Genomic DNA, 144,179 nt, shown 5'->3' with positions numbered 1-144,179 from the left:
GTCAGATGTGCCCCTACATTTCAGTGAACCCAGAGCTGCTGTCTCACACTGAATCTGAATCCTTTGAAAACTGAAAAAAAAAAAAAAAAAAAGGAAAATAAATGAAATGGGTAATTCTCATGAAATTAGGACTCCTTCTTGCTTCTCTGTTTGCTGTTTAACTTTGGAAAGTCATTTTAGTTTTCATCAGAACCAAGTTTGAATACCTAACAGTGATGATTATATTCTGGAAGGAGGTCATGGGATTGGAGATGGAATGCTCGGCTGCTTTTAGGTTTTTCCTCTTTGCCATCTTTAGGGAACCAAACATCATTAGAAGTTCCAACAATTGCAGTACAAACAGTACTTTCATGACAGTCCTTCAGCAACCTCCTTCATAGGAAGTATCTAATCTTTATTTATAATAATACAATAACGTGATTTTGAAAGAAGCAGCATGAGTATGGATTTTTTTTTTTTTGGGGGGGTGAAAGAAGAGAGGCAGCATTTTTTTTAAATGGAGGAATGGGAGGCTGTTGGATGCTATTTAGATAAGAAGTAGCAGGAGGAGTGTACTCAGTGATGCATTCTATTACCGGGCATGTGAGCTAATTCCAACTGCTGGCATCAACTTGCCTCTGCCATTTTGTTAGAGAGAAAAGAAAAAAAAAAAAAAAGAAGAAGAAGAAGAAAATACCATTCTGCCTGTTTTCACTTTATTGTCTCATTCTTATTCTAATCCTCTAATAAAGAGGGCAAAGTCCTTTCTGCTGATTCAAGACTTTTTGCAATTTGGAGGAAAATCCTATTTTTTTTTTCTCCTCTCAATTTTGATGAGATGATGAGCTATCCTGGTAGGCTAATTTAGGTAACTTTTCAGGTATTCTCAACTGAAGTGAGAATTGCCAAAAAAATGCGAAAAATGCTAGCACTTATCAGAAATGCAAATGTGGCATTTGTTCAGTTTAATGTGAATAGCCCAGCCCAGGCAACAACAGAAGAGACAATTAGAATGCAGTCATGGTTCCCCAAATTCACTCTTTCTTCCAGCTAATATGACAGTCTTTCAAAAAGAAAAGAAAGAGAAAGAAAAAAAAAGAGGAATGTGGTTTTGCTTCAGTTACCAAAACGAAAAAATGCCAATTTGGTACGAGTTTTATTTTAACTAAGAAAATCTGTTATTGTGCAAGTGTTGTCAGAACAAAGTAGCAATAAAGGAATTTTATGTCTGTGCTGCATTCATTATGGCTGGGTTTTAAGAGCAACGGAACTCAGGTCAACCAATGTTAGGAGCGACGGTGGGTGTTATTTGCCACTGAGGACTGTGGCGGAATAGCCATGTTTATTGCCCATCATTTTTCAATGATTTTATGCCATCATTTGGGAGATGAATGAAATAACTCTGTAGCAGGCATGCATGTAAATAAATTAAGCATTAAGAACCAGCCAGTTGTAATCATCTTTCTTTGAGAATGTACTAAATAGTTGCAATCAGTGAAATGGACGAGAAATTGCATTAAATTGCAGTTCCAGTTACACAGCATAGCAGCAAAAACAAGACTCTGGTTCGAGAGGATGTCTGCAGGGAGGGAAGAATGCAGTTGTCTTCTGGGTGTGTTTTAGACTACAAAACCACACTGGGCAAATAAGGCATGGGTCACTTAGCCTTCCTAAGTGAGATTATCTATTATTGATGAACAAACAGCAATGAATGAACTCTTTAGCTGCATATTACCATTTCCCTCATTTAACCATCAAGCCTTCAAGGCCTGAGAACCATGGCAAATATAAAACCAACTGTCCCCTTGTATCATAATGCCTCTTCCACAATGCCCATTTTGATTATTCAGAGGATGCTTTTAAACATTAAGATTGATTGGGAATGAGAAGAGAGAGCTTGATGAAGAAATGTGGATTTTTTTTTTTTCCCATTTCTTTTGGAAGAAAAATGAGAACTGTGTACAGGGACACACTTTCTTCACTTTTACTGAGTTAATGGTTGGACTTTAAGGGTACAAATTTTCTAGCATCTTCTCCAAAGTAAAAAAAAAAAAAAAAAGGTGCCCTCCCAACTTTTTCTGATTTTCAGTTGAATAGAGGTACATTTGGCCACTTTGAATACGTGCTTTATTTGTTTGTGGTTTTTCTGTTTTTTTTTTTTTTTTTTGCTTTTGGTTGTGCCATGTGGCATGGTGGATCTTAGTTCCCTGACCAGGGATTGAACCCAAGCTCCCTATATGGAAGCTTGGAATTTTAACCACTGGAATAATCAGGGAAGTCCCCTCGGATACATGCTTTAGTCAGGAGATATCTTTGGCCTAATACCTTGATTTGTGATGAATATGAGCCAGTTTATCTGGAGAAAATCTCAGTGCAGAAGAAAAAGTATACGTTCAGCCATCAGAGTTGTTCAGTCGTGCCCCACTTTTTGTAACCCCATGACCTGCAGCACGACAGGCTTCCCTGTCCCTCGCCATTTCCCAGAGTTTGCTCAAAATCATATCCATTGAGTTGGTGACGCCATCCAACCATCTCATTCTCTGTCCTCCCCTTCTCCGCCTGCCTTCAATCTTGCCCAGCATCAGGATCTTTTCCAATGAGTCAGCTCTTCACACCAGGTAGCCAGAGTATTGGAACTTCAGCATCAGTCCTTTCAGTGAGTATTCAGGGTGGATTTCCTTTAAGAGTGACTAGTTTGATCTCCTTTCTGTCCAAGGAACTCTCAAGAGTCTTCTCAAGCACCACAATTGGAAAGTGTCAATTCTTCGGCACTCAGCTTTCTTTATGGTCCAACTCTCACATCCATACATGACTGCTGGGAAAATCATCGCTTTGACTCCATGGACCTTTGTCAGCAAAGCGTCACCAGAGACTGATTCAAATCCTGATTCTGTCACTTACAAAATGTTTGTCCTTCAGTTAAGTTTCTGACGTTTGCCTTTTGTTGAGTTTCTTTGCCTGTCTGAGCCTTTTTTTCCTCACAGATAAAATAGACATCTTATGTTCACATTATATTAACCTCCTGGTACAATGTTTGGTCCAGTATTTGCACAATTGGTAGAGACCGAAACTTAGTCTTACAATTCAGAAAACTTGCAAGTCTAAATTGTTCTTAGAACAGTGCAGCCGACAGACAGCTAATGTTTACTGAGCTCCTAAGATACACCAGGAAGTCTAATAGATACTCTCATGTATGTCATCTCATTTATTTATGACACTCAAGGTATTTTGCATAATTCCCATTTTGCTATGGGACAGAACAAAGCTCAGGGAGTGGTGGCCTGCTCACAGACTACTCAAGTACTAGAAGCTAGGGTTGGATTTAGATCTGAGTAGTCGAATTCCAGGTTAAGGCCTCTCTCTCTCCAGTGTTCCCTAAACCACGTGTGCCAGTAGACTTAGGGGGTCAGAACTCAATGTTTGAAAACTAAAGCCTTTATCTATGGCTACATTATTACTCCCGACTCAGCAATTTGTTTATATTCATCAGAATCCACTGTCACAAATAAGTAAAATCTAAGTTTTAGTGGATTATGAAAAAGGAGAATTTATTGACTCAAATGATGGAAAAGTTCAGGAGCAGTCACAGGTGGATCCAGGGACCCAACCAAGTTCAATGACTCTTCGTTCCTCCTGACTCAGGTACATCTCAGTGGAATCTTCCCCTCCTTTGATATGATTGCCAGCATTTCCTTGCAAATAGTTGCAGAGTGGAAATAAAAATCCTCTCTTCCCCAAAAGAAAAGTCTTCAAAGTGATTTTTTGTTTGTTTTTGGCAACTTGGAGACACATGCCCATTTCTTTACCACTCATTCTGACTAGGAGAGCTGGCCAAAACTGAGTCATATATACTCAATTCTGGAATCAGGAGTAAAGTTCCATCAGCTGAAAAAACATAAACAAAGATGCAAGAGGGGTGTCCCACGAGAAGTGTCTGGAATGAGTGTGAGTGAACCAAGTTACAATCGCTGCTCTGGACAGAAAACTGAGAACCAAGTCTCTCGTCTCCACTCTGTGTGACCTTGAGCCAATCAAGGTGCCAGACAGACCAGATGAATTCTGGCTCTATCACTTCTCAGCTATGTGACACTGAGCAGGATTCACCATCTCTCTGTTCCTCAGTTTCCTCATCTACAAAATGTCACAACTCATAGAGTTTTGGAGGAAGACTAAATAGTTTAAAATATACACATACATATGGCTAGAAAATGCTTGGCATACAGTAAATGTTCATTCATAGTTGCTAGCTAACATTTAAAAAATGATTATGCCTCCATTTCCTTGAATTTAACACAGGATTTTGCCTTCCTTGCTTAACACACAGAATATAAGTGAGAACACATACATGATGGCACATTGAAGAATAAAAGACGTTCTAAAATGGTTTTGTGGGAGACTACCCTGGTGGTCCAGGGGTTAAGAGCACACTGAACAGGGATGCAGGTTTGATCCCTGGTCAGGGAAATAGGATCCCACGTGACACAGAGCAATTAAGCCCCAGAACCACAACTTCTGAGCCTGTGTGCTCAGAACAACTAGAGAGTCTGAAAGCCTCAACGAAAGATCCTGCATGCTGCAAATAAGACCCAATGCAGCCTAAATAAATAAATAAGTATTTTAAGTGCCATTGTAATGGCATTGTGACTGCACTCACAGGGATCAGATGCCCTTCCACTCCTCAGATGAAATTTGTCTGACCAGTCCTGTGCAGTGATGTTGCTGGAGTCCTACAGCACTTGACATTTTCCAGTGAGCCACTCCAGCACAACTTTGTGGATGAGTCCCTGGCTTTTGTCTGAATGAAAAAAAAGGGGAGTTGTTGATGGTATTTGGCTGATCAGCTCTCTCCTCTGCTCAAACCTTCCAGTGGCTTCAAATCTTACTCAGAATTAAATGCAAGGTGCTCACTATGGTCTAAGAACTCTGCAGAATCTGTCCTCCTAACTTCTTTCTCTATCACCTTAGCATTTCACATTCCCCTCTTCTTTCACTGGCTTTATCCACACTGGCCTCCTTGATCTTTCTAAAATGTGAACATAGTAGGTTTGGTGCAGTCTCAGGGCCTTGACACATACTTGTAATTATTCCTTACCTATCTTCTCACTTCAGTTAAGTATCTGGACAAATGTCAGCCTTATCTGTGAAATCTTTTATAATCCACCCATCACAGAATATAGCCCTCAGTCTACCTTACCCTGGAGAAGGAAATGGCAACCCACTCCAGTGTTCTTGCCTGGAGAATCCCAGGGACGGCGGAGCCTGGTGGACTGCCATCTATGGGATCACACAGAGTCGGACACGACTGAAGCGACTTAACAGCTACCTTACCCTGCCATACTTTTATAAACACTCAGGTTTACTTGCCATTTTACACATTTATTTATTAATTTGTTTATGATATGTTTCCCCTAACTAGAATAAAAGCTCCTTACAGGAAGGATTGTCATGGCTGTTGTTCATGGCTATATCTCCAGAGCCTAGAAGAGTCTGGCCATAGTACTAGAGCTTCAATATTAACACATATTGGTGGAATGAATGAATAAATACAAGATGTAAAAGTACCTTGGTGAAAAGTTTAGAACATAATCAATATTCATTAAGTCTTGGTTTAAACATATTTTTTTAGCTAATCCCTCAGTGAGATTTTCAGCTTCCCTGGTGGCTCAGATTGTAAAGAATCTGCCTGCAATAGAGGAGATCTGGGCTTGACCCCTGGGTCAGGAAGCTCCCTGGAGAAGGAAATGGCAACCCACTCCAATTCTTACCTGGACAATCCCATGGACAGAGGAACCTGGGGCTACAGTCTTTGGAGTCCCTCAGAGTCGGACACAACTGAGTGACTAACACTAACACTACAGTGAGATTTAGTTGGTACTTAATGAGTTATTGGAGATACTATCCAGCAGTTGCACTCCTACATATTTACTCAAGTGATTTGAAAATTATGTTTGTATGAAAATCTGCAAGTGAATATTTATAACAACTATATTCATAATGGCCAAAATTTGGAAGCAACCATAATGTCTTTCATTAAATAAGTGAATGGATAAGCAAATTGTGGCACATCTAGACAATGAAATATTGCCCAGCAATAAAAAGAAATGAGCTGTCAATCCACAAAAAGACACAGATGGATGTAAAATTCATATAACCAAGTGAAAGAAGCCAGTTTAATAAAACTATACACTATATGATTCTAATTACATGGCATCTGGAAAAGGAAAAAATCTAGTAATGGTAACAAAAATATCAGTGATTGCAGGGAATTCAGGAGAAAGAGGTGTGTGTATGTATGCTCAGTGGCTAAGTCATGCCCAGCTCTTTGCGACCCCCCACCAAGCTCCTCTATCCTTGGGGTTTCCCAGGCAAGAATACTGGAGTGGGTTACCATTTCCTAGGGGAAAGAGGAGGAAGGGTTAAATAAGTGAAGCATGGGAAATTTTTTAGGGTGATGAAACTACTCTGTATTTATGGATACAAAACCTTACATATTTATCAAGTGAATTTTACAGCACAAAGAGTGAGCCTTAATTTTTCTAAATTATTTCAAAAATCATTTTAGAAGGTCTAGTAGTCATGGGATACAAAGCAGACCGTCACAAAGTAATCTGTGTTGCAAATGTTTAAAACAACCTCACTGGTAAGGATGGGAGAAAAGTGCTTTGGGAATGAATAGAATATAAAATTAAAGGCAAAAGAAGTTGCAGATAAGCACTGTATTCTAGCTGATAAGGCCATATGCCACAAGGGTATCAGTTAATAATTCTGATATTGCTATACGTGTGGACTGGAATTGAACAATTAAGTTAATGGATGGTGGATGGTGGGTGGTGGAAGCCAAGCTTATCACTGCTGGAGTGGAAGTTTACAGATATACACAGGGTAGAGGCTAGAGTTATCCGTGTTGCAAAGTATCAGAATTTGAGACATCAGTATGAAACCATGTTTAGCTTAACACAGATAGAAATGGGTCCATATAAAAATATGTATAGATATACATGTATCTGTAAATCAAGACACACATATACGTCCTTGCTGTCTCAGCTGAGATAGCCTAGAAGCAAAATGAGCACACCTAGTAGGCAGCCCTTGGTTTTCAAGACCACTCCTCAGCAAAAGGAACAAAAATTCCTTGAAGCCAGTCAGAATGGCTGCGATCCAAAAGTCTACAAGCAATAAATGCTGGAGAGGGTGTGGAGAAAAGGGAACCCTCTTACACTGTTGGTGGGAATGCAAACTAGTACAGTCGCTATGGAGAACAGTGTGGAGATTCCTTAAAATACTGGAAATAGAACTGCCTTATGATCCAGCAATCCCACTGCTGGGCATACACACTGAGGAAACCAGAAGGGAAAGAGACACGTGTACCCCAATGTTCATCGCAGCACTGTTTAGAATAGCCAGGACATGGAAGCAACCTAGATGTCCATCAGCAGATGAGTGGATAAGAAAGCTGTGGTACATATACACAATGGAGTATTACTCAGCCATTAAAAAGAAAACATTTGAATCAGTTCTAATGAGGTGGATGAAACTGGAGCCTATTATAGAGAGTGAAGTAAGCCAGAAAGAAAAACACCAATACAGTATAATAACGCATATATATGCAATTTAGAAACATGGTAACAATAACCCTGTGTACGAGACAGCAAAAGAGACACTGATGTATAGAACAGTCTTTTGGACTCTATGGGAGAGGGAGAGGGTGGGAAGATTTGGGAGAATGGCATTGAAACATGTAAAATATCATGTATGAAATGAGATGCCAGTCCAGGTTCGATGCATGATACTGGATGCTTGGGGCTAGTGCACTGGGACGACCCAGAGGGATGGTATGGGGAGGGAGGAGGGAGGAGGGTTCAGGATGGGGAACACATGTATACCTGTGGTGGATTCATTTTGATATTTGGCAAAACTAGTACAATTATGTAAACTTTAAAAATAAAAAAAATAAAAAAAATTTAAAAAAAACTAAAAAAAAGAAAAAGAAATAGCTGAAATGACTGAGTCCAGGAATAGGATAGGAACTATACAAGAGGAGTCTGGAGTGCCAGAAAGTAAGTGCCAAGAAACCAAAAACAAACAAGAGCCTCACAATGATGAGGGTGTGTCAAAGAGACACAGGAACAAACTGAATGAGCTCCCTGTGGGCAGAGCTGGAACAATTTGAGCAACAAAATAAATAAAGTAGTACTGGGTTATTACCTAAGATTTGAAATAAATATCCATGAGCCACACTGATATAAAGTAATGAAAAATAAATAAATAAATGAAGAAGAATAGGCAAGTTCCCCATGCCGAAGAATTCCAAATAATATTAGGTATTTCACTTTCTAGAATATGGAGCAAAGTCGTGTCTGACTCTTGTGACCCCGTGGACTGTCGCCTGCCAGGCTCCTCTGTCCATGGGATTCTCCAGGCAAGAATACTGGAGTGCTTTGCTGTTTCCTTTCCAGGGGATCTTCCTGACCTAAGAATCAAACCCTAGTCTCCTGCATTGCAGGCAGTTTCTTTACCAACTGAGCTACAAGGGAAGCCCAGAATATGGAGCATAGCTCCCAAATCATTGAAGTATAGATGCACACACTGTGGAGAAGGCAGACATACACAACCTCAGGTGATGGAGTCAACAACCTCAGTGACTGTTGTGCTGATGAATGTACTCAACAGGATGTGATGAACATAATACTTCTCTGTGGTCTTCCTCCCTCAAATACATAACCCCAGTCTAATTACAAGAAAAATATCAGCCCAATCTCAACAGATTAGTCTACACAATACCTGACCAGTATTCCTCAAATGGTCAAGGTTACTAAAAAAAAAAAAGCACAGTCTGAGAAACTGTCACAGGCAAGAAGAGCCTAAGGAAACATGGTAATTAAATGTGCCATGGTGTCCTGGATGGGGCCCTGAAACTGGAAATGAAAAATAACACATTATGTAGAAATGAAGGAAATCTGAATAAAGAATGAGTGCACTCAGTCGCTCGATCGTGTCAGACTATTTTTGACCCCATGGACTGTAGCCCCACTAGGCTCCTATGTCCATAGAATTTCCCAGGCAAGAATACTTAGGTAGGTTGCCATTCCTTCCTCTAGGGGATCTTTTGACCCAGAGACCAAATTCGTGTCTCTGGCATCTCCTGCACTGGCAGAATAAGGAATGGACTTTAGTTAACAATATCACTATTGGTTCATTAATTGTAATAAATATTAATATAATATATTATTAATGGGGGAAACTAGATTTAGGATATGAGGGAACTCTCTGTACTATATTTTCAATTTTTCTATAAATATAAAAGTGTTTTTTAAAAATGATGTTTATATAAATTAGAAAAAATTACTGAAGACAGTCCTAGGTAAAAGCTCATTGAATAAGCATGTGGAAAACAGATGAAAGAGGTGAAGAGGATAGAGGTCCTCAGTGTCCCTCTGGGGGCACTGGGCTGATTTAACCTGGGCTGATTAACAGTTTAATCGACCTTCGTTAATACATACATCCAGCACAGAGCCATTGCACAGCTGCATTTACCAGGAGCTGTACCAGGAGATGGGGATACAATGGTGAGCCAAGAAGGGCCATGTCTGCTGTCCTAAGTGACCCAAATGAGTAGGGAACACAAACATTACTAAAGCGATCACATGAGTAAATATTAAATTCCGGTGGTAGGTAGTGTTACAAAAGACAAGTACGCAGAACCATGAGAACACAAAAGGGGGCATCTGAATCCATCAAAGAAGCCAAGGAATGTGTCCCTGACTCCACATTGAAACCTCAGTGGTGAAACAGTGTAGGGAGATACTTGAGCTATTTACCACACAAAATGGAACTGCTTGAGCTTTCTTAGCTTCATTTTGTCTGTTGCAGCCTGAACAGATCGACTGTTAAACAAACAACATCCATTTTGCTTAGTTTTTGATCATTTTCATTTTGTTATAAGAAACTTCAACTGCTTCCTGTTTGAAGTGGGAAACTCAGTAAGGAAGAATTCAAAAGATTTTAAGACTACCTTACAGGATTGCTTCATGATAACAAACAGAGCCATGAGAAATGTTTTAAGTGTGAAAGATTACTTCCTCAGGGTTTTGGTATTTTTGTTGTTGTTGTTGCTGTTGTTTTTTCCTGGGTGCACCTTCTCAATGATCTCCCCTGATAGATAAGAAATAATTGCTTGTTTCTGGAGGAATAAAAAGAAGGAATATCCTCAGGCTGATTTCCTCATATTTGGTGTGAATGTGACTAATATCTATTCTAATCCTTGAGGCATTCTTAAGAGCCAGCAGATGAATTTAAAAAAGGCTTTAACCTTTTTCCTTTTTTCATTATGTGAATTCTACTTTTTAGCTTCTTTTTATCCCCCTTCCAGTCTCAATGCTAATCCCCCTCCCCTTAATTTTTCTGAATGAGCATGCTTCTCTTTTGTCATTTTCCAGGATTTGAGTTCTTTGTGGGTAGATGAGTATCTATTAGAACTATGGATGTGTTTATCAGTTTACCCCTTTAGAAGGTAGTGAAGGACAAGGGAAAAAAATGATTAAGGAGTCCTCTGGATAAAGCCTAGGAGCTGATGGTCACAGCAAAGTTCTTTGCAAGCATTATGTAGTAATCTGGCTGCATGGTTGGAGTAAGCAGGGTATTGAGCATTCTAATCTCTTATGGGTAACAACAGCCCAAGTATATTAATTGTAACTTGAGAAATCCACGTATCTAACACATAGGCACATTTTCCTCCAGGCAGGTTGAAACAGCGTGAGCATAGACATAAAATAATCATCTGACTCACTGCCAACCTTTGCCCTCATTTTCATTCCTGGTTTTATGCAGGAGTAACTAAGCAGGTTAATGTCACAGAACTGGCTATGATTATTTTTAGTTTAAACAACAGTGTCTGCCTAAGATAAATGCGTGTGCAAGATAGATTTCACCCTGGAGAGCAGTTCATCTTTCCTTTGGCGTGCCATTTTCCCTTTACTGCCCCTCAAATGGATTCTAAATGTATAGATTGCATTATCACATTAAATAAGGATGGGTAAACTTCAAAGGATTCAGAGTTAAGATGCACCTGGACTTTTAGATTCGGACTTGAAAGAGAGCTCACATTAGCTGAAGTATGAAGCTGTAATGGAGACACCTAATGCCGTTGTCAAATTCCTTTGAATAGTTTGTAAATGAGGCAACCAAATGTAGGACTTAGGGGCTTTAGAATTATCCTCTCTAAACTGATGCTGCAAAGGAAGGGGGAGGAAAGACTTAATATTTTTCTAAAATTATGTAAAAGTACAATGATCTTAGTACCTAGAGTGAAACTTAGGTCTCGTGTGTCTATGCTAAGTCACTTCAGTCGTGTCCGACTCTGTGCGACCCCATAGATGGCAGCCCACCAGGCTCCCCCGTCCCTGGGATTCTCCAGACAAGAACACTGGAGTGGGTTGCCATTTCCTTCTCCAATGCATGAAAGTGAAAAGTGAAAGTGAAGTCGCTCAGTCGTGTCCGACTCTTAGCGACCCCATGGATTGCAGCCTAACAGACTCCTCTGTCCATGGGATTTTCCAGGCAAGAGTACTGGAGTGGGGTGCCATTGCCTTGGGTGTCTATTTAGTCATTTAACAAGGAAAATGTGTGTAAATCAGTTCTTGGCACATAGAAACAATGCTTTACATACATCATTGCTATTTTTGTTTATTGCTTTATTCCTTCAACATTCACTGGGCTTCCACTATATCCACCTTGCTCAGAAGCTCAGTTGTGTCCAATTCTTTGTGACCCTATGGACAGTAGCCCCATAGTTGTTGTGTTAAGCCATGGGGTTTGGGGATGGACTTGTTATTGTAGCACAACCTAGTTGAATCCTGACTAATAGAGTGGTTCACTGATTACCTAGTAATCATGATGATAAGGGTTGCCATTTAATAAGTTCATAGCAAAAATTCTTTGAGATAGATATTATTGTTCATACTTGAGGAATTGAAACTCAGAAGGTCAAATAACTTACTCAAAATCATATAGTTTATAAGAAACAGAGAAAGGTTCTGAATCAAAGCCTCATGTTCATGAATATGTCTCCTATCATAATTAGGAGCTACCCACAAACATAAAGATCTTTCACAATATCAGGAAGATATTTACTGATTCCTCTATGTAGTTCAAACATAAAATAAAACTATGCTTAGAGCAATGCATCCTGAAATGTGTTCAAAAAAATTCTGGATCCTCAAGATATTAATAAGACTGGTTCTATGGTCAAATGAAACACTCTACACAATTGTATATAACTCAATTTAATCACCCATTCAGACTGATTTAACTTCTCCTGTCCCCCAGCTTCTACTACCTGGCTTAGCCACTACCAGTATGACCAGCTATCTTACCAAGTACTGGGCTCCAGCAAAGCCTCCATCACTCCTCTGCTGTGTAGTTTATACACAGTTCACAGATGTGTTAGCAGGACATATCGGTGCTTGCTAAAGTAAATTGCAGCTGCATAATGGCTATGCAGTGGGTGAGCCTGAAGCCCTCGCAGTGTGTAGAGCTGCAGGTTGTGTATTACAATGGGCCATATGCTTGGTATGGAGGAAAGGTGCCTGGGTTTGAATATTCAATGACTTCTGGGCAGTACAAATGGGCTGCTTGTTTGGCTGTGCATGTGCTTTCAGTTGCTTCAGTCACGTCCTACCCTTTGCGACCCCATGGACTGTAGCCCCCTAAGCTTCTCTGTCCATGGGATTCTCCAGTCAAGAATCCTGGGGTGGGTTGCCCTGCCCTCCTCCAGGGGTTCTTCCTGACCCAGGGATCGAATCTGCATCTCTTGTCTCCTGCTTTGGCAGACTGATTCTTTACCACTAGTACCACCTGAGAAGCTTGCCTGATTGGCTAGCAAAATGGAAAAAACAAGACTGAAGGATTGATGAAAAGAAGGTCTGGGATAGAGCTATATAAAAGGACCCATGCAAATGGATTCAAATGAGCCAGCTTTGACAGCTTTGGAGATTGAAGTACATTATCTCTGAAAAAGTGCAGAGTAGAAGGAACTATGATAAGACTTCCCTTGATACCCAATGCCCTTCTGTTGCCCACCACTATAGCTCTCATAATCACCTATCCATTCTTGACCCCAGTACAGAACCAATCTACATTAATAGGAAGCACCAGTTTATGGTATGAATAATGGTATGCATGAATAAATTAATGCATCACGCTGACAAAATAACATTTCTGTCTTAGTAGAGGTCTTCAGAAGTCTATTGTAAATGAGCAGGTGGCAGGGGGTTTTCCACTACAGCAGAAAATAGCAGAGGAAAAGTTTCTGAGCAGGCTTCTTACATTAGGTCATCAGTGTTGCCTGAGGAAGACCAATTCTTCAGTGATATTAGTGCCTCCCAAGAACAGACTCATTCTTCCCAGTAGATAGGGTCATAGTTAGGGACACACTGAGAACTCTTGAGACACAGGAGCGTACCGCAGGACTAAAATGTTTGGTGGAGGAAGGAAAGGTAGATATACTACTACAAGCATTTCCAGAATCATTACTCCTCACAGTTGATTTTCTGGGAAGTAAGCCTTACACAATATGACAGTAATTCTGTAGATGAAGTGGTGAACTCCCCTAAGATGACCTGGGCTTAAATCTTGGCCATGCTGCTTAGTCAGTAAACTCAGTTCAGTTCAGTTCAGTCCCTCAGTTGTGTCTGACTCTTTGCGACCCCATGAATCGCAGCACACCAGGCCTCCCTGTCCATCACCAACTCCCGGAGTTCACTCAGACTCACGTCCATCGAGTCAGTGATGCCATCCAGCCATCTCATCCTCTGTCGTCCCCTTCTCCTCCTGCCCCCAATCCCTCCCAGCATCAGAGTCTTTTCCAACGACTCAACTCGTTGCATGAGGTGGCCAAAGTACTGGAGTTTCAGTTTTAGCATCATTCCTTCCAAAGAAATCCCAGGGCTGATCTTCTTCAGAATGGACTGGTTGGATCTCCTTGCAGTCCAAGGGACTCTCAAGAGTCTTCTCCAACACCACAGTTCAAAAGCATCAATTCTTCAGTGCTCAGCTTTCTTCACAGTCCAACTCTCACATCCATACATGACTACTGGAAAAACCATAGCCTTGACTAGACAGACCTTTGTTGGCAAAGTAATGTCTCTGCTTTTGAATATGCTATCTAGGTTGGTCATAACTTTCCTTCCAAGGAGTAAGCTTCTTTCAATTTCATGGCTGCAGTCACCATCTGCAGTGATTTTGGAGCCCCAAAAAATAAAGTCTGACACTGTTTCCTCTGTTTCCCCATCTATTTCCCGTGAAGTGATGGGACCAGATGCCATGATCTTAATTTTCTGAATGTTGAGCTTTAAGCCAACTTTTTCACTCTCCACTTTCACTTTCATCAAGAGGCTTTTTAGTTCCTCTTCACTTTCTGCCATATGGGTGGTGTTATCTGCATATCTGAGGATATTGATATTTCTCCTGGCAATCTTGATTCCAGCTTGTGCTTCTTCCTGCCCCGCGTTTCTCATGATGTACTCTGCATATAAGTTAAATAAGCAGGGTGACAATATACAGCCTTGACGTACTCCTTTTCCTATTTGGAACCAGTCTGTTGTTCCATGTCCAGTTCTAAGTGTTGCTTCCTGACCTGCATATAGGTTTCTCAAGAGGCAGATCAGGTGGTCTGGTATTCCCATCTCTTTCAGAATTTTCCATAGTTGATTGTGATCCACACAGTCAAAGGCTTTGGCACAGTCAATAAAGCAGAAATAGGTATTTTTCTGGAACTCTCTTGCTTTTTCGATGATCCAGCAGATGTTGGCAATTTGATCTCTGGTTCCTCTGCCTTTTCTAAAGCCAGCTTGAACATCAGGAAGTTCATGGTTCACATATTGCTGAAGGCTGGCTTGGAGAATTTTGAGCATTACTTTACTAGGATGTGAGATGAGTGCAATTGTGCGGTAGTTTGAGCATTCTTTGGCATTCCCTTTCTTTGGGCTTCCCTGGTGGCTCAGACAGTAAAGCATCTGCCTGCAATGTGGGAGACCCGGGTTTGATTTCTGGGTTGGGAAGATCCCCTGGAGAAGGAAATGGCCACTCCAGCACTCTTGCTTGGAAAATCCCATGGACGGAGGAGCCTGATAGGCTACAGTCCATGGGGTCACAAAGAGTCAGACACAACTAAGCGACTTCACTTTCACTTTCTTTGGGATTGGAATGAAAACTGACCTTTTCCAGTCCTGTGGCCACTGCTGAGTTTTCCAAATTTGCTGGCATATTGAGTGCAGCACTTTCACAGCATCATCTTTCAGGATTTGGAATAGCTCAACTGGAATTCCATCACCTCCACTAGCTTTGTCCATAGTGATGCTTCTAAGGCCCACTTGACTTCACATTCCGGGATGTCTGGCTCTAGGTGAGTGAGCACACCATCGTGATTATATGGGTCATGAAGATCTTTTTTGTACAGTTCTTCTGTGTATTCTTGCCACCTCTTCTTAATATCTTCTGCTTCTGTTAGGTCCATACTATTTCTGTCCTTTATCAAGCCCATCTTTGCATGAAATATTCCCTTGGTATCTCTAATTTTCTTGAAGAGATCTCTAGTCTTTCCCATTCTGTTGTTTTCCTCTATTTCTTTGCATTGATCACTGAGGACGGCTTTCTTATCTCTTCTTGCTATTCTTTGGAACTCTGCATTCAGATGCTTATATCTTTCCTTTTCTCCTTCGCTTTTTGTTTCTCTTCTTTTCACAGCTATTTGTAAGGCCTCCTCAGACAGCCATTTTGCTTTTTTGCATTTCTTTTCTATGGGGATGGTCTTGATCCCTGTCTCCTGTACAGTGTCATGAACCTCCGTCCATAGTTCATCAGGCACTCTATCTATCAGATCTAGGCCCTTAAATCTATTTCTCACTTCCACTGTATAATTGTAAGGGATTTTATTTAGGTCATACCTGAATGGTCTAGTGGTTTTCCCTACGTTCTTCAATTTCAGTCTGAATTTGGCAATAAGGAGTTCATGATCTGAGCCACAGTCAGCTCCTGGTCTTGTTTTTGTTGACTGTATAGAGCTTCTCCATCTTTGGCTGCAAAGAATATAATAAATCTGATTTCAGTGTTGACCATCTGGTGATGTCCATGTGTAGTCTTCTCTTGTGTTGTTGGAAGAAGGTGTCTGCTATGACCAGTGCATTTTCTTGGCAAAACTCTATTAATCTTTGCCCTGCTTCATTCCGTATTCCAAGGCTAAATTTGCCTGTTACCCCAGGTGTTTCTTGACTTCCTACTTTTGCATTCCAGTCCCCTATAATGAAAAGGACACCTTTTTTGGGTGTTAGTTCTAAAAGGTCTTGTAGGTCTTCATAGAACTGTTCAACTTCAGCTTCTTCAGCATTACTAGTTGGTGCATAGACTTGGATTACTGTGCTATTGAATGGTTTGCCTTGGAAACGAACAGAGATCATCCTGTCATTTTTGAGATTGCATCCAAGTACTGCATTTTGGACTCTTTTGTTGACCATGATGGCTACTCCATTTCTTCTAAGGGATTTCGTCAGTAAATTAACTCTGGAGAAATAACTAACCCTAAATTCCTTCATCTGCACAATTGGTTGTAATAAATAATATCATATATAATATCATTATATATATAATATATAATATAATATCATTATATATACTATCATTATATATATTATATAATCATATAATATAGTAACATATGTCACTTTATTATACTTTTTAAAAAATTCATGGTTCTTCCATTATTTGTATAATCATGGACAAATAAATTGTCTGAGTCCCATTTTCTCCATATCAATTATCTATTCAAGGCCTTGCTCAAATAATCAGCAAGATCCTTCTAGCTCTGGTGTCCTAGATCTCTGCATATGAAATTGTTAATTGGGAAGTATTAGAGAAATGTAAATTTCATTGCCCTTATGATTTATAACGTTTGTATTAGTATTATAGTTTTGAATGCAGTAGTTCTCGGGAAGGAGATATCTCTAAGAAAGGAGAAAGCATAGCTCTGATAACTTCCACATGGGACTACTGTCAGTGGCAGAGATTTGTCTCTGTGAGGCCATTGGTCAGAAGCATCGAGCCCTTTGCTCCTCCTGCTTGAAATTGATGACCCCCTGCTCAGTCACCAGAAGGGAGACATCATCTGTTTCCTGTTCTGATTTACACCCAGGAGCTTCTAGCGGCAAGTCTGAGATTAATGAACCTATACCCTCTAGAAGTCAGAAGCAGCAGAATCATCAATTTCTCATTGATTTCAAGGAGGAGGAATGAAACTCTGCCCTCTCACCTCCTCTCCTCTTCTGTCCTTGGAGGATCGATAGAGTACTACAAAGAAAATTTGGTTTCCAAAGGGTCATAAAAATGCTCTTGGAAGTTACTTCCTGTTATCATTCCTTTACAATGATGATAAACCACTTATTAAGACTTGACTGTGTACTCAACCCTGAGACTGTTGTGTGCCCATATTTTCTTATTTAATCCTCACAACAACTCCATGAGGTACATATGACTCTTTTGCCCAGGATGTGGAGGCTTAGAAAAGGTAAATAACTGGGAAGTCAGTTATAACCTATACCTGTTTGACTCCAAAGCTAGTAATTCTCTTTTTTTTTTGGTATCAGGACTGCTTTACATTCTGAAAAATTATTAAGGGCTCCCAAAAGATTTTGCTTCTCATATCTACTGATATTTACTGCACTGAAAATTCAAGCTGTGAAAAATTTAAATCATTAAAATATACAAGCAAACATTTCATTAGTCATTTGGGTGATGTGATCACTTTATTTAGCCTCTGGAAAACTCCATTATACACTCAAAAGTGAATAAAAGAGACAAATAACATTATAGGACAATGTGAAAATAATTTTAACCTTGTGAACTCCTTGAAAAAGTTTTGAGGATCAGTAAAGTTCCCAAAATCATCCTCCAAAAGCTGCTGTTGTAAACCTTCATATTCTACATTCTGTGCTACCATGACTTATATGTCTAACATAATGGTAAAATGACATAAATATTTTCTACAAATCAGACAGAGGTTTACCGTTCTCAAATGCTTTATTTCCATAGTTAGGAATTCATACCCTTCATCCCTTTTGAATATGAGAATTAGTCTTTTTTTTCTCTTCTCATGGTTATTACAAATGAAAGGCAGCATTATTGTTATTATTTATGATTCATAACTCGCTTGCTTATGCTTTTCTCATGGGGTCCTGAAATCAAAGTGTTATAACATTTCATCACCTCACTCCATAAAAAGAGATGATGCTGAAAGTAGTTCATTTACCTTCCAGAAATCTTTGCTGTTGTTTAGTCACTAAATCGTGTCTGACTCTTTGTCACCCCTGGACTGGGGCCCGCCAGGCTCCTCTGTCCATGGGGTTTCCCAGGCAAGAATACTGGAGTGTGCTGCCATTTCCCTCTCCAGGGGATCTTTCTTAGCCAGGGACCAAACCTATGTCTCCTGCATTGGCAAGCAGATTCTTTGCCACTGAGCCACCAGGAAAGCCCCAAGAAATCTTTATCCAATGCCTACTATGTGCCAATCACTAAGGCAGGACAAGATTTACAATGAATGTATGCCAATCCCTGTGTTCAAGAAACTTAGAGTCTGATCTGATAGAAAAGGATAGACAAATCAAAAAGTAATTTATAAAAATAATGTGATGTTAGGAATATGGGACCACATAGTAACTGTATCTAATTCATCTCTCAAAAACCAGAGAAGATTAAGAAATATACTAGTAATTTTACTGCTATATTTCAAAGAGCCCATTTTTAAATTTAACTCCATTATCCAACTTCATGTCACTTTCAACATTGACTCCTAGTTTTCTCTCCTCTATTTAAATGTTGAAGGTTTCTTTTTCATATTCAGACACATCGCTTTGCATTTTCAAAGTCAAGTCTCATTGTTATTCCTTCTCTAGGTCCTTTTGTATCATTTTCCTGATATCCCTGGTATTCATAATATCTCCCAAATGAGTACCATCTGTGAATGTCATCAGCATGCTGCCTGCTCCCTATTCTGGCTTATGAATGAAGATGTTAAATAAGAACAGACATTGTAGGGCAGCTGCTTCCTGCGGCACCCTGCATCTCAGCTTTTAGGAACCTTCTCACTGGTGTTTGGTATATTTTGTTTATAGTTCTTCAGGTAGCTTTGACTCTCAAGTGATAAAGATGATGATAAAATTAATTCAGAGTTTTGTGACTGTGAGGTAAGGAGTGACATGCTTTCTGTTGAGTTCTGGGTTCTAGAAAGCAGTTGCCTAACTTCTGCTCCTCCTGACTTTCAGCCTTGAATGACTCAGTATTTGACTTAAACATCTGCATGTGGAGAGTACTTTATCTCAGTGTACAGGATGATGAAATGGAAATAGGTGCCACATTTTGATATGAAGTGAGAAGCCATGGGATTGGATTTGCAAGAGAAGTAATTAAAAATCAACAAAAAGATTTTAAGCCCAATACCCCAACAGGTGAAAGTATTGGAGATTACAAAGAGACTTTTGGAGTCATTGGGTGTATTGTGAGTCCCCACGATTTACTAAGGTGTTGGAAAGGTATTTCTTTACTTCAAGCCAACAGAGAGAGGGTTTAAGATGGCTCAGAGAGTTTGATAGCTATGTTCTGAAAGTTGATAGTTTTCACCAACACGGCAACAACTAAAGGTAAGAAAGAGTGATTGTCCTTAGCAACTTGCTCTCCTAAAATTAGCCTGGAATTAACCTGAGCAAAAACTGTGGGACCACGTATGAATATGCATGAGAGGAATTCACTTGGGCTCATTGTTATCTTGTCCAAAACTAGTAAAAAGGAATTTTTCAGAAAGAAGCTAAAATTACCACTCAGTTTCTTTTGATGACTAATGAAATGTAAGTGTTCATCCAGAATAGAAATTAATTAGTCTAGGTCACTAATTATTACTTGATATGGAGTAAGAATAGTGCAACTTACAAGAATCCATGTGTATCAGTTATCTTTTGCTGCATAAGAAAATATCCCCAAGCTTAGTGTCTCTTAACTATTTGTTTAGCTTGTGATTCCTGAGGTTACCAGTGTAGTGGAAAATCAGCAATGCGTGCTTTGTAATTTGGGCTGGCACCCTCATGCATCTGTGGTTAGTCATGGATCAGTTGAAGTCTTAACCATTTAGTGTAGCCCCAACCGAGATAGCTAGTCTCTGTTCTACATGGCCTTTCATCCTCCAATAGGCTGGTTCAATGCCATCAATGCTGATTTCCAAAAGAGAGTGAAGGAATGCAGGACTTCTTGAGGCCAAGGCTTGTAACTGAAACATCTTCAGTCCTTCATATTCTGTTGCTCATGGCAAGTGACAAGGCCAATCTAGACTCGGTGGGTAGAGAATCAGATTTCACCTCTTGTTGAGAGGACTTTGGTTCCTTCCTCCCTCTTTCTTTGTGTAACATGAACATAAGCCCAGAAGTGCAGCAGTCTACTCCTGACCATGAGATAACAAAAATTTTGAGAAAGGTCTGATTCTAAGAATATCAGAGAGGGAAGAATGGAGAGGGGAGAAAAAGCTCCTTCATACTTAATGACATCACTGATTAACTAACCACCCCTGTTCTATCTACTCCTACCCTCCTATTTCATGAGACAAAGTAACCCCTTTCCTGTTTAAGCTACTGTTCATTGAGGTCTTTGTTACTTGCCAGCAGAAACATTCCTGACTGATAAAATAGTACATTTTTATATAAGATGACTCTAAACTGAGCTGCATGAATAAGGAGGGATCAAATTAAGAGAAGAGTCATAAAAAATGGATTAAGAGTTATATGAGAAAACATCAAAGCAACTTGACTTTTTCTGGTCAAAAAAGAAAATACAGAACTTGGAGAATGAGTTTAGCAAAATTGTGTGAATGGTTAGTGTGCAAAGGATTATGAATAAGCTTTGTATCTTATAGAGGGAAAGAAACAAGACTCAAGATTACACTGTAAGATAGTTCAGTGGATAAATTCATCTTTGAAGAGAACAGTGTAAACACTGGGATTCAGTTTGAGCATGATTCTGAATCTCCATTTCTATAAATCTTTAAGAATATAACATACCTTTTCTATATAAAATTAGATATATTTTTATACTAAAGAAAAATAAGTTAAGTAACCCTTATTCAGTATTTTTCAGCCCTATGTGTCTCAAGCAAGGTCTTAGTTATACATAAAAGGAATAGATAAATACATGAGGCAAATCTAGTACCTTCAATAACTTGAGGTAGCCTTTTGAGAAGCTAAAGGATATGCCTTAGAACACTGCCCTGGTGACTTATGTGTCTATTATGCTACATTCAGAGTCAGAATCTTAACTTCTTGACTCTCCACACCTCACAGTTTTATTCAATAAGAGAATCTCATTTTCCTATAGAGATTCATGGTGACTCAATACATCTCCTTCACAATAGAAAAGTGATTTCTTTTACAACAAATAGTCATGGATTTTATAATTGTCATTTTAAATCTTTTCCAAACTTGATCATGTAGCATCAGTTGCTTGGATCTGTTGCCATCATTTTCTTCATTTGCTCCAATTTCTGTGTATCACCTGAGGACTCACCATCCTTTAGAATTTAAGCTTTCAGCACAAGACACCCAGGCTCAGTTATTGTAAATACTGTATTCATAATACATGTGACTGTTTCAGTCCTTGGGACATTTTCTTTCCTCAACAGTAACTTGGCAGCATGCCAAAAAAAAGACTTATTAAGATAGAATTCTATGTGGGGACTATTTATCCTGGTTTATCCTGACTTTGACAACAAAATCAGGACTATAGCAGTAATATAGTGTCCATACAGATCACTTACCTGCCTACAAGGTTTACAAAAACAAAGCAGAATTTGAGAATGACTGGAATCTAGATTATAGGTTTGATGCACGATACTGGATGCTTGGGGCTGGTGCACTGGGACGACCCAGAGGGATGGTATGGGGAGGGAGGAGGGAGGAGGGTTCAGGATGGGGAACACATGTATACCTGTGGCAGATTCATTTTGATATATGGCAAAACCAATACAATATTGTAAAGTTAAATAAAATAAAATAAAAAAAATATATATATATGTCTTAAAACACAATATTTGTGTTAAAAAACTATAAAGGACATCCCCAGTGGTACGTTGGCTAAGACTCCATGCTCCCAATGCAGGGGGCCTGGGTTCAATCCCTGGTTAGGGATCTAGATTTCACGTGCTGCAACTAACAGTCTGCATGACAAATAAATAAATATTTTTTAAAAGACTTTCTTTAAAAATTTTTTGAGTAAAATACTTTGAATTCTGACAGAAAAATCAAATTTTTCCTCAGTTAGGAACTTTAAGATCCATGGGGATACATCAACATCCTTTGGATTTTTCTTGCCATCTGTTCCATGCCATCCCCACCAGTTGATATCTTCAGAGAAATGTCTATACCTTGTTTTAGGACCCTAATTATTAAACACGACTGATCTCATCTTTGATAATGCCTTTTCTCAAAGGATAATCTCCAAATACTGTCATGTCAATTAATTTTTTGAAGGGCTTAGCATCCCGTATTTCTTAAGTTCTCAGGAAAAAGTTAGCTGGTGCCAGAAGTAGATTTGCTGTGAAGCTGATGAGGTCAAGCTTTGGAACCCTTCAGTTTCACAGGTCCCTTCCAAGGCTCTGCAAGAACCTATACATGAGTAAATTGATATGAATAAGATAATTTAGCCACAATTACTTAAGGCTACTCTTTCTTTCTAGGCTTCCCAGGTGGTGCAGTGGTAAAGAATCCACCTGTCAGTGCATAAGATGCAAGAGGTGCAAGTTCGACCCCTGGGTCTGGAATATCCCCTGGAAGAGGAAATGGCAACCCACTCCAGTGTTCTTGCCAGGAAAACCCCACAGAAAAAGGAGCCTGGCGGGCTACACTCCATGGGGTCGCAGAGTTGGACACAACTGAGTGTCTGATTGTGTGTACACACACTGTTTCTTTCCACGCCAATCTCCGCTCTGTCCTACTTCCCTTTAAGTCAGTAATGATATGACTGCAGATATTTAGGGATTCAGTTAAGGGGAGATGGAATTGTTCATACCTTAATTTGCGTGACATGTATTTATGAGGCTTATAGTCCCTTCCAGGCATAGTTAAGATACTGCTGGCCTTCCTGGTGATGCAGTGTCTCCCAGGTTCCCTCCTGCTGTTCACTAGCTGCCTCACTCAGGTTCATGACACCATGGTGCTTGCATGGAGGTCACAGCATCACATGAATGTGTCCAATAGCAGCTGGCACAGGACATATGTAGGTATTGGAGGAAAAAAAATAGTTTTAAACATGTAGAAAAGGAAGTGGGCCTGTGGAAAATCCTCCAATTAGAAGTCACATATAATTGAAAATGGATGATTCAGTTCTCACTGATGTCTGGTCAGGAATTTCTCTCCTTTCAGGAATATATCCAGAATATGGAATATATGTAATTACAAATGTACCATCTACTTACTTTTTTAAAGGTAGTAGTAAAAATAAAATTTATCAAAATTCCTGTATTTGTTTTGACTCAAAACTATCAGTATTATTTGTATAATAGCTTATATATAAATGAAACTTCACAGGATTTCTCCAATTTGTGAAATGTTCCCAATAACTAGTGTTGAAGATAAAATTTTTCTAAATTGTTGACAATAAAAATACATATTAGTTAATAATACTAGAAGACTCATCATTTTATATTTTGTCTAGAAAAGTTATATTTCAAAATTAGTGTCATGTGAAGAAACAATCAGAGAATATGCAGCCAAAAGGAAGTATCATTGAGATACATTAGGGAGTTCATCAAAAACATTGCTATTTGAGGTAATATTTGTGGTATTTCAGTTCAGTTCAGTTCAGTGGCTCAGTATGTCCAACTCTTTGTGACCCCATGGACTGCAGTATGCCTGGCCTCCCTGTCCATTACCAACTCCTGGAGCCTACACAAACTTATGTGCATTGAGTTGGTGATGCCATCCAATTATCTCATCCTCTGTCATCCCCTTCTCCTCCTGCCTTCAATCTTTCCGAGCATCAGGATCTTTTCCAATGAGTCAGTTCTTCACAGCAGGTGGCCAAAGTATTGGAGTTTCAGCTTCAGCATCAGTCCTTCCAATGAATATTCAGGACTGATCTCCTTTAGGATGGACCGGTTGGATCTCCTTGCTGTCCAAGGAACTCTCAAGAGTCTGTGGTATTTGGCATCTTTTAAAGATGTATCACTTGTTGTGATTTCTATTCTCGCTCTAGATAAATATTTATTCTATTAACTAGATTATCATTTATAATCTTATATTCTTTTTCTTAAAGTGAGCTCTATAAATTGTAAAAGCTTCAGGCTCCCAGAAACTTAAAACCATCTTGGACCAAAGTCCCCTTCAAGCACTCCCCTCCAGCCCCCCCACCACACACAGGGTTTAGTGCACTTGAATTTGTGTTCTTTACAACATCGATTCTTGTTTTTTAAGTCAGACTTCTTGTTGTTGTGATAAAGGACAATTTAAAGCTTTTTCTTCCTGGATAATGAACAGTCATTTATCCATGATTGGGGGAGGTCTAAGCTGATAAGAGGCTTTCCCATGGGGCTTCTTCATGAGCTTCCTTTTCTAGCAAGAGGTTAGTATGTTTAACCACGTCACCTGCATGATCAAGTTCATGATCTTCCCAACGTTTGCTTCCTGTGTGCCACCATGGTCATTTTCTTCTTCCTCCTCCTCCTTTAATAAACCCTATAATTTAGCTTTTATTTTTGTCCAAGTGATGACGAAAAGAAATGCACCAGGAAGAGTACTTCCAGGCCACAGGAGGTCAACTGGCATTCCAGGTAAGGCTAATAGGATTAGGAGGATGTTGAGGCCAAAAATTGCAAGCCATTGGTTGGGGTGGGAGGAAGTTCTAACACAAAGGGAGAATCCAGGTAGATATAAAGTATCACTAAGTCTAAGAACAGGGCAGTTCAGAGACACATCTAAAGTCTAAATTAGAGAAGGAAAGAGTCAAATGACCAGGGGATGGAGAATGAGTCCATTGGAGACACTTGGAGATGTGGGTTCAGTCTAAGTCCTAGATCTGAATAAAATAGATGTGATATCAAGGATGTAAAATTATAGTCACTGGTATGTGGGCCTTGAATGATATCCAGGGCCAGGATGGCAGCCACACCCCAGCTGCTCCAAACCCTGTGTTCCTTCCTTTGAAGGACTGGACCCCACTGTTGTTCAAACATAATAGCCGTAAGAGTCTCCTCCCCTAAGAATAGCATGGACTCCAAGAATTTGTCAGCTATGAGTTCATGACCTCCTCTTCAAGCAATGATTCCACTTTCAAATAGGTATAGGTATGGCTGTCTTCACATTTTAATGGCAGGTGTCATATCTGGAAGGTGATGGAAGACTGGAGGGTTCAGGGTACAGTCCTTCCCATAGCAAAGTCCTTCACCCCAGTGAGTCTCTCCATTAATGAATAGCAACCTCTTTTCTTTATAGTCCCAGTAATTGCTAAAGTCATTTATTGCTATTAGAGAGGTGAATTTTTACAAAATAATTCATTCTATTAACACTGTTAGCCTGCTTTAGAAGTTTTTGCATTCTTCTTTTTCATTAAACAAAGCATACATCCTAGATGTTAGAGTTGCTATTATTAGGAAGAATAGTAGCATCATCTAATTTTACTTACACAATTTATTATATTTGTCCAACCGAGTGCTATTATGTCCCAGAATAATGAAAGATATTCATAACTTTCTCCAATCCTAAAATAAACCAAGGACTTAATGTTTTCCCCAAGTACCTCTAGCCTTGAATTCAAGTATTATTCCTCCTTACTCATTCTTCCATTTTGTTCTATCAGAACTTCCAACTTTAAATATAGCTTCAAACCCCTCTGGGTTTTACAACCACGGGCTGCATTTAAACAGATTTCACTTATAATTAATTAGTTGAATGTGTTTAACTATTACTCATTGTCCAAATAAATGCAAAATAAAGTGCCTCTACTTAAATGTACAAAATAGCCATCTATAAAATCATAAGCAGTAAAGTCACAGAGTTGGACTTGTTCTATTTCTTTGGCTGAGATAAAAATAGAATGTTAGCTTCTCAATAACATTTTCTTATGCTAAAGGAAGATATAGCACTTTTGATTGCCTATCAACTTTAATATTTGCTGATATGGAAAAGCGCTAGTCTCTGCTAACTACGGAGAAGGCTTGACCTACTTTATTTGATTTTAACATCTTGCATTCTAAAATGTAGGATCAAGGACTGTAGATTTTTATCACTTTTCCTTGGCCTTCTCTAAAATAAAGGCAGCACAGGGAAATATCGGAAGGAGAAAGATGCAGGACTCTTGAGGCCAATTTAATAGAAAGGATTATTTTAAATAAATTTAAAATGAAGCATGTTGAGACTTGTACAAGGAGGCATGGAATTTTCTTCAAGTAGTATAAAAAATCAGGTATATTCACAATGAATACTTGGCTTGGAAAGATTCTATAAGCTTGTGCTTCACACTTGCTCGTCTCTCCTAAATTTGTCAGATACTGAGGACCAGGAGATATTGGGAGTCGTTCTCTGGGGTTAATGGTAGAGAGCACTGTGTTTGTCTGGAGAGAAAAGCCCACCATTATGAGTCAAGTTTGGGGGCTTCTGAAAGAGCACTCCACAGACATCTGTGCAAATCAACCAAATCTAGACCAGAGGAGAGAAAGGCAGTGATAAGACCTTCCACAAATACAGCTGTATGACAAGGCAAAGCAGGAAAGGTTTACAACTTGGGAAAGAAGTTATCTGAGAAAATTCAGCAACTTGGGAAAGAAGTTATCTGAGAAAATTCAGCAGCAGATAATAGAGGGGGAGAGCTGAAGAAGGAAGGAGGTGACTGGGGCAGGCGCTGAGCCTACACAATCCCCAGGATGCTTACATTAATAGATATCTGGGGGTGGGAGTTGATTAAGAAGGGAGTTGGTTGGTTGTGACAATCATGGATATCTGAAGGGCCAGAGAAATATGGTTTAATAGCTAATACTGCCTATGTCTCTGGAGAAGGCAATGGCACCCCACTCCAGTACTCTTGCCTGGAAAATCCCATGGACAGAGGAGCCTGGTAGGCTGCAGTCCACGGGGTCGCTAAGAATCAGACACGACTGAGCAACTTCCCTTTCACTTTTCACTTTCACGCATTGGAGAAGGAAATGGCAACCCACTGCAGTGTTCTTGCCTGGAGAATCCCAGGGACAGGGGAGCCTGGTGGGCTTCTGTCTATGGGGTTGCACAGAGTTGGACATGACTGAAGCAACTTAGCAGCAGCCTATGTCTACTAGCCATTATAACAGGAACTGGGATAACACAGTCCCAAACAGAAATTTCTAAGAAATGATGGCATTCCAAACACTGTTTTACTTTCACTTGAATGTCTGGAATACGGGGCACTAATCTGTTACTCAGCTATTTAAGAGTCTTTAAAATTTTCTGCTTTGTATCTGAATGGTTATGGCACTCAAATAAAATTACATTACCCCTACTTGTTGTGGTTTGGGAGTCCCCCAAAGCAGATCCTAACATAAGGACTTCAGATCATGTACCTCTTCAACCTTCTCCATTTATGGTAATTATTGCAAATGGATTTCTGGGGAGGTGTTATAGTGCAACAGTTACAGGCAAAAGCTCTCAAGCCAAACTCCTGGATTTATAGTCTGGAGCTGCTATTTACCAACCACGTGGCCCTTGAGAAACTCCGTCTGTCTGTGCCTTGACATTCTTATCATTAAAATGTTGATGTTACTAGGATTCAACTCTTAGAGTTGTTGCAAGTATAAAATAAATTAATACAAAGACTGTACTTAGAATAGAACCAGGTGCATGACAAGTACCTAATAAGCATTAGCTCTTTTGATCATGGATTTTTTTTCAAACAGCTTCAGAAATCCTTCTGAAAACAGTTCCAGGAAGCTGCTGTTAGGGAATAAGAATTGATACAAGAGTCTCCATCCTCTATATAGTGAGAAAACTGTGGTACAAGTAGCAACCTGTGTTTCTATGTCCATATGGCTCTGAAGACTTGTGAAATCACAGAATCTTGGAGAAGAAAGGGACCATAATAGCCACTTTAACTTCTATCCTGCTCTGGACATGTCTTCTGTAGAATGTCCTAACACACATACATCTGCGCCTATGCTTGTTACTCAATGCTCATCAAACTGTTTAATTTTCACTTTAGATATTGCTGCTGTAACAAAATATGTAACGTGACTGTGTGACTTAAACAACAGAAATTTATTTCTCATAGTTCTGAAGGCTGGGGAGTCCAAGATCAAGGTTATGGCTCATTTAGTTCTGGGTGAGGGCTCTCTTCCTGGCTTGAAGACAACTGCCTTCTTGCTGTGACCTCACATGGTTTTTCCTTGGTGCATGCACATGAAGAGAGAGAGATTTCTTTCCCTTCTTTAAAAGGTCTCTAACTCTATAGGATGACCCTAATAATCTCATTTAACTTGAATTACCTCCTAAAAGCCCTATCTCCAAATATAGTCACATTGCAGTTTAGGACTTCAATACACAGATTTGGGGGGACACAAGTTAGTCCATAGAAAACATTTTTACTTTTATTAAACTGAACATAGCCTCACTACAAGTCATAATTTTGTTACCACGAGCAACAAAGAAGTTGAGGCGTCCTCCATGTGACAGACTTATAAGAATTCAAAACACTTAAAGTGCCCTCTCTAGTTTGTCTTGTCTTCAGGCTAAATGTCCCTAGTTCTTCCAATAATTTTTCACCAAGACTTTTCATCATCCCAAGAACATTATATCATTTGTTAATTTCTAAACTTAAAAAATGGTATCTACAATCGAAAACAATGTTCCAAATGTGGTCTGATCAATATAAAATATGAAGCCATTAATATCTTGTCTATCATTTCACTATTTTTGCTTTGATGCAGGCAGACATTGAATGCATTATGTTAGTCACTGGATGAAAGTTTATAGGCAATTAATTTACTCCCTGGGATTTTAGGTACTCAGTAAGCACTGGTAGAATTGAACTGAAGTCCACTCTGATGGAGTTTCTTGTTACAGTAAGTTTATGTTTTTTCTGAATCATATCCTGTCTAAAAGATTCATACAAAACTAGAAGCTGGGCCATGTCACAGGTCTTTTGATATTTTTACCTTTTAATTAAGAACAGTAGTAGAGTTCTGGTCCAGTATAGAGGAAATTTCAATGAATCAATATAGAGATTGCCTACAATGAAGAAAAACTGATAATATTGTTTTCATCTCTTTCCAAAATATCATGGGTATAGAAAGTGAACAAGGGTCTGTGCTTCTGTTATGTGCCTTCAGTAGTTGCTTTAACATGTGACTTGTCATTTAAGTAATAAATGACATTTACTAAGGGTTTAATATATGTCAGCTACTGTGCCAGACATTTCATAGAATCTTATTAATCCCCTCAACATCTCTGTGAGGTTGCTGCTCTTACTAGCCTCACTTTACCAAAAAGTTGGGCTTCCCAGGTGGCTCAGTGGTCAAGAATCCACCTGCAAAATGCAGAAGATGGAGGAGATGTGCATTTGATCTCTGGTCTGGGAAGTTCCCCTGGAAGAGGAAATGGCAACCCACTCCAGCATTTTTACCTGAAAAGTTCCATGGAGAGAGGAACCTGGTGGGCTACAGTCCATGCGGTCTCAAAGAGTTGGACACGACTAAGCAACTGAGCACAAAAGCAGAAAAATTATGGAGCTTGCCTAATTTTACACACTAAAGATAGTCCTTGCATTGGCTGCCAAATCTCATGTACTTTCCACCACACCTGAGCTAGCTAAACTGGGGATACTGGAAACCACAGCTAATAATTGGCACATCATCCTAGGACATTAATATTCCTACAGGCAGGTGTATTCATGTATTAGTGTTACCATAACCAATATCACAGCCTGGGTGGCATAAACTACACTAATTTATTTCCTCAGAGTCTGGAAACTAGAAATCCAAGATCAAGATTTGGGAAGAGTTGGTTTCTTCTGAAGCTTCTCTCCTTGGCTTGTAGATAGCCAACTTCTTCAAATGTTTTGATATGGTCTTCCTTCTGTTTGTATTTGGGTCTTAATCTTCTCTTCTTATAAGGACATCAGTCATAGTGGATTAGGACTCACCCCAGTGACCTCGGAGAAGGCAATGGCACCCCACTCCAGTACTCTTGCCTGGAAAATCCCATGGACAGAGGAGCCTGGTGGGCTGCAGTCCATGGGGTCGCAAAGAGTCAGACACGACTGAGTGACTTCACTTTCACTTTTCACTTTCATGCATTGGACAAGGAAATGGCAACCCACTCCAGTGTTCTTGCCTGGAGAATCCCAGGGACGGGGGAGCCTGGTGGGCTGCCATCTATGAGATCGTACAGAGTTGGACACGACTAAAGTGACTTAGCAGCAGCAGCAGCAGCAGTGACCTCATTTAAGCTTAATTACCTCTTTAAAGACTATTTCTTCAAATGTTGTCACATTCTGAGGTACTGGGGAGAGGTTAGAACTTCAACATGAATTTCAAGGGAACTTAATTCATCTTATAATAGCAAGTAATCAAAAACATCTTAAAAAGAAAGTGAAATATAATGCACAGTAGCCTGGGTTTAATTGCTTTGGTTGAATCCTGATTCTTTCACTAACCAGCTGAGTGATCTCAGGCAAGTTATCTACCTATCTGTATCTCAGTCTCCAAGTTCTTTAACGTGGATATGTAATAGTAAACTCAAAGGATTTTTTATGAGGATTAAATGAAAATATATGAGATATACACACACACATGTATGTTTTTTGTTGTTCAATTGCTCAGTCATGTCCGACTCTTTGCGACCCCATGGACTGCAGCACGCCAGGCTTCCCTATGTGTATGTGTATATATATATATTATATATATCTTTGCATTGTCTTCTATATTTATTAACTCATTACATTACAGAATAAAAATGAAAAGTTTCTTTAAAGTTAAAACATATTGTAGAATTTTTTCACTTAAACAAGGCTGATTCAATCACAAATATCCACTCATTGTCTTCTTCTAGTGGGGTCAAGTGGAGAAAAAGTCTGAAAGGCAATTTCTGCTACTGTGGATTTCCTCTTCATGCTAGGCAGAGGATGCCTCCCAGTGCCTCCCATTCTAAGATGCCTCCCAATGATCCCCACCAGTGGTATTCATGCCAATGAAAGCCCCTCCTTGTAAGTGTAGGCTGGGCCTGGTTAATCACTTATAATAAATAAAATATATATGTGCTAAGTCACCTCAGTCATGTTTGACTCTTGGCGAACCCATGTACTGTAGCCCGCTAGGCTCCTCTGTCTGTGGGATTCTCTAGGCAAGAATACTGGAGTGGGTTGGCATACCCTCCTCCAGGGGATCTTCCCAACTCAGGGATCGAACCCGTGTCTCATGTCTCCTGCATTGGCAGGCAGATTCATTACCACTAGCACCATCTGGAAAGTCCCATAAAATACAGCAAAAATGTTGCAATGGCACTTCCAAAGGTAGGTTATAGAAATCTGTGAGCAAGCTGCTCGCTTGTTCTCTCTTCTGTTTCTTTTGGCCTGCTTTCTTTGATGGGCTAAGTCGTTGTGTTTGGAGTTGCTCCATGCATAGGTCCATGTGGCAAATAGCTTAGCATGGCTTCTGGCCAACAGACTTCAAAGAATTGAGGCCCTTCAGTTTAACATCCTACAAAAAATTGAATTCTCCCAACAACTGTATGGTTAAGTTTGGAATTGAATTCCTTCCTATGCAAATTCTTTCCTTTCAAGCCTTGGATGATTGAAGCCTAGTTGGTACCTGGATAGCAGCTTGTGAGAGATCTTACAGCAGAAGACCAAGCTAAGTTGTGCCCAGATTTCTGACTTAGAGAAACGATGAGGAAAGTAAATACTATTGATTCAAGGCATTGAATTTTGGGATAATTTGCAGCAATAAATAACTAATACACTCATGGAGAATGTTGTGGAAGAAGATGGAGCTGTGATGATTCAAGTGGAATACAAGATTTACACAGACACAGCAGAAGGACTTAAAGAGGGCTAGAAAGGGGCTGTCTTTGGAAGATCCCAACTATTTTCTAACACTCACTCTGCTCAAGTAGTTTTTCTCCATCAGCATTGCTAGACTCAAACCTCAGTTGGATAGCTTGCAAATACCCTTGCTTTGCACCAGTTGTATTTCAAAGCACTTAAGTTGCTCAACCTGCTCCAATACATTTACTCCTACTGTTTTCGTCATTAATGAGGCATTCAGCTTTTATAATCTAGGAGATGACCTAAAGATCAGAGTTAATTTAATTTAAAATCAATGTACTAGAGAAGAGAGCTGCTGTTTCCAGTATCGACGTTGAACTGCAGGCGTCTACAAACTCAGGGGCAAAGAAATGTAACAGCATATTCCATGCTGCTATTTCTAGCCAGTCATGGAGTTCTACCAAAAGAGATTTTGAAAATTGATCCCCGCCTGATTTAATACTACTTTTTGGAGGCTTTTGTTTGATCAAGTGAACTGCAAAACCCTTCCTGGATTCATTAATGAGTCTTAAATTCCACTGAGTTGCTAAGACTAAGATCAATGAATCCTACATCTTTGATATTTTGGACAAAGTCACTCATGACCAAGATAATCAAAAGGCTTGGATTTATGAGCACTAGTTCTTGGAAAATATTTGTGTTTTTAACTGACTTCTATTTGCAAAGTTACTAACTCCTACTGCAGGATGTAAGAAGTCTCTGTGATGCAATACCTGGTTGTATCTAGCTCACAAAGTCGGATTTCTGATTTTCAAGGGTCTGCAGTGAGATGGCTTTACAGTTAACTGTTTTCTACTCATCCAGTCAGTCATTTGCTTATTCATACAACAAATACTTACTGCCTATCTTCTGTGCCAAGCACCATGCTACGTCTTAGAGATTAAAAATGAATAACACCATCCTTCAGTCAAAATAGACTAAAGTTTGCTATTGTAACAAGCAAACTCAAAATTGTCTCAATGGCTTACCCCAACAAGTTTATTTCTTGCTTTCCACAAGCCTTCAAGGTCCATGTGATACCTTCATGGTAGTATGGGCTTCTCTTCGTTCTAAGATGAGGGACAACCATACTGGAAAGCCTGGTGGCAATGATGAAGCACTTCCATCAGAAAGAGATATAAGTTCTTCTGTTTTGCCAGAAGACCAGATCTGGCAGAAGACTTAGGGCCAGGTCTATCCCAAGTAGAAGTGCAACCCCTAGAAGAGTTTCATTAAGAGGAGAAGCAGAAATAGAACACACTGTTGACTTCCACACACAGATTTTGTCCCCTCACACTTCCCACCCAGTTGAGTTTTGGGCAGACATGTCACAAGAATTTGTATGAATTTTTGTCAAGTCTTTAAAATATTAAACATATCTTGGTAACCTCCATTATTGTTCTCATGGACAGTCAAGAGAACATGGACTTCATGTGAGAAATGATCCATATCCCTTTCTCTGATGATATTGCAGTTCTTCACTCTCTTCTCCTCTGGCTCAGGAAAGAAAGCCTGGTCATTCCTTGAAAGTGCAGAAATGAACAAAGGAGCACATAGCTCAGACCAAGTTAGACTTTGAGAATTATATTAACTTCTCCATCATTTACTTATCTAGGTAGTCATCTGACCATTTGACAACTTTGCAATAAGCATCTCCACCATCTGCTGTGTGCTATGAATGAGATATTGATCAAAATAGACACCATTCAAACAATGTATTGAGGGAGATTGTCAAGCAATGAGCAATTACAGTGCAGTGTAGAAAAAGCTTTGCTAGAAATGTGCAGAGATCTCTGGGGACACATTGGGGGGACCCAATAAGCGGAGGCCGCTGGAGGAAATAAGGCCTAATCAAAGGTCTAAGACGTACAGAGGCGTAAGTTGGGTGAAAAGATGAATGAATATTCATCACTCATGGAAATGAGTGAATATTCCAGAAGAACAAAGGCCTGGAAGAGAGACAGAGGCAGAAGGAGAGGAAGACACATAAAGAGAGGAGAAAGAAAATGAAGCTCTTGATGTAATCAGGGAACTACCCAGAGCATAGACTCAAGGTGGGGGAGTTTTGAGAGACCAGACTAGCACCATGAGGATGAATCAGGTTTCAAAGGACCTTGTAAGTCATGAACAAGAGTTTGGGTTTTTTCCTAAGAGCAGTGGGAAACCACTGAAACATTTCAAATAGGAGAAAGTGATATTATATTCTTTGTATTTGAAGTAACAACTGCCTTTTACAAAAGCCTAGCAGTTTTTATGCTGCCAAAGACCCAACCCAATGCTTGCTCACAGCAGTCCTGGTCTTTGGCTGGTTTTCCTAGTAGGGCAATTTATGAGGGGATTTGTGTGTTTGGTATGTTTGGGAACAACAGGAGAGGCCCTAACACGAAACTGTTCTTTCCACCCTCTACAATAAACACTGAAATCCCACTCTATTCCTTCTTTTTATTTATTTATCTGTTCATCAAATATGCACCAAGCACCAGCTATATAGATGGAATAGAGGTTAGACAATAAAGAAAAGAAGGCAAGGACAAGGCTCTTGCTTTCAAAAGGCTAAAAGTCTAGCAAGGAAGATAAGATGAGCTGAATAGTATTGAAATGGAGCAGGACCCTATAGTCCTTGCCCCCTCATGTCCTTAGCCTACCTTTTGTCTGTGAAAAAACTTTAGCCAAACAATAAATCAGAGAAGTAAGAAACAGCAGAAACAAAGGAAAACTTTCAAATGAAACCAAATAACAATAGTTTAGTCATTAATCAAAATCAAGGTCATTTAGTTCCTCTTTAGGGGCTATAGATAATATTTAGTGCCATATCCTGTGAGCTGTTCTATAGATACTAAAGCCCTCACCAGGTGGAAAAAGTTAACAACATGATGACCAGAGTGATATAATTTTGATAACTGGCCTGAAGGAAATGGGAACAAACTGACCCTGGAACAGAAGATTAATTCTACTTAAAACAATCAAGATGGCACTGGTCAGACCACCACATGACCAATTTCAAGATGACTGTTAGAGCTGATTGTGCTGTTTCTACATGTAGCCTCCTCTGTCGATAAAAACTCTTGCCACTGGTTGTCAGGGAAGGGAGTCAGCCTTTGGATAGGAGTCTGTTCTCCCCACTACCAACCCCATGGCTACCTGTATCTAAAATAAAGCAAACTTGCCTTTCTACCAACTTGCCTCTTTATTGGTTTTTGAGCAATAAACAGCTGGACCTCCACTTTCAGTAAGAGTATCATGGGAGAGAGGAGAACAGAGTTATAAGAGCCCAGAGGAAGAAATGAGACTTCCAAGTTGGGGACCCCAGGGAAGGCTTTGTGAAAAAAAAGTACCACTATGGCTGGGCCTTCAAAGATGAACATGAAAAGCTTTGCTACAGAAAAGAAAACCATCCACATAACAAAAAGACAATCTACAAAATGGGAGAAAATATTTGCAAATGACACAACAGATAAGGGATTAATATCCAACATGTATAAACAGCTCATACAACTCAGCATCAAAAAACCCCTAACCACCCAATTAAAAAACGGACAGAAGAACTGAACAGACATTTTTCCAAAGAGAAAACACAGATGGCCAACAGATACTCAACATCACTAATCATCAGGGCAATGCTAGTCAAAACCACCATAAGAGATCACCTCACACCTGTCAGAATGGCTATCATCAAAAAGAACACAAATAGCAAATGTTAGCAAGAATGCAGAGAACAGGGAAGCCTCATACAATGTTGGTGGAAATGTAAATTGGTGCATCGCTGGGAGAACAGTATGGAGATTTCTCAAAAAACTAAAAATAGAACTATCCTATGACCCAGCAATTCCACTCCTGGGTATACATCTGAAAAAAATAAAAAGACTAATTCAAAAAGATACATGCACCTCAATGTTCACAGCAGCATTGTTTATAATTTTTGCTAAGATATGGAAGCAACCTAAGTGTCATCAATAGATGAATGGATAAAGATTATACACACACACACACACACACATAATGGAATACTACTCGGTCATAAGGAAAAAAATTGCCATTTGCAGCAACATGGATAGAACTGGTGGGCTTAATATTGTATGATATCGCTTATATGTGGAATCTAAAAACTACAATAAACTAGTGAATATAACAAAAAAGAAGCAGAATCACAGATACAGAGAATGAATAAGTGGTTACCAGTAGGGAGGAGAAGATAGGGGTAAAATGGGGTGGAGGAGGTGGGAGCACAAACTATTGCCTGTAATATAGGCTCAAGGATGTATTGTACAACATGGGGAATATAGTGAATATTTTGTAATAACTGTACATGGAAAGTAACCATTCAAAATTTTATTAAAAAATAAATAAAAGATGAACATGATTTTCTGTGTTGAGTTACATTTTCATCAGAAGTCTTTCAGCAATTCATGAGAAAAATTTAATTCCAAAGAGCTTAAACAAAAACAGAGCATTATTGGTTCCTATGCTGGGAAGTCCAGAGGTGGTGCTGACTTCAAGCCTAGCTCCATCCAGGGACTCAGGTTATAATCAGAGCTCAGTCTTTCCCTCTCCCTTCATAGGGCAGATTCTCTCCAACAGACAAGATAGCTCTCTTGTGGAGAGAGATGGATGGACAAAAGAGTTCAGTGTATTCATCCCATACAGCTGCTCTAACAAATAATCACCATGACAGAATAAAATTCTGTTGTTAAAACAACAGAATTTTATTCTGTCACAGTTCAGGAAGTCTGAAGTCTGAAATCAAGGTGTCAAGGGTTGATTCCTTCTAGAGGCTCTGAGGAAAAATCCATTCCATGCATCTCTCCTAGCTTCTTGTGTTTGGCAGAAATCTTTGGCTTTTTTTTTTTTTTCTTTTAGATGCATTCCACAAATCTTCACTTCCACCTTCAAGTCATTGTCTTCTCTGTGCCTCTTTATTTAAAATTTGCCTCTTCTTTCTTTTGTAAGGATGCTAGTCACTGTATTTAGAACCCACCCTAAATCTAGAGTGATCTTTCTTGAGATCTTGAACTCAATTTCATCTACAAAGTGCTCATTCCAAACAAGTCAAAGTTTGCTTCCAAGTGGACATGAATTTTAAGGGGACACTATTAAATCCACTGAAGTGAAAAGTGAAAGGGTTAGTCTCTCAGTCATGTCCAATTCTTTGCAACTCCGTGGACTGTAGCCTGCCAGACTCCTCTGTTCATGGGATTCTCCAGGCAAGAATACCAGAGTGGGTTTCCATTCCCTTCTCCAGGGGATCTTCCTGACCCAGGCAGGGATCAAACCTGGGTCTCCTGCAGTGCAGGCAGATTCTTAACTGTCTGAGCAATTCAATTGCTACACCCAGAAAAGCCATCTTTCCCACCATCTATGGCACAAAGTTCTCCTCCAGTGGATCTAGCTGGGGACATGCACCAGATCTGTGATGGAGGAGTTGGCTGTGGAGTTCAGTCTCACTGGAACCACATGGAATAAGTTCTCAAGGGCATAAATATTCTACTCTCAGAAGAACAGAAGAAGACACATCAATGGGAGAATCCTGGAACAAGCTGATGAGCTTTCTGAGGGAGGATATGGCAAGGTCTTTGGAAACCCCAGGCTTCAGAACTGAATGGACTGTAGAGGTTGTCTGATCTACTGGCTTTCACTCTCTATTGCAGATGAGGAACCAGAAGGACAAGTATGATTGAAGACCTCTGGACCTCACAGTCAGTGAGGGACATTCTGTTTGAGTACAGGTGCTCCCTGACCTGAATTTGGGGAGCAAGAGGCACCCAGAGAGTAGGGCAAATCAGATGGGGACAGGCCAGCACAGATCTTCAAAACACATTTTACAATAATTCCTTACAACTACCCTGCCTTAGTCTACTTAAGCACTTTACCTGTGGAGCTAAAAATTAGACCACTGGCTTTCAGGGGCTACTCTAAAAACCTGTGTTGATGTCTTGTTTATATCCATCTTCAGTGAAATTAGAAACTTAACAATAACATGGAATTTTTAAGCTAAGTTAATTCCACTTAAACAGCTATATTTTTTTTTCCAGTTCAGTCCTTTCTACTGTTTTTTCATTCGTTTTATCATTAATAATAATACTGGAATTTTAAAAAGTTTTAATTGGAGGATAATTGCTTTACAAAATGTTAATTTCTGCTGTACAGCAATGTGAACCAGCTATAAGGACACTTCCCTCTTGAACCTCCTTCCCACCCTGGCCCCCAATTTCACCCCTCTAGGTCATCATAGAGCTTTCCAGTTTTTTTCTTTTGGTATTTGTTAAGCTATTTTTTAAATTAAAACATGGTCATAGTTTAAGTAATTTTTTAAATTAATGTATTTATTTTAATTGGAGGTTAATTACTTTACAATATTGTAGTGGTTTTTGCCATACATTCACATGAGTCAGCCATGGGTGTACATATGTTCCCCATCCTGAACCCCCCTCCCAGCTCCCACCCCATCCTGTCCCTCAGGGTAACCCCAGTGCACCAGCCCTGAGCATCCTGCCTCGTGCATTGAACCTGGACTTGCAATCTATTTCACATATGATAATATACATGTTTCAATGCTATTCTCTCAAATCATCCCACCCTGACCTTCTCCCACAGAGTCCAAAAGTCTGTTCTTTACATCAGTGTCTCTTTTGCTGTCTTACATATAGGGTCACCATTACCATCTTTCTAAATTCCACATATATGCGTTAATAAACTGTATTGGTGTTTTTCTTTCTGACTTACTTCACTCTGCGTAAGAGACTCCAGTTTCATCCACCTCATTAGAACTGATTCAAATGAATTCTTTTTAATAGCTGAGTAATATTCCATTGTGTATATGTACCACAGCTTTCTTATCTATTCATCTGACGATGGACATCTATGTTGCTTCCATGTCCTAGCTTTTGTAAACAGTGCTGCGATGAACATTAGGGTACATATGTCTCTTTCAATTCTGGTTTCCTCAGTGTGTATACCCAGCAATGGGATTTCTGGATTTTATGGAAGTTCTATTTACAGTTTTTTAAGGAATCTCCACACTGTTCTCCATAGTGGCTGTACTAGTTCGCATTCCCACCAACAGTGTAAGAGGGTTCCCTTTTCTCCATACCTTTTCCAGCATTTATTGTTTGTAGACTTTTTGATAGCAGTCATGCTGACTGGTGTGAGATGGTACCTCATTGTGGTTTTGATTTGCATTTCTCTGATAATGAGTGATGTTGAGCATCTTTTCATGTGTTTGTTGGCCATCCGTACATCTTCTTTGGAGAAATGTCTGTTTAGTTATTTGGACCATTTTTTGATTGGGTCGCTTATTTTTCTGGTATTGAGCTGCAGGAGCTGCTTGTATATTTTTGAGATTGACTCTTTGTCAGTTGCTTCATTTGCTATTATTAGTAGAAAGTAATTTTTATTTTGTGTCATTTTGCTTTGTGGCCTGTATTCAGCAAATTAAAATGTTGGCAACCCCATGGTGATTTTCCATATTTTTGGACAGGGAGGGGATTTTACCGACTCATGAAATCTGAAGGTCTTAGATACCTAATCTTGACAAACTGCTTCATCTCATTAGGGTATACCCAGAGGACTTCCCTGAACATTCATTTTCTAGAGAGGAAGGTGTCCTTAATTTTGAATTGATTTGTGTTTAGAATGTTTTAAGAAAGCCCAGTTTTGCTTAGGATGAGATGAACTTTGTTAGTTGCATTATTAGTTGCTAAAGGATGTGTCACTCTTAAGTGAAGTATGCATGTGGTATCCCCTAAACTCCTATAGCTTAGAGACCTTGCAACCATTATCACAAGTGTTCAAAAACTACAAGAAAAGACCCACTAGTTAGTCAAAGCAGCTGAGCTGGTTGAAAGCCTCTGATTCATTTGAAAACATTTACCTGTACTTTTTCAAACAGGAAAATTAGCAGGGCATTCTTCAGAGTAATTGACCTGTGAATTTGAATTTGGTTTGTTTATCCACAACTGCCAGCCATCACAGAAAGTTAGCAATAAGCAAGCTTCAGTCAAACCTCAAGGTTGGTGACATCTGTGTTGCACATCATCCATCATGCTACAAGCACTCCGATTAGAATAACATTTTGAAAGTAGGAGGATCATTGTGAATGTTTATTTATGAAACCAGTTAGACATAAAATAATTATTTCCTGGGACTTGGAAGGATGAGTTGTCTTTACCTAACCAGGAAACAAAGAGAGACTCAAAAGTGGCACACTGACCTTCCATTGGGGTCCCTATAGAGACCTGAATTTTTGTTAGGTGGTCCTGTTGGATTCACTCTCTCCACTTTCCTGTTTCCTTTAGGTGTCTTCAGTTTCTGAAGAATGAAGGAGATAAACAATGCTAAAAAGCCAGCAAAGAAAAGAAATGAGCATAATCTAGTATGTGATCGATGCCTTATCCTGCAGACCTTGAAACAAAGATGATAGCAAACATTCCCAATTCACTTACATTCACTTATTAGATTATTCACTGATTGGTTGATCCATTCATTCAGCAATCCATTAAAAATCAGAATTTTATTAGTGATTATTATATGCAAGATATTTCTGTCTTAGAGCCATAGGATAGAGAGGTAATTAAGACAGAGTTAAAGAAGGCTGAGTGCCAAAGAATTGATGCTTCCGAACTGGATGCTGGAGAAGACTCTTGAGAGTCCCTTGGACAGTAAGGGGATCAAACCAGTCAAACCTGACTGGAAATTCCTTTTCCTGAAGGAAATCAAACCTGAATATTCATTTGAAGGACTGATGCTGAAACTGAAGCTCTACTACTTTGGCCACCTGATGTGAACAGCTGACTCAGTGAAAAAGATCCTGATGCTAGGAAAGATTGAGGGAAGTAGAAGAGGGCAACAGAGGATGAGATGGTTGGGTGCGATCATTGACTCAATGGACATGAGTTTGAGCAAACTCCAGGAGATAGCAAAGACAGGGAAGCTTGCTGTGCTGCAGTCCATGGGGTCTCAAAGAGTCGGAAACAACTGAGTGACTGAACAATAGCAACAAAAGGAAAGGAGCTTTTAGGAAACTCACTTTAGCCTAGTGTTAAGGAGATTGTAGTGTCCTGAGTGCCCCGGGTATGCTGACCTCAAAAATGTTGAGCAGATTTCAGGCTTCTGTTTCAGAAGAATTTAAACAGTTCAACTGGCTGATTAAGGCTTGCTCCAGGCCTAATATCTTAAAGGAAAGAAACACAACATTGATGAGTTCTTCCCAGGGACAGTCAGTTTCCCAGGAAAGGAAAGCAGACAAGGACTAAAGGCATATGCCTGTCTAGAAAGAATGCCTGTGTGTCTTCTGGAACTGAAACTCAGGGGCAATCTCACTGGGAAAGAAGAGAAAAGAAGCTAGCTACTAACTACCCTGATTTGCCATTAATAACATTTGTACTCATTGATGTTAAGAATAATTATTGACTGTTGGATATTAAAAAACAAATCTAAGCACAGGTTCAGAACCTACTCATGACCATCACTAAACTGAAGTCTATACAGACAAAGAAAACATAGCTCTTAATCTTTAGGAGCTTCTTAAACAGTCATGGAGGAATACTGGTTAAGAAAAAAAGGAGACAGTCTCAGTTTCTATTGACCTTTACAAAACACAAGAGAGAAGATAAAATCTTTTCATCCATCCTTTTCATCTCATTGGAGGGATGCTTCTATCTTTTATTGAAAACAATAATTTGTTGTTGCTCAGTCACTATGGTGTGTCCAACTCTTTGTGACCCCATGAACTGCAACATGACAAGCTTCCCTGTCCTTCACTGTCTCCCAGAGTTTGCTCAAATTCATGTCCATTGAGTTGGAGATGCCATCCAATCAACTCATCCTCTGCCACCCCCTTCTTTTCCTTTCAAGCTTCCCCAGCATAAGGGTCTTTTTCAGTGAGTTAGCCCTTTGCATCTGGTGGCCAAAGTAGTGGAACTTCCACTTTAGCATCAGTCCTTTCAATGAATATTCAGGGTTAATTTCCGTGAGGATTGACTGATTTCCTTGCAGTCCAATAATAGCCACATATAATGCATACATACTTTGTGCCAGGTGCTATTCTAAGTGCTTTGCATACAAAGTTGGCAGCCTGCAACCCAGAAAAGGGTCCTCACCAGAACTTGACTGTGCTGGCACCCTGACCTTGAAATTCAGCTTCCAAAACTATGAGAAACAAATGTGTGGTTTATAAGTCATCCAGACTGTGGTACTTTGTTATAGCAGCTTAAACACTAAGACAGTGATCAAGAAAGTTCTCATCGAGGAAGTGATATTGGAGCCGCTGAATGAAGTGAAGCATTGAGCCATGTGGACAAGCGGAGGAGCAGTGATCCAGGAGCAGGTGGAGCAAACACAAACCTGGGTCTGCTCATGCCGAGAACACAGGCTCTATGTGATATGTTGGGCGTAAAAAGAGGAGTCCAATTTGGATCTTGAACTCAAGGAGTTAATAGTCAAATACAGGGAGATGGGCAAGTTCAAAAATATAAACAGTTAGGTCGATTGACCTCATGATGCCCGTGGCAGTGAGGGTTAGGTCACTGTAAGAAGACAGGACAGGGATGATCAGGGAAGACCTCCATTTGGAATCAAAACTTTACTTTCTAGAGTTAAAAATATAGGACTCCTGACCATCATATGCAGAAAACAAAACCATGGCTGTGATTGTTTCCTTTTACTTTTTCCACAAGAAAACTTATCAAGAGTGGCAGGTTATAGCTACATCTGCATATTTGTGTGATGGCCTGTGGCATCTTCTCATTGATGTGAAGACTAATGTGAAATCCATCAAGGAACAACAGACGAAGAAGCTTTGCTTCTCAAAGGTTAACCTTAAAATCTAAAACTGTCATGTTGCTACAAATAAAGAGACATTTGCTAAGAATGCCCAACTAAAGCTACCAGTAAAACTCTCTTGTCCTTTCTAGCTTTCTCTCTTTCTCTCTCATGCACCGAAGAATGATTTATCTTTTAACTTAGCCTTAATTCACAATTTCACAATTAATTAAACATCAGCCTAATCATTATATCCACAAAGCATTTAAACTGATGTTGGGAGAATGATGGGGAAATGAATAATGCTTTGAAGGTCCATTTCAAATTAGTTATTTGATTAATGAATATTCCACAAGGGTATTTGGGAGATGACCTCTGTTGATGACTTAAAAAAAGACATGTCTGTTTAGATAATGAGAAGACAAAGCGAGTTTGAGTTATCTCTGAGTATACGTTGTGTAGAATTACAAGGATTAATCCATACAAAATGTATTACTTTTCCTGTGGCTTGTTGGAGATAACATAGAATTGTAAGATCAATAAATAAAGTTTGGCATTTCAAAGATGCTGCTTGATGATAAACTGTGCGTGTGCACCCCAGACCGCTGGCTATGGTGGCTCTGAGCACAAGATGCCCACCAGAGGTTTATGAAAGAAAGCTAGGCTTGTTCCTGATAAGGCTTGCTGTGGCGCGGGCTGTTTGCCTCATAAACCCTCTATAATCCCTCCTAACACTTGACCTTTTGATTTCTTAGATGTATAAGAAGAAAATTGGTTGTCACCAGCTTCCTGTATATTCAAACAAATAAGAAGCAGCTTACCTTGTTTTGTGGTTTAGAAGGAACCTTTTCCCAGCAGTTTCATGATCAAAAACACATATTGCAAAAGGGAATCTAATATAGGTCAAAGACAACGACTGCAGCGCATGATAAGAGTAGGACTCAGAGGAGGAGGAGGTGTTTCTATCACAAGCAGACTGCCTTCTTTATTGAGAAATATGTATCACAAACCTGACATTGTAATCTCAGACAGGTACTTTTCATCCTTAATTATACTAAATCTTAAACAGCCAAGCTGAATCAAACAGGGGGAGGTCATCAGAGTCCCCAAAGGATTGGAGTTGTTTAATCATGGAGCAAATTCTGGAGAAGGTTTCATTGCTATGACAAACAACGTAGTATGTCTTTCCCTCCTGAGCTGTTTTTCATTTTAAAGCATGGAAGCAATCCTCCAAAAGCAGAATTTACATTCATCCCATAGATAACTAAAAATCCAGAGCCTCCTGGTGATAAATCATTTCTTGGGAGCAAGTTGAGAACTTGAACTCTTATATACCCCAGGGGACCTTTGGATGCCCAGCACAGGGAGTGGAAGGCAGGACCTCTAACTGCTATACACAGGAAGAGGTTGGAAGGAGACCTTCTATTGGTGCCCAATGCCTTCCCAATGTATAAAGGATGTGTTCGTATTTTCTAAAACCATCTGTTAAGCAACTCTGAATGAGTCTAATTCTGAGGGAAGAAAGGAGGCTTAGGATATGGTTCAGACTTCAAGGCTCTAGTCTGAAACAATCAAAATCTTAGATATTATAAGATCCTGGATCTAATGGTCGTATTGAAACTGATTAACTGTTCAGCTTTGGGCAAGTCACTTCATTTCCCTCCTCTAAAAATGGAGAACACAAGGTCCTCCTGTGTAGTACAAGCCACTATATTCAGCATCCTATGATAAACCATAATGGAAAAGACTATTTAAAAAGGCTATATATATATATATATATATATATATATATATATATATATATTGGAGAAGGCAATGGCACCCCACTCCAGTACTCTTGCCTGGAAAATCCCATGGATGGAGGAGGCTGGTGGGCTGCAGTCCATGGGGTTGCTAAGAGTCGGACACGACTGAGCGACTTCACTTTCACTTTTCACTTTCATGCATTGGAGAAGGAAATGGCAACCCACTCCATATATATATATAGATATTGATATAGTTATTCAATCATGTCTGACTCTTTGAGACCCCATGGGCTGTAGCTCACCAGCCTCCTCTGTCCATGGAATTCTCCAGCATACTGGAGTAGATTGCCAATCCCTTTTCCAGGGGATCTTTCCAAACCAGGGATTGAACCATGATCTCCTGTATTGCAAGCAGATTCTTTACCATCTGAGCCACCAGGGATATACATATATATATATATGTAACTGAATCACTTTGCTATACAGCAGAAATTAATACAACATTGTAAATCAGCTATATTTCAACTAAAAAATAGTAATAATTTAAAAATTTAAATGGAGGAGTTTGTTCAGCTCAAAGTTTTCTTTCAGATCAAATCTCTCTTCTTCTATTCCTTTGCATGGGTGAAAAAATCATGAAGTATGGCATTGAAATTATTTGTAGTTTTTGTCACATGACCATTAGGAAAAGAGTCTACCAGCCTTTGCAGCAGTGGTTTTTTAGAACTGAGTCCTCAATTTTTGCTTTGCAGATGTCCTTTAACCTAAATCACCCAGAAGGAAGTTATCTATTACACTCTGCATTTATCTGTACTCACTTCCCAAAATTACCAGAGAACCAGGTTTCTCATATTATCTGTAGTATTGCATGATGATTTTGGCATCTTTAGGCACACAATCCTTTTGGACTTAAGATATTCTAGCTTATATAGTTTTTCTAAAGGTTATTGTCAAGGGAAAATCCTTGCTTTAATTTGGCCTTAAAAAGATTTCCTTATGCTGAATATTTTCAAGATAAGCTTACTCCAGGAGATCATTTAAAAGTCAAATGACAAGACTGGCTTACATTTTCCCTTTTCAAGTCCAGAAAGACTTTCTTGAAATACTTGGCATCTTACTCTTTGGTAAAACAGCATTCGGGGATTGCCCGGGATGCACTTTTTGGCTTCTTATCCTTTTCTCTCTGTTGTTACAAATGGAGACACGCTTGCCACTGGGATCAGTTCATAACTAACTAGCGCAGGGGGGATTTGAGTAAGTCTTCTACCTTTCCCTGGCCTTGCATTGTGTCTTCCTCAGTACTCCTTTAGTTTGGCCTTTGAGCCCCACACCAATGACTGGTTTTCTACCCTTGTGCCTTCATCTTTGCCTCTTCTCTGGAGCCTCAGTACCTGGGAGCAGTGGTCACCTGGCCTTTTAACTGGTGCTCAGTGACTGCCTATCTGATATTACCTGGAATTCTTCTGGGATGCCACCTACTTGCCTGGCTTTATCAGTAAATATTAGACCTTGTTCTGGTTCATTAAAAAGTTACAACACTTTAAGAGTGCTTTCAGAAACATCCACCTGCAGGGTTCCAGGGACCAGGTCATTGTACTGATGACACTGGCTGCTCCTTGAATTCATTTCTTGACACTAGTCTCACCATAACTGATGGCACAGCTTTAACATCATAGGTGGTTCCATCTTCACCTGTATGCATTACAATTTTAATAATGTGCAACATTATCTTTATTCAACTAACATAAGCATTTTCCTTATCAGAAATTGGTCAATGTGCAAACTCTTTTAGTAATTGTTTGTTGATAACCAATCCCATCCTCCTGAGTCTATGAAAAGTGAACGTGAAAGTGTTAGTCACTCAGTCATGTCCAACTCTTTGTGACCCCATGGACTGTAGCCAGCTAGGCTGCTCTGTCCATGGAATTCTCCAGGCAAGGATACTGGAGTAGGTTGCCATTCCCTTCTCCAGGGGATCCTCCCAAACCAGGGATTGAATCCAGCCTCCCACATTGGAGGCAGATTCGTTACCAACTGAGCCACCAGGGAAGCCCAGAGTCTATAACAGGACCTAAATTTCACAATACCAAATGTGCCTAGACTATGACAGTCCCAGAATGGACTCATAAATACAAGTGCTGAACTGCTGATTTAATCATCATGATATCCTGGTACTTTTGCTTCCTGTCTGAAAACTGCTCCCCTCATCAGCAAGCTCACTCTGTTATGAATGCCTGGTTTCTTGTTTTAGGGCCTCTTCTTTCAGGCCCCAGGACAGTCAACTATACTCTGTTTATCCACTTGCAAATAAAGCCAAGAAACCTGATTGAATAGCATTGACATAGGGCAACTCTACTGACAGAAAATATCCTATTATTCAGAAACTGTAATCCTACCAGTTCCTTTCCAATTTTCCATTTTTTCCTATTCTCTGCCATTTTTCCCTTTCATCCTGGGCACCACCTTCTCATTAGTATCCCAGTAGGAAAGATACTTCACAGAGAAAGCTTGCTGAAGGTGTCCTGGTGGAAACCTGTTCCTCTGCATGCATTTTCATGGCTGAAATCCATGGTTATATTTGCTACCTACCCTTTATCACCTGGGCTTTCATGAAAGAAAAGAAATTTGAGAAGCAAATGTAGTAAGAGTCTAAAAAGACCAGAAAGTGTACTTAAGCACTGGATCTCCAGCAGAGCAGAGGTACTCAGGAGAGTAGGGGCAATCTTTATTCAGAAACGGACCCAATTCAGAGGGCTCTTAGTGTAGAGAAATCTCATCGTTGATAATCATCACACATCATTTTTATATTGAAGGGCCATTGTGAAGTTCCTTTTTAAAATACTAAGCTTATTTTCTCCATTCTCTGAAAGTTTAAAATCAGGGCTATTGTGAGTATACCCTACCCTTAAAATCTATAGGAGGGAGAAAATGTCTCCTATATCCTAAAGCAAAGGGCATGTTTACATATACAGATAGAATACATGTGAAGAATTCTTAGCATCTTGGCATATGGCAAATGTTAAATTTGGCCTGGGGAGTAACACCTCACATGAAAAAGAGAAGTGATGGAAACTTTGCTGTCTGGTGTTTTCAATGCAAACTTGCAAGTCAAACACTGGTGTTATGGGTGACTACGGGGCAGAAATTTGAGTTAGTATCACTTTGGATTCATTTCTCCTGGACAAGCAGGAGTCTTGTACCATTTGGATGTAGAAGGGATGAGGCAGTCCCTATCATCCCTAGGATCCTTGATTGTGAAGATTGTGATGTTGGAGGATGATACTAAGCCATTCTTAGCAGTAACTTCTTCCCTGGACAAGTTCTAGGATATGAAGGTACAGGTGGAATTGGAAATAGAGGCAGGAGTGGCATAAATGCAGTGATCTACACTTTATCTTTATGAGTTATCTTTAAGATATCACTAAGGACGCCACCGGAAGAACCGATTGAGGCACATTTCATCACAGAGTACAAAAACTTTGCTAAATTAATTAGGAATATAGAGGAGCTCATGGGACCCATTTGTAGGAGGTTCTGCTAAGTCAAGGCTATGGTTTTTCCTGTGGTCATGTATGGATGTGAGAGTTGGACTGTGAAGAAAGCTAAGCGCCGAAGAATTGATGTTTTTGAATTGTGGTGTTGGAGAAGACTCTTGAGAGTCCCTTGGACTGCAAGGAGATCCAACCAGTCCATTCTGAAGGAGATCAGCCCTGGGATTTCTTTGGATGGAATGATGCTGAAGCTGAAACTCCAGTACTTTGGCCACCTCATACGAATAGTTGACTCATTGGAAAAGACTCTGATGCTGGGAGGGATTGGGGGCAGGAGGAGAAGGGGACGACAGAGGATGAGATGGCTGGATGGCATCACTGACTCGATAGACGTGAGTTTCAGTGAACTCTGGGAGTTGGTGATGGAGAGGGAGGCCTGGCGTGCTGCAATTCATGGGGTCACAAAGAGTTGGACACGACTGAGTGACTGATCTGATCTGATCTGCCAAGTTTTATACTGACCAGCTCTGGAGATGTGGAGCCTCGATATAGAATGGCTTGCTGCAACTGTCTTTTCTCTTCTTTTCTGTGGCCCAATATGACCTTAGTTTGTCCGTGTTTTCACAGAGATAATTTAGTTCACTCTATTTAACTTTGGGAGTTTCCAACATCATCAGCTGGTCCAAATAGCACTGGCCAGGGAGGGACTTTTCTATGCCCAATCCCTGGCATGGTGATAAACAAACAGTGGGCACTCAGTCAATATATGTTTGTCAAATGAATGAATGAATGAATCATGACACAGCAACCCCACTACTGGCCCTATACCTTGAGAAAACCATAATTCAAAAAGTCAAATACTCTTTAAATGAATTAGAGAACTATCATTGCAAAACCTTTTTTCAGTAGTCACATATGGATATGAGATCTGGACAATAAAAAAGACTGAGCTCCGAAGAATTGGTGCCTTCAAGCTGTGGTGCTGGAGAAGACTCTTGAGAGTCCTTTCTACTGCAAGGAGATCAAACCAGTCAATCCTAAAGGAAATCAACCCTGAATATTCATTGGAAGGACTGATGCTGAAGCTGGAGTGCCAGTACTTTGGCCACTTGATGTGAAGAGCTGACTCAGTGGAAAAGACCCTGATGCTAGGAAAGACTGAGGATAAGAGAAGGGATGACAGAGGATGAGATGGTTGTATCACATCACCAACTCAATGGGCATGAGTCTGAGCAAATTCCAGGAGATGTTGAAGGACAGGGAAGCCTGGCGTGCTGCAGTCCATGGGGTCACAAAGAGTCAGACACAACTGAGTGACTGAACACAACAACAACTTTACCCAAAATATGAGGGAAGCAGTAATCTTATGGAAAACAAAAAGTGACTTGAATGAGGAATAGACACAAATGTTCACTATTTAAGGACTTCTGCTTTATACTCTGGATGGTACTACAAGGGAGGGAGGCAGAACAGAAAAAATAGCCATAGGTTCCCAAGGACATTGGGAATGGAGTCATTTCTCAATGAGAAGAATACGGGATGCCAAGATCCCCAAATCTCCCCCCAAACCAGCTTCACGTTCCAACCGTTTCCAAAATGTCATGTCTTACAGAAAGATTTCCAGGAGAGGACCACAAAAGATAAAGACATAAAGCTTTATGAGTGTCTAAAACATTTTGCAGACTTCAAAACACTCCATAGAGATGTCCCCTGATAAAGATTCCTTCTTTGACCAAATAAGTCAGAAGCCTCTGAGCCCTCTTTGACAAAACTTCAAACTTGGCCTGCCTCCAATAAGAATTCCTTATGTTAGGTGTTTAGCAATAATTCCTTACCCTTGGTTTTCTCTCTTAGTAATTTTCTGTCTACTGACCCTCTCACTCTTCTATAAATCTCCAGCTGATGTTTCTATATTTGGAGTTGAGTTCAATCTTTCTCTCCTGTTATAGTAGTCTTGACTCCTGTTGAAATAGCTTTGAATACAGTCTTCCTTACCATTTAAAAAATTTTTGGAGTAATTTACTTTTTACATCCCTTCACCACTCACTAGCTATTCCCCACACCCCCAGGTTACCTTTTCTGCTCTCTTTGGGGGAAAAGGGAATATGCTACTTCCTGTAGCACCATCTAGAATATAAGGCAGAGATCCATAGGTCAGCGAACTTTTGTGTTTATTCCTCATTCAAGTCAGTTTTGATTTTCTTTGAAACAATATTCTTCTTCCCTGGTATTTTGTGTAAAGAGATTTGGCAGTAGTATTTCTATAATTCATTTAAAGATTATTTGATTCATTATTCATTCAACAATAATGTATTAAGGGCCCACCACTTGCTCACCGTTAAATCAGATACTAGGCACAAAGAATCCTTAAAACTCATAGTCATGTCTTTTGTTTTAATTGATCTTTAGACTTTTTGAAAAATAAAATAATCCATTAGTAAAAGTGGAATGCTCTCAAGCACAAACCACTTCAACCCCACTCTCCAAGATTCTAATCTCCTGGGGAAGTTCTTACAGATTTTTCTTCAAGTCCAAATACATAAACTCAGGTTCAAGAGAGCTGGATTCTTTCTCTTGGTATTTGCAGTTAATATCTCATGGCTCTTACATCTTCATTTCCTTCACTGAAAATTTTAAGATAATTTTGATGTCAAGGGAATTTTGATGTATGGAGTGTCTAGAATACTACAAACGATCCACAAATATCTGTTGAATAAATAATGTTCCACACAGACACCTTGGCTGATTTAAGATCACCTGTTGCTCCCATGGAAACTTCTACATGTACTTTGACACCAATGACAGTTTCTTCATTTGATCTACTATTATATTATATCCTTATATGTACATTGTCCATGCTATTTGGTTACTCTTACTTTATATGTGTATCTTGTCTCCAAACTAGAATAAAAACTTCTTGAGAGTTCAAGGGTAAAGCTCACATTAGTAAAAGATGGCAACGTGCCAGTCTCTGGACTAGGTGCTGTGGATATAATAACAGCTAGTATTTACAAGCACTTACTACAAGACTCATACTTCATCAAGCACTTAAAGGGGAATGAACTCTTTTAATCTCCATTACAGTTATGAGTCAGGTACCATGTATTGTTAGCAACATTTTACTGATGAAGAAACTCAGGCACAGAGAGGTTAAGTAACTTGCCTAAGGCTGCTCATTTAAGAGGTAGAGCCAGGTTTCAAGCTCATTCAGTCCAAATCCAGATTCCATGCCGCTGCTGAGATCTCTGTTTTATAGTCTGACTCATAATTCCCAGTTAATTAATTTGAATACATGGGAAGAAAAAAATTTTCTACCATTCACTCAATCTTAAAAGAACTGTGTTGGAGAAAATAGGTTGGCAAGTTTGACATCGTTTTAGCTGGGTTGCGTGAAGAGACGCCTGCTGTTCTGGAAATAACTTCAGCATGACACTGTGTTTTGCCAGCCTCCCAGCTAACTTTAAATCGTGTGGGTCACAACTATAAATGCTCTGTCCTTTTTCTTGTCGGGGTTTTGAATTTGCAGAGCTTACATAAGTAGATGTTGTTAAGACAAGAATGAGAGATGATTTGATTCTGGTGTATTTGCTCAGGAAAAAAGCACAATGGAGAATTAGCCCTGAAGAGAAAGACTTCTGATATCAGTTTTTCATTTTCCAGGGAATCCACTGTGCCTCTAAGCAAGTCATTTTACTTCTATCTGTCTGTTTACCCTTTCCTAAAATATGTGAGATAATCCCTGTGCCTCCTGGAAATAGATAAAGATGCTGGCTTATTTAAATATCAGAAGAAAACAGGATGAAAAATTGTATGATTACATGTTTTTGTTATACTAAACAACAGCAGACCCATAAAAGTGTAAGTGCCTTGATGTGAAGGTAGAACATCGACAAAATTAAAGTCCATTAAGGCAACATTTTGGAGGAGGGGGCTGATTAACTGCTTATATCCACCCACTCTGGATCCCAGAAGTTTAACTGAAATAGCCTTTGAGAGTCTACTGTAGAGGAATCAATAGAAAATGTCATCAGGAGGAGGCTTAACTCTAGACTTCAAAAAGACGAAATGATTCAGAATAATATGAACACACATTATTAAAAAACTAGGACATCACTATACATACATAACAAATGGTAAATTCTATGTCCATTAAATTCTGAGATAAACTACCAATTGTCCTCACAAAAAAACTAATGACAGCCCTTAATCAATAAGGTCAAGAATCTCATCTATTAAGGATTCTTTATTCAGACTCTCTTAGCTTCATGTATACATTTCTCATAATCTGTTGAGGTTGGTAGTATCTTTATATTAGTCTTTACTTCTTTTTTGCAGATGATTCTCAGTCTCTGCAAAAGTGTTGGCATAAAGTTCACTCTAATCAATTCTTCATCAATTGACAGGCACACTAACACTTTCCAATAGGCTCCCCAAGACGCCTGTAGCCATGATTTGTTAAGCCCAGACTGGTGTATCTAACCCACTCTGTTCTACATACTTTCTACTGTGCTGTGTGATGAACAGACATATTTCATCACCTGCCTGGGGTCCAAGCTGAAGAAGACAAAGGCTTCTTTCAGCACTCTGAAGATCCCATAACATAGCCTGAACTTGCAAACAAAAGTAAAACCAAACACCCTTAGGTCTAATGTCATTATATTTTACCATTAAGCCCAAAAGAGACTGACCCAGACTTGCCTGTGAGTGTCCAGGAGTCTCTGGCAGAAGCAGGGGTCAGCAGTGGCCTGCTGCAGGGTCAGGGGCACTAAGGGCCGCAGTGCAAGCATGGTATCTTTTGAAGGAGGTTGCCATTATCTTCATTACCTCCACCAGAGTTTGGCCTCAGGTCAAACAACAGGGAGGGAACACAGCCCTGGCCATCAACAGAAAATTGGATTAAAGATTTACTGAGCATGGCCCCTCCCATAAGTGAAGTGTCTGACTCTTTGCTACCTTGTGGAGTATAGCCCACCAGGCTCCTCTGTCCATGGGATTTTCCAGGCAAGAATACTGGAGTGGGTTGCCATTTCCTTCTCCAGGAGATCTTCCCACCCAGGGATCAAACCCAGGTCTCCCACACTGCAGGCAGATGGTTTAACCTCTGAGCCACCAGGGAAGCCCATAAGCCCATAAGCCTCCTGTAAGAACAAGACCCAGTTTCACCCTCGGTCATCCTCTCCCATTAGGAAGCTTCCATAGGCTTCTTATCCTTATTCATCAGAGGGCCAACAGAATGAAAACTACAATCACAGAAAACTAACCAAACTGATCACATGGACCACAGCCTTGTCTAACTCAATGAAACTATGAGCCATGCTGTGTAAGGCCACCCAAGATGGACGGGTCATGGTGGAGAGTTCTGACAATATGTGGTCCACCGGAGAATGAAATGGCAAACCAATTCAGCATTCTTGCCTTGAGAATCCCATGAACAGTATGAAAAGCAAAAAGATAGGACACTGATGGATGAACTCCCCAGGTACAATATGCTATTGGAGATCAGTGGAGAAATAACTCCAGAAAGAATGAAGAGATGAAGTCAAAGCAAAAACAACACCCAATTATGGATGTGACTGGTGATGGAAATAAAGTCTGATGCTGTAAAGAACAATATTGCATAGGAACCTGGAATGTTAGGTCCATGAGTTAAGGCAAATTGGAAGTGGTCAAACAGGAGATGGCAAGAGTGAACATTGATATTTTAGGAATCAGTGAGCTAAAATGGACTGGAATGGATGAATTTAACTCAGATGACCATTATACCTACTACTGTGGGCAAGAATCTCTTAGAAGAAATGGAGTAGCCATCATGGTCAACAAAAGGGTCTGAAATGCTGTACTTGGATGCAATGTCAAAAATGACAGAAACATCTCTGTTCATTTTGAAGGCAAACCATTCAATAGCACAGTAACCCAAGTCAATGCCTTGACCAGGAATGCTGAAGAAGCTGAAGTTGAATGGTTTTGTAAAGACCTACAAGACCTTCTAGAACTAACACCCAAAAAAGATGTCCTTTTCATTATAGGGGACTGGAATGCAAAAGTAGGAAGTCAAGAAAAACCTGGAGTAACAGGCATTTTTGCCCTTGGAGTACAAAATGAAGGAGGTCAAAAGCTAACAGAGTTTTGTGAAGAGAACACACTAGTCATAGCAAACACCCTATTCCAACAACACAAGAGAAGACCCTACACATGGACATCACCAGATGGTCAACACCGAAATCAGATTTATTATATTCTTTGCAGCCAAAGATGGAGAAGCTCTATACAGTCAGCAAAAGCAAGACCAGGAACTGACTGTGACTCAGATCATGAACTCCTTATTGCCAAATTCAGACTGAAATTGAAGAATGTAAGGAAAACCACTAGACCATGTGGGTATGACCTAAATCAAATCCCATACCATTATACAGTGGAAGTGAGAAATAGATTTAAGGGACTAGATCTGATAGACAGAGTGCCTGAAGAACTATGGACGGAGGTTTGCAACACTGTATAGGAGGAAGCAATCAAGACCATCCCCAAGAAGAAGAAATGTAAAAAGGCAAAATGGCTGTCTGGGGAGGCCTTACAAATAGCTGAGAAAAGAAGAGAAGCTAAAGGCAAAGGAGAAAAGGAAAGATATACCTATTTGAATGCAGAGTTTCAGAAAATAGCAAGGAGAGATAAGAAAGCCTTCTTCAGTGATCAGTGCAAAGGAATAGAGGAAAACAACAGAATGGGAAAGACTAGAGATCTCTTCAAGAAAGTTTGAGATACCAAGGGAAGATTTCATGCAAAGATGGGCACAATAAAGACAGAAATGGTAAATACCTAACAGAAGCAGAAGATATTAAGAAAAGATGGCAAGAATACACAGAAGAACTCTATCAAAAAGATCTTCATGACCCAGATAACCACGATGGTATTATCAGTCACTTAGAACCAGTCATCATGGAATGCAAAGTCAAGTGGGTCTTAGGAAGCATCACTACGAACAAAGCTAGTGGAAGTGGAATTCCAGTTGAGCTACTTCAAATCCTAAAAGATGATGCTGTGAAAGTGCTGCACTCAGTATGCCAGCAAATCTGGAAAACTCAGCATTGGCCATAGGACTGGAAAAGGTCAGTTTTCATTCCAATCCCAAAGAAAGGCAATGCCAAAGAATGTTCAAACTACCGCCCAATTGCACTCATCTCACACGCTAGTAAAGTAATGCTCAAAATTCTCTAAGCCAGGATTCAACAGTATGTGAACCAATAATTCCAGGTGTTCAAGCTGGATTTAGAAAAGGCAGAGGAACCAGAAATCAAATTGCCAACATCCGTTGGATCATCAAAAAAGCACGAGAGTTCCAGAAAAACATCTACTTCTGCTTTAATGACTATGTCAAAACCTTTGACTGTGTGGATCACAACAAACTGTGGAAAATTCTTAAAAAGATGGGACTACCAGACCACCTGACCTGCCTCCTGAGAAATCTGTATGTAGGTCAAGAAGCAACAGTTAGAACTAGACATGGAACAACAGACTGGTTCCAAATCAGGAAAGGAATACGTCAAGGCTGTATATTGTCACCCTGATTATTTACCTTATAGGCAGGGTACATCATCATGCGAAATGCCAGACTGATGAAGCACAAGCTGGACTCAAGATTGCTGGGAGAAATATCAATAACCTCAGATATGCAGATGACACCACCCTTATGTCAGAAAGTGAAGAAGAACTAAAGAGCCTCTTGATGAAAGTGAAAGAACGTGCTCAGTCCATGGGGCAGCAAAGAGTTGGATGTGACCGACTGAACTGAACTGAACTGAAGGCTTTGTGGCCCTAACATCAAGTGCCTAGTAGCATCTTGACTTTCTTTTGGATAATAAAATACTAAACTTATCATGTGTATAAGAAAACGATGAGGTAAAGAGAGTAACAGGGAAGTAACTTCAGGAAGTGAAGGAGAAAAAAATGTGTGCTGCATTTCATAGCTGGTTTTGCCTTAGGATCTTGGAGGGATGACTTTCCTTTGCTGTTTCCTTCTGAGGAAATACATGTTTTGGATATGTCTCTGATATAGGGAGTTAGTTATCTCTGTTTACTTATACCCTAGTCCAGTGGCTCAATCCTTTCACAGTTATCAGGAGCTAGTAGGAATGTGAGAATAAGAGAATTATTCTACATTTGAAATTCTGTGGAATAAGAGGAATAGGTTAATTAGGAACAAACTCAAGTGCATTGACAGCATAGCTTTCTGACCAGGCTATGCTACATTTCTAAGTATACCCGCTATGCAATCATACTTTGTAAATAATGAAGGGTTATCTAAAAGCAAAGTAGCTTTTTGTTGTAAGAAGAATCTGGGTATTTGCACACCCATGGCATATAAATACATTGTTGCTGTTCAGTCACTCAGTCCTGTATGATTCTTTGCAACCCCATGGACTGCAGCCCACCAAGCTTCCCTGTCCTTCACCGTCTCCCGGAGTTTGCTCAGATTCATGTCCATTGAGTGGGTGATGCTATTTAACCATCTCATTAGCAGCAGCCAATTAAGCTCAGAAGCATAAGCACAGAGCTCAAATAGGTTTTCTTCAGTTTGTGTGCAAACAAAGCCCCTTTTCCACTTGACTTGGACCATTCTTTCTAATTTATATGCTGGTGGAACTGAGGTTTGTTTGCAGACAGTCTCTCCTTGTGATATGACCTGAGAAGGTGCACTTAATGAGCTGTGTACATGGTGACAAGATTTGGGGGCAGATATCTGGACAATCAATCCTGTGCTGCTTGAGATGTGGTGAGGGCAAGACAGTCCTGGAATGTGATCACCGCAGCTCATCATCAGAACTCATCATTACATTCTTCCCACAGGTGGGAGGCCACGCTGTCTTGGCAAAACACGTGCTCTTGATACCATCTTCTTTTGCAATATTCCACAGAGCAATGAATTCAGGTATTCAAGTGAATACCTGAATAGAACACTTACACAAGTGGAATTGACACTGGAGTTTATCAGTATGGATTGGTATTAGCCATAGGAGGATTCCCTCAGCTCTTTTCAGGTAACGGGTGTTTAATGAATGGCTCAAGGCCCCCCATGAGTGACTGGAGGTGCAGCCAGGATATTGTCATAGAGAAGCAGAGATGTTTTCAGACTTGAGTTTAGTTCCTCTGCTTGCCAGCTGTGTGAACATGAGCGAGTTACTCACACTTTCATAACTTAAGTTACCTTGTCTGCTAAACAGTGATAATATCCATGCCATAGGGTAGTATGAGTGTGGGCTTTACCTGGAGGTGTTCCTTCAGCAGAGGCTTCCTAAAATCCCCAACTTACTTTAAATCATTGTAAATGTGATCTCTTTGTAATCTCTGCTAGAAGTCAGAGAGATAGCACGGCTTGGTGATAGCCGTCAGCCCTCACTTTTGCCAGTGAGGTGCCAGACACTATACATGCAATGAAAAGATCCAAGAAAAAAGGGTGAATTTCAGTTATATCAAAGAGGGACTGTGATGGTATAGAAAAATGGCAGATGCGCTGTGGCCAAGAGCCCATGTTTTGGGTGTACTTGTGTCCTTCACCCTCTCCACCAAACCTCCTCCAATGTCTGTGGCTCCAAACCTGTAAGCCAGGGACTATACTCACCTACTTGGATTTCACCTGGGGTGTGAGGGTTTTTCTGGGCTTCCCAGGTGGTGCTAGTGGTAAAGAACCTGCCTGCCAATTCAGGAGACATAAGAGAAGTGGATTGGCTTCCCTGAATGGGGAAAATCCCCTGGAGGAGGGCATGGCAACCTACTCCAGTATTCTTGCCTGGAGAATCCCAAAGATAGAGGAGCCTGGTGGTCTACAGTCCATAGCATTGCAAAGAGTTGATCACGACATGCCATGGAGCAACTGTGTCTGTTGCTACTGAAGCCCCAGTGTTCTTGCCTGGAGAATCCCAGGGATGGGGGAGCCTGCTGGGCTGCTGTCTATGGGGTCACACAGAGTCGGACACGACTGAAGTGACTTAGCAGCAGTAGCAGATCACGACTGAAGCAACTTAGCACACATGCACACATGAGGATTTTAGTATGGTGTGAAAGTTTGTGTCCCCCTCAAATTCATGTTAAAATCCTAATCTCCAAAGTGATGGTATTTAGAAGGTGGAGCCTTTGGGAAGTGCTTAGGTCATGATGGTGGAGCCCTCACAAGTGGGATTAGTGTCCTAATAAAAGAGGCTTCAGGGAGATCCTTGCCCCTCCCACTGTGTGAGGACACAGTGAGAAGTTTCTTAAGTCTATGAAGCAGGAAGAAGGCTCTCACTAGATGCCAAATTGGCTGGTGTCATGATCTTGGACTTCCCAGCCTCCAAAGCTCTGAAAAATAAATGCTTGTTCTTTATAAGCCACCCAATTTATGGTATTTTTGTTATAGCACCCTGAACCAACTAAAACACCTCAATAAAACCAGCACACAGTAGGTGGTCAAGAAATTCAAGTTTCCTTCTCATCCTCTCCATTGTTAAAATGCACTTGATATTCTGATAGTATAATCATGCTACCTGCATGAATAAACATTGTTTGAGTGTAGTGTTTTTTATTTTTTTATTTTTTTTTTTGCTTACCAAAAAAAGTAGACTTTTATCATTCTGTCTATGGCCTTAAATAGGACATAAGAAAAACAAATAAGAAACAGTCATTTAACTTGTACTTTACTGTAATGAAACTTTTGTTTTAAGTCAGTGAGTGAAATTATAAGCATATAAAAGTTTTGCACACAATAAAAATATTAGACTTGCTACCAATAATTTCAACATGAAAACCAAACATTTCACTTAGTCCTCGTTGTATGGCATGTTCCTTTAGTGAGGCTGCTTGGAAGTTATTTTTAAATACAGCCACTTAAATCATCATGTCTGGCATACTGTCTAGAAGATGCAATGTTTCATTATCAAACAGAAACATTATGTACTGTGGCATATGAGTCATTAAAGAAACAGCAAGATATGTTTTCACCCCCAAATAATAAGGCTTGTTACTATTATTGATGATGTCTTTATAGAACCTCTTAACTGAGAATCTCAAACAACATTTTAATTGAACCACCTAAAATTCCAATAATGCAGTTATTCTAAAAGAGTTTTGTTTCCATAGTCCATGCTTTCATTTATTTAACAAGCATTTATTGAGTGTTTACTATGTGCTAGACACAGAGCTCAGCCCTGAGGACTCAGAAATGAATAAGGCTAAGACAAAACCTGTGAATCAGTCGATATGGAGACAAATTTAACTGGAAACTATTTTAAAGTCTGGTCCCTGGTGGCTCAGATGATAAAGAACACACCTGAAATGCACAATATCTGGGTTTGATCCCTGGGTTGGGAAGATCCTCCAAAGAAGGGAATGGCTACCCACTCCAGTATTCTTGTTTGGAGAATTCCATGGACAAAGTAGCCTGGCAGACTACAGTCCATGGGGTCATAAAGAGTCGGACATGACTGAGTGAGTGAATAGCAACAACAAAAAACAGAACTTGTTGGGGTGCAGATTTCAAAATAAAAAAGCAAAGATGATATCTGGAAAACGTCATTTGGAAGAAACCGAGAGATCATTAAAAATTTTTCCTATATTCTGGTTAAGGGTAATTTTGGTTTAAGGTATGAGTGAGAGGAAGTTGGAGGACATCTCAAATTGGATTTTGTGTTTTGTTCTCTTAAAAGCTTTGAAGAAAACTATGCTTGAGAAAAGAAGCATAGTTTATATTTGGACCAATGATTCATACTCTATGTTTGTCATTTTTCCATCTATTTCAGATAAGAAAAAAGGAAATATTGATATAGTCAAATAGCAAGAAAGACTAAGACAATTAATATATGTTTCTGATACATGTGAAAATAATTAGGTTCCTACTGTTAGAGAATTTCTTTAAAACCTTTGATTCCATGTAGCTCTGAAACCCTTAAGTACTAGAAATATATATACATGTACGAGTGTGGGTATGCCAGTTACTGTGTATGTATAGGTGTATTTCCTGAGGACTTTTGGACTTTAATCATCAAAACACAATTCATACCACTGTCAAAGATTGCTCTTTGAATCTGTAAGCCTAAATTAAGAAAATGTTGAGACAATAATAAATAAATAAAGTCAATACTTATTTTTAAATACATTTGATAGTTTTCCATTTTTATCCTTTAAAATGTTCCTCTGACATGTGCACAACACTTAAAAATGTTAATTTGTTTTAAAGCATTACATTTTACTTATAGATACTGTATAAGAGAGTTAATTTATAATGAAAAGATGATAAATGAATAGAAAATTATATTCCATTATGTGTCCTCAATATTAACCACACCTTTTGGAAACCCAACAGCATGGATCTTGAGGACAAAGCTGAGGCATTATTGCCTATTCAGTGGACATCCCAAAGTTCAGACTTAACCTTCTTGTAGCTATCTCAACCAACAGAAATAGTTCATATAGTCATTTACATGTATTCAAGATCTATTATATACAGGCATTGTCCTAGGTGTTAGAGATTCAACAGCGACTAAAACACAGTCTCCTCCAGCAATTCACTGTTTGTCAAGGAAGACGCTCAAAGCAAAATGAGACAAAGACCAATGGAATTTTTTGTGAGATTGTACAAACCATTCCTTATCCAGACAGGGAGTATTGGAACATCCTCTGCCTGGAATGTCCATTCCTTCCTTTTCTGAACTGGCTAAGGCTAACCGTGTAAACAACACTTTTACAGAGACACTTTCTCTGCAGCTAAGGGATGGTCCATCTGCTTTAGGTTTCCATAGCACCCTGTACTTTCTTTCTTCTTTTTTAAAATTCACTATACCTTAGGAAATAGATGGGGAAACAGTGGAAACAGTGTCAGACTTCATTCTTTTGGGCTCCAAAATCACTGCAGATGGTGACTGCAGCCATGAAATTAAAAGATGCTTACTAAGGAGTAAGGAAAGTTATGACCAACCTAGATAGCATATTCAAAAACAGAGACATTACTTTGCCAACAAAGGTCCATCTAGTCAAGGCTATGGTTTTTCCAGTGGTCATGTATGGATGTGAGAGTTGGACTGTGAAGAAGGCTGAGCACTGAAGAATTGATGCTTTTGAACTGTGGTGTTGGAGAAGACTCTTGAGAGTCCCTTGGACTGCAAGGAGATCCAACCAGTCCATTCTAAAGGAGGTCAACCCTGGGTGTTCTTTGGAAGAAATGATGCTAAAGCTGAAACTCCAATCCTTTGGCCACCTCATGTGAAGAGTTGACTCATTGGAAAAGACTCTGATGCTGGGAGGGACTGGGGGCAGGAGGAGAAGGGGACGACAGAGGATGAGCTGGCTGGATGGCATCACCAACTCGATAGACATGAGTTTGAGTGAACTCCGGAAGTTGGTGATGGACAGGGAGGCCTGGCGTGCTGCAATTCATGGGGTCGCAAACAGTCGGACATGACTGAGCGACTGAACTAAACTGAACTGAACTGATACCCTTAGGATGATTTGTTTGAAGCCTGTCTTTCCGGGGAGCACATTTACTCCACAAAGACAGAGCTTAGGTGTCTTCTGTTTACTGCTGTCTGCCACAACTAGAATAGAGATTTCCACATCACAGATTCTTGGAAGAGAACATCAGAGGAGAGCTGAGCAATTATAAACTTTCTGAATCATGCCATCATTATTGTTGTTTAGTCGCTAAGTCGTGTTCGACTCTTGGTGACTCCATGGACTGTAGCCCACCAGGCTCCTCTGTCCCTAATATTTCCCAGGCAAGAATACTAGAGTGGGTTGCCGTTTCCTTCTCCAGGGGATCTTCCCAACCCAGGGATGGAACCTGTGCCTCCTGAATTGACAGGTGGGTTCTTTACTGCTGAGCCACCAGGTGAACTTGCCCATTTTTATCAGACTCTGGGACCTCACCCTCAGCTTTCTGTCTGCTATCAGTCTATTTATTATCTTTTTGATACCTAAAAACTAATCCTAGACTACTGGACTGTGGGGGTCATCCAAATGGTTCTCTTTACTTTTAAGAAGCACTCGGAATCTCAACTAGTCTTCACAGTTTGGACCCAAGCTTCTCTCAAATCTCTCTTTAGAATGGTTGATGTCCCAGTTGTTACCCCATGTTTGTATTGCAGGATCCTCTTCGAGGCCTCGGTTGAGTTCTGGTTGAGTATTTTTAGTCAGAATCGGTGGTTTTGTCAAGTTACGCTGCTGACATGGAGCCTGAGCACAGATCCATAAAGAAGCATCCCACATCAAAGGCTTTGTGTATGCAATTTATTTTCTTGTAATATTTAGGTTTAAATATTAATGAAATTTGTATCTGTACAAATTAGATGAGAAAACAAGGGGAGAAAAGTGCCTCCTAGATTCCCATGAGACAAATCAAGCAAGGGCACATGCTTCCTTCCACAACAGGACATGTTTTGAAATTCCCCATCATTCATATTTAAATTTGAAGTTGAGCAGCAGTTATTTCTGAACAAGGATGACCAGATTTATACAACAGGAAGAAAAATAAAGTACATTGTTAGTCAAACCAATTTTTTGGTTCACTGGAAAATTACTAAAACATCATAATTTCACCAAAATGGAATAACCAGGACAATGCATTTAGGAAATGCACATATAAGCTCCATAGTAATATATTTTCACACAGGGATATATATTAAAACATGATTTCTCACATAAATGTACTTTTATTTACTCTTGCTTATTTTTGAAATTTTCTATAACATATACATTTCCAGTTATATTTTATAACCCCACCCTTAAAAAGTTAAATGAGGTTTTGCCTGAAGAAGACATTTTACTGTTAAATCTTCATTTATAGTTAGATTTGGACCAATATTGTTCAAAAAGCAAAACTAATTAATGGGAAAGTTAGATTAGCTCTTAAGGTGCTTCCTATTCTAGTCCATACTTGAAAGTAAAGATACAATTTTATATCCAAAATAAGTGAATTAGCTTGAATATTAAGTTTCTTGAAATAAGTTATCTTGTCAGCTTTCTTTGAAATCATCAAATACTAAATTTTATTTGAGATCATAGAATACTAAATATTCAAAAGAAAAGGTTAAAGGAGTTGTGATACAATTGTTTCTAAATATCTAATGAGGACACAATTAATTATTCTCACCTGGACTCCATAAAAAACAAAGAGCATACATGTTTACCCTGAGACAGTAAAAAAAAAAAAAGAAAAAAAATGTCTTCCCAAGAGTGACTAAAATACTAAAAAAGATTATCAAAGAAGATCCAGGAGTCACTTCTGCTATTTTTAAAATATCATCATATATTTTATTCAGATTGCAAATGTTGTACAGCTACATAAAATGCAGATGTTGTGGAACTAATATTACAAAAAGTGAGAATCACTCCCAAAGGTAACTACCCTGAAAAGCTAGGTGCATATTTCTCTGATGCTCTTCTCTAATTCATCATTATTTTAAAATGAAATCATATCATATTATTGCTCTGCAACTTGACTTTTATACTTATCAATTATCTTAATCACCTTTTCATATCAGAAATGTTATTTTCTCTCTCTCTTTTTTCTATTCTTTCTTTTTCAATAGCTGCATATAAGTAATCCATTAAAATAATTTTCTCGTATTCTTAACCATTTTCATAGAGATAAACTTTTCAGTTATTTTCATCTTGGGGTTAGTCCAAACAATACTGCAATGATTATTCTTTTATGTATTTATATGTAAAATGTGGAAGTATTTCTCTAAGAAAAAATTTCCAGAAAGCTTGATATTTAAAAAAATTAAGAGAATAAAATAACTAACAGAAACTCAGTATTGTTTTCTGAAAGTATGTACCTGTGTCTACATACTCATAATTATGGTACCAGTTACAGAGAAGGCAATGGCACCCCCACTCCAGTACTCTTGCCTGGAAAATCCCACGGATGGAGGAGCCTGGTGGGCTGCAGTCTATGAGGTCTCTATGAGTCGGACATGACTAAGTGACTTCACTTTCACTTTTCACTTTCATGCATTGGAGAAGGAAATGGTAACCCACTCCAGTGTTCTTGCCTGGAGAATCCCAGGGACAGGGGAGCCCGGTGGGCTGCCATCTATGGGGTCGCACAGAGTCGGACATGACTGAAGCAACTTAGCAGCAGTTTTTAAGTGTTCTGCAAATTTAATAAAACCAGCATTCCCTTATTTTCAATTTCATTTGGATTTCTTTGATTTTTAGGGATGCTGAATAATTTGCTAGTGTTTTTTCACCAAAACCACTTATTCTTTTTCCTGTTACAGTATCCCTCCCTTCCCTTATCCACAGGGAGATACTTTCTAAGAACCCCCCCAACAAGTGGATGACTGAAACTGCAGATACTACTAAACTCTATGCAAACTATGTTTTTCCTGTACATACATAACTATGATAAAGGTTGAGTTACAAAATAGACACATTAAGAGATTAACAATACTAATTAATGATAAAATAGAACAATTATAGCAGTTATTTGAATGTGGTGTCTCTCTCCCTCAAAATATCTTACTATTTTGTATGTATTCGTGTTTCTTCTTTTTTGCAATGAGCTGTGAGTCATAGTCCAGGTAGGACAGAGTGGGAAGCTGCATGATTCCATTTTGCTATTCAGAATTTAAAACTTATGAACTGTTTTTTCCTGCAATTTTCCATATAATATTTTTGGTCTGCAGTTGAACATGAATTAACTAAAACCATGAGAAGTGAAAACACAAATAGTGGGGAATTACTGTATTTTATTTCCTTTCTTTTTGTTTGTTTCTTTTTCTTATTGATTTTTAGGAGCTCTTTATAGAGTATGGACAAAACACCTCTTTCATTAAATATTTTGTACATATGTGGCAACAATATTACTTATATTTAACTTTGTTAAATTGAGACACTTAAGGTTTACTGGTTCAAAGTCAGGGAAACACCAAAGCTTGTGTTCAGGCTTATTTTTCATTTTTGGCTACTGATAAACACATTCTGGTAAAGAACCCACCTGCCAATGCAGAGGATGCAAGAGAGGTGAGTTCATGCCCTGGAGAAGGGCATGGCAATCCACTCCAGTATTCTTGCCTGGAGAATCCTGTGGACAGAGGAGTCTGGCGGACTAGAGTCCACAGGGTCAAAGAGAGTTAGACATGACTGAAGTGACTTAGCACACACACACAGACATATTCGTGCATTCTAAATCTAAGAGTAAAATTGATTTTCAGACATGAACTCTTTCTGAAAATATTTACCTCTATCTAATCTATTTTTCAGAAGCTATCAGTAAACGTTCCACAAACTCATGCGTGCCTCTTCCTATAAGGGTACTAATTGCACCATGAGTGCCCCACCCTCATGACCTTATTACCTCCCAAAGACCCCATAAAATTCCACCATGCTGGGAAATAGGGCTTCAGTATATGAATTTTGCAGGTACACAAACATCTAATCCATAATACTGAGATTTTCAGTTTTTTGTTGCTGTTGTTGTTTTCTTTTTCTCTTCTGTCTTCTCACTGCTGCTGCTGCTGCTGCTAAGTCGCTTCAGTCATGTCCGACTCTGTGTGACCCCATAGATGGCAGCCCACCAGGCTCCCCCATCCCTGGGATTTTCCAGGCAAGAACACTGGAGTGGGTTGCCATTTCCTTCTCCAATGCATGAAAGTGAAAAGTGAAAATGAAGTCTCTCAGTCCCACTAACTTGGTTTAAATCTCTGTTTCATTGTTAACTAAGTATGCAACTTTAGAAAATTTATTTACCTTTTTATGTTTTCATTGTGCCCATTTCTTCACCTGGAAAGTGGAGATTATTGTATTTCCCTCATAGGATTGTGATTAGAATTAAATGTCTGTAATGCACGATGGTGTGACCACTCACCTTGAGCCAGATATCCTGGAATTCGAAGTCAAGTGGGCCTTAGAAAGCATCACTATGAACAAAGCTAGAGGAATTGATGGAATTCCAGTTGAGCTATTTCAAATCCTAAAAGATGATGCTGTGAAAGTGCTGCACTCAATATGCCAGCAAATCTGGAAAACTCAGCAGTGGCCACAGGACTGGAAATGGTGTTTTCATTCCAATCCAAAAGAAAGGCAAGGCCAAAGAATGTTCAGACTACTGCACAATTGCACTCATCTCACACATTAGTAAAGTAATGCTCAAAATTCTCCAAGCCAGGCTTAAACAATATGTGAATCAATAATTCCAGATGTTCATGCTGGATTTAGAAAAGGCAAAGGAACCAGAGATCAAATTGCCAACATCCGCTGTATCATCGAAACAGCAAGAGAGTTCCAGAAAAAAATCTAACTTCTGCTTTATTGACTATGCCAAAGCCTTTGACTGTGTGGATCACAATAAACTGTGGAAAATTCTGAAAGAGATAGGAATACCAGACCACCTGACCTGCCTCTTGAGAAATCTGTATGCAGATCAGAAAGCAACAGTTAAAACTGGACATGGAACAACAGGCTGGTTCCAAATAAGAAAAGGAGTATGTCAAGGCTGTATATTGTCACCCTGCTTATTTAACTTATATCCAGAGGACATCATGAGTAACACTGGGCTGGAGGAAACACAAGCTGGAATCAAGATTGCCAGGAGAAATATCAATAACCTCAGATATGCAGATGACACCACCCTTGGAAGAAAGCGAAGAAGAACTAAAGAGCCACTTGATGAAAGTGAAAGAGGAGAGTGAAAAAGTTGGCTTAAAGCTCAACATTCAGGAAACTAAGACCATGGCATCCAGTCCCATCACTTCATGGCAAATAGATGGGGAAACGTTGGAAACAGCGAGAGACTATTTTTTTTGGACTCCAAAATCACTACAGATGGTAACTGCAACCATGAAATTGAAAGACACTTACTCCTTGGAAGGAAAGTTATGACCAACCTAGACAGAATATTAAAAAGCAGAGACATTAGTTTGCCAACAAAGGTCTGTCTAGTCAAGGCTATGGTTTTTCCTGTGGTCATGTATGGATGTGAGAGTTGGACTATAAAGAAAGCTGAGCACTGAAGAATAGATGTTTTTGAACTGTGGTGTTGGAGAAGACTCTTGAGAGTCCCTTGGACTGCAAGGAGATCCAACCAGTCCATCCTAAAGGAGATCAGTCCTGAGTGTTCATTGGAAGGACTGATGTTGAAGCTGAAACTCCAATACTTTGGCCACCTGATGTGAAGAACTGACACATTTGAAAAGACTGATGCTGGGAAAAATTGAGAGTGGGAGGAGAAGGGGACGACAGAGGATGAGATGGTTAGATGGCATCACCAACTTAATGGACATGAGTTTGAGTAAAGTCCGGGAGTTGGTGATGAACAGGGAGGCCTGGCATGCTGCATGCAGTCCATGGGGTCGAAAAGAGTCGGACACGACTGAGCGACTCAACTGAACTAAATGCTATTAGCAAATGTGTAGTCATGTCAGCGGAGAAGGCAATGGCAAGCCACTTCAGTACTCTTGCCTAGAAAATCCTGTAAATGGAGGAGCCTGGTAGGCTGCAGTCCATGGGGTCGCTAAGACTCGGACATGACTGAGCCACTTCACTTTCACTTTTCACTTTCACGCAATGGAGAAGGAAATGGCAGCCCACTCCAGTGTTCTTGCCTGGAGAATCCCAGGGACGGCAGAGCCTGGTGGGCTGCCGTCTATGGGGTCCCACAGAGTTGGACACGACTGAAGCAACTTAACAGCAGCAGCAGCAGCAGCAGTCATGTCCGACTCTTTGCAACCCCATGTACTGTAGTCCGCCAGGCTGCTCTGTCCATGGAATTCTCCAGACAAAAATACTGAAGTGGGTAGTAAGATCCCCCTTCTCCATGGGATCTTACTGATCCCTAGGGGTCGAACCTGTGTCTCTTGCATTGCAGGCAGATTCTTTACCATCTGAGCCACCGGAGAAGTCCTCTGTGCTACTATAGATGTAAAACCCTAGATAATGTACTAGTAAATAGAGTCAAGTAATATAAAGTGAAGTGAAGTTGCTCAGTCGTGTCCGACTCTTCGAAACCCCATGGACTGTAGCCTACCAGGCTCCTCCCTCCGTGGGATTCTCCAGGTAAGAGTACTGGAGTGGGTTGCCATTTTCCTTCTCCAGGGGATCTTCCCGACCCAGGGATCGAACCTAGGTCTCCCGCATTCCAGGCAGACGCTTTAACCTCTGAGCCACCAGGGAAGCTCAAGTAATATAGTAAACAAGCAATTCAATACAAACACGTATGTTTTTTTCCCCAGTGTAAGCATATTTCATTACTAGAAACTTAGAGGATTAAACGAAATTTTTTTTTATTGAAGTATAAAGTGAAAGTGATGGAGAAGGCACTGGCACCCCACTCCAGTACTCTTGCCTGGAAAATCCCATGGATGGAGGAGCCCGGGAGGCTGCAGTCCATGGGGTCGCTAAGAGTCGGACACGACTGAGCGACTTCACTTTCATGCATTGGAGAAGGAAATGGTAACCCACTCCAGTGTTCTTGCCTGGAGAATCCCAGGGACGGGGGAGCCTGGTGGGCTGCCTTCTATGGGGTCGCACAGAGTCGGACGCGACTGAAGCGACTTAGCAGCAGCAGCAGCAAAGTGAAAGTGAAGTTGCTCAGTCGTGTCCGACTCTTTGCGACCCCGTGGACTATACCCTACCAGGCTTCTCTGTCCATGGGATTCTCCAGGCAAGCATACTGGAATGGGTTACCATTTTCTTCTCCAGGGGATCTTCCCGACCCAGGGATCGAACCCGGGTATCCCACATTGGAGGCAGACGCTTTAACCTCTGAGCCACCTTTATAATACTGTTAGTTTCAGGTGTGCAGCAAAGTTATATTGATAGTGTTTCAGATTATTTTCCATTATAGGTTATTATAAAATATGGAATGTATTTCCCTACACTATATACCAGGGCTTCCCTGGTGGCTCAGCTGATAAAGAATCTGCCTGCAATGCAGGAAACCCCAGTTCAATTCCTGGGTCAGGAAGATCCACTGGAGAAGGGATAGGCTACCCACTCCAGTATTCTCGGGCTTTGCTTGTGGCTCAGCTGGTAAAGAATCCGCCTGCAATGTGGGAGACCTAGGTTCGATCCCTAGGTTGGGAAGATGCCCTGGAAAAGCGAAAGGCTGCCCATTCCAGTACTCTGGCCTGGTGAATTCCATGGACTGTATAGTCCATGAGGTCACAGAGTGGGACATGACTGAATGACTTTCACTTTCACCCTATATGTAGTAAATCCATGTTGCTTATCTATTTTATGTATAGTAGTTTGCATTTATTAATCATATACTTCTACTTTATCCTCCCCTTCCCTTTGGTAACCATAAATGAAATATTTTATGTAATACTTAGCTCAGTACCTGGTAAACACTAACTTTGGATATATTTTGGCTATTTTTATTCTTAACATTATTATTATAGATTATAGGTAGGATAGCATATAAGCATCCAAAGAAATTTTAATTTTTTGATAAATCTAACAACTTTTATTCCTTTAAGTATATAAATTCCTATAAGTAAGGTATAGAAATAAATTTCTTTATTAAAGAAAGAATAGCTGTGTAAAGATAACTGGCAAATATCATATTCAACAATGAAATTTTAGCAAATTATCATTAATCCCATCACCAAGGATACTTGCTATCATAGCTATAATTTAACATTATCTAGGAACTGTTGCTGATGCACAAAGTCAAGAATAGTATATGAGATACAGATATCTAAAAAGAGTGAAATAATTTATTATTAACTTATGATACATGTTTCTACCCAGAAAAATCAAGAGCATCAACTAGTAAGCAAATTTAATAAGAAGGGTACTGAAAAAATACACAAATGAATAACTTTTTTTCCCTATTAGCAATAACTAGTTAGAAGAATAGGGAAAGAGCTCTTACCCACAGAGGAAGGAAAAAACCCCAGCACAGAACTCAACAAGCAATGTGTAATGGCCTGCGTGAAACAAATGGGATGACGATGAGATTTTAAAAACCTGTTTAAATAAAAAAGAAATTGCTATCTGCCTGGATGGAAATAATGTTCCTTTTAAGTTATATAATGTTCCTATTAATTTTATACAAATAAATCAATAAATTTAATGAAATTCTAAGAGAACTTCTGAAGAAATTACACATCAAATAAAACTACAATTAAAAGAATATTATATTACGTGGGAAAATTTTCTCAGTACAATGTAAAGTGAGGGAAAGAGAAAAGTATATCCACTAATATGTACTGCTCCTATACAGTTGACCTGGAATGACATAGGTTTGAACTGCATGGGCCCATATATATGCAGGTGTTTTCAATAGTACATACTATAGTACTACAGAATCCATAGTTGGTTGAATCCACGCATGTGGAACCCTGCATATGAAGGGCCAACTATAAGTTATACCTGGATTTTCAACTGTGCAGAGGGTCAGCATCCTTAACTACCCCGTTGTTCAAGGACCAACTATAGTTTTAATTTATAAAAATAAACAGTAATTAAATTATTAAATTGTTTAAATTTAGTTTTATTATCAAATTATTTATTATTAAAATTAAATGATAATTGTACATTTAAAATACAGGAGCAGTACATACAAAATATCTAGAAAAAAAAATGCCACAAAATTTTAACACTGGGATGGAGGAGGAGGACAGGGATCACTGCAACATTTTCCTACATATTTTCAATTTTACACAATGAGAACATATTACTTTCTGTATTTTTTTAAAAAGGTAGACTATAGAAGTAAAATTAATAAAATGATCTTACCAGTGTGAAGTAAGTTGATGATGGCATTTGTTTTCTCTCATTCATGCTTGTACTCTGCAAAAACATCATTATCCACACTGTTTTTTGTGCAACGGATAATATACTTAATAATTAACTCTCCACAGTGTGTGGGAATTACACCTCAATATTAAGTTTTATTTCACATAATAGATTTCAGTAATGTGTTTCAGCACACAGTATAATTAGTTAATGGGGTTATATTCATAAAGACTTGGTCCAATATAGAATTATGCTCCGTTTAAAACCTCTTCTTTTTGAAATTATGCACTCTGATATGCTTGGATCACGTACACACACACACACACACACTTAAATATTCATTTAGATTATCTTAATTTGCGTCTTTCAGAGAGAGCTTTCTATTTTAATTTCTACTTTTACCTTGTGGTAGAAAAATGTCAAGAGGTTGAAAATCAGGTGAAGTTTAGAAATATTAGTAAGCCTGTTTATTAAATATTATGTCTCAGCTGCTGCTGCTGCTGCTAAGTTGCTTCAGTCGTGTCCGACTCTGTACGATCCCATAGACGGCAGCCCACCAGACCCCCCGTCCCTGGGATTCTCCAGGGAAGAACACTGGAGTGGGTTGCCATTTCCTTCTCCAATGCATGAAAGTGAAAAGTGAAAGTGAAGTCGCTCAGTCCTGTCCGACTCTTAGCAACCCCATGGACTGCAGCCCACCAGGCTCCTCCATCCATGGGATTTTCCAGGCAAGAGTACTGGAGTGGGGTGCCATTGCCTTTTCCGATTATGTCTCTAGAATAAAGTAAAAGAGGAAAGTTCTCATCTAGAAAAAAAATGTAATACATTAATTTGAAAAATTGCACTTTTATACACTCTAAGCTAAGACATTAATTCATATAAATGTTATTTTATATAATAGTATTTTTAGAGAGGATTCATCAAAATTTTTTCACCAGACTAAAAAAAAAAAGTAATTACTATCATTTCAGTTTCAATGAATGCTTTCTTTTGTATTACAAGGCATTGGAGAAACCATCTCCTAGTAGAAAAAATGAGTATGAATTCTTGTCGGTCATTAATACAAAAAATGCCTTTTTATGTTGATGTAATAGAATGTTCAAATTTGGAAGCCAAGCAAACTATATTGAAATAAGCTAATTTTTCTCCTAGTACTCCATGTTACATTTTCATATATACTATTGTATTTCATAAGAGTTTAGTAAGTTTGGAATTATTGTTGTGATGTTACAGAAAAAGAAACTAATGCAAAGATACTAATTTTGCCAAATAACAAAGAAAATCATAGCATTTAGGACAAATGCTCTGCTAATTAAAATGTATAGCCCTTTTGGTCTTCATAGTATGACTGTCTATAATATTTCTTCTGAAATTTTCAGTACATTAGTTATCTCACATTTTGAGGCATTTCCATTCACCAAACTGAAATGTCATGCAATTTACATGGAAGAGGAAAGTTTGTCTTTCTCCTTTGCAAGTAAGGAAGTTTCTTTTCAAGACTTTGCTTTTAAGTCCTATCATTTCTACTTTAAAATTATTGCACATCCATTATTTCTCTCCATCTCCATTGGCCACACTCCAAATGAAGCCCAAATCCCTCCATCTGGACCACTATAGCATCTCCTAACTGGTTTTTTCTTTCTTTCTTTCTTTTTTTTTTTTTTTGACCTTTTAAGTAGCAAAAGTTTATTTCTTACAGTTCTGGAGGTTGGAAGTCCATGAGCAAAGCACCAGCAAATTCAGTATCTGGTTCATATATGTTTGTCTTCTAGCTATAATCCCACATGGTGGAAGAGATCTTCCTTGGTACTCAGGACATTCTTTGCAAAGTAGCCAGAGTAATTATGCTGAGTATGTGCTCGATCATGTCCTACTCTTTGCGACCCTATGGCCTGTATCCACCAGGCTCCTCTGTCCATTGGATTTTCCAGGCAGGAATACTGGAGTCATTTACCATTTCCTACTCCAGGGGTCTTCCTGACCTAGGGATTGAACTGGCGTCTCTTGTATCTCAGATTCTTTAACACTGTATCACCCATCATTGTGATTGGAGAAGATGCTTAATATGATTTCAATCTTTTTTGATTCACTGAAATTTGTTTTGTGATGTAGCATGTGATCTATCCTGAAGAATGTTCCATCTGTATTTGAGAAGTCTATGTATTCTGCTACTTTTGGAAGGAATCTTCTATACACATTCTAAAGTCCACCTGGTCTAATGTATTGTTTAAGTCTGATGTTTCTGTATTGATTTTCTGTCTGAATGATCTATCCATTGATGTAAGTAGAATCTTAAAGCCCCCTACTACTATTGCATTGCTTTCAATTACTTCCTTTAAGTCTGATAATATTAACATTTTCTTTATATATCCTGGTGCTCATTCTTTTATTCTTTACCAAAACACTCTATGTATTTGTCTCAAGCACAACACAATCAGTGGTACTTTTATGTATTTGTTTACTCATTTGCTGCCTCTCCTCCAGCACTAGGACTTAGGCTCACTAAGAGCAGGGACCTCACATGTCTCCTTTATCATTGTATACCTTACTGCTGGTAGTTCTTGGAGCATAGTGAGCTCTTGATAAAAATTGATTAAATACATGCTTTTTTTACTTGATAAACACATGGAGCCTATACAGAAAATTTAGATACATACTCTTTAAAATATTTCTAACTTCTCATGTAGATTTCAGTAATACAAAAAGCAAATTATAAGCCATAAAATAGGACAGTATTTCATTATTCTCTAAGACCAGACTTTGAAAACTGGCTTATAAAATAGTCAAAGAAAAGCAAAACTTTATTTGATCTAATTCAGCAAGAAATCTGACAGTTTAATTGCTGTAACTGTAGTGAAAATCACTTTTAAAAGATACCTTGGTTAAATAGATATTGTTAACATTAATATAATGTTTTCTTTTGATAATTAGTTTCTTGAAGCCTGTGGTTAGGAAATCTTTTTGTGTTCTAATTAGTTTGTTGTTGGTTTGTTTGTCATTTTTCCCTGAATAGCTAATTACATTTCCCAGTACTTACAGTAGACAATACATAATCTTTTGTACTTGACTATAGATTTAACTTTTTGTTTGGAGTTTTGTCATCCTATACAGACTTCTGCTTTGGGTTGCTTCAAAGAGTGATTTAAAAACGAAAATCTAGTTACCAGCCTATGTAAACTCTAATAGAGGAAATATTGAGTTGCAAATTAAATATGTTATTCTCAGAGGGGAGCACTTATCTTGTTCATACTGTACGGATGGAGCTTCCCTGGTAGCTCAGCCGGTAAAGAATCCACCTACAATGCAGGAGACCCAGGTTCCATTCCCCTTGAGAAGGGATAAGTTACCCACTCTAGTTTTCTTGGGCCCCTCTGGTGGCTCAGACAGTGAAGAATCTGCCTGCAATGTAGGAGACCTGGGTTTGATCCCTGGGTTGGGAAGATCCCCTGGAGCAGGGCATGGCAACCCATTCCAGTATTCTTCCCTGGAGAATCCCCATAGACAGAGGAGCCTGGTGGGCCATAGTCCATAGGGTGGAAAAGAGTCAGACACGACTGAGAGACTAAGCACAACACAGCACCGTATGGATGATTCTAGCAAAAAGTAAAAATAATACAAGTGGCTGTAGGAAAATAGTGTGTATTATATCCTGCTATTTTTAATAGGCATCTTCAAAGAGATAACCCCCTAAGAAGAGCTTATCTAATCTAAATTAAAAACATAAAGGGATTTCTTATAAATGAACAGACTTGCCTTTAAGTTGACATGTCAAGATTAATTATTAAAATAGCCTTTTATTTATGAAATTTTGTAAGTCAAAATACTCCAATGCATGTAAGAAAGAAAAATGAAATTAGCCAGGCAGTTTGCCACAATTAAAAAATAATACCAAGTTGCACACAGCATCTCTCTGCCACATCTTTCTTTTGCACCATTATTCAAAAACCTGGGGCTAGGGCTTTGTTCACCAGCCAGCAGTAAATATTTTGGCTATAATGTCAATGAACTTTAAAGCAAGCTCACCAAAACGGAACTCATTATTCTTCGAGGCACATCACTATTGGCATACAGTACATTCATGCCATGACTTTTCATTGTGTAAGTGGATTATATTTCTCAGAATGATTCTATTTTTTAAATGCTTAAACAGGCATGCATTTTTATTTACTGCAGACCTGAGAAGCATTGTGTGGAGAAACACATCTTTAGGTTAATATAAATTTTGTCCTTGGTGACAAGCTAATACATATTACACCAGGGAATTTGGTAGAGATTGATTTCTGTTTGTGGGTAAGAATAATTCTGGCATGTTTATTCTGCTATAAAGTTTATGAGGGAAGGGGAATAAAGAAAAGATAGATTTTTGGAGTGGTTCTAATTACAAACAGATTACAGCATTGACATTCTATGACAGTAATGGAGAAGAATATGCTTTGATTATGCATTGACATAGAATTGTGGATTAGGGACCAGTGAGCTGGTGAATAAATCGGAGGCAAGGGTGATTTGCAGGCAGATAGATTAGTATTGAGTTTTCCTAGGTTAGGCACAGCCTGATATCAAGGCAATTGTCTGCAAAATTCTCTGCCAGACTTGGGGCCTGGGGTTGATCAGAATCAGCAGATCATCTCAATAATATCAGAATAGAAGCATATTCTGCTCCATAGGGAATAAGTACTTCTGCAAGACAATAACAGCTGGAAAATGACATTTTTGGACATAAGAAATACATAAAACATAAAAACATCACTTGTCTTTCTTATTTTGGAGCCAGGTCATCAGCAGATACATGGTTTTGTCTGTTTTCTACCCTATACACAATGCTATAAAGATTCAAAATGAACATAATCAAAGTGCATCGGGCATAAAAATAAGGCTACAGGAGAAGAGGTAAAACAGTAACACAAACAAATGTATATTTTGTATGTATTTAGTTCCTAATATTTGGATACCAAGCACTGTTTTTCCCTGTAAGGGTATTAATGTGCCAAACTCTCATTTGGTGGTACATTACATAGAGCTTATCTTTTCTTCTACTACATTTTAAAAAGCCATCTGTTTCTCTCTTTTGAAATTACTTATTACGCAAATTATTTCTAATCTTTTCTTGTCCCCTTTCCTCAGATGATCCTAATGTAATCTCCTAGGGACAGATACAATTTAGTACCTCAAATTTCTACTTATTTTTATTAATAATTATTACCAAACCCTGACATTTCTCTGGAGGTTTGGTATTTGCCCCACATTTCTGTTTTGTTTTCTTTTTTGCTTTTTTTTGTGTTGTGACCAAACTTAATTTAGCAAAACAAAAGATGAAAACTAGGACTAAAGTTTTCAGTTCTTAATTTCACAAGTACCCCTTTGTGTTGCCTTAAAAAAGTAAATAAATAATAAATTAGGAAGAAAGGGTTCGCTTCAGTTGTGTCTGACTCTGTGCGACACCATAGACGGCAGCCCACCAGGCTCCCCCGTCCCTGGGATTCTCCAGGCAAGAACACTGGAGTGGGTTGCCATTTCCTTCTCCAATGCATGAAAGTGAAAAGTGAAAGTGAAGTCGCTCAGTCGTGTCCGACTCCCAGTGACCCCATGGACTGCAGCCCACCAGGCTCCTCCATCCATGGGATTTTCCAGGCAAGAGTACTGGAGTAGAGTGCCATTGCCTTCTCCAAAAATGAAATGATAGCTGCACTTAAAAACAAAGGTCAGCAATCAGCTTGTAGAGGAAACCTGCACACCATGACTGTTGTTTCCACAGTATGCTTCCCAGGTAAGGTACATGCCTTGATGGCTGTTCTGAACTAAGCACATTGTCTGAACACTGCATTTATTAAATACTTGATTCAATGCCTGCGACATTTCATGAAGTGTAAATCTAGTAAAGTTAACTCTCCTAAGTTCAATGGCTGTATTTCAGTAGATCTATATATGTGAAATTTTCCCTATTTGTACCGTAAAAATCAATCAATCATTTTACAATTCCGCCCTATAATAGGGTAATGATAACTACATGAGCTAATATCTGTTGCACTTACCCATAAAGCAGGTTTATTTTATATTCAGTATCTCATTTGATCTTCTTAACCACCCTATGAAGTGGACTTAATGAGCAGGACTTATGGGGTATAATCATACACATTTTGGTCTCCTTTTTTTTTTTCTTTCTAATTTGTACAGTGAGAAGACTCTTTCTGCCCTATCTGGAAACATGGTCAGGCTCCATAATTCCTTTGACTTCTCTTAAGTTTTTGCTAAAACTCCTACAGTCACTTTAAGACATAAAATATGATCTCAATTTTAGTATCTAATTTATGAGGGGTATTTAAGGTAAAAGCTACCTCTTCCTGAGGCTCCAACCTGGAGGTTCACATTTAGCATTTGTACCCAGGCCAGATTCTAAGAGGACTTCCACACCTGGAAACACTTATGACTTTTAAAAATAGCTTAGATCCGACTATTAAATACAAAAGGATTTTTATAAGGTATGTGTAAGATGGAAAGAATAATAATAATGATCACCTAAGTACACAATATTCATTTTAAGATATAGAACATTTTGTTTGCCTTTTGTACCCCCATTTTGCCAATGCATTTTTGCATTATGTAGCTGTAGTTCATTCATTTCATCTATAATGTTTCACTGTATGAACTTATTATGATTTATCCATTTTACTATGGATTTACATTGTGCTTTTAAATTGCATTTCCTTAACTATTTATGGGGTTGAATGTCTTTTCATATGTTTATTGTTCTTTCCTGTTACCACCTCCTGTCTTTTGCATACTTTTTCTATTGTTTGTACTTCTCTTAAAGATTTATAGGCTTTCTCTCTCTCATGTATGTATATATGTATATACATCCTGACCCCTAGTCCGTTGACGGTTATAGCAGTTAATATTTTCTCCTAGTGCCTTTGTCTTTTCATTTTCTTCATCATCATCTTTGATGAAAAGTTCTTGAACTTATTCCAACCAGTATATAAATAACTCCCTTTATGCTTTATATTTTTAAAGTCTTATGTAAGAATTCTTCTTAACACCAAGATTACAAATATATTTTCTGTTGCAAAATTTTCTGATTTGTTGATTTATTTTTGGCTGTGCTGGGTCTTTGTTGCTGCATGTGGGCTTTCTCTAGCTATGGGTAGCAGGGGCTACTCTCTAGTTCTGGGCACAGGCTTCTCATTGCAGCGGCTTCTCTTGCTGCGGAGCATGGGCTCTGGGTCACTTGGGCTTCAGTAGTTGTGGCTTGAGGGCTCCAGAGCACAGGCTCAGTTGTGGTCCCCATGGCATGTGGAATCTTCCTGGAGCGGTAATCAAACCTGCATCCCCTGCATTGGCAGGCAGATTCTTTACCCCTGGACCACCAGGGAAGTCTGCAAATATACTTTCTTACACTGTCTTCCAATATACTGTTGCCTTTCACATTTATCTATAATCTACCTGGAATTGATTTTTGTATATGGTAGGATTAAAACTCAGTGTCTTTCCTATGCATATGAATGACTCTCTCAGCACCGTTAATTGCAAGATCCACCCTTTCCTTACTGTTCTGTGGCGTCATCTCTGTCACGAGACCTCCACGTATCTGTGAGTCTGCTTGAGTAGTTCTATATTCTGCTCCACTCATCAGTTCGTCTGTCCTTGCAGTAATGACACACTATCTTAATTACCAAAGCTGCATAGTAAATTTCAACATCTTGAGTGCCACACTCCCACATACTTTTTCTCCATCAGCCATATTGTGGCTATTATTGGCTCGTTGCTCTTCCATATAGATTTCAGAATTAGCATGTCACAATTCACATAGGCAAGACAATGAATATGATGACCTTGACTCCACAGATTAAGTCAGTGAGCACTGACATCTTCACCAGGGCTTGGTAATATGTCTCAAAATCAGTAGAACAAGTCCTTCTTTCTTAACTATGGTTTTCAATGTTGCCTTGATTGGGGACATTTGTTTTTCCATATAAATTTTGGGCTAAGTTTATTGAGTTATTCAAAAGGTTCAGCTGAGATATTATCTGGATTGCATATATGTGGATTAATCTGGGGAAGAAATTACATCTCCACAAGGGATAGAACCATCAAAGTGCATAAAATGTCTCTTCATCTAATCAGAACATCTTTCTCTTTTATTCAAGTGTTAAGATTTTTTTTTCCCCATGGAAGTCTTGTGTATTCCATTTAACTTAGAATTCTTTGTACTTGTTGCTATTGTGGAAGGTTTTCATTTTAATTAAATTTTCTAGATGCTTATTGCTTTTGTAAAAATGGCTATTTTAATTTTTGTACTTTGGTCTTGTATTTAGCTACCTTGCTAAGCTCTTAATAGGTCTAATATTTTGTCAGGTTTCATTTATTTATTTATTTAAATCTTTCCTTCCAGTCTTCATTTCTCTGATTTCTTTTTATTTCCTCACAACATTGACTAGGCCCTTCAGTATTATGTTAAATAGCAGCAGGGACATTGGTCCCATATCACACTCTAAGTCCTGTTATAACATTTTATGAGACTTCAAGTTCAGGAGGAGGAGTAAGGATACCCACAGACCACTGGCAGGTCTCTTCGAGGTTATATAGTTTGCAACAGTGGGAACTATAACAGAAACCTGCATCATTTAATTCCAAATACCATGATCTTTATACTGTATTTACAAAAAAAAGAAAAATCACTAGAATTCACATTAATATGTATTGATTACCTATTATCCCTAAATAAATATACAAAGTCACTGTGGTTTTTTCAAGGAATTCATATTATAATTTCATGAGAAACACATTTAGAGTGTGTATATAATATACTACTCTTCAACTCCCTCCCCAAAATTAAAAAACAAACCCTTGGAATTTTCTTGCAAGGAGATGCCTCAAACAGATTCGTTAACCAGATGATTGAACAAGAATGCTGTCATTTTTCAAAGCATTAAATTATCCAAGTGAAATCAAAACATCAGTTTTATAAAAGGAATATTTTACTCTTTACTTGAATAGTAAGCCTTAAAAGCTAAAAGTTAGTCATTTCAAGTTTGCCCTTCTTTCACAGTGGTATTTGATTATTCATAATGAGAAGCAGTGCCTTTGAAAGTAGACTATAAGAAGAAATAGATCTTTTTTTTTTTCATTTTCCTAGTGACTGCACAAATGAAGGACCTCATTAATCAAGATGACTCTATTGAAAAGCTGACATTAGACACATCACCATGCAGTTGTCATTTTCGTTCAGTTTCATACACTTGCAAACCAAGTTTTAAACCCTTGCACCCAATCAAGAATCTAACCGCTTGTCTTCAAGTATCTGGAAAGTATTATAGGAGGGAAGGGCCTCCCAGGTGGCGCTAGTGGTAAAGAGACCATCTGCCAGTACAGGAGACAGAAGAGACGTGGGTTTGATCCCTGGGTGGGGAAGATTCCCTGGAGGAGGGCATGGCAACCCACTCCAGTATTCCTGCCTGGAGAATCCCATGGACACAAGGAGCCTGGTGGGCTACAGCCCATAGGGTCTCAAAGAGTCAGTCACAACTGAAGTGACTTAGCTCACACACTTAGGAATGAAATGCATTCAGTGAACATTTATTAAGCAACAATGAGGCTATTTGTGCCATGCAAGGCTCTCAGGTTACAAAGAAAGATGTAATCATCCCCTCATAAGTCTCCAAGGCAGAGGGAAGACATGAAGTAAGCAGAGACTTCAAATAGGAAGGAATAAGAGCTGTAAACAAGGTCTATCAGTGTTTTGAAAGTACAGATGGATAATGTACTAGATATGTATTACTACATAATATTATTGCATGTGTGTGCTATGTTGTTTCAGTCATATCTGACTCTTTGAGACCAGATTCTCCAGGATTATCCAGGCCAGAATACTGGAATGGGTTGCCACACCTTCCTCTGGGGTATCTTCCCAACCCAGGGATTGAACATGTGTCTCTTATGTCCCCTGCATTGGCAGGGGGGTTCTTTACCACTAATGCCTCATGGGAAGCCCTCTACATACTATGAATATACATTTAACAGCTTAAAAACAACACATACTTATTTTCACCCAGTTCCTGCAGGTCAGGTCTTAGTTGGATCCTCTCTAAGGTCTTACAAGGTACAAATAAGATGTGATCTGGGCTATGGTCTCATCTGAAGTTTGACAGAGGAAAAATCCTCTTCCAAGTTCACATGGTTGTTGAGAGGACAATCAATTGTTTGTAGCTGTAATAGGGGCCTCTGTCTCTTGCAAGGTGACATTGGAGGATGTCCCCCAGCTTGCTGCTATGTGGCCCTCTCCATCACTGCAGCTTGCTTTTTCAGAGTTATCAAGGAAGACAGAGACTCCAGCAAGGTGGGAACTGCAAATTCCCATAAAGTGTAACATAATTAACTACAGAATAACCACATTTTCTGTCTGCAAGCAAGTCACAGGTTCTGCCCATACTTGAGGGAGAGGATCATGAAGACAAAACAATGGTGCTCTCTGATACAGATTTTAACTCTGGTCCTAGGGTGCTAACTGAGTCCTGAAAACATGAACGGATGCTCCAGACAGAATGTATAATCTCATAGAATAAGAGAGTAAGGACTAATCAGAAACTTCAAGTAGACTTTGGGACTGCTATATGGTGGGAAGGGGGTTAGCCTGGGCTGAAAATGGATGCTAATCGTAATAACCAACTTTTAAAGCACTTACCATGGTCAATTTTTTTTCAGAGAAATTTACATGTGTTGCTTCCCACTAATGGTTACAACAACCATTGATCTGCTTGGACTGTCATAATAAAATACCATAGACTGGGGGTTTAAACAACAGACATTTATTTCTCACAGTTCTAGGGGCTGAGAAGTTCAAGATCAAGTTACCAGTGGACTCAGTTCCTGAAAGAGCTCTCTTTCCAGCTTGCAGATGGTCAGCTACTTGCTATATCCTCACCTGGTCTTTCCTCAGTGTGTTTCCTTTGGATGCGAGGAGGGAAAAGGACATCTTTGTTTTCTTAAAAGTGAGTTATCCCATCATTAGCGTCCCACCTTCATGACCTAATCTAACGTCAGTTACCTCCCAAAGGCCCCATCATCAAATCATCATTTGGGAGAGGGATGAACATTGAGTCCACAAAACATCCCATGAGGTTTCTTGTATTAATATCCCCATTTTGCAGATGTGAAAGTAGGTGTGGAAAGATGTTTAGAAATGTTTCCACAGAGAGGTAAAGAGACACCAGGTTATAAAGAAATTTGTATGCCTTGTCAAGGAATTTTAATTTATCCTGAAGATACTTAGGGAATATTTAACCTAGGGAAGAATATAGGCAGTTGTATTTATTGAAAATTTGTGTGTGCGTGTGTGTGTGTGTGTGTGCACACATGAGGGACTAATCTGAGGCAGAAGAAGTACGAATAGAGGAGGGAGCTAGTATTAAGATATATTTAGGAGGTAGAATCTACATTAGTAAGGCACTAGTTCAATGTAAACATTGAAGAAATCAGGGATGATCAGGAAGATTCCCAGCGTTCTGATTGAGTAGCTGAGTGATTGGGTGCCACTCCCAAAGAGAAGTTAACAGGTGGTGGAGTGGGTTTATAGGGGAAGAGGAGTCAGTTGCAAATTCAGTTGAGGGAACTTCAGTGAATTCAATTTTTGTTAAAGCAGGAGGTAAGGTTGTCAGCTAATGTATGGTGACTGGGGAGATGGCTGAGTGTGGATAAGGTCTGAGACAATGTGATAGGAAATTAATAAAAGGTGAAAAAATTGTAGTTATCTACTCAGGCCCAAAGGAGGTTAATGAACATGAATTTGTGGTGGAGCCTAGCATTGGGCTCATAGTCTATCTTTTATTCTGCTACCAGAAAAAAGAAGATGAATAGTGGAAGCTGTTTAAGGCTGAGGATTGGCGAGAGGGAATATCAGGAGGATACGCGAGCATTTTTACTGTGAGCATGGCACCCTGGAGGGTGGGAGGCAAATAGAGCCAGAAGAGAAAAGAGACTAGAAGAACCGGCAGAGCATTGGATGTCAACTGAAAGGTCATTGTCTTCCAACTACACAGAGAACAAAATCCAAAGACCTGACCAAGGCCCCAAATGTCCATCACAACCTTATCCTTTGTTACCTCTCCAAAAGTCCCAAGCTATATCTTGATTAATGTAATAGATCTGGTCCTATGGCATGATGTTGGCAACTGCTGCTTCTTCTGCCCAGATCACTTTTTCCCAAGTTGTCTACATGGCCCCCTCTAGCTTCATTCAGTTTTCTCTTTTCACATCGACTTCTTAGAGTGGCCCTCCTCGACCCCTTATTTAAAATAACAACTATTTTCACTATCCATCATTCATCCCCTTACAGAATTTTACTTCTTATTCTTAGTAATTGTCATTATTAGACACTATGTTATTACTCTCTTTTTATTTTCTGTCTCTTCTACTAGACTACAAAATGCTGAGAAGAGGACAAAGAATTTACAATATCTTTAAGTAATTTTTTCATATATTTCAAAAACCAAATAATTTTAACATATACTGCCAAGTCTTAGAGTCCTTCATTCATTCAGTTACTCTTCTAGAAGACAGCCACATGTAATGAATTATTGTGTATTGTTCCAGGCTCCTCATGCAAACACAAGCAAATAGAAATATACATTCTTAGCTTTCTTCTCCTTTTTTGCAGAAAAAAACACATATTACACACACAACTGGGCTTGCTCTTCTGTTGCAAGAGCACTGTTCCCAACGGTGCACAGAGAAAGTCCTCATTTTACTGTTGTTTTAGAAATTTAGAGTTTGGGGATTATTTGATTTATAGCCACCTAGAGTTTCATCATGTAACTATACCATAGTTTATTGGACATTTGGGTGTTTTCTATTTCTCCTATTTAATAAATGGGTAACTTTGTACATACATTATTTTATTGGTGTGTTAATATAGCAATAGATTAAATTCCCCAAGGTGGTTCAGTGTCTACACACATTTATAATTTTTATAGATAATGCCAAATTGCCCCCCATAGGAACCGTGCCAATTTATACTCCCACCAGCCATGTGTAAAAAACAGTGTTTCCCTACAGTTTTGCCAACAGTGAATTTTTTGCTGATCTGAAAGGTGAAAAATGTTATCTTAGTGTAGAATTTTGTTTGCCTCTCTCTGACTATGAGTAAAGTAGAGCTTCCTTTCTTATGTAAAAGTCTTTTATGCCTTTATATGCATTGTTCTTTTCTATGAACATGAAATAAAATATGGCCCTATGAGCTGTTCTGGGCAGAATGGGCATCCTTGAGTCTGCCAAAGGATGAGGATAAAACTGATGCTGTGACTCTTACTGAATATCTGGTTCTCTGCTTCCAAGATTAATGTCTGGGCATTCCAACTTGACTGCCTTGGGTCTAACTACACCCCTTGTCCTCCTGTTATTTTTATTCTATCTTTGATTCAGCTTACCTAGGTTTATCAACTGCTCTTGACTTGGGTCCACTTACACCAATGTCTCCTCTCCTTCCGCTTATTGTTGTTCAGATTTACTCTGTCTCAACTCCTTTTTGAACTCAAAGTTCTATGACCCACCATCTCCCTGCCTTTGCCCCAGAGAGTTAGGTGTTGAATACAGAAAATAAATTTTCTTTCCTCTCTTGTTTTTGTCTTTTAGCAGTAAGTGAAATCATTTGTAATTACCAAAGCTATGTGTTAGTAATTTCCTCTCTCAAAAGTGTGGACAGCTGTCATGGAATATGACTTCCTAAACTCACATGACTCTTCAACAAATCAGAGGATAACCATCACTAAAATCTTTGGAGGAGCAACTTATAATCAGTTTTTGAACCTTTGTTATGGTGTCACTGGGTGTTTTAGTAGGTTTTTCCTTTGTTCACTCTTTATATTATGAAAAACAATCCTATTACCACAAATTCAACTGAATTTAGCAAGAATTTATTGAGCACCTAGCAATGTTCTCAGCATTGTGAGAGAGGTTGTGGGGAAAATAAATGAAGTATAAGATATACCTTGCCCTCCAGGAGTGTAGGATTTTAAGGAGAAACAATATGTATGCAAATAATCCAATTAGCCCAGAAACCCACAGAGTGCAAATATGGAAAATTCAAAAATAAAATAAGTCAACTGGATATAAATTATGCTCCAGACACACTGGCGCATTCATCTGCACTGGACAAGCCAAACTTGTTCCTTCTTTAGGACTTCTATCCAAAAGCACTATCTCTAAGCCATGGCATTGCTAGCTTCTATTTCTGGTCACTCAAGACTCAGTAAGACCTTCTGTATTGACCAGTCTAAATTATCTAGCCCTCCCCAGCACCAATAATACTTTCTCTTTATTTTCTTCATACCATTCCAGTCTCTGAAATTGTTTAAATTTTTTGTTTACTTGCTCAGTGTCTTTCTTCTCCCACCAAATGTAAGTTCTGGGAAGGCAGGCACTTGGATTTACCCCTTTCTATATTCCCAAGGACTAAAACAGTGCCAGGTACACAGTTGGGGCTCAATAAATCCTTGAATTAATGAAACAAATAGACAAAAAGGATGGTACTGATACTAAGAGAGAGAAGAAACCTAAGTCTACTGTTGTTCCTGGGTATGGCTTCATGGATGTGGTAGCAATTTAGGTAGTATTTGAAGAATGATGGCATTTCCACTGAGAAAAAAAAGAAGGATCCTAACTGATGAACCAGTTAGCTGGCAGGTGTCTTGACAGAAAGAAGATTTAATAGGCTTTTAGAATTATTTCTCTTACCTTAGAGATGTGTTGAAACCAAGATCCACTCCCAAGGGGAACAGCTGTGCTTTTCAAAGCATTGTACGTTTAAGAGTTTCCTGAGTGGTAAAGGAAGAAGAGCTCCTGTTGCCACTAACAATCCATAGAAAACCATCAGGATGCTTGATTTTTGCCAATGGCAGAATCTCCTTCCATGTACAAAAGTGTACTTATTATTAGAGGACATTATTGAAAAAATAAACCTACAAGACTCAAAACAAGGAGCAGAAGTTAAAATTCATGTCTCTGAGGATGAATTGGCAATATGATTGAGTGATTTTTTTAGAACTTATTTTCAAAACCCTGGTCAAGCTCTACCACTCAAGAAATAACCCAGAGACACTGTTGTTCTCCTTTTCCCCCTCAATCCAGTCAACCACCAACTTTCATAAAACCTACCTTCTTATAAATCTCTTCATTCCATGTTTTTCACAATGCTACTTCCTTTGTGTAATTCTCCATAGCTCTTACTTGGCTGGCTGCCATAGCCTTCTAACACAGCAGTCCCCAATCTATTTGGGGCAACAGGGGTCAGTTTTGTGGAAGACAATAGGTCACCTCCAGCTGTGTGGCCCAGTTCCAGGGGTTGGGGACCCCTGCCCTAACAGAATCTCATGCCCTCGTCTTGACTTTCTACATTGCAGTCAAATATTGATAAATTCGAAGAAGAGCCAACTCATTGGAAAAGACCCTGATGCTAGGAAAGATTGAAGGCAAAAGGAGAAGGGGATGACAGGATGAGATGTTTGGATAGCATCACCGACTCAATGGAAATGAATTTGAGCAAACTCTAGGAGATAGTGAAGGACAAGGAAGCCTAGTGTGCTGTAGTCCGTGGGGTCACAAGAGTCAGATATGACTTAGCGACTAAATAACAACAACAAAAAAATTTTAAAAAGGAAATCTGACCGCATCACACCCCTATCTAAACCTGTTGCTGCCGCTGCTGCTGCTAAGTCGCTTCAGTCATGTCCGACTCTGTGCGACCCCATAGACGGCAGCCCACCAGGCTCCCCCATCCCTGGGATTCTCCAGGCAAGCACACGGGAGTGGGTTGCCATTTCCTTCTCCAATGCGTGAAAGTGAAAAGTGAAAGTGAAGTCGCTTAGTCGTGTCTGACTCTTAGCAACCCCATGGACTGCAGCCTACCAGGCTCCTCCGCCCAGGGGATTTTCCAGGCAAGAGGACTGGAGTGGGGTGCCATTGCCTTCTCCAATTTAAACCTGTTAAGGTCCTCCTATTATCTTGTGGATAAATTGCAAACTCTAAATCATGATATTCAAGCCTATTAATGGTTTATCTCATTTTTTTCTCCCCCTAGCCTTACCCCTCAATATTCTCCTAAACTTGCCCCATCCTCAGTCACCTCTACTCTACATTAGAGACATATGGAACTGCTTGCTGGTCACTAAACCAGCAGCATTATTTCTTGATTCTGTAATAATGTAATAATAATGTAATAATACATACATTATTGTACCCTATTGACTCTGCATTAAGATCAGAATATGCCTTATTCATCTTTGTATTCATAGCATCTTACATAAGTCTGGCATGGTTCCAATGAGCACCCAATACAGGTGTTAACTTCCAAAATAAGATGTGCATCACAAATGGCAAGAAGAAACGATTGGAAAAGTCGTGTTCCCAGACACTAACAGTAGCCACCTCATAGTATCAGTTAAGAAAGTGGTATGGGGAGGGTGGGATTGAATATAAAAGTCTATGCATTCAATGCTGTGAAGGAACTGAAGACGCAGCCAAGAATAATTTTAAGTTCTTATTTTCCTAGTAAGGCGGCAGCTGGTGCCTGGCAGAAGGGGAAGACTGTTGCCATGTCACTGAACAGCAATCTTGGAATAGCCACAGAGCCAGCAGCCTAAACACTCTTCCCTGGACCAGAACAGGGCTGCAGGGAAAAGGTGGTGGCATAGCGAGCTTCAGCTGGAGGAAACAGCAGAGGCCATGGCGGCATACTGGCAGGGGAACTGCTTCTCCAGATGAACCTAGTTAATTAAGACTACTAGGGCACAAGGCCAGCCTGAAAGGCTAAATACTCCAATTTTAGTGTGTAGCTAAACACACTATTTATAAATTTTCCCATGCAAAGAACCTCAACAACACCCTTTTTTTGCTTCTCACCACCTATACCCCACTAGCCATTTAACCTTGATCTTAGTATCTGATAAATGTCTTCACCCATTCCTTCCATCCATCATTCTTTGACATAACCTTTACTCAGGCCTTCATCATTTAATCTAGACTCTCTTTGTGCTGTGCTGTGCTATGCTAAGTCACTTCAGTCATGTCCAACTCTTTGCAACCCTATGGACTGAAGCTTGCCCATCTCCTCTGGCCATGGGATTCCCCGGACAAGAATACTTAACAACCTACTAATAGATTTCTATGTACAAAAATAATCCATTCAGTCTAACCTCTGTATTCTTGGAACTGATTTTCTATAGAAGTTGAACAAGATCATGTCACCTCTCCTCTTAAGGATATTTGAGCTTCTAAGTGCTGACAGAATAAAAGGCCAATTGCTTAGCATTCTTAAGAAACTGTGCCCTTCTTTTCTCACTTGTAAAATGGCACAATAGTACTTACCTCATAAGACTCTTTGAGGATTAAGGAGTTAAAATATGTGAAACTTTAGAATTGTGTCTGGCACAGCATAAGGACCATGTTAGTATTAATTATTAACATTACATTTTGGTTAGATTTGTTTCCAAGATTCCTTGTGATCTGATTCAATCTAATTGAAGAAACACCAGAGTATATATCAGTACAGACACAGGAGTCACACTGACCTGGATTCAAGTCAAGTCCTAGCTGTGTAAGTCTAGGCAAGACACCACTTTAAGTCTCAGTTTATTCATACGCAAACATAGGAATAATAATAATTGTTGCCACAATAAGTTATTCTGATCAGTGTAGTGCAGGAAGAAGAGTTGGCAAAAGTGAGCAAGGAGGTAGTGTGTCTAAAATTTAGGAGGAGAACCAGGAAGGTTGGCTTCAATGCCAAAGAAAAAGTAAAAGCAAACTCTGGGAGACAGTGGAGGACAGAGGAGACTGGCATGTTGTAGTCCGTGAAATCACAAAGAGTCGGACATGACTTAGTGACTGAACAATAACAACAACTTCAACAGGAAGAGGGTTGGAGAAGTGATGGAGACAAAAAGCAATTGCAGCAACTTGGAAGTGTAGAAGGAAGTATATTTGAAAAAAAAAAAAAAAAGTTTCTCTGAAGACCAGCTCCCCCGAGATCTATGGGTAGATGTGAAAGTTGAGACCCATAATCACAGGTTTAGGACTTGTCACTGCCTAAGAGACATGATCAATATCCATCATAATAAACATATGCCAGGTATAACGTTATCAGGTGCCAGCTCCTGGATTAAGTGCTTTCAGTATATTTTAATCATCTCATCTTCACAACAATCCTTACAACTTCATTTTAAGGAGGAGGAATCAGTAGTTAGCCATAGAGCTAGTATTTAAAGCCAGCTATTCTGGCTCCAGAGATAGTGTATCCATGCTGTATGCTACACTCCTCAATTTACTTCAATATAACCAAAAACATTTTGGAGTGACTATATAGGATCAGAGACCACTCAAATTTCTTGGGGATGTATCAGAGAACAAGAAAACAAATGACAAAACACAAAGGTATATATTGCAGACAATCAAAATTTGTAAAATGCACATGGCTTAAGGGCTCCAACCTATTCTGTTGTACTTTTAATGTTATTAGGTATGGGCAGCATGTCAAGAACATGTATTAAAGAAAAGGTTGGTCTACTTTCCTACCGAAGGACAGTGTGTTTAGTTGTTTTCACCTATTAAAAACCGCTTTGAGTGATGGATTCCTCCTAAGAAGTTATAGTGAGGTGACACATGATATGATATTAGAATGGTCCCCAGGTGCCATAGTCTAATAGTAATTCAGTTAATACATTAGCTACTTAAGACAAGAATATGTGTTATCAACAGTTCCTACTGCATTAGAATGACAGGCAGTGACTCTCTTCCTAGTGACTAGAGTCCCTTCTCAGAAAATCTGCTTCTCTGACTATATCTGTGGGTAGATTCTATATTTCCATTGCACCACCTCCTCTACCTTTTATCTGACTGCACTTCCACTCCAGCCAATTACTTCAGTTTTCTATTGGAATAGTAGCTTAGTTGCTCAAGGACAAGTTCTCTTTAATCTTTAGGTCCTCCCCTGCTCAAGTGTGAGAACTTTGTTTTGGGTTTTTGTTTGGTTATCAGAAGTTTGATCAACACCTAACCATTTAAAACGCCTTTATGAAATCTGGTGTCATTTCAGACCCCAGGAATTACTGTCAATGTCTGCTTTTAGGTCCTCATTTTAAATATATTTAACTTGCTTATTCTTCTCCTAAGAACTTTTCAGGGTGGTCTTTTGATCTATGGAGGCTAGGATGGCAACTGACACACAGTAGCTCCTTAGTACTTAATAAATTATAAAGCAACCGATACAGTGCCCATCACAACACAGTTTTTGCTAAATGGTGTCTCTTGAGTGTATGAATAAATGCATGAACAAATGAATGAATAAACAAACATAGATGCTGGGTGTTTTCATCAGGGATAAAATGCATAAACTGCTAAAATTTCCAAGGAAACCCTGATGGGTGGTATGTTTTAAAGTCAGTAGTAGGAACTAGTTCTTTTTGATGTCTAAACAAAAAAAGAAAATTACCAGTCGACTTGAAAAGCAACTGCTTTGCATAATTATTTTATTAATATTGTGAGTGATGCTGGGCCCATTTGTTGTAAAGTGACAACCATTTCACAGAAATTGCTTGGGGCCAGTTTGGGGATGAAAAATGCTCCTTTTCAGTGTGTGCTTTCATGTGCCATCCACAGGCGCAAGGGAGAGACAAAGAGCTAACTTGGATCCTGTTTAGAAGAATCAAGCCATTATTACATACTCCAGCCTCTTCCCCTGAAAGCCTTGAGGCACAGGACTGACTACACAAAGAGTACATGACCATAATGTATAATCAACAACTGGCCAAAAGTTACAATGCTTCCAAATGAGGAATCTATGAATGTCCCGGGAAGACAAAAAAGAAATGTCACAGTCACAGTGGAATAAAGCCCTGCTCGTGAGGTCCCTAGAAATGGGGAAAACGCAACCTCTACAGTGAAGGGGAACTCTAAGCTAAAGCCAGTTGCAGCCATAACGAACCCCAGAGAGTCTTGCCTTCACCTTTTCTAGTACCTTCATTTTGACTCTTCAGGATCTGGCCTTAAGAATTCCCTTTATTTTTCACTCTTTGTCTAATGTGGCTACCTGACTCTCAATTTTGCAATTCCCATCTTGACCTCTGATGTTGGCCCCCAGCCAATTCCTGCTAATTAGTCCTTGCTCTTAGAATTCAGACACCAGGTTCAGCTGTCTAGCTTTTGCTCATTTCAGCCACAGGACACTTTCCCCTCAGTTTGACTCCATCTGAAACTTGACACCAAAGGCAAGTAATTTAAGCATTTTCTTCCTCTCAACTCCTGATTGTTTACTATCTGTCAAAAAATTAATAATAATTCTTTAGATCTGAGAAAGCAGAATTCTACTGAGAAGAGGGAAATGACTAAAGCCCAGAATAGGTCAAAGAATGTGAGAAAGGAAGTAAGAAGTAGAAAAATAATGTTTTTGTTAATTAATTTATATCCTGTGTTTCTCTAAAATAGAGTCAAAGTCATTTTCAGATACAAAAATTTATAACAAGTTTACAAAAACAGGCAAAGAAAAGACCAGCTAGAACACCTGGATCAAGCTATCAATTTGAATGATGGACAAAATATTTTAACATAAAATCTGATAAACTTGCCAGAGTTACAAATCTGGCCTTCAGGTTATCCTATACAAATTTTATTCTACTTTTAATGCTTTAATTTACATAATAAAAATTTACATTTTATTATATTGTCACCATAATAAAGTTCAAAGTTCTATCATGTTCCATTTTATAGTATCACTGCCATAAATCTCTTTTTCTTTCTTTTTTCTTTTTTTTCTTCATCATCTATGGGATAACACAAAAGAGACTGACTAGAATAATCTCAGGTTACTGGTGACAAGGTAAGGTCCTGTTGAAACCTGACCCAAAGAAAACTCTGACAAAGAGTGTGTAAACCCCAATACCAGAATCTTCAACCATCTCTTTTCTGCTCCATTTTTCCATTACTATGGAAACCTACATATTGAATCCATTAAATGGAGGAAAAGTCCCAGAAATTATCTTGTTCTGGCACCTTAGCTGGTTCTCCGTGCTTCTAAGATTTACAATGCCACCAATTATGTTCAGGTTTGTGGTTTGAACATATCAGATTATGTACAGTTTATATATATATATATATATATATATATATATATATATATATATATATGGAGAAGGAAATGACAACCCACTCCAGTATTCTTGCCTGGAGAATCCCATGGACAGACGAGCCTGGTGAGCTACTGTTCCTGGGGTCACAAAGAGTTGGACACAACTGAGTGACTAAGCATATATATATATATATATATATATATATGTATGAAAGTTTATCTATGAGAAAAAAAGCAAGAACAGAAAACTAGTTGAGAATACAGAAAGAACAAAAGTAGGAGCAGAAAAAATCTGGGCATCTCACACTACTACTACTCTGCCTTGGGGAGATATTTGCCAGGTATCTGCAGATGCTGGCGCTAGAGAGAATAGTGTGGCTATTATTGAGTTTCCAAATGATTATTGAAATTCCTCAGGATCTTAATGTACTACCATTCATTTAACATTCTCCTACGGTTAGACATGTTGGTGATCTCCAACTTTCTACCCTTATAATACACCTTTGTAGACATCTTTACTCATGAAAGCTTTTCCACAGTAAGATATTTTCTTGGAGAGAGATTCTTGGTGGAATGAGTAGCCTCAACTCTGAATTCAGATTTCCTCTCTTTTATCTTATCTCCACCATTCATCAGCTGTGTAGCTGTGGATAGGTTACTTTACTTCTCTCTGTCACTAGTTTCTTCTTTTACAAAATTAGGATAATGCTAACAGCAAATGCTATGGGTAGGTTATGAAATTCAGTTACTATATCATCTACAAAGAGCCTAGAAAAGTATCTGATACATAATAAATGCTCAATAAACACAATTATAATGTCCTACTGTGGAAGCTAAACTGAGTTTCCAGTTGCCTATGAACTGCCAAGCACAAATGCTAAGCTTTCATTATATTTATACCTTCAGGTCCCAGAACAGTGCCCCTGTATAAGAGGTACTCAGATAGGCTCCATGAGGGCAGGGACCATCTGTGCTGTTGACTGCTGAATATCCACAGCCTCCAACAGTTCTTGACACCTAACAGCACTCATTGCACATTTGTTGAATGTCTAACTATTCATAGAACAAAATGTAAGTCATTTGAAACTCGTGAGGACCTGAGCAAGAAATAGTTCATCGCATTTACTATTGTTGCTTGGAATGCTCGGAGTATGAGACTGGGAGCAAGTAAGTTTTTAGAAGATGTGTTTGTGGCAGGGGCAGGGAGGAAGGAAGTGAGGTTTGCATAAAAAAGGGGTGCAAGCTGGGGACTCAAGGCGGAGGAAGAATATGCCCAGAACAGAGGCTGCAGGCTTGCATTGGGAAGTGGAGCAAGACCATGAACTCCTGGGGAAGGGGTGGCTGTGGAGAAGAGGGGAGGAGGATAAAGGCAGGTAGAGGTGTAGAGAAGTAAACTTTGCTTGGGCTTCCCTGGTAGCTCAGCTGGTAAAGAATCCACCTGCAATGCAAGAGACCCTGGTGTGATTCCTGGGTCAGGAAGATCCCCTGGAGAAGGCAACAGCTAACCACTCCAGTATTCTGGCCTGGAGAATTCCATGGACTGTATAGTCAATGAGGGTTGCAAAGAGTCGGACACAACTGAGTGACTTTCACTTTCTTTCCACTAAGACAGCCAAAAAAATGAATAAAGTTCTTCTCCAGAACAGTTGACACAATCAAGCTGTGAAAGGATCAATTGGGTATTTTTCATTAAATTGAGGGACCGTGACCCAGTGGAAGGGCTTCCCTGATGGCTCCGCAGTAAAGAATGCACCTGCGATGCAGGAGACACAGATTCAATAGCTGGGTTGGAAAGATGCACTGGAGGAGGGCTTGGCAATCCACTCCAGTATTCTTGCCTGAGAATACCATGGACAGAGGAACCTCTGGCTCATGGGGTCGCAAAGAGTCTGACATGACTGAAATGACTGAGCACGCACGCACAACCCAGTGGAAAGAACAGGATGCAGGGGTTGATTAGAACCAACAGACTTGGTGTACAGTCTGTCTCTGCCACTCACCAGTGTGTGACTTGACAGTGAATCTGTTTCCGGACCCTCAAAATAGGACCAATACATTCTCACTTACTGGATTGTGGCGAGGGTTAAAACTTCCATTGAGACAGGGCACTTGAAGCTTCTCTGTTTAGTGCCTGGCACCTAGTGGGTCCTTAATAAATGGTAACTAGTTGTATTGAAATTAATCACAGTAATCAGGCTTCACAATAAAAACTGACATAGGGCTTATCAAACGAATTCTCTCCACCGCATGAAAGAAACATGAGAACAAGCCCAAATTAGCTTCCTATTTTCCGGCAGCAAGCAGAGGAGATTGCTGAAGGTCATAGCAGCCATCTCACAGAGAAAGAAAATGACATGGAACACTGGGTCCCTGCTCATCGGCAGTGAATGCCCACCCAATTAAGCAGATTAAACATTCACTCCTTGTGATGAAAAAGCCCCGTGCAGCTGAGCTAGGCCGCCTTCTCTGCTTCCTAGTCCAGAGCCTCTATCTGTTAAATCACCCTTCCTTTCCTTTCCACAGTCAGGAAATAATTGGCACTTGTTTAATGCCAAATTTACATTTGTTTTGCATGGGAACAAAATTTGCTTGCAAACAGCTATGTGTGTGAGCAAATGGGCATTTGTGCTGGTAAATAAAATAGACATGCAGTTTTCCAGTTTGCAGATGTATTATTCAACAAAACAAGCAGCAATAGCCTTTAATTTTCAGTTATTCCTAAGTACTTAGGCACAAATTGTAGCAGAAAAGCCCTTTTTATTTTCATCATTTATGCCTGTTCCTGAGGTTTTCACATTTGTCCTAGATGCCTATGTTATCAAAACTGACTAGATTTTTTAAAAATTTAGATTAGATCTCTTCGATGATGTAACTTATAGATTTGGCAGATATTTGCTAAGCACCTACTGTGTGTTGGTTTGGAGGGATTCAAAGATGAATTCAGAGCCTGTCTTTGGGGATATTGGAGAGTCAGGGAGTTGGGTTTGTAAATAGAATATGACCATGAAATAAAAGAATTACCCTGAGAGAGCTCTACATGACAAGTTAGGGAACAAAAAAACAGAATCATTATTTTTGCCTGCACAGTTGATAGAGAAGATATTTGATTTTAGCAGTGAAAGCAAAGAAGGAAATGGATTTCCCACGCTAAGGGAAGAGCATGGGAACTTGTGAGAATCCAGGAATCTTTGAGGGCTTTTGTGATTGAGCCTCAGTGTGTTTGGAAAAGTGTAGTGGGGCAGGAGATAGGTGGGCCCCAGGTTGGGCAGCTGGAGTTTGTCCCCTGTGAACAGATCATTCAAAACAACAAAAGTGAGAGAGGAGTTGAGCCCTGCCCAGATAAAAGATAGAGATCACTTATATCTCATTCTCAAGTTCAAGGAGACCTCCCTGACTCTGCATGTGCAGAAAGCCTTCTTGAAGGTCAAAAGGAGTGGTGTCAACCTATTCATAGGCTTCTTTGCTAGAATCCAGTTTGGCTAAGACATACATGGGGGGACCCTCAGATAAACCAAGTACAGACTCAGACATGCAAAGCAAGATGATTGGTCAAAGGAAACCTGGAAGAAATGCCCCATACAAGTGATTCAAACTACTACAAGGACGCAACTCTTTCTCTGAGTCCGCCCATGTGGCCATCCACATGTATTCTTTTTCCTTCTAGTTAATTCTTACCTTGATTTGCTACTTCCGTGTCTTTGTGAAGATTTATTTTTACAAAGCTGACAGGCCAGGCCTTGTCACTGACCACTGGTTCCTGGTGGTCTGGCGGCTAGGATTCAACAATGTTACTACTGCAGCTGACTTCAGTCTCTGTCCAGGAGCTGCAATCCTGCTTCAAGTGACTGCAGGCTGAGGCCACCCAAGATCAGTAGTGGGAGGACATGATACTGCATTTTGAAGGGCCTAGAATGTCATGTCAAGAATCTGGACATTATCGATGCTTCTCTAACTTTAATATGCATGTGGATTACCTGGGAATTTTGTTAAAATGTTCATTTAACTCTGTGGATGTGGGATAGAGCCAGAGATACTGCATTTCTTATGAGCCCTGAAGAAGTGGTCTGCTGATAAATATTTAACAATGATTCTGGGGGCCAAGGATCAAAAAAGCATTTGCCAATCCCTTGGTGTAAATACTCCCACCATGGCCTATTTCATGCTTCTTGAAGATGAAGTTGGAAAGAGATGTATACAACCAGCTTTTCTAAGCCTGCACAAGCTGGCAGTGGTCTTCCCAGAAGGCACTAGTGGTAAAGAGCCAGTCTTTACCGGCAATGCAGGAGTCAGAAAAGATGAAAGTGCGATCCTTGGGTCGGGAAGATCTCCTTGAGGAGGGCATGGCAACCCACCCCAATATTCTTGCCTGGAGAATCCCACGGACAGAGGAGCCTGGCAGGCTAAGGTCCATAGTGTTGCAAAGAGTCAGCCACGACTCAAGTGACTTAGCACACACACACCACACATGCAAGCTGGCAATAGGACACCATTATCTCCGAGATGTTGCCCAAGCCTGCTGGCCCACGGATACCCCTTTAAATAAGAAGATTCTCATATAGTGGCTCTCAGCTTTGGTTGTCATGAGAATTAGAGCAGGATATTTTTTTTTAAGTCAGGGAGGAGAAATAAAGAAACCAGCTCCTCCCAACCCCAATTCATATAGTCAGCAAGTATTTTAAGATACAAATGGCAAAATGGTCAGAATTGCTTTGTATTTTCCCCTCTTCCTTTTTGTTCCTTTTTGTGTTTCCACTTTCTCAGTTCAAGTGCCTAAAGCTCTTATCCATTTCTCATTTTGCTGACAAATATTGGTTTTTTATTCTATTCTAACAGCCCGTAAATTCTATTTTTCTTTAAATTTTTTTCTATTTCCAGTCCTTTTAAAGAAAAAGAAAACCTTTATGTCTTCACTTCAGACTTTGGCTAGTCAGGTATGTAACTGTGTTTCAGTAGGTGTGATTATGAGTACTGTAAGCCAGCAGAGCAGAAGATGATTGTCAGAGAAAATATATTTTATTATACTCACAATCCCAAAAGAGCAATTCCACAGCACACTATGGGAGGCCATATGATAAAGGCTTGTGTGTGTGTGTGTGTGTGTGTGTGCGCGTGTGTGCATACGTGCACTGAGTAGCTTCAGTCATGTCCAACTGTTTGCTACCCAATGGTCTCCTGGACTGCCAGGCTCCTGTGTCCATGGGATTCTCTAGGCAAGAATGCTGGAGTCGGTTGTCATGCCCTCTTCTAGGGCATCTTCCAAACTCAGGGATCATACCTGAGTCTCTTATGTCTCCTACATTGGCAGGCAGGTTCTTTACCACTAGTGCCACTTGGGAAGCCCCCTGATAAAAGCTTGGGGTAGGTTATAAGGCAGAGCGGTGGGAATCACAAGGAAGCTCTTTTATTGTGGGAAGGAGAAAACAGGGCAGAGTCAGCAGGTTTAGGGTTGACTAGTTTGAATATTTTCAGTAGTTTGAATAGTTTGAATATTTCTGTAGCATTGGGACTGTTTCTGGTTATGTGGTACCTGCCTCTGGGGTGAATAGAGCTGATAGACAGTGGCTCAGAGACAGAGAGACCAAAAACAAAATTTGGGTTGGGAGTGTGGGCTCTGGATTGGCTGGTCTATATTTGAAAACCATGTCCCCAAGAGGAGAGCTTCTCCGAAGGTGGGTGGTGGGGGTTGACTAGGAAGGTAGGAGGTCAGGGCAAAGTGACCAAAGCTGTTATCAGATTGCCCAGAATAAGGCACGCCCGGCATATGCCTCGAGAAGGAAATGGCAAACCATTCCAGTATTCTTGCCTGGAGAATCCCATGGACAGAGGAGCCTGGCAGCCTATGGTCACATAGAGTCGGACACGAGTGAAGTAACTTAGCACACACAGAATATGCCTGTAGGACAGATGTTAAATCACCAAGTTTACAGAAGCCAGAAACATAGTTACTACAAACTCAGGGTGAGATATATATTACTTACAGCCCCTTTCTCTTGAATTTTATGAGTAGAAACATTTTAAGACAAATGACTCTCTAGTTGGTAGTCTTTAATATGTTATTATCAGCATCTCAAGTATTATTCAGTTCAACAAAATTCTGAGTTCTTGTTGCATGCCAGACAGAATGATAAGCTCTAGAGATGAGAGAGAAGTGTTCCAGGAAGAGGGAGTGATGGAGGAAGAATGAATATAACGCAGTTTTGGCCATCCTGCTCCTTCCTATCTAATGGGAGAGACCAACATGTAAACAGCTACCTAGGAAGCAAAGCAGAATAAATTGAGGCTTAGAGAATCTACAGGAAGAAGATTTAACAGGTAATCCCTGTGGGATGGTGATTGTCTCAGCTCATCTTTGACAAGAACTGTGTGGAAGACAATTAAAAGTGAAAATCACTCACAAACCCCAGAAACGTATGTTTTTCTGTGGTATTGATTGAAAGGAGGATAATTTTATCAGTATATCAGCCCTCCAAGTAGTATGCAGGGTGTTTTTGTTCTGAAAATTAAAGAGCTTAACTTGTAATTTTGTCTAGGGTGAAGGTTACTTTCTCAACCTGAGGGTCAGCTGCTGGAATGATGGAGGGCAGGTTGAAACAGTTAGAATATGTTGACAGATGTAACAGAAAAACAGCCGCGTGGTAATTTAAACCATAAAGATAAGCATTGCTCCAGAGGTGGGTGGTCCCAAGGTCGATTTGGCATTTGTGGCAGAAGGAGAAAATGGGCATAACTTTTTGTAGCTCCTCCCACCAAGAGTCTGAGCCTTTACCACCTCTTGAGTCTGAACTGTCTTCTTCTTTCTTGAACTAATAGAATGAAGCAGAATTGTTGGACAAGTTTTGAGACTACGCTTCAAGAGACTTTATACACTTTCACTGCTACTTTTAAATTCCAAATAACCATAATAAGCCTGGACTAATTTACAGGAGGATGTGAGACCGTATGTTACAGTAGAAATGGGCCATTCCAGCTGTTCTCTAGGTGTTCTCCCCACCTCTGCATGTAAACCAACTCTCCACTGACCTGGCAGCTGACCATGGATGCATGAATCAGACCAGCTGGGTCCAGAAGACCCAACCAGCTCAGCCCAGCCCAAATCTCCACCTATAGAATCTTGCGCTAAATAAATGGTTATTGTTTTAAGCAACATTTTTCGGGTATTGTTATTTAGATTTAGCAAGAGCTAGCAGATATAGCATCTTCACAATGTCACTAGGAAGTAGGTTCTTTCTACTTTTCTCTCCTGCAATCAACTGTATATTATTAGCAGTAACTCCATTACAGCTAATGCATGGCCACTGCAGCTTAAAGCATCACATTCTTATGCTTGCACCATGATTGAAAGAAAGAAAAGAGGCAAAAAAAAAAAAAAAATGAAGGTCTCCCTTACCAGTCCAGCTTTTTAACCAGGAGCATAAGCTCTCTCAGACAGCTCCTAGCTGATTTCACTTTGCGTCTCACTGGCTGTGACTGATTCACATAACCTCCCTAGACAATCTTTGGCAAAGGAAAATGAGATAGTGTATATAATGTCAGTATATATTTATGCGATGTTTGGATTAATTACGATTGTTTCATTAAAAATTTTTTTCTGTTTTTGCCTCTCCTTGCCTCTAACTATAGTCTTTAATTCACTACTTCCTGGACAGGATCAAGTTCAGTCTAAAAAAGTTATAAGATGAAGTGAGCATTGAAGGTGGGAAGAGATACTATTTAGTAAACTGGCTCTCAGTGAGAGGAAGGATTTCTGATGTTATAGGAGAGAAAAATAAGTTGTGAAAATGTGTGCAGTCTGAGAAAATGAATCATAAAACTTAAGAAGAGTCTATATACAATGAAAGTCAAGTGAGAAAACCAGTAGCCAGGAAGCTAAGAGAATTGAATCAATTTTATATTTGGCATTGGCATATAACTGGTTTGACATATGACTGGCATTTAATTTCAAAACAAAAACACATTTTCTATTAGATATGCTATCTTATAGACTTCCCCGGTGGCTCAGGCGGTAAAGCATGTGCCCGCAATGCGGGAGACCTGGGTTCAATCCCTGGGTTGGGAAGATCTCCTGGAGAAGGAAATGGCAACCCACTCCAGTATTCTTGCCTGGAAAATCCCATAGACGGAGAGCCTGGTAGACTACAGTACATGGGGTTGCAAAGAGTCGGACACAACTGAGCAACTTCACTTTCACTTTCATGCTACATGAAGGGGATGACAGAGGATGAGACGGTCGGATGGCATCACTGACTCGATGGACATGAGTTTGAGCAAGCTCTAGAGTTGGTGACAGACAGGGAAGCCTGGCATGCTACAGTCCGTGGGGTTGCAAAGAGTTGGACACAACTGACTGACTGAACTAATGCTGTCTGAACATGCTAGATGAGCTGACCCAGGCCTCAGAGTGAAGCATTTGACACTGCAAAAGTTACCTCAAGCATCTGATTTGTGTGTAGACATCTACACACAAGTTTTAGTGTGTGAGAAAGTTTTAGTGTGCATACACTTTTAGGGCCAGAAAGTTGGGAGAACAGTATTTCATGTGACAAGAAATCCAGCAGAGAACATTCAACTCATAAGATCATTAATTTGTTGGGTACCTTTAAAGTTATCATTCTGGTAGTAGAAAATCTATACAACACAGTTACTTGTTTTCTTATAGTAATATCCTTGAGAATCAAATAATCTGAATAAGGCTAATATGCAGTGTTATTTAAGAAATAATCTATAATTGGGATTCCAATAGCTTGCAACTGAGCTGTAGTAATTTTTCTATAAGAAGCTGTCAAAACAAGGAGTTTTCTATCACCTGTGGAGCAAAATCAAATACTCGGAGGCAAAGGAACTCACAAGAGCATACATTACATCTTGTTTGGGTTGAAATGAATATTCCCCTGCTCAATGCTTTTAAACAATCTGCCACCCTGGTGTGAAATGTGGGCACAGTTAGTAGACTGTGTTTATAATATGAAATTAAAAGTAATTTGACTGTGATTGAATAACAAAGAAAACAAGGAGTTTAACCCCTGAGAAATCTTAGAGAGGCTGTGATGATATGTCTTTGATACTTGAATTGAATGTAAGAAAAATTAAACTCTTCTGTGTCCCATGGTTGATGCCTTTTGAAAGAACAATGGAGAAAGAGAAAGAGAGGAAAAGGGAGGAAGGAAGAAAAAGAAAATAAAAATATGAATAATCAGGAAAATGTAGGTCTGGAAGTCAAAACAAAGTTTGAAGAACATATATCTGGGCTCCATATAAGAAACAATTTAATGAAATTTCAATCTTGGCCTCAATGGGAACAGGTTTCCTGGGGAAGTCAAGGGATGTATATGACTTGATGTATTCAAGGAAAAGGTACTATGGTCATTTGTTTGGAGTGTTACAAGTAATTCTCTTATAATAGATGGGGGTTCAACAATGTGATATTTTACATCCTTTCTAAACCTGAGAAGATCTGAGTCTCCATATATACAGTACTGATTTACTTAATTATCAGGACCTGATCTAGTCAAAACTATACATGAGCTGATAGCTTTTGCACCCAAATTCCTACTTCTTTCTTTCTGTATATCCATCACTTTATTTCAGTGTCCTCTTTCCTCTCTGTACCAATTCTCCCTGTACCTTATCTCATACCAATATACTCACAATAAGCACTGTCTCCAAAGCAAGAACAAAAAGGAATATAATTAACTCACTGCATTTTTGTGCTGGAGACTCAATCCAGTGATTTTCCCCCACCAAATGCAGTCCCATTCTAAATGGACCATAGAAGAAACCCAATGCTTAGAACAAGGGAATAAGAGAATCACTGAGTATGGTGTTCCAAATGTCAGCCTTCCTGACATGTTTCTCTGCTTACAAAAGAAACCTCCTTTTTACCCCTTGAGGAATGTGGTTGACCACCCACAGTTGAAGTCCTCCCTGTCAAAAGCTGAAGAATAGTTGGCAGTCATACAGAGGCTGCCGCTGATGAGCACTTTGAGTTTGGTTGTACAGATGGAGTAATAGCATAAGCACCTCTCCCGCTCCTTGTTTGAGGTAAACAACTATGACTCCAGGATGCTTTGGTAAAAGTAGTTTGTGCTTGATTTATACTTACTGACACATCTAATAAATAGTATAAAAACTTGCAGACAAGAGTGCTCTATATGCCACCCAGCTTCTTGGAAAAAGAACATCTATTCGGGTTCTTTGTAGATCTGCCCTAATTACATACAAATGGTATCATTTTGCCAGATATTCATGACCACATGTGAGAAGAACACACCTTATCTCAGGACCATATAAATGAAACTCGCCCCAGTGTCTTAGCCAAGTCTCATCACCTCTTGCCTGCATGCCTGTAGTAAAGTCCTAACTCATTCTTCTGCAGTCCAGTCTCTCATGCCTCTAACCACCTGACTAGAACACCATGGATCATGTCACTTTCTGCCTACAAACCTCCAACGTCACCCTGTAGCCAGAAGAATCAAGTCCAGACCCCCTAGCCTGCTACACATCAAGGTATCATATAAATCTTATTTTCCTAACAGTCCCAATTGTAAAATATTTCCCTATTGTTTACTATATAGCTTATTATATTTTCCCAGAAATGTGAACAATTGCCAGCTGGACTCTCATTCCTGCTGAAGCACTGAAAAAAAAAAAAAAGTTTTGTTAAGCTGTGGGTCTCTATTATTTTTAGATAGTTTGATCATAGTACTTAAGGGGGAAAAGAAAGCCCTTTATGATGAATTCCTTTATCATTTCCTGCCAAATATCACTTCTTTCACCTATATATATACCAAAATTCAGGCACTCTTCACTCTTTTGCTAAACATAAATAAATTCATTAATAATAATAGTAATAATAATAAATATCTCTTTGCATTTAGCATAAAATCCAGAAATACTAACATCCCACAGGGCCTTACATGATCTACATCCTTTTCATTCTCCATATAACCTGGGTTCCAACCGCACTAATTTTTTTTTTTTTTAGTTCCTCAAACCCTTGACATTTTTTCTGCTCAGGACCCCTCCCCAAACACCTTCTCTCTATATCATGCGTGCATGCGTTGCTTCAGTGCAACTGAACTGTTGTGTTGCTTCAGTTGTGTCTGACTCGGTGCCACCCTATGGACTGTAACCTGCCAGGCTCCTCTGTGCATGGGATTCTCCAGGTAAGAGAACTGGAGATGATTGCCGTGCCCTCCTCCAGGGGATCTTCCCAACGGAGGGGTGGAAGCTGCATCTCTATGTCTCCTGCATTGGCAGGCAGGTTCTAAACCACCAGTGCCACCTGGGAAGCCATCTCCCTAATACAGGTCAGGCTAATTCTAACTCATCCTCTGAACTCAGGTTAAACACAGCTTCCTCAAAGCTGTCTTCTCTACTACTCATTTAGATTTCTTTCAGGTTTCCTTGAAAGCACTTCTTATAATTTAAAATTCTAATGGAATTTGTTGGATTATTTGTGCTTATCTCCTCTTTGAGGACAAGTTTCAAGTATCTATCCAATTCCTAACTAATATATTTTTGAATGAAAAATGATTAGATGCTGAAGAATGAGTTGTAATTCAAAGCCAGCACTGTGGACACCTCCTTTTTCTTTTTTTCATTGCTTGGTTTAGATATGCTTCAGTCTTTTTCAAAATTGGATATATACCACAAAATCTTTCTTAAAGCTGAGGAGTTTTAAGAAATTTCTTGGGAAAATCATTGAAGCTTCCACATCTAAACAAGTCTAGTTAATCATTTAACCAAGATTTCCATAAATGGTCATCCATTAAATTGCTTTATAAATAGGTGGAATAATAATATTTTTGAAAACAACTTGTGTAGTTAAGTATAAACAGTACATATTGTTTATATGTTAGATATTTTAGAGTTGAGCATTTAAATATGTTATATGGAGAACCCCAGATATACACTTAGAGTTGTCTGTCTGGAAATTTTATTACAGGATAACAGTGATCCTTGTGTTTGCTCTCTAGTGAATAAAATCGAGATAGAGGAAAGATGAGTAACTGGCACTGTCAAACTTTAACCTATGGTGCAGAGATTATAGTGCCTACCATATAGTGTTGTGAGGATTAATTAAAATAATATTGGAAATGCCTAGAAAATGCTGTTACTTAGCAGGCATGTACTATTAATAAATAGCAGCTACTATTCGTATTTACTATGCTTTTATTATTGTCACCATGCCTCTTAAAGCCATATGTGAACAGTGCTGTAATGGAGCTAAAAAATCAAATAGCAATGAAGTATATTGCTGAGATGGTCATTTTTGTGCAACTGAAAAAACTTTAAAAGCTCCCCATTGCCAGTGACTCCCCATTGCCAACTGGATAAAGTCCCAGTTTCCTAGCAGAGCTTTCCAAGTACTTCACAGACAACGGTCAAAGAACACAAAGACCGAAGAGAAAATACAAAAGGTTGATAAATGCCAAATTAATATTTGGCATCACTGGTACTCAAAGTACTATAAATTAAAACAATGGCATGCTAAAATTCACTATTAAATTAGCAAAGTTAATTTGTAATAATTTTGTGATAATATTTACAGTGAGTGAATATTCAATAACAGGGAGACTTTTATGCTACCTCTGGCAGAAGAATAAGTCATTAAAATAATTTTGAAAAAATTAATAATGTATATCAGGAACCTTAAAAGTGTTCTTAACTTTTTTCCAGTCATTTCATTTATGACAATAATAATTATTAATATTTGAGTTAACTGCTATTCATCTATATTTTCTATTGATAAATAAAACCAAGGAAAATAATCCAAAAATTAGACAAAATATTTATTCAGAAAATGGTCATTACAGCACTATTTATAATGTCAAAAACTTTTTTAAAAATCCATCAGCTAAGGAAAGGTTTCATTCATTATAGTAGATTATGATTCAACCATTAAGATTACAAAGAATGGGTAACATAGAATTATGGATTAGTTACAATGTTATTTGTAAAGAAAATGTATATAGAACTGTAGGCATGATTTAATTTAATTTCAGCTATACAAACCAAGGTAAACTATTCAACATCATAGTAATCCAAGTTTATGCCCCAGCCTCTAATGCTGAAGAAGCTTAAGTTGAACAATTCTATGAAGACTTACAAATCTCCCAGAACCAACACCAAAAAAGACATCCTTTTCATCATAGGAGACTGGAATGCAAAAGTAGGAAGTCAAGAGATGCCTGGAATAACAGGCAAGTTTGGCCTTAGAGTACAAAATGAAGCAGGGCAAAGGCTAACAGAGTTTTGCCAAAGAATGCAATGGTCATAGCAAACTCTCTCCCAACAACACAAGAGATGACTCTGCACATGGACATCACCAGATGGTCAGTACTGAAATCAGATTGATTATATTCTTTACAGCCAAAGATGGAGAAGCTTTATACAGTCAGTAAAAACAAGACCTAGAGCTCTGATCATCAGCTCCTTATTGCAAAATTCAGGCTCAAATTGAAGAAAGTAAGGAAAACCACTAGGCCATTCAGGATATGACCTAAATCAAATCCCTTTTGATTATACAGTGGAAGTGATGAATAGATTCAAGGGACTCTATATGGTAGACAGAGTGCCTGAAGAACTATGGATGGAGGTTTGCAATGTTGTACAGGAGGTGATGGCCAAAACCATCCCCAAGAAAAAGAAATGCAAGAAGGCAAAGTGGTTGTTGGAGATGCCCTTACAAATAGCTGAGAAAGGAAGAGAAGTGAAAGGCAAAAGAGAAAGGGAAAGATATACCCAACTGAACGCAGAGTTCCAGAGAAAAACAAGGAGAGAAAAGAAAGCCTTCTTAAATGACTAATGCAAAGAAATAGAGGGAAACAACAGAATGGAAATGACTAGAGATCTCTTTAAGAAAATTGGAGATACCAAGAGAATGTTTCATAAAAAGAGAGGTACAATAAAGGACAAAAACAGTATGGACCTAACAGAAACAGAAGACATTAAAAAACTGTTGCAAGAATACACAGAAGAACTATACAAAAAAGCTCTTAATGACACAGTTAACCATGATGATGTGGTTACTCACCTAGAGCAGATATCCTGGAGTGTGAAGTCAAGTGGGCATTAGGAAGCATTACTATAAACAAAGCTAGTGGAGGTGATGGAATTCCAGCTGAACTATTTCAAATCTTAAAAGATGATGCTATTAAAGTGCTGCACGCAATATGCCAGAAAATCTGGAAAACTCAGCAGTGGGCACCAGAACTGGAAAAGGTCAGTTTTCATTTCTGTCCCAAAATGCCAAAGAATGTTCAAATTACAGTACAATTGCACTCATTTCACATGTCAGCTAGGTTATACTCAAAATCCTTCAAGCTAGGCTTCAGCAGTACATGAATCAAGAACTTGCAGATGTACAAGTTGGATTTAGAAAAGGAGAGGAACCAGAGGTCAAATTGCCAACATATGCTGGGTCATAGAAAAATGAAGAGAATTCCAGAAAAACAGCTACTTCTGCTTCATTGACTGTGCTAAAGCCTTTGACTTTGTGGGTCACAACAAGCTGTAGAACATTCTTAATGAGATGAGAATACTATTACCTGCCTCCTGAGAAGACTATATGCAGGACAAGAAGCAACAGTTTGAACTGGATATGGAACAATGGAGTGGTTCAAAATTGGGAAAGGAGTATGTCAAAGCTGCATACTGTCACCCTGCTTATTTAACTTCTATGCAGAGTATATCATGCAAAATGTCAGTCCAGGTGAAGCACAAGCTAGAATCAAGATTACCAGGAGAAATACCAACAATATCAGATATGTAGATGATACCACTTTAATGCAGAAAGTGAAGAGGAACTTATGAGCCTGTTGATGGGGATGAAAGAGGAGAGTAAAAAAGTTGGGTTAAAACTCAATATTCAAAAAACTAAGATCATAGCATCCAGTCCTATCACTTCATGGTCAATAGATGAGGAAAATATGGAAACAATGTCAGATTTCATTTTATGAGGCTCCAAAATCAATGTGGATAGTGACTGCAGCCAGGAAATTAAAAGATGCTTGCTTCTTGGAAGAATAGCAATGACAAACCTAGACAGTGCATTAAAAAACAGAGACTTCACTTTGCCAACAAAGGTCCATATAGCCAGAGCTATGGTTTTTTCCAGTAGTCATGTATGGATGTGAGAGCCTGGACCATAAAGAAGGCTTAGCACCAAAGAATTGATGCTTTTGAACTGTGGTGTTGGAGAAGACTCTTGATCCCTTGAATAGAAAGGAGATCAAAGCAGTCAATCCTAAAGGAAATCAACCCTGAATATTCACTGAAAGAACTGATCCTGAAGCTGAAGCTCCATTACTTTGGCCGCCTGATGCAAGGAGCTGACTCACTGGAAAAGACCCTGATGCTGGCAAAGATTGAGGGCAAGAGGAGAAGTGGGTGACAGAGGATTAAGTGGTTGGATGGCATCACTGACTCAATGAACATGAGTTTAAGCAAACTCAGGGAGATCATGAAGGACAGAGAAGCCTGGCATGCTGCTGTTCATGGGGTTACAAAGAGTCGGACATGACTTAGCGACTGAATAACAGCATCAAAAATACAAAAATTTGTTTCAAGCGTGGTAGACAGACTGGAAATAAACACACCAGATCTTAGCAATGATTTCCACCACAATGATGAGATTATGAATGATTTGAAAATGTTTCATTTATACTTTTATAAATTTTCAATTGTTTATAGTAAGTATGTACCAATATTTTTACAATTAGAGAAAACATCATAAAATTCTCTAACCAAATCCAATACACTTCTCAACAATAGCTTTCACCATTCATCTCAGATCATTTTTTTAGATTCATGTTATACCAAGCCTCTACATTCACCCATCCTGAAGCTGATTTAGATGCTGTGTTTATATACCCTACTGGGCTTCCCTGATAGCTCAGTTCGTAAAGAATCCACCTGCAATGCAGGAGACCTCAATTTGATCCCTGGGTCAGGCAGATCCTCTGGAGAAGGGATAGGCTGCCCACTCCAGTATTCTTGGGCTTCCCTGGTGGCTCAGCTGGTAAAGAATCTGCCTGCAATGTAGGAGACCCTGGTTGAATCCCTGGGTTGGAAAGATCCCTTGGAGAAGGGAAAGGCTACCCACTCAAGTATTCTGGCCTGGAAAATTCCATGGACTGTATAGTCCATGGGGTTGCAAAGAGTCGGACATGACTGAGCAACTTTCACATACCTTTCCAAGTAAAATATTTCCGGTATGGTGTTCCTTTTGTCCCATTTCCTCCATGATTCAGCCTTTGATCCCCTCCTCAGCAAATGTCTCCTCCTCAAATAAATCTTATTGGGCAGTAAAGCTAGGCCCTTCCTGTGAGAGCTCACTGCTTCCTGGACACACCTCTAGCATAGCCCACATCACTCCATCCTATGCTACAGTTTGTTAACTTGTCCACCTCAAAACAGTCAGCAATCTTTATCTCACTCCCTAGTACCTAGCACAGTGCCAGGCATGTTTGTTGGACAGACAGATAGCTGGGTAGGTGTGTGAATGGATAGAAAGACATATGGAAAATAACCTTATATTAAGCACAAAGCCACTCTGAAGCACAGAGACTGACAAAAGAGTCAAGAGGGTCTTTGCAATAAGAACAAGGGATGTACAGAGCATCTAATACTACTTGGTTACATTTATAAATACGAATTTGGCAAATAAAAGGAAATTAAGATGTAAATTCCTTCCATTAATAAGTTATGTACATTCATTTGTAGCATTTCTTTTAGATTACACATATAAGGGATATCATACAATATTTCTCCTTCTCTGTCTGACTTACTTCACTCAGTACGACAACCTCTAGGTCCCTCCATATTGCTACAAGTTGAATTTTCATTCTTTTTAATGGCTGAGTAAATAAACTTACTTACAAAACAGCAAGAGACACACAGCCTTAGAGAATGAACTTGTTGTCTCAGGGTGTGGGGGGAGGGGGTGGATAGGGGAAGAGATAGGGCATTTGGGATGGACATATATACACTGCTATATTTCAAATGGATAACCAACAAGGACCTACTGTACAGTGCATGGAACTCTGCTCAGTGTTATGTGGCAGCCTGGATGGGAGGGGAGTTTGGGGGAAAATGGGTACATGTATATGTATGACTTCCCTGTTCACCTGAAACTATGATAACATTGTTTGTTAATCAGCTATACCCAATGCAAAATAAAAAGTTAAAACAATTGGGGTAGTTTTTAAAAAAGTCATAGGAAAAGAACATAACTACCATGCTTTTGTATTTATGAGTTTGAATTGAAGGTTTCATTTCATATGTTGGCTTTTGGGGCAGGATTCACAGCTTTGCTCTAAGTTTTTAATGTGAATTTTGAAGTTGTTTAAGGGGCTCTAAGTAGAGGCCAGTCTTGAAATAACCTGTGACCAGAAGACTGGGAGATAAGGCATTTCCTTGAGTGTGATGCAGATAGCAATACTTGTCTTAATGTCCAAATATTATTTTTCATCAAACCTGTGGAAAAGTTTTCAACGTGCCCTAATTTTTACCAATGAATCTAATAGACCTGGATTAAACTTCAGGAAGATGAGAACATAAATTTCATTCCTTTCATTCCTTGTAGTATTAGGGTTCGTATTCTTTCCAGCTGTAATAACCTCTAGACTTCCATGAAATTGAAAACCTTTAAATAGCCTTTCACAACCTTTCAGTGGAGTAATGAAGTTTTAAGTGCTCACCGGGGATTTTTCAGTTCAGAAAAATCTAAGCAGCAGTAGATATTAAAATCTAATGTTTACTTCAACTCTTTTACAGCCTAATGGGTTTTTCTGACAGTGTAATTTTTAAAAGGTTGGGTTTCATTTATTAATATAGTGTACCCATGCTGGAAACCTTTATCCTTTAAGGTCTCTGATGAGAGTTTTATGGTTAAACCTTGGTTGAAAGCCAGAGGGATCAGCGGGAACAAGGAAAACAGAAACATGCAAAAGGACTTGCGAAGGCTGCCCCAAGCAGGTTGTTTCGGGTTTAGAAAATGGAGAATAGTCTTCTCTTTATGACTTAAACACTACAGGAGGTGAAAAAGCAAATGCAGGATGGAGAGCCCCTGCGTGCACATAATTATGGATGTGTGAGTCACCGGAGTTCACACAGTTACTCACAACCAAAAGGTCTGCTTTGGAAACCCAGCTGTTCACTAAACTGATGGGAGGATGCTGTTCTCTGGAGTTGCTCTACCAGGGGCCAGCAGGAGGGTATTTGGAAACCAAGGAAAAATCGCAGGGAGAGCAACAGGCGAGCCCACACTGAAGCCGAGAGAGGACGTGATTTGGAAAGATTCCACTTATACAGTGTGTGCTGAAACCAGTACGCAGAGGAAGTCTGCATGAGCTCCAACCAAGTGGTAATAAAATAACAAATGCCACTTCTCATATGCATAATGCCTCCATGTAGTTAACGGAGATTTGCAAGATAAGTACACTAGAGTGGCAAGGGGCAGGATTTATTTTCACTGACTATGATGTAGTAAAGCTACTCTCAGGTTTATATATTATCCAGCGTGCTATTTTAAATTATAAAATAAAAGTGCCACTTGAGGATGTAATTGAAAATAATATTGTAAAGTAAAGGAGCTTGATGGTCATAAAGAATAGATAGTTTGGCATGTTTTTCATCTTCACATTTCACAAATAGATGGTTTTGTTCTCGAATATTTATGTGCCTCCCAAGTTGGAATCTTACCCTAATAGATAAGGTAATTTCAGGAAACAGAGAAACTGTACTGAATTATCCTTTTAACAATTTTATAATGGTATCAGCATTCATTATAACTACTATATGAGATGTATTCATAGTTTTTACAGAATTTAAAAAATTCAGATAGGGAAAACCAAAGCTAAAATCTCTTATAATTGCAATAGCCACAGGCAAAAAAAATCAGCATTTGGGTTATAATTTTTAGTAGATTCTATTTAACATTATGTCCTGAAGATTTTTATGTATCCCCTTCTATATTAATCACATAACATTGCTTTGATTGTTCTGCAGTAAAACAATTCTTATTTTGATAAGGACCCAAATAAAAATCATTAGAAACCATGTCTCATTCTGTTCAAATGCTTTTATTTGAGTGATTAACTTTAACCTTGACATCTCAATCAAGATCTTGTCCCATTTATCTAGCCACCTTGGGATATCTCCATTTTGTGGCTACCATAAACCACATGTATAATCACTTCTCCCAAACGTCTCTCACATCAGTGACTACAGCTCTTCCAAGCATTTGCCCCATCGTGTCTAATTTATTGTCATTAACCTTCTAATCTGTATCTTTTTCTCCTAATTTCAAATATTACCCCTTGATGCCTAAGTGATTGATTAACTAATTCATTTCACTGAGTCACTCAGAAAGTATGTATTGTACATTGGCTACGTACCAGGCAATGTGCTAGACATGGGGGATGTGAAACAAAATTTCACCCTACCTTAGAAGTTGCCATTCTAGTGGGAATAGATGCTTTTAAACTGTGGTGTTGGAGAAGACTCTTGAGAGTCCCTTGGACAGCAAGAAGATCAAATCAGTCAATCCTAAAGGATATCAGTCCTGAATATTCATTGGTAGAACTGATGCTGAAGCTGAAGCTCCAATTCTTTGGCCACCTGATGCAAAGAACTGACTCTCTGGAAAAGACCTTGATGCTGGAAAGATTGAAGGCAGGAGGAGATGAGATGGTTGGATGGCATCACTGATTCGATGGACATGAGTTTGAGCAAACTCTGGGAGACTGTGAAGGACAGGGAAGCCTGGTGTGCTGCAGTCCATGGAATCAAAAAGAGTTGCATATGACTGAGGAACTGAACAGAACCCAACAATTATGAAATGATCAGTAGAAACTTAGAACAAGAAATACCTTGGCCTTTCTGAAAGACTCAGGAAAGATTACCTCTTTTAAAAATAACAATATTTTTGTGTCACATCCACCATATAAAGAGACTGTTAAAAGCCTTCTGTAGCAAAAAGTACAAAACCCTCAGTTTGGCTTGCTGCTGCTGCTGCTGCTGCTAAGTTGCTTCAGTCGTGTCCGACTCTGTGCGACCCCATAGACGGCAGCCCAGCAGGCTCCACCGTTCCTGGGATTCTCCAGGCAAGAACATAGGAGTGGATTGCCATTTCCTTCTCCAATGCATGAAAGTAAAAAGTAAAAGTGAAGTCGCTCAGTCGTGTCTGACTCTTAGCGACCCCAGGGACTGCAGCCTACCAGGCTCCTCCATCCATCGGATTTTCCAAGCAGGAGTACTGGAGTGGGGTGCCATTGTCTGGCTTAATGACTGTAAAATCAAACCCCCTCCAATCTAATTCTGCCTCTCACTTCTCTGGACCAACCCTTCACTCCAGCTAACTCACCTCTCACCTATAAATGTTGTTGATCATACTCTTCCTCACGTAGAATACCTTCCTCATTCCTTCTGATTCTCCAGCCCTATTTATCCAGGCCCATAATTTTCATCCAGACTCCCTGACATGCCAACCATTACTGATCTTCCTCTGTTTTGGCTTCTCTTATAATGTTTCCCATTCTGCTTAACTATTTTGTGTGTCTGTCCTATATCCCCAAGTAGCCTGTTGGATCCTGGAGAAATGATTTCTTTATAAACTCAGCACATCTCACAGCATTACATATGTTATATAATCTAAACAAATACTGTATTACCAGAAGAGTGAATAAGTAATTGCATAAACTATTTAACTCTGGTATATAGCCCTTCATGATTGATTTAGTATTTTGTGACTACACCACAATGCATATCATGTATAGTGTGGATTTTGTGTAATTGTTTCATATATGTATATCCTTACCATCTACTTAGAGAGACTCAGGGAAACTCATAGTCAAGGAGCCTAACTTGAATTGGCTGAGCATTTGACAAATATAAAATGAATGCCTACTGTGAAGTGCCAGACACTGCAAGAAATATTAGGGAGTCACTGGTGGGCAAGATTGCCATGATGCCTGCCCTCCCTGGACATACAGTCTGTGATGTGATAAAGACTCCATCCAGAGAGACATGTGTCATCATTGACTCAATAGACCTGAGTTTGAGCAAACTCTGGGAGACAGTGAAGGACAGGGAAACCTGGCATGCTGCAGTCCATGGGATTTCAAAGAGCAGGACAGGACTGAGCAACTGAGCAACAACAAATGGTGCGAAGCAGAATCAAACACAGTCTAGAAAGTCAGTAAAAGCTTCCCAGAGGCAATGACATTTAAAGTATATCCCGACGGAAAATGAGTCAACAAAGTAAAGCGTAAATGGCAGAGGAAACAAAAAGCACAAAGGCTGGTGGACAAAATGAGCACGTCATATTTGAGGACCTACAAAAAGTTCAAAATGACTAGAACACAAAATGAGAGGGATGAAAGATGGAGCTGCAGGGGTCAGTGAGGGTGAGATCATGGGATAGACTTTGACATTGACCCTAAGGGTGTTAGGAGCCTTTTAAGAGTTTTAAAGAAGTGGATGACATGAGCATCTGTTCTCTAGAATGTTCTTTAGGCAAGGTGGAGGATGAAGGGAGGAGTAAAGATTAGTTGAAAGACTGTTGCATTAGTCCAGGAGGACGCTGATGATAGGCTAGACTACTGGGGGTGACATTGATATGGAAATTACAGAACTGTGTCAGAGAAGCCATGGAGAGGACATGGGGTCAGGACATACAAGGCACATAGTTATTGGACTTGGAAAACACAATGTTTCTTGAATCAAGCAGATTTGGTTCCAGTTTGGGTTTTTGTTCTGTGGGTGACTTGGGCCAAACTATTTTGCCTTTTCTAGACCAGTTTCCTTATCTACAATGGTGATTTGAGTTGGTTCATGGAAGCTGGTGCAAAGGTGATTTCAATAAGACAATATAGACAATTCTACTTCACACTTTGTCTAGTGCATAGGAGATCCTCAGAAATCGTTAGTCCTTTTTCTTTCTTCTCTCCTCCATATGTGAGAAAACTATGCTATCAAGACAGGTATCAGATCTCTAGCAAAATCTTACTTTATACAGCCTTTCATTGGAAAGATTTCTAGGACAACTATTTAGCTCTGTTCTGTGTAATATCTACCTGCATAATAGCAGAGGCGTATGCACAATTAAATAAGCCAAGTGCTACTGACAGATACAAAGCATAAGGCAGGAGAGAGGAATGGGAGGGATGGAGGAAAGCACAGAGAGAGAGAGAAAAATGGAAAATACAAAAATGAAAAGGAAAAGCATGAGTTTATAGGGTGCTCAGAACTTATCACCTGGATGCTTTCTTCATTTCAATCATAAATTTATACAAGAAGAGAATTTGCTTTGGGAAAGATTGAAAGTTTGCAAGGGTGCAAGCTTTCAGCAACTTACAAAGAAAGATATTCTTTTAGTGAAACTGTTTTTGAGCCTAACCCAGATGGAGCACATGTTTATATTTGAAGGGTTGTTTCCAGCATTTATTTATCACTCCAGTAAAATGTTAGTTCCACATAAATTGTCCAGTTTTAAATTTCAGATCAGTAATTTAAACCTTGTGGCAAAATAGTGTAATTACCAGAGTGACTACATTAATCTTTTATTCCAGTAACTGTGAATTTCACTGGACTCTTTGTCATTCTCTGCTTACTCTCTATCCTGTGTAGCTTTGAACTTTCCTGACTATGTTGGTTGTCCCAGCAACCCTTTCTTTGGGAAATGTTTAGATTTCTAGCTTTCCATAAAAATCCACTTTATCCAATAAAGTTCAAGTATGCACATGATCTGAAATCAGAGTGTCCCTCTCCCCTATACCTGGTGGACACATGACCCAAGCTGGTTGAATACAGTCTTCCTAAGGAGCTTGACCACAGCCATGAGAAAAGAGGTGCTCATTTCTATGAGATTAGGAGCTGAAAGGGCAAGCCGACCACAAGAAAAGTATCCATCACCTCCTCCTATTGTTGAGTTATATGAACTAATGTGGTCCCTTGATTTTTGCTTAAACATTTTGTGCTGGCTTTCCATCACGACCAAAAACAACCTGACACTGCTTTTATGTTCTGCTGCTAAGTTGCTTCAGTCGTTTCCGACTCTGTGTGACCCCATAGATGGCAGCCCACCAGGCTCCCCCATCCCTGGGATTCTCCAGGCAAAAGCACTGGAGTGGGTTGCCAGTTCCTTCTCCACTGCATGAAAGTGAAAAGTGAAAGTAAAGTTGCTCAGTCATGTCCAACTCTTCCCGACCCCATGGACCGCAGCCCACCAGGCTCCTCCATCCATGGGATTTTCCAGGCAAGAGTATTGGAGTGGGTTGCCATTGCTCTTATGTTCAGTAATACATAAATGCTTACACATAGGCAAAAATATTTGCTAAATGACACCTAGAACTGTTTTTTTTTTAATTCTATCTAGACCAACCCTTTAACTCAGTTTTATATCTTTCTCAAAAATGTCAATTTGACAGAACTTTAAATAAAGCTGTTTTCACTCAACATAAGCTATAGGCATTTACAAAAGAATATTTGTTGCTATATAGATTCAGGATGTGGAGAAGGAAATGGCAACCCACTCCAGTGTTCTTCCCTGGAGAATCCCAGGGACGGGGGAGCCTGGTGGGCTGCCATCTACAGGGTCGTACAGACTCGGACACGACTGAAGCGACTTAGCAGCAGATTCAGGATGTGGAAGAACCTGTGTAGCTTATTGGAAAGAACACACGCTTTGAAGATAGACCTGGACTAATATGATTTCATCAACCACCTTATAATTTTATAATTTTTCACATGTATTAATATCTATGTTAAGCCTCAAATTTCTCATCGATAAAAGGAGAGTGACAATGTATCCTCACTTCAGGGAAGATTAAACGAAACTCCATTGATAAAGTATTAACACAACCACAGGGATGAACTTGGAGGGTATTATGTTAAGTAACATAAGTCAGTCAGAGAAAGGCACAAATGGTGTAAGGTATTACTTATCTGTGAAATCTAAAAAATACAACAGGGGTCCCAGAATATAGCAAAACAGAAATAGAGTCACAGATATAGAGGAAAAACTAATGGTTACCAGTGGGGAGAGGGAGAGCAGAGGAGCAAGACAGAGGTAGGGGACTAAGAGGAACAAACTACTACGCGTAAAATAAATAAGCTACAAGGATACCGTGTACAACACAGGGAATATAGCCAATATTTTATAAAAGGAATATAACCTTTAAGTAATTTTAATCTCTATGCTGAATAAAAAAAAGTACTAATTCCTAGAGGGTAAGGAGTCAATAAAAGACTGTTACATTCCTTGGCCCCAGAATGATATCTGGCACACATTGCATGTTTTGTCACTATCTGAATCAGATGGAAATATCTGGTACCTGTGAGTGTTCATCATACAATAATCAGTATGATTGTGTGATGATGATGATGGTACACACGGGCTAGCAGACTGAGTCACATACCAGAAAGAAAGTGATCTGGTAACCTCACAAGAAAACTGTTGAAGCTATTCCCTACTCAAAGCAGACTCCTGACATCATGGAAGCTGACAAGTAAGTAGCTTACTAGAATACTTCTTTATAACCCAGAACATAAATGAAAGCCATACTTTTTTCATTAGTATTAACAAGTAATTGGAGAAGGAAATGGCAACTCATTCCAGTATTCTTGCCTGGAGAATTCCATGGACAGAGGAGCCTGGTGAGCTATGGTCCATGGGGTCACAGAGAGCCAGACACAACTGAATGAATGAATAATAATGAGCACGCACTGAGTACTATGTTAGATGCTAGGACTGTGATGAGTAGTAGCAATGGTAGCATGATTAGTAACAGGTCAGTGTTCTGAATGTTCTCTTTGTCCCAGGAACTCACTCATTTGTGCACACCACGTGTTTTAGTTCATTCATTCTCCCTAAAGTTCTGGCACTGGCAGTACCGTTATCATCACGGTTCTCCAGATGAGGAAACTGGGACATGGAGAATTTAGAGAACTTATCTAAGGGTAGACAACTAAGTGGAGCCAGAACCTGAAGCCTGTTGCTCTGGTTCTGGGACCCACAGCTACTATGTTTTAAGATCCTTAAATTGTTTTTAATTGATGTACAGTTCACTTACAATATTGTATTAGTTTCAGGTTTATAGCATGGTGATTCAAAATTTTTATAGACTGTACTCCATTTAAAGTCTATTGCAGAATATTGGCTGTATTCCCCATGCTGTGCAATACATCCTTGCAGGTAATTTATTTCACACATAGTAATTTGTACCTCTTAATCCCCACCCATATCTTATCCTTTCCCACTCCCTCTCTCCACTGGAAACCACTAGTTTGCTCTCTGTGATATTCAGATCTTAAAGAGCCCTCAGAATGTGAAGACTAGAGGATGTGGTCTAATAGTAGACATGAGGAGGATAGCGTGCAGTGGAATGGTGTTTTCTTTATCCTAAAGAATGAATAAGACATGGAAGGGTATATCAGAACTCAAGCTGGATTTTCTCAGCTTAAAGACAAGGCCAGATCGAGAAACAAAGTGAAGGTGTTTTCAAGATCTTCTCCTCCCTGCAAGGCCTTTCCAACATGCTCTGGCCTCCTTGGACACAAGGGTCCCAGAATTATCCTTCCTTCCTCCCTTTATCCTTGTCCCCATCACATGCGTTTTTGTTAGTGAATATTTACTCTTTGAATATTAATAGTTTTTACTTAATTCTTGTGAGAGATTGGAGACACAAATTCACACAGGTGTTGAGGATTAATCGTCATTCCATGGTCTTTCCCTAAAGTAATGAATCTTATTTCTTTCCACTTAAACCACTAAATAGTTCTCTAACTATTCTTCCAGACTTCAGTCTCTGCTCCTTTATTTTGGACACAGCCCAAAGGCTAAGCTTTTCCAATGCTGCTTTGAGTGACTTTCCGATTCCAAAATTTATGGCTGCCCATTTACAACAGAAAAAAGTTCAAAAAAAAAAAAAAAAGAAAGAAAAAGAAACAAAGCATATGATGTTCTCAACATCTACCTCAATCAATCTTTTGGATGTGTTTTCTGCCATGACCTTACACCTATTTTACTGTTTCCTATACACATCCATGTCTCTAGCCTCCTCACTGTTGCGTATACTCTTCCCTAAACCTAGAATCATCTTTTTCTCATCTCTTGCACTCAGTTCATTCATTTACATTTTTTTGAGCCTTTGCTACAGGCCAGTCATATTCTGTGTGTGTTAGTCACCCAGTCATATCAGACTCTTTGTGACCCCCAAGGACTGTAGCCCTCCAGTCTCCTCTGTGCATAGAATTCCCCAGGCAAGAACACTGGAGCGGGTTGCCATTCCCATCTCCAGGGGATCTTCCCAATCTGGGGATTGAACCTGGGTCTCCTGCCTTGCAGGTGAATTCTTTACCACTTGAGCCACCAGGGAAGCCCTGTCATATTCTAGGCCCTGAGACTACAGCATCAATCAAGTGGGACAAGGTATCTACTTCCATGGAGATTTCATCCTAATGAGTGAAAACAGTAAACAAATAAACACAATAATTTCAGAGAGTGATAAGTGCTCTGAAGAAAATAAAGCAGTGATGTGATAGGAACTGAGTGGGAGGTGTCATATCATTGAGTGTTCAGGGGAAGATATTTCTGAGTGGCTGATGTTTGATCTCAAGAAGGAGTCAGCCATGTGTAGATCAGAGAGTTCCAAGGAGAGAGCTCAGCAAGTACCCTCAATATTCAAATATTATCTACTTTTGAAGGCCTAGTTCAGAAGCAACCTCAGCCTCAAACTTTCTTTTATCTTCCACCTGAATTTCAGTCCATAATATTTTTTCTTCTTTGCCTTGCTCAATACTTTATGCCTTAGTTGTTAGCTATTTATACACAAATCTTTCTACCCTATTAGAATTTCCAGTTCTTTAAAATATGCTCTTCTTTTTATCACCTCTTGCTGCTGCTGCCAAGTCGCTTCAGTCGTGTCCGACTCTATGCGACCCCATGGACTGCAGCCTACCAGGCTTCTCTGTCCGTGGGATTCTCCAGGCAAGAACACTGGAGTGGGTTGCCATTTCCTTCTCCAATGCATGAAAGTGGAAAGTGAAAGTTAAGTCACTCAGTCGTGTCTGACTCTTAGCGACCCCATGGACTGCAGCCCACCAGGCTCCTCCATCCATGGGATTTTCCTGGCAACAGTACTGGAGTGGGGTGCCATTGCCTTCTCCCATCACCTCTTATGCTTTACCAATAAATGTCCAACTAGTCAAAGCTATGGTTTTCCCAGTAGTCATGTGTGGATGTGAGAGTTGGACTATAAAGAAAGCTGAGCACCGAAGAGTTGATGCTGTTGAACTGTGGTGTTGGAGAAGACACTTGAGAGTCCCTTGGACTGCAAGGAGATCCAACCAGTCCATCCTAATGGAGATCAGTCCTGAATATTCACTGGAAGGATTGATGCTGAAGTTGAAAGTCCAATACTTTGGCCACCTGATGCAAAGAACTAATTCTTTGGAAAAGACCCTGATGCTGGGAAAGATTGAAGGCAGGAGGAGAAGGGGATGACAGAGGATGAGATGGTTGGATGGCATCACTGACTTGATGGATATGAGTTTGAGCAAGCTCTGGGAGTTAGTAATGGACAGGGAAGCCTGGTGTGCTGCAGTCCATGGGGTCGTAAAGAATTGGACACGACTGAGTGACTGAATTGAACTGATGCTTAGTGCAATGTTAATACAGACACTCAAATATTTCTTGAATAAGAGAATACAGGAATGAATGAGTGAACAAAGGAAAAATGGTGGAATTTTATTTCACTTGTGGAAGTAGGGATACAGAGTCTTGGAAGACCTCAAAAATTGCCACAAAACCTGTACATGAAACTGGTTCTTATGGAGAATAGAATCCTCCAATTTCCAGCTGGCCCATTTTAGAGTAAGTTTGAAATAAATTTTTTGTTTCTGATGAGTGATTTAAGCTTCTGTCTTTCACAGGGCATGCTGAGTTTTTCTGATGGGGTAGACTCCAAAGCCATAAGGAAATTCTCCAAAGATGTGGCACAGTCTGGAGCCTGGGCATGCTTTGATGAATTTAATCATATAGAGCTGGAGGTAATTGTAGTACCAGTTTCTTAGTAAAGTTGGTATTCAGTGAAAGTGACAAGCCTGACAACTTCATTAACAGTATTGACATTAAGCAACACTGACTGTATCTTACAGTTAAATAGAGAAGGAAAAATTACAATTTTGGTACATTTTAATCAAACTCCGCTGGAAGTCCCTGTCAGATTTGTCCTTGTTATTTCTTGTGCTTTTTCCAGCGTGCTCTTCCTATAAGTGTTGCTGGGGAGATGTTCCTCTCCCAGCCCCCTCTCTGCATAGTAACCACGGGAGGTTCAGGAGGAGATGTTGCATAGTGTTCACAATAGATTAGCTGTGAGCGCTCTCTCTCTGGCATGCTACCTGCCACTCACAGTGTCCAACAGACAGTTGCTAACTTTCATCTGCGGAATGCTCACAGTCAAGGAAAGATGCCTTAACGCGGTGTTTGTTACCTTTCTAGAACCGCTTCTGCCTTTAGATATTTTCCTGTAGGCTGAAATGCCTTTGTTCTTGACTGAGAAAGAATCCTGAATAGAGAGTTAATTTCACTTCCCCAATTAACCTAAGAAAATAAACGTGGAGAAATATAGCAGGAAACAGTCTATAAGACAGAGGAATGACACAATTAGTGTGTCATGTTTTAGCAACAAATGCAGTCCAAGGCTTAAAAAAATAGTTGAATTTCTATTCAAATGTCTTGTTGAAATCACATCTTTTTGAAGTGGTGCGAACATGCCTTTAAAAATACTATAAAGGATTTTTTCATTTTTCCATTTCATATATTTACCTTATGTCTATGACAATAATGCATTTGGTAAGAAGTCACCATTTTGACATCTTTCCTTTGAAATGTCTTTATTTTATACATTTGCTTCTTGTCAGTGTTTTGAATATGTCATCCCTTTGAATGCGTTCTCTGGGCTTGTGCTTGTGTGTGGTATCTAACAAACAGCTCTTCAAGGGACGTTGTGAAATTATTTGGCATCCAGACTTAATTTTTAAAGTCGCCCAATAAGATTTGTATATAGTTTTAAGTTTTACTCGTCCTTTATTATCCCTTTTGCAATGCAACTTTTCCCCCAACACATCAGTAACCTTTGACATTGAGCCCCGTCTGCCTGATCATACACTGAAAATTGGTAATAATGAATCCAATTCGCAGGGGGAGTTGAGCTGTCACCTAACTTCCCTGAGACAGGGTGTCATAGGGATAATGCCAGTGTGTCCACAATGACATAGTTGGGTCAGCACTATTGGGATATGACCCAATTTTAAGAATGTCCCTGTCAGAAGGACAGTTTGGTTTCCATCAAGGAAAGACATGCTCCTATATAAAATATGAATTGTATACTCAAATAAAACACATAGGAAGAAGTGGCTGTGTGAAATCTTTTTATGCCTTTGTGCCGTTTTCCTCTTACCCTCTGAAGAGTTCCCACAGGACCAGCACTAAGCTTCTCTTCATTAGAACCCAGATTTCAATTTAAATTTTAATTAGAATAGATGACTAGAATACTTACCATTCTCTGTAGTTTCTGCATAAAGCTAATCAGCATCTAGAAGCATGCCCCGTGTTTTCATAAAAAGATTAGGATCTTATTCCACAAAGATTCACTGCTATCCATAGAATTATTTTATATCCACCATACCACTATTTTTGTGGATGAGTCATTTTTGGAAGAAAATATTGCGTTTCCATTTATATAGTCACAAAACCCAGCAGAAAACTTGATTTTAAATATGTGCAAACCTTCCATTTTTATAAGATCATAGCTTTACTAATACACATCCCATAAATCCCCAGAACCGCCCACCCCCCACCCAGTACTTCAAGTGTAACTTTGAATATTGTAATATTTTCTACAAAGTAAAAGGAAACGTTAGTAAGCACCCTATACATGCTATCTGTAACCCAAACTGGTTCCATGATAATAAATACAGATCTGAGTGATCACATTTAATGACTATGTAATCAGCACCTACATTTTTGCACTTTACAGTTTACAACACAATTGCACTCACTCATTCATTCACTTAGCAAGTATTTACCTTTACCGAGCTATTCTGGGTCAGGGACTGTTCTAGATTGGGAGGGTAGGAGGCAGATTCAGAGTGAATAAGACTGACAAAGCCTGACCACATACTCCTTACATTTTCTCAACTGGTTAGAAAAACTACTATCCAAATTTTACAGACTGAAAGAACTCAGGCTCAGAGAACTAGGCCACTTGTCTAACATTATCACACAGCTGAGTGCCCAAGCTAGGACTTACGTCTACGTGTCTTCTCTCCAAGGTTAATGTATTAGATAACGGTAAAAATAGGTACGAAATTCAAGGTTCTCCTTAAGATAGTTCTTTGTTCCTACATGCTTACTATAGAATAAATTTATCTTAAAATCATAACAAATACCAAGAACAACTCAAGTAGAAAAGAAGAATAAAATAAAACATGGCCATTCTCTGGCGCAACTGGTGCTTCACTCCTTCTTAGCTAACTTTGTTCCCTCCAAAAATGAAAACAACTTGGACATTTATGGTTATTATAAAATTTATGCTTGCTGTTTGCTATGAACTGAATGTTTATGTCCCTCAAAATTCTCACATGGAAGCACTAACCTATAATGTGTTGGTATGTGAAAGTGGGCCCTTTGGGAGGAAGTTTGGTTTAGATAAGGTCATGAGGAGGGCCCCCATGATGGGCTTATTACCTCTGAAAGAAGAGGAAGCGGGACCAGAGTTCATTCTCTCTGTATCTCTCTGTCTCTCTTCCATGTGAGGTCACAGTAAGAAGGCGGCCATCTGCAAGTCAAAAAGGGGACCCTCACCAAGAACTGAATCTGCTGGCACTTTGATCTTGAACTGCTCAGCCTCCAAAACTGTGAGAAATAAATGGTCGCAGTTTAAGCCTCCCAGGCTATACTATTTTGTTTTAGCAGATAAAGTAGGCTAATACAGTTATAAAAGAGAAATCAAAATATTGAAAAGAATGGTGAAATATAAAAATAATAGTTTCACCATCCAGAGATAACATTATTGCTCTATCTCAGTACACATATATCCATATATTTATAATTATTAAAATATGATCAAACTGTAAATATTCCATGTTAATAAATATAGGTCCATTTTTAAAGACTCTATAGCATTCCATTCCGGGTAATATCATAATTTATTGAGCCCTTCTCCATTTAATGGACATTCAACTTTTAACTAAAACAGCCAAAGTTAATATTCTTTCATAAATATATAAAGATCTTTATATATTGTCCATCCATTGCCATTGTATAAATTCTTAGGGGTGAAATTGATCGGGTATAATCATGGACATATTTTATTAATCATACATATGTCAATTTATAATTTCTACCAACAGAGTATGGGGCACCCATCCCTCATGCTGTTATCTGATAAGCAGAGGAAAAAGCTATAGCAATGTTGTTCTTTTTATGTTTCCTTTTTCCCTCATAACAGATTAATACACACACATTATAGAGAATTGAGAAAAGTATGCCATGCAGCAGCTAAGCCTGTGCACCACAACTACTGAACCTGTGCTCTAGAGCCCAGGAGCTGCAGCTCCTGAGCCCACATGCCCTAGAGCCTGTGCTCTGCAACAAGAGAAGCCACCACAGTGAGAAGCTGGCACATTGCAACTAGAGGAAAGGGTGTAGCAATGAAGACCAAGCACAGCCAAAAAACAGATAAATAAAATTATTTTTAAAATTAATAATGGTACATCCAAGAGGTAAATCAACATTCTGCCATATATCTTTACATGAATTTTAATGTCATAACTTTTTAAAGTTGTGCTTATTCTGTAAACATACTTTTGTGTTCTTCCTTTTTCAAACTAAACCTTTTAATTGAAAGAATTATGTATATAGAGAAAACTTTACAAATCATAATGATGAATTTTTGCAAAGTAAATGTATCTATGTAACCACCATCCAGGTCAAAACCAGAACATTATCAGCCCCTAACTTCTGCCCACAGGAAGTCTCCCTTGAAGTCCTTATCAGTTAAATCCCCCTAGAAGTACCCACTATTCTCACCTCTATTACCATAGATTAATTTTGTCTGGTTGTGAAATTAGATATTGTGTTCTTTCATTTCTGTTTTTTCACCCAATCTATATACCCACATTGTTGCATGTAGCTAGCAACAGTCTATTCCTTTTAATTGTTATACTGCTATATTATTACAACATTGTACCACTTTTTATCTTTTGTGGTGATGGATATTTGAGTTGTTTCCAATTTAAGTTAACATAAATAATACTATAATAACATTCCTCCTTAAAATCCCCTCCATCTTCCTTTTCTGGACCACCTGATTTCCAAGGCCTACTGTACAAGTACCACCCTGGGAATTCCATTTGCCCCTGTCCCTTGGCTGAATTCTTACCTGGATTCCATAGCTTCCTCATTCTTGATTTAATTTCTTATCTTTATGGATTCATCTCAGGTAGCTTCCTGAAAAAGATGCAAATGAAATACATTTTTTGATGTCTCACAGGTTGGAAAACATTTTCTCTTTGAATTGTAAAAGCATTGCTCCACTTTTTCTAGCCTTTTATGTTGCTAGTGTGAAGTCCAATATCATTCTCATTCTAGATCCTCGTAATCTCCACTGTGTGTTGGGAAATTCTGTGATACTGTGCCATCTAGTATATTTTATCCCACTCAGTTGGTTCTTTCCATGATTATACGTACATTTTTCAAATCCGGGAAATTGTCATCATTATTTCTTCCATAATTTCTTTCCCTCTATTTCCCTCCATTTCCCTCCTTCTAGCATCATGACAAAAAATATTACCAACTAGTTTGTATTTTGTTTTAATTCTTGGGAAACCTCCTGAACCTTAAATCATTTTTGCTTTTCTTTTTGGAAGATCTCTTAACTTTATCTCCAATTACTCTATTGATTTTTTAGAATGTTGTGCTAATTTATTTTTAAAGTCCAAAATTTTCTATTTCTTAAAGTAGCATCCTGTTTTTCTTTTATTTATTTAAGTCAATAACTTGCTGTTTCTTATTCATTTTTAAATTTTGTTATACGTTTTTATTTCCTTTACATCCCCTTTTAAGCTGCCTTTTTGTTTTGATCTCTTTATGTAATTAGAGAACTTCCTAAAAATCTGTGGATTATTGGCTATCTGTTTGTATTTGAAAATAAAGCACTAAAAAGCCATGGGCTAGTTTGACAGTTAGTAGATTTCACTGTAAAGTTATTGGGAGTGGTATTGGTGATCCTCTAATGTTAAAGTCCACAGATTTTTATTCTTGGGAGATTCTGTTTCCTCAAAGAGGACTCATTTGTTGTCTTTGCTGAAGGGTATAATTCTTATAGCTAGGATTCTGTAAGCAGGGGCATGAAAGATGCTGCTTTTCTCACCATTGTGTATGCGTGTGGGGAGGGAGGTGGTGGTGAGAGGTATGTATAACTCCAGGACTCACAGGAGTTTCACTTCTCTAACGATATTGGGCAAGTCATTAATCTTTCTGAACTTCAGTTTTCTTATCAATGGTAATTCCTATTTCATAGGATGCTATGAGAATTAACACCCTATGAATGGGATTCCTTGCTGTCTCAGATCGTAAAGCATCTGCCTGCAATGCGGGAGACCCGGGTTCGATCCCTGGGTAGGGAAGATCCCCTGCAGAAGGAAATGGCAACCCACTCCAGTACTCTTGTCTAGAAAATTCCATGGATGGAGGAGCCTGGTGGGCAATAGTCCATGCGGTCACGAAGAGTCAGACACGACTGAGCGACTTCACTATGAGAATTAAACCAGATACCGTGCATATAATATTGAACATATAGGTTATATAGAACCCAATGAACATTCTAGCAGTTATCACTTTCACTGTTAGCATTACAATTGCTATTATAATTATAATCAATTTCACAATGGCAAGAATCTTCTTGGATATTATCTCGCATCTCTTAGCAAACCAACTTGCTGTAATGGTAAAAATGAGAAAGAGAAAGTATTAAAATCATATTGTCCAGATTATATCACAATTTATTTTAAAAAGTCTCATCCAGGGACTTCTGAGGTGGCCCAGTGGTTAAAAATCCACCTGGCAATGCAGGGAACACTGGTTTAATCCCTGGTCTGGGAACAAAGATCCTGCATGCCAGGCTCAGACAGTCAAGAATCTGCTTGCAAATGCATAAGACCTGGGTTTGATCCCTGAGTCAGGAAGATTCCCTGGATAGGGAAATGGCTACCCACTCCAGTATTCTTGCCTGGAGAATTCCATGGACAGAGGTGCCTGGTGGGCTACAGTCCAAGGGATCACGAAGTCAGACGTGACTGAGAGACAAACACAGCAACCTACCAATGCCATGGGGCAACTAAAATCATGGGGCCATTAGGTCACTTATTCATAAGACCAGCAGTTTGCAAATATTTTCTATAAATGGCCAGATAGTAAATATCTTAGGATTTATGGGACAAACTCTCTCTGGTACATTTTATGACACAGAACCACAAAAGCAACCAAGGACAACTCATAAACAAATGGACACAGCTGTGTTCCTAATAAAACTTTATTTAAGAAATAGGTGGTGACCTAATTTAACTTGAAGGCTATAGCTTGCCAACTCTGCTTAAGAAAAATGTCTTCTGTTGAAATGCTCTAGTGGGCTTGCTGCTGCTGCTGCTGCTGCTGCTAAGTCGCTTCAGTCGTGTCCGACTCTGCTGGACCCCATAGACGGCAGCCCACCAGGCTCCCCCGTCCCTGGGATTCTCCAGGCAAGAACACTGGAGTGGGTTGCCATTTCCTTCTCCAATGCATGAAAGTGAAAAGTTAAAGTGAAGTCGCTCAGTCGTGTCCAACTCTTAGTGACCTCATGGACTGCAGCCTACCAGGCTCCTCCGTCCATGGGATTTTCCAGGCACGAGTACTGGAGTGGGGTGCCATTGCCTTCTCCACTTGTCATCAATCTTCACTTACAAAACACACATTGAAGGATAAAATTATTGAGAATTTCAAGATGGTAACCACACAGAATTAAATGCCAAAAGGGGGGTCCTATTTAATTGTGGAGCCCTATACAACTGCATTGGCCACATCCCAAGAGGCCAGCCCGGCTGTCCTTTCAGCTTGATCCCTCGCTGAAGGAGAAGGACCTAAGGATCCCCACTTCAAGAAGTTTAATAAGAAGTCAAACTCAGAGTATCAAACCCAGAGCCTCTCCTACACCTACCCATCTTTTTTTCAAACTTCTTCTCCAGAAAAGACATTACATCTTGGCCAAGATTATGAATTTGGCCAAGAATTGAATTGGCCTTTAACAAGACAACCCTTAGTTCTGAATTGTCTAAATTATTGCAGGGTAAGGAAATGCTAATGGACTCAGCCCTTCAACATTGCATCATTCTATTATTTTTCATATATAACATTTATTCCTATTTTAGAAGTCATATAAGTGAACTTCAGGAAGTTAACCACCCTTTCACTGTTTATTCTGTGCTAGTAACACTGGGAAAGGCACTATGGAGTTAGGGTGGAGAGTTCTGCCTGACTGATATACAATTGTACTTTAAGGATTAGCTTTATGGCCTTATGTAAGATGCTGCACTTTTAAAAGTCCCCATTTTCTCATCTGCAAAATGGGTTTGATAACATCCAATTCACAGTATCACAGTGAGGATGGCAAAAACATGACATGTGTACAGATCTTGGCACATAGTAAGCTATGCACTGCTGATAATACCAGTCATTATTATTGGGAGGTGGGGGGAAAATGTCTTCAGTATGCATGTGTGTTAAGTTGATTCAATTATGTCTAACTCTTTGCACTGTATGGACTATAGCCTGCCAGGCTGCTCTGCCCATGGATTCTGCAGGCAAGAGTACTGGGGTGGGTTGCCATGTCTTCTTCCAGGGGATAAACACAACCCTTAAACTGCAAGATTACAAGTTTCAAGGGAGAATAAGTTCTAAACAAAAACTGCGAAGCCAGTCAGTAAATACACAGAGCCACAATAACACGACAGATCACATGTGTTATAGGAGTCGTAACGGTGGTGTAGCAGTTTCTCATATGGATTTGAGATACTTGTCAGAGAGTCTTTGCAGGCTCTTCCTGAGTCTGCTGGCTCTAAAGGTAAACACTTTTACATAATTTTCTTTGGGGCAGGGAGGGGCACACAATTTAAACACAAGGCCATTTGGTGGCTTAGGGATTTACAATGGGGCAATTATCTTTGTGGGTGAAATGTGAATGTGAATGCAAGCAAATAATGTAATACATGTACCTACAGTAAATAATAAAAATCAGGAAATGTAAGTGGTTTCTGGATATTGCCTTACTGCTGCCATTCAGCCAGCATTAGTTACAAGCTATAAGCTCAATGGGGAAGAGGAAGCATCCTCATAAAATAAACATTTGCCTGTAAATTTTCCAGTTGAAGGAGAGGGCAGCTCTTAGCCTGGCTACCTCCACTGCACATGACGATTAGTGAATCATACCGCCTGGGTCAGCCTAAAATTGTCTTATAATGAAACTGAGATATAATAGGAAGGTATGCTATTTTTGTATTTCCGAAGAAAGAGGCCTCTCATACAGCTGTGCTCCTGTGTTGAAAAGTGACCCTCAAAACAAGAAAATGATACAGGACCATCTAAGCTCTGAGATTAAAGGAGGCAAGGAGACAGTCTTGCTTCTGCTTCATGAAAGGATGTTCTCACAATAGAAATACCTCTATGGTTACCAGTAATAAGAAAAGATCAAATCAATCCTCTTTCCCTGAACTGTGATGATCTTACACATGATTTTAAATATGGGAGCCCTACTTACCTCATCAAGTTGATTTTATTTTTGACTTCAAAAATTATCTAACTATTCTTACAGTGTCCGTGTATAAAAATACAAATGTCTGCTCAGTTCTGTAATGTCCTAGCAGAGTACTGGAATTTCATTTAAATGTGGAAGATTAGAATGAACAAAACTTGCAAATTTCCTAGTGGATCACAAGGCCTGTTATATGCTTGAGGATACTGTTACATAAGATGTTTATATCTGACCATGAAGTGTATATGTCTGTCCTCTATGTCCCCAGAAACTTGTCTAAACATGTTGGATTCTCGGTGAGAATAGAGGCCATTATATTTTAAATGTGTATGCCAACACTGTATTTGTAAATGTCAGAAATTCACTTCTATTTCTGTTAGTTTCTTATGGCTGCTAAAACAAATGATCAGAAGTTTAGTGGCTTAACACAACGTAAATTCATTAATTCTGGAGGTCAGAAGCCTATAAATAGGTCCACAGGTCTACATTCCATTTGGAAGCTCTCAGGGAGAATCTCTTTCCTTGCTTTTTCCAGCTTCTAGAGGCCACCTGTGTTCTTTGATTCATGGTCCCTTTCCCTCATCCTCAAAGCCAGCTGTGCAGCATCTTCTCTTTTCTCTGACCTCTACCCTCCCTCTCACAAGGACCCTTGTGACTACATCAGACTCACCAGCATAATACAGGGTAATCTGTCCTCCACAAAATCTCTCATTTAATAACATCTGCACATTTTCTTTCACAGATTCACAGGTTATAAGGGTTAAGGCTTTTTTTTTTTTTTTTTAAATATGGACCACTTTTAAAGTCTCTATTGAATTTGTTATAATATTGTTTCTATTTTCTGTTTTGGTTTTTTCCCTGCGAGGCATGTGGTATCTTAGCTCCCCTATTAGGGATCCAATCCGAACTCCCTTAATTGGAAAGAAAAGTCTTAACCACTGGACTGCCAAGAAAGTCCTGGTTCCGGGGATTAGAAGGGAGGCATCTTTGGGAGGACATCAACCATCATACTACCATGTCTGTCATCACCACAGCTCTTTTTTCCACTTCATGCTTAAATGTTCATAAGACTTTATATATCAGCATATAAAAAGTTCAGGATTCTTCCATGGCTTAAATAAATAAACAGACCCTCTCTTGATGGCAAATCTTCTACTATCCACCCTTCCTTATCTTTCTTCCTATTCATAGCCAGGTAACTGAGCACACTAGCTACCCTACCTCTAAGACAACTTTCTTTTTTTCAGTCTTAAAATCTTCACCTGCTGCTGCCTGACACCTGCCCCCACCCTCCATCAGTGTTTGGCAAAAGTCAGCAACGACACTTCCATTGTCAAAATCCTATCCTAACTTAACTTCTCAGTAGCATCCCATACTAATGATGCATCTTTTATTCTTCAGACTCCCTCTTCCTTGGATCTCATGATGGACTTCTGTTGTTTTGTCACCCAGGACTTTATCGTGGTATGGGTCCTTGATTTTCCTCTAGGGAACCACTCCTCTCTCCCTCAGTTTCAGTGGTGCTACATTTACCCCAGTGACTGGACTGGGCATGTGACTTAGGCCTAACCAATCAGAGCATCATCTGTGCTTGGCCACCAGTGATTGGTTCAGGGACAGGTAAATGGCCCAATCCCAGCCAGTGAGATGCAAGTTAGTGAAGAGAGAGACTTTTTCCAGCAGGATTATAGAAGCCAGCAGCCAGTTTGACACTGACCAGAGTCTGTGAATGAAGCCAATATGGAGGAGAAACATAGAAAAAAGAGAAGAAAAACCATGTTGTGATGATTTCATCTCTTGATTTAACCTAGGCTGAATTCTACCTCTGGGGGCTTTGATTATGTGAGCTAGTATACTCCTTTAAGTTGCTTAAACCAACTTGAACATTTTTTGGTCACTTTCAACAGAGTTTCGCTTGACATGATTGCCACCATGTCATCTCTGAGGGAAGAGTAATTTAATCCCCTCATCACCCACTGCAGTTATTTTCTACAATGTACAGATGGAAAAAAAAAAAAATCCAAATCACTTAAATGGGAATTCTGATCTTTTCTGTCTTCAAAGAAAATGAAATGGATTTAACTTGTAATCTAGACCACCTAATGCAAAGAACGAATTCATTGGAAAAGACCCTGATGCTAGGAAAGATTGAAGGCAAAAGGAGAAGGAGTGGCAGCTAATGAGATGGTTAGATAATATCACCAACTCAATGCACATGAATCTGAGCAAACCCCAAGAACTAGTGGAGAACAGAGGAGCCTGGCATGCTGCAGTCCATGGGGTCACAGAGTCACGCAGGACTAAGTGACTGAACAACAACTAGAGCTCTATGTCTGAAAATATCTCCTTTTTAATTTTCCTTTCTCTCTTAAATTTCTCACATACTATAGCAGCTTGGAACCTCTCCCACTCTAGACAACTGACTCCCAACAGACTCCCAACTTCTCTCTTATAACTGCTTCCTGTCTCCTATCCCACAATCTTTTGTGAGTGCAGTTGGCTCTCATTATCCATGGATTCAGCATTTGCGAATTCAACCAATTACAGCTCAAATATTTTTCATATGCTTAAGGGACTTGAGCGTCTGTGGGTTCTGATATCTGTGGGGCGGATTCTGGAACCAATCTTTCTTGAATACAGGGGAATTGTATTTTTCCCCTCTTCATCCTCGAGCCCCATCATCTCTCAGACCAATGAGCATGACAGGCCCTCTCTTGCTGCCCTGTGGTCAGACTCCATAGGAAAGACCACCAATCCCCCCAAACCTCAATTTCTCCACACAGTGCCAGGGAGCTCCTGAAGGGTGAAGTTGTTTTCTGACTAATTCTTAGTGAAGAAGAAATCTTATTCTTTCATTAAATTCAACAAACATTTTTTGAGTATATTTGGAATAACTTGTGTGTGTTGAATCTATTTTTTCAGCTGCTCAGTTTATGAAATCTGAATACGGATCAAGTGTTTCCCGTGAACAGTGCTTAGCATAAGCACTCAGAAAATAACTGTTCTTATAGAGTTTGAATTTTACTTGAGGCATACAGATGAAAAAACATAATAAATAAGCAAATTACATAGTACACTAGAAAGTGATAAGTAGTATAGAAAAAAAATTAGAAAGGATGTTTGGAAAAAATAACTTAACTCACCTTGAAATAAGAGAGAGAGTTTCACAGAGATTGCCCAGTTAGTAACTGGAAGAGTTCCATGTCTTTTCCCTACACCATGCTGCCCTAATTAAAACTTATTGTAAAGTCATTATGTATTAATGGTAATATATGAAGGCTTTTAAATTACAATCATGCTTCTAGAATACATGGCCAGAATAACTTGGGAGTGTGCATTCACAGGGAGAAGGCAATGGCACCCCACTCCAGTGTTCTTGCCTGGAGAATCCCATGGACAGAGGAGCCTGGTGGGCTGCCATCTATGGGGTCACACAGAGTCAGACACGACTGAAGTAACTTAGCAGCAGCAGCAGCAGTGCATTCACAGGGATTTTTTTTTTTTTTTTAAATTCTCTCTTTTTTTAGTGTACAACACTAGATTTCTATTCTATATACACTCTATAAATACCAGACACATTTAAAATCAATTCTAGTAGTAATTTTGGATTTTACCCAATATTTAAAAGAATAAACATTTGATTGTAGAAAGCACAAGTGTTCTTTATTGGAGAAATATGGGATAAATGAGAGACTCAGAAGACCTGAGATCTAGTCTGGGTTCTGCATGTTTGGTCTTAGACAAATTATTGAGCCTTGCCTGCTTACTCAGTAAGGCCTTGAGGGAAGGGTGACTTCCATACTTAATAAGTGTAAAGTGTTGGTTGCTCAGTCATGTCTGACTCTTTGTAACCCCATGGACTGTAGCCTGTCAGGCTCTTCTGTCCATAGAATTCTCCAGGCAAGAATACTGGAGTGGGTTGCCATGCCCTTCTCCAGGGGATCTTCCTGATCAAGGGATTGAATCCTTGCATCTATCTCTTGCATTGCAGGCAGATTCTTTACCATCTGAGGCACCAGTCAATCCCCCACTTAATAAGAGGTCCTCCAAAAATGACAAGTCTGTGAAAGCACATATAAACTTGAATATTCAATTTAGAAATGAATTATTTAGATACATGTTAACTACCTGTTTTTTAAAAATGCCATAAAAATGTGTAAGGGGAAAATTCTAATTTGATCCCCCTGTTGGTGCCTATATGCAGTGGGCTGTATTCTCTACTCTGTTACATGGAAGGTAAGATCTCCCTTTCTCTTTTAATTTTAAAGAAATCAAAGGGTGAAACTACCACTGCTTCCCTTTATGCATTAAGTCTCATTAGTTACTGTAAAGTTTTACTAACATTAGAATGGTGCCAATAGACTTGTTCAATACAGAGTTGCCACAAACATTCAATTTGTAAAAAAAAAAAAAAAAAATGTAGTATCTGTGAAGCTCAACATACCAAAGCGTAATAAAATGAGATATGCCTGTATTTACTATAATATAGGCCCTAGTGAAACAAGCAATTGTTTCTCTGTTTCATTCATGGCTCTGTCCTCAGCACCTAGTCAAATGCCCAGTCACATAGTGGTTACTCAAAAAAGAGCTGAGTTTCCTAGATGAGCTGGAAGACTGAGAGGCAGTAGGAGCAGAGACCATGGTGAAAGGGCAGACCACAGGCAGAGCAGGAGAACACGGAGCTTCCTCACTGCCCTCTGCCCACGAACTGCTTTCCCACTGACGAACGATGATTTATTTCTTTTACGTATAAGATGAGTTCAGTTGTCCCCTAATCTTTGAGTCTGGCTTTTCAAATGGATGAAAATGAGGTTCCAGAGAACATCAAAGCAAAGCAAATACCACATTGGATGAGTCAGCCTGAGCCGATTAGAGTCGACAGTTGAGGAACCTGATTATGAAACCTGATTATGCAGCTGGGGCTCAGGGTGTGGTCAAGGCCCCTTTCATCGGGCAGTGAAAATCTCACACAACTGAAAATACACAGTAGAGTCAATATATGTCCATCTCCACACAGAATTAGTGCCAAAACTGAACATTAGCACATTTGCATTCAGCTTTTAAAAAAAAGAAAAGAAGGAGAGAGAGAGAGAAAGGAAGGAAGGAAAAGTACGGAGCAGCTCTCTAGATCTCGGTCCCATGCGGTGCTGAATGCAACACTTTTAGGGTGCACAAGGCACTGCCTTGCTGTGAGAGCCAGAAAGGACTTACACAAAAGGAAGGTTAAACCCCAGGAAACAAGGAAGGGCATGAACATCTAATTTCCTTCGATTTGGCACAATGCTAAACAAAACCCAGCAAGAACTAAAGTGCACAGGACCACCCTGCAGCAGGGGAAGAGAATCTAACACGTATAAACAAGCATCTTTCAGAAACTCCAATTTTGTTTCTTAACAGTTTGTAGTTGAGGCATGGAAATTTTTAGTACTGATTTATTTATCCATACTCCCATCCATTTAATAAATTCAAATCATGTGTCCTGGGCTGGGGTAGGTACAGGATGTAATAGGTAACCAAGATATGTTTGTCTTTGTGAGGACCTTCACTCTACATGGGAGAGATAGTCAAAAAATGAATAATCAGATTCTAAGCCCTTTTTTTAAAATGGGTAATTCTAGAAGTCTAGTTTCCTGGGCCTTCTGTAACAAACTGTCACAAACTTGCTGTCTTAAAACAACAGAAATTTGTTTCCTCACAGCCTTCAAAGTTAGAAGCCTTGAAATCAGGGTTTCAGCAGGGACGCAATTTTTCTAAAGATGCTGGGACAGACTGAAGGCAAAACAAGAAAAGGGTGGCAGAGAATGAGATGGTTAGATAGGGCCACCAACTCAATGGGCATGGATTTGAGCAAACTCCAGGAGATAGTGAAGGACAGGGAAGCCTGGTGTCCTGCAGTTCATGGGCTCTCAGAGTTAGACAAAACTCAGTGACTAACAACAAACTATAAAGACATACAGAGTGAACACAAGTGACAGCAAGCAGCTGTCAGGGTAACCTGCATCTAGGTGGTAGCCTGAGTAAAGAAGAGCAGTGAAAGATGAGGCTGGAAGTGGAGGCAGGAGCCAAACCATGGAGGCATCATGGCACACCATGGAGCTTGAGCTGTTGGTCAGAAGTTCAGCTCATGTTTTCACAGCTGTCAGCTCAACTATTGGTCAAGTGTTGGAGTGGCTACACTCCATGCATACTGAACTTCCAGCTTTTCAAACTGGACATGCTCACTCTCACCTCTAGGTTTTGCTTCGTGCTCTTTATTCTGCCAGGAATGCTGAGTATAAATAAGGAAAATAAGACTTAGAGTGATCATGGAATCAGGACACAACCCCAGATGTTCTGCCTCCAAAATCACTTATTTGTCCAAACTACTATATTACAGCCCCAAATAAGACATTGCAGGTATAAATGGTAGGTTTTGTACCTGCATGCTATATTTGAAAGTAGCTGAAAGCAGCAAAACTTCAAATAATAGTGACAAGAAGGGGGTTTTTCTCTCTCAAGTAAATGAGGAGCTGGCATGGTATCTCTGCTGTCTAAAAGTCCTCAGGACTTTCCTGATGGTCCAGTGGTTAGGCCTCTGTGCTTTCACTGCAGGGTACACAGGTTCAATCCCTAGTTTAGGAACTAAGACACCACATGCCACATGGCAAAAATAAATAAATAAAATCCTCAGTAACCAAGCTCCTTCCACTCCCTTGAGTATGGGCCTGTCCTCACAGTACAAAGTGGCTGCTAGAAATCCTGCTCTCAGGTCTCTGTTGCAAGCACAAGAAGGGATGAAAAGAAAGAACAATGGACATAGGGCACCCACCAGATGATATGTAAGGCAAGCTTGTGAAAGCCACCCCTGACATTTCTGTGTCTTTCTTAGGCAAGAATGCCCACCTTCCCCTAGCCCTCCTGTCTTTAGTAGCAGGAGTCAGGAGAAAGCATCACATGCTTCAGATGACTCTCTCCTGCCCCTATCTGTACATCACTATTGGCAGGAATGAAGAGGGGATCCTGGAGCTCTGTGTACTCCTAGCTGAACATCACGCTGCCCTCATCTAATCACTCACAGTCTCACCACCACTCTCTGCCCTGTCATCATCTCAGCACTCCTGTTACCCTGTATATATATATATATCAGTCACCACAAGAGCCCCTGAATTCCAGGCTAGGCTTCATCCTCAGGACTCTAATTCCTGCTCAACTTTATGGACAGTGAGGGAACACCCACCTCATCTGTCACTTACTACCCTCCTACCTTGCTTCATTTTTCTTCATAGCACTTGTCATGACCGGAAACAATGTCTTTTAACTTGTCTCTTTCTTCCTAGTAGACAGTAAACTCCATGGGAGGCCAAGGTAGGGATTATTGGAATTTACTTTATTCTCTGCTCTATCTCTAGACTCCAGACCACTGCAGGTGCTCAGTAACTATTTATTGAATGAATGAATGAATCTCCCTGGTCAGCACTTATTCACACAACAAGACCTGCAAGGGAAACTAGGAGATATTGTCTTTATGCAAGTGATCATAAGCTTTGCTAAAACTTGGAAGGAGGCAAGAATAGGAATCGTGGAACAATCAGTAACCCCTACTGGAGAGAGCATCTGCTAAGTGATCTTACATAAACCTTATAAATAAGTTTTTGGAGAAGGAAATGGCAACCCACTCCAGTATTCTTGCCTGGAGAATCCCCATGGCTAGAGGAGCCTGGTGGGCTATAGTCCATGGGGTCGCAAAAGGGTCAGACATGACTTAGCGACTAAACAACAAATAAATAAGTTTACCTTCACTAAAATAAAACATAGTAATATTTTATGTTTTATATTATATAAACAAAATAAAAATGTTTAAAATAAAATAAATAAAAATACATAAAATAAATAAAAGCATGCAAAAATTATGTGACTAATGAGTTTTGGTGGCAGAAAGCCCTGTCAGGAAAAAAAAGAAAAATAGATATATACATAGATCATGAGACTGAACTGTGCATGTGAGCAAACTGGTGCTCAAGGAAATGACAGAACTTACTCTGGGACAAGGAATTCATTAAGTGTCAAAATGAGAGCCAGAACTTTAGGCTTTGTGTTCTCCCAGATATACCATGGAAGTTCTTGTCATTCAGTTGGGTTGTTTTGATTTTCCATAGACAGAGACATGTGGGGAGAGAGAGATGACTCTATTTGTGGTCAGAAAATCCATATCCTTCCAACAGGACTAAAGAGTAAGAGGTGAAGCCAGCTCAGGAGAAAAGAGAGGCCAGGAAATTCTGAATTTGTAAGCTCTTATGTTTAAGGTGAAAAGACATCAAATGTTCCATTAATGACTGTTGAAGTCAAGCTAGTTCTAGATTTCATTCTGTTAATCCAATACCATATCTGCTATATTATTTACTTATTGAATATTGCATCTATACATTTAAATGTAACCTTTTCACAGAGTCCTAGATAAATTTCCAGGTTCATTTGTGTTAGCTAATTGCCTATACATTTTTGAAAATGAATTAAAGAAAAAAAAAGGAAGAGTCATCTTTCTATATTTTCCAGATCCTCTCATAAGATATAAGTGTTATAGAGTATTGATGATTTTGCTGGTGATGTGTAAGGCTGAGCCAAACTCAGCTTTCTCTGGTTCAGATGTTGAGTCTAAGGAAGTGCTGACAAGCAGGAGTTAAAAAAAAAAAAAAAAAGTTGGCACTTCTTTTGGTAAGCTATTTGATATGTGCAACCATTATTATTTCAGAAAGAAGGATGGTTTCCTGTAACAGATCCAATCCTCTCTACCCACCCCACCACCACCACATCCACATGGAACATCATCACCCTGCCTGAAGTCCTGAAAGCAATTACCACTAAGAAAGAAGCTCTAGGACCACTTGTGTCTTCATGCTGTGAAGTTTACAAAGAAAGGGGACAAGGGCTTTCCAACACAGGCATCTGATCCCACCTCATCAAGGAAGCAGGATTTGAGTGGTACTACCATAGCAAGAGAATGGAGACCTACTCCAGTATTCTTGCCTGGAGAATCTCATGGACAGAGGAAACTGATGGGCTACAGTCCATGGGGTCTCAAAGAGTCAGACATGACTGAGCAACTAAGACACTTTGCCATAGCATTTTATTTTCCTTACCAGAGTCCTTACTTTGTTACACAGTAATTCCTCCACTATTAGTCTTCACCTGCCTGCTATGCGCCCTGTGAGGGAAGGGTCTGTCTCTGTTTTTTCATCTAGTTATCTCCAAATCTTCTAAAGAGCCTGGATATTCAATAAATATTATTTTATTCAGTGAATTCAATTCACAGCTAAAAGTAAGAATGTGAGGGTTAAAGTAAGTGGGGGCATGCAAAGCATCAAGGTTAAGGAAGGACTATGTTAACAAAGAAAAAAATGGTTGAATATAAGCTCAATAAAATGTAAACATCTGCCCACTGAAATTTAGGTCTTCGTAATCAGATGATCTCAGTTTGTAACTTATTTTTTTAAAAATTTAAGGCAAGATATATTTCTTTAGCATGCAAACTATATAAATCTAAACAACTTAAGCTTTTGTTGTTATGGCATTGATTTGGGTCAGTGTCATTTTAAGCTTCACAGGAGATAGAAGCATAAACTGGTTGTCATAGAAATTAGGAAATGATTCAGATTCTTAAAAAAGCTTGATTGGAATTTGGAACTGACTTGCAATTCAATATATTTTTAGTTGATGTTGAAGCCAAACTCAAAATGAAATCTATCAGTTAATTAAGTGTATTGAAGAATTTTTAATTAGATTTCATCAAAAGAATTGCTGTGATGAAATAATGGTATCCTATTTAGCACATTTTCTCAAATTTCTCTCCCTATCTGCCCCCCACCACCACTTTACTCCAGCTTTTCCTAACCCTTCAAACAAGAAGAGACAAAAACAAATAAAATAACCTTTATGCATTTATGGGAAAGCTGTAACTTCCTGCCTTATTTCTTACAGGTCACTTTTGTTGTTCAGTCACTAAGTCACGTCCAGCTCTTTGCAACCCTGTGGACTGCACCACTCCAGGCTTCCCTGGCCTTCACTATCTCCCCAGAGTTTGCTTAAACTTATGTCCATTGTGTCAGTGACACCATCCAACCATCTCGTCCTCTGTTGCCCTCTTCTCCTCCTGCCCTCAATCTTTCCCAGTATCAGAGTCTTTTTGAATCAGGTGGCCAAAGTATTGGAGCTTGAGCTTCGACTTCATCATCAGTCCTTCCACTAGAGGTATTTTCCAGAAAGTAGTGTTTGGAGACAAAGATTGCTGCAAAGTCCTTCAAATGTTTGAGTTCCACCCCAGCCATCAGTGTTAGAATCCTGAAATTCTAAGGAGTAGGTGACATGAAAGTTGGTTAACTTAGCATTTATATTTATATACATATATAAGTTATGAAGATATAGATTTCTATAAATATAATGCTAAATTTAAAGATCTTATGTAAACTTTGTGTTTTTACTTTTACTAAATGTCTTTATAAAGACAGCATCCTTTATAAAGAGACTATCCTGACATTCTAAATATATTAAGTGTATAATTATAGTCACTCTGCTTTTTGTTCATATTTACAATTTCTTCTTTGCTAAATACTTTTCAGTAGAATAATAGCTAAAGTCTCTTAAGCTCTTACTATGTTTTGGACACCATAATATTTATGTACATTGTGGCATTTAATTGTCCCGACCACCCTAGGCATAGATACTACAATGATCTTTATTTTACCCAAAAAGAAATTGAGCACAAAGAGATTAAGTGACTTGTCAAATAAATGACAAAGTCTTATCTCAGACTCCAAAGCCTTCACCACCTCCCTTAGTTCTAAGAAATGCTTATAAATTTGTAAGATCTGGTTAGAGATAATATGCATAATAAAGAGCCTTTTATATCTTTATAATGACCATTCATTTTGTGGCTTTATGACTTTTAGAGTGGTTCTAGCTAGATTCTGAGTCCCTCTTCTGTCACCTCCCCCCTTTGCATCCTTGTCCTGGGTTACCTGTCCAAAAGGTCAGCTTTACCTAATAACTTTCTGATAAAAAAAAAAAAGTCCCTTCTCTACCACCCATTTTGCCTTCTTTTACATTTCCACTAGAAAAATATTCCCAAAGGAAATAACCATAATGCCTGTACACAAGAATAAGAAGAAAGAATTCTCCCAGTTGTCAAGAAGTGTACCATCACTTTTAGAGCAGCTGGGATCTGCTTAGATAAAATTTGGGGATCTGAGTTGTACCTTGAGTGATTGCATGCAGCCTTCATAAAAAGGAAGCCTACATACAAGCTTATGCTAGGTCCTACTTTGAATTAAGCAACATTTTGAAAAATTACATACAATAGTTTTATATTGACAAGTACATGAAATGAGAATGGTGTATGGATCCAGATCGCCCTTTTATTTTGATAGAGTCATCCTATCTACTGCACCATGTCAGCAATGTGCATTTCCCTAGTCTCTGGTTTGATGGTTTTCCCTCTAGGTTTATCTGTGAACTAGGGAAAAAAATAAATAAATAAAGCCACAAGCAATGAAAGAACTCTTATTATGAGATGCATCAAAAAGAGTCTTTTTTTTTTTTTTAAGTATAATGAGAAGTATTCAGAAATGCAACCACTTCCCAATGTTTCCTTCAGTTGTGACAGAGTTCAACTGGAGTTGAAAGACATGAACAGGACAGCCAACTTTTGCTCTCTGACTTGCATGGACAGAAAAACTAAGTGGATTTATCCTTTAACTAGCACTCCCCTAAGTACTGTTAAGAGATAAACTGAAAGGTATCAAATTTTTTTAGAGTTTATTTGAGTGAAAATCGACTGGACTCAACACCAAACCCAGAAGTGGTTAGAGTACCCTGAAGACAGCGGCCAGGGATAAGACCCTATGTAGAGAAGGTACAGGAGCAAAGCAAGGAAATTATTTGATTGGCTATGGTTTAAAGCCTAGCTGGCTCTGATTGGTTGTCTCTAGGTTTCAATTTCATAGCCTTGAAGCAATTACAGGCTTAAGTTTTACTCTGCTACATAGACAGCCTAGCAACAGCCACACCAGTCTAATGGCCTCCTGGGTTAACAAACTAAACATGGCTGAAATCACTTTTTTAGAGAAATGTAATACATCTTGCCAAACAGCAAACTGAGCTGGAAGAAGAGGATGGAAATGAATTTGGAGGCAATCACACCTGAGCAATTCTAACCAGCCTGGAAAAAAAATTCTGTCATATTTCAAAAGATCTTACAAAAAGCTTTCAAGTTCTTGCAGACTCTACAATCCATGTTAAAAAAGAAAACAAAACAAAAACACTCACCTACAGTAAATTGTGGCTTCTATCCAATTAAAGACCTCTATATGTTAATTTTCACAGACTTCTTAAAATTTTTAAGCTTTTTTAAAGTAAATGAAGACAGGGAACAATATATATCCATTCTCTTTGTTGAAATTTTCTAAAATTAAAGATTTTTAAATTTGAATTTTCCTTCATTTTCTTTCTTCAAACCAAATCCATTTAGGTTTTGCTCTTAGAACAAGTACAACTGAAAGAAAAATTTAGATTAAAATGCCTTAGGTTGAAGTGCTTTCACTAAAATGTACCCCATTTCAGAAAATACTTTTGGCTTTTATTTACATTTGAACACTCTTGTAAATTAGGGTTTTTTTCCCCCCTAAAGTGGCTTAAAACTTTTGCATCATAAAATGCCAATCCTTTGATTAGATACTCAATCCCATATGTTAAAAATGAGCTTCTGATAAAAGCAGCTTCTAAGAAGCTTTTCTAGACTATAACTATAAAAAAAAGTCCATTTGCCTATTTAGCTTGCCATTGCTGAATAAGGAAAAGTTATAAATGTCATCAAAAGACAGACTATTTGTTATATTTTCCCATCTGCTTACTACATTGGTTATTTGAGTCTCTTGTAGGTGTAAAATGCTCTATATTAATAAATTCAAATTATGTCTGTTGTCTTGTACAAACACAGATGTCATTTTTGCAGCTTGAACTTGTTTAAGTTCACAAAATAAAATATTAAAAAAATAAAAACATGAATTTTGAATTGAAAGAGAGAAAAATAGTAGTAAGCATGAAAAGCCCATGTTCAACTTTTATCTGTTCATCTCTTACTCAACATTTCAATTTATCACTAACCTCCACTGCATAAAATACTTTTAAAAGTTTTTTTTCTTTGGTATGATGGCATCAAATGTAATAATTTCTTATCAACCTTTATAATTACAATGACTCATTCACAGATATTTAAATTCAAAACCAGAGTGAATTTTTTTTTACTTTGTTTATGAAAATTGAAACAAGCTAGGGCATTGGTACACAGGCCAATTGATCATCTGTCTGTTCTTAGCTTTTTGTCTAACAGTGATCAAACAATGATTTCATCAGAAAATGAGCAGTTTGGTTAGACCAATAAACAAAGCCTAAAATATACTCTGAGGACACAGGTCTCAGGTATTTCTTTTCAAAGCAATATAGAGTAATAATACTTCAATATGACTACAAGGAACTTCAATATTAAACTCTGGCCTTGCTTGGGAACCTACCTCCAAGCAGTCCTCTCCCTATTTCTTTGAGATTCATATTGTACATATTCCAGCTCATTTTCCAGAGCCATGTCCAGCAGCCAGAGATGGGGAGCATATTGTAAGACTGCATCTTTTTTCTCTGAGTGTGAATTTACACTTTAGGATCACTTTGTCCTCCTGGAAGATGAAATTGATGATGATAACCTTTATTGAGCACTTACTGTATGCCAGGCACAGAACTAAGAAATTTTTATTATTAATGTTTAATCTTGATGACAACCCTATGATACAGATATTATTGTTGCCATTTCCATTTAACAGATAAGGAGAAATAGAAACTTAAAAGCCTCAGCCTTCTCTGAGATCATACCCTTATTAAATGAGATAATCAGAACCACAACCCAGATTTGGCTGAGTCCAGAATATATGCTCATAACCACTATAAAAAGTGAAAGTAAAAAAGTAAAAGTGAAGTCACTCAGTCGTGTCCAACTCTTAGCGACCCCATGGACTGCAGCCCACCAGGCTCCTCCATCCATGGGATTTTCCAGGCAAGAGTACTGGAGTGGGGTGCCATTGCCTTCTCTGTTAACAGTGGCTAGGCATATTATATTTACTTGGAGCTGGTATACTTGTGACAGCCTTAGTGCCCTCGGACTCGGCGTGCTTGGCCAGCTCCCCAGGTAGCAGCAAGCGCACGGTGGTCTGGATCTCCCTGGATGTGATAGTCGAGCGCTTGTTGTAATGCACCAGGCGCGATGTCTTGCCAGTGATGCGCTCGAAAATGTCGTTGAGGAAGGAGTTCATGATTCCCAAGGCCTTGGACGAGATGCCGGTGTCCGGATGGACTTGCTTCAGCACCTTGTACACATACACAGAGTAGCTCTCCTTGCGGCTGCGCTTGCGCTTCTTGCTGTCCTTCTTCTGGGCCTTGGTCACAGCTTTTTTAGAGCCCTTTTTAGGGGCAGGAGCAGACTTAGCCGGTTCAGGCATGTCTATAATGACAACACCCAACAACACAGAAAGATCTTGAAATAACCACTATACTATATTGATTTCAACTATTTCAGAAATCCAAACCCACTGGGTGTTAAGGTTCAAGGATGTTTTCTTGGTCATTTCATTTGAGGCTCATCTACTATTTCTTATTATCACTGACAAAAGCCCTGGATAAAGTCAAAACTTCTATGGTTGCTGAGCTCTTTGGACTTATGTGTTTTGAAATTAAAGGAAAGATAAATCCTAGTTGTTTCTTGGGTTTACTATAGAACTTGATAAAGAGTCATCAACATTTCTGCCGAGATATTTATCATCTTGGCAACTCTACAGAAGGAGATGATTTTGCCTTCAACAAATTAGATTTTCCTCAAAGGTATATATGAAGTAAACACTAAATGTCCCCAGTATCATTGAGGTTTATTTTGGCACAGCTGAGCTTATGTAGGGAAGTACAGAAGAGTTCAAAATCGTCTTCTACAGTGGCTGAGGCCCTGAACAAAATGGGAGCCCACTCTCACACCATCTTCCCAATTTCCAAGCATTCGAGACTATACTCTATGTCCAGATATTCATAGCTGTCCTCACAGTCCCCTGCCCCCTAGCCCTACAGAGCTCCCTCCACCGTGGTCTTAATCAACCCTCTTCACCTTGGAGCTACAACTTATATCGTATCCTCTTAGAGCCCTGCTAAATATGAAGTTACGGAATTCCAAACTTCAGACATGAATAAGATCGTACATATCACTTCCCAAGCATCTCTTTGATGCAGATAAGAAATCTAAAACTTGGACACATGCCCCAGATCACCCAGTTGCTGAGTGGCAAGGGTGGGGGAAATGCTACATCTGCCTGAGGACTCTCAGTACAGTGTTCTTTGCATTGGACCATGTTGTCACCTCCTACTCCATGCTGTCAACCAGTTAACCCCTGAAACTACTCTGTAACATAAGTCCTTGTGAACAACACTTCTC

The 144,179-nt window shown here is 39.3% G+C and overlaps 1 protein-coding gene across 1 annotated transcript; it reads right to left on the bottom strand.

Moving 5' to 3' along the window:
* Positions 1–140,096: 140,096 nt before the first annotated feature.
* Positions 140,097–143,202, bottom strand: LOC113893455 (histone H2B type 1-like). The gene is made up of 2 exons (XM_027543438.1): positions 142,960–143,202; positions 140,097–140,171 (listed from the first exon to the last, which is right to left on the bottom strand). The coding sequence occupies exons 1-2, from the start codon at positions 143,200–143,202 to the stop codon at positions 140,097–140,099; spliced, it is 318 nt and encodes a 105-aa protein (XP_027399239.1).
* Between the last annotated feature and the right edge of the window lie 977 nt (positions 143,203–144,179).

This window comes from Bos indicus x Bos taurus, chromosome 5 (genome assembly GCF_003369695.1).
Source record: "Bos indicus x Bos taurus breed Angus x Brahman F1 hybrid chromosome 5, Bos_hybrid_MaternalHap_v2.0, whole genome shotgun sequence".
Taxonomy (NCBI): Eukaryota; Metazoa; Chordata; class Mammalia; order Artiodactyla; family Bovidae; genus Bos; species Bos indicus x Bos taurus.
Note: the sequence above shows the minus strand (reverse complement) of the source record. Positions and strands in the feature narration are given on the sequence as shown.

Coding starts and splice junctions, on each gene's coding strand:
- LOC113893455 (XM_027543438.1), bottom strand. CDS start 143,202: ATGCCTGAACCGGCTAAGTCTGCTCCTGCCCCTAAAAAGGGCTCTAAA. Junction 140,172..142,959: donor CTGGCAAGACATCGCGCCTG/GTGCATTACAAC, acceptor TTTTTTCCCTAG/TTCACAGATAAACCTAGAGG.